The 144,179-nt window shown below is 42.9% G+C and overlaps 5 protein-coding genes across 7 annotated transcripts; 2 read left to right on the forward strand and 3 right to left on the reverse strand.

Moving 5' to 3' along the window:
- Positions 1–4,522: 4,522 nt before the first annotated feature.
- cabin1 (calcineurin binding protein 1) lies at positions 4,523–58,217 on the reverse strand. 3 transcript variants are annotated; one of them, XM_028995488.1, is made up of 39 exons: positions 58,042–58,217; positions 57,816–57,868; positions 57,632–57,724; positions 57,443–57,556; positions 57,218–57,352; positions 56,948–57,128; positions 56,329–56,458; positions 55,594–55,743; positions 55,129–55,517; positions 54,874–55,045; positions 53,904–54,034; positions 53,603–53,820; positions 52,892–52,964; positions 52,626–52,813; positions 52,214–52,351; positions 51,378–51,575; positions 50,316–50,558; positions 50,023–50,176; positions 49,428–49,540; positions 49,091–49,252; positions 46,425–46,631; positions 45,308–45,453; positions 44,968–45,229; positions 44,531–44,701; positions 42,693–42,782; positions 42,441–42,607; positions 42,219–42,322; positions 38,848–38,913; positions 37,058–37,237; positions 36,419–36,840; positions 32,967–33,080; positions 21,911–22,074; positions 21,638–21,734; positions 20,159–20,845; positions 17,840–17,914; positions 13,566–13,866; positions 11,007–11,168; positions 9,998–10,203; positions 4,523–6,144 (listed from the first exon to the last, which is right to left on the reverse strand). In XM_028995488.1, the coding sequence occupies exons 2-39, from the start codon at positions 57,816–57,818 to the stop codon at positions 6,001–6,003; spliced, it is 6,750 nt and encodes a 2,249-aa protein (XP_028851321.1). In that variant the 5' UTR covers positions 57,819–57,868; positions 58,042–58,217; the 3' UTR covers positions 4,523–6,000. The 3 variants fall into 3 exon arrangements, with proteins under 3 accessions (XP_028851321.1, XP_028851320.1, XP_028851322.1); XM_028995487.1 differs by having other exon boundaries at positions 42,033–42,322; XM_028995489.1 differs by lacking the exon at positions 38,848–38,913.
- A 354-nt stretch (positions 58,218–58,571) lies between these two features.
- On the reverse strand, positions 58,572–63,026 carry ddx51 (DEAD (Asp-Glu-Ala-Asp) box polypeptide 51). Its single transcript, XM_028996415.1, has 16 exons — positions 62,860–63,026; positions 62,384–62,748; positions 62,088–62,233; positions 61,856–62,006; positions 61,319–61,464; positions 61,163–61,234; positions 60,668–60,774; positions 60,459–60,567; positions 60,186–60,328; positions 59,924–60,107; positions 59,716–59,831; positions 59,391–59,507; positions 59,115–59,216; positions 58,950–59,013; positions 58,732–58,866; positions 58,572–58,616 (listed from the first exon to the last, which is right to left on the reverse strand). The coding sequence occupies exons 1-16, from the start codon at positions 62,880–62,882 to the stop codon at positions 58,587–58,589; spliced, it is 2,010 nt and encodes a 669-aa protein (XP_028852248.1). The 5' UTR covers positions 62,883–63,026; the 3' UTR covers positions 58,572–58,586.
- Positions 63,027–76,177: 13,151 nt separating this feature from the next.
- On the forward strand, positions 76,178–77,112 carry LOC114799937 (immediate early response gene 5-like protein). The gene has a single exon (XM_028996926.1). The coding sequence runs from the start codon at positions 76,255–76,257 to the stop codon at positions 76,936–76,938; it is 684 nt and encodes a 227-aa protein (XP_028852759.1). The 5' UTR covers positions 76,178–76,254; the 3' UTR covers positions 76,939–77,112.
- A 29,766-nt stretch (positions 77,113–106,878) lies between these two features.
- Positions 106,879–117,324, forward strand: nr6a1a (nuclear receptor subfamily 6, group A, member 1a). Its single transcript, XM_028996764.1, has 9 exons — positions 106,879–107,005; positions 112,695–112,925; positions 113,802–113,857; positions 114,284–114,453; positions 114,565–114,759; positions 115,402–115,656; positions 116,303–116,424; positions 116,728–116,880; positions 116,989–117,324. Exons 1-9 carry the CDS (start codon positions 106,990–106,992, stop codon positions 117,123–117,125), a joined length of 1,335 nt encoding a protein of 444 aa, XP_028852597.1. The 5' UTR covers positions 106,879–106,989; the 3' UTR covers positions 117,126–117,324.
- A 9,205-nt stretch (positions 117,325–126,529) lies between these two features.
- Positions 126,530–138,396, reverse strand: adgrd2 (adhesion G protein-coupled receptor D2). The gene is made up of 26 exons (XM_028996084.1): positions 138,047–138,396; positions 137,872–137,939; positions 137,729–137,777; positions 137,112–137,357; positions 136,398–137,033; positions 133,091–133,216; positions 132,778–132,872; positions 132,418–132,684; positions 131,957–132,068; positions 131,739–131,873; positions 131,535–131,643; positions 131,146–131,251; positions 130,994–131,049; positions 130,782–130,908; positions 130,572–130,675; positions 130,334–130,436; positions 130,010–130,163; positions 129,435–129,568; positions 129,230–129,345; positions 129,009–129,129; positions 128,067–128,108; positions 127,806–127,859; positions 127,346–127,493; positions 126,807–126,865; positions 126,636–126,666; positions 126,530–126,550 (listed from the first exon to the last, which is right to left on the reverse strand). Exons 2-26 carry the CDS (start codon positions 137,914–137,916, stop codon positions 126,534–126,536), a joined length of 3,192 nt encoding a protein of 1,063 aa, XP_028851917.1. The 5' UTR covers positions 137,917–137,939; positions 138,047–138,396; the 3' UTR covers positions 126,530–126,533.
- Between the last annotated feature and the right edge of the window lie 5,783 nt (positions 138,397–144,179).

Genomic DNA, 144,179 nt, shown 5'->3' on the forward strand with positions numbered 1-144,179 from the left:
CTGCACTACTGTCATTTTTTTTTGACAGACAGTATCGGTGTGTGAGTGTGTGTATGTGTGATTTATTTCTTGCTGCATACTCAAATGCGAGAGGGTTGAAACCAGAGTGGCATTTCCTCCCTCAGTTAAATCCACACCAAGTCTACACCCCAGGACCCTGCACCATTAGCCCTGGTTATAGAGATGCTAAATACTCCTTCTGTTTGCAGTGCAAGGACGTTCACACTGCTAAACACCCCCCTTGATGTAAAGCAAATGTCCCCCTGGGAACTTCAAGTTCATCGCTAGACAGCAGTTTGTTATTTGGAGGTTGAATAAACTCCCCTTGTTGCTTCATCTTATTATCCGGCAATTTCACACATACTGGTCATTTATATAAAAGAAAAGTCTGAGAGTCAAAATAAGAGACAGAAAGTTCGAACCTTTACACCTTCCCCTCACCATTTCAGTGCTCAGGATGGTTAAGATGGCCAATAAACACTTCTCCAGGGAGCAGCAGCGGACCAAGTCTCTGTTTATGAGGAGAAAGCCTGGCTCAGCTGACAGAATATTGACAGCCAACAGATCCCACGAGGAAATAGATGCACTTTAGTAATGAAAACCTCAACATCATCATCTACTTTAACATTAAAAGGCTTTTAATGGCAGGCAGGGTGAAAATAAGACGTCCTATGGATGTAGTGTTGTATAATTAAGCATTTCTATAGTGAGAGCGTGGCCTTCTAAGGCTTGGAGGTCTCTTTTGAGGTGAACTGCATGCAAACCTACAATTGTTAGTTGAGGTTATGTGGATACAGAAGTGGTGTGTGCATGTGTGTGTATGCTGTTGGTGTGTTATGGAGTGGAGGTGTACATTTCAGCAGCAGCAGCGTCAACTCCATTACTGGCCGAGGTGAGGCTGGTGGCTCGGAGTGGAATTATCACTAGAGTTGTGGCTGTTTACAGTTCAGCATAGTGGAAATGGACAAAGGGGAGAGAGATGTCGGAGGCTAGGTGTGGTTCCACACATCTTCACACAACATGAACTGTCAACTCGCGCTTTGTGTGATTATAAGCCGATGGGACGCTACTTGAGACCTTCTGGTCTCTGCATGAGTGCCACAATGCTGTAACTGTCGTGAATGATTTGAGGGACCCAAATCAATGATATCTGGCTCTACTATGCCAGGAACCATTTTGCCCGCAGCCTCTGCTACTCATCGATCGGCCTCTTACTACCGTCTCACTACCTGGAAGCTTCCAGTCTATCCTGCCATTTGCTTTAACTGCAGAGTCTTGCTCACACTCAATAGTTTAACAGCTGCTAATACACAGGACCCGCAGCCAGGATTAGATGCGTTGGCCGGGCCCAATAAAGAGCCCTGGAGTGGGCTGACGAGAAAGCTCACACCTCTGGCTGACATTAGCCATGCAACGGGGCCTTTTGATGCTTTAATTGGCCAATTTGAGGCGGCAGCGGCCTTTGGGCCAAAAAAGTGTGGAGGGGTAATTTGCTAATCGCTAGTCTTTGCGCTGCACGTGATGGGTGAACAGATATGAAGAGTTCTCAGCCGGGCTCCTTAGGTCCGCGATGCCGAGTCAAAATTCCTGCCTGCGTTTCGCTGTCTGTGGGTGAACATACACTGTTTGCTGCGCTCCGTCCCTTTTCCAACTGCAGACAAACAGTGAGCGGAGATCAAATGAACCTCATCCGCTCCCCTACCCCCGTCTCAGGCCGGCCTTAAAACGACGCCGACCACACAAATTCAAACTGGGAAGGACAGGCGCACATTTGGCCCACGGCGTAAGAAAACAAATCCCGGCTCGAGCATCCCTGACAAAGGGGGCAAATGACAAATTCACAGCACTTCATAAGAAATTTCTGGAAGTTGCTAATGAAGGCTAATGGCCTCCCTCGTGTCAAGAGCTTCACACCAAGGCCGGGCAAGCCCTTCAACAGAAATGTGCCCGGGGAGTCATGGTGGTCTCTCTCCACAGACAGGGACCGAGTTCCACTTCACAGTACCTAAAACTGCTCCAGTGCATCAGCACAGCTCTAGGTTCCAGTTTCTGGTTGTACCAAATTTGGCTGAATTGTTATTGTTGTTAGGATCATTTACATTTACGGCATTTATCAGCCGCCCTTATCCAGAGCAGCTTACAGGGACAGTCCCCCTGGAGACACTCAGGGTTTATTGTCTTGCTCAGGGACACAATGGTAGTAAGTGGGGTTTGTAATATGGGTGGTAGTAGCCTAGTGGGTAACATGCTCACCTATGAACCAGAAGACCCAGGTTCAAATCCCACTTACTGCCATTGTGTCCTTGAACAAGACACTTACATTTACAGCATTTATCAGACGCCCTTATCCAGAGCGACTTACAATCACTACTTAACCCTAAGTTGCTCCAGGGAGACTGTCCCTGTAACTACTGATTGTAAGTCGCTCTGGATAAGGGCGTCTGCTAAATGCTGTAAATGTCTGAACCTGTGATTTTGTGGCCTTCTGGTTCAGAGGCGGGGCAGTGGTGGCCTAGCGGTTAAGGAAGCGGCCCCGTAATCAGAAGGTTGCCGGTTCGAATCCCGACCCGCCAAGGTATGACTGAGGTGCCACTGAGCAAAGGACCGTCCCCACACACTGCTTCCCGGGCGCCGGTCGTGGCTGCCCACTGTTCACCAAAGGTGATGGGATAAATGCAGAGGACAAATTTCACTGTGTGCACAGTGTGCTGTGTATCACACGTGGACAATCACTTCACTTTCTAGGCGAGTTAAACACTAGACCATCTAATATATAATTCTGCAGAATATAATATTTAAGATATTTTTTTTTCCACAAAATATGTCTGAAAGATTAAATGGCACATAAATGAGAATGGAAGGGGGACGTAACCATGAATGATATTGAACATGATAGTTATATTGTACAGGTTAGATGTAAAATTAAAGACATCAATTACACAAGAGGAGATTCAGGAGCTGCGATTCTTTTGGTAAAAGTGTAAACACGTTACAAGAGTCCATCTAGTGTGTGAGAGTCCTCCCTTATTATGTTTCAAGTTCTGTTGTAGCAGTGGGTCTGAAAAATGTCTTTCTGGGTAAGTAGGGAAACACCAGTGCAGCGGTGTCAGGAAGCGGCCCCGTAATGAGAAAGTTGCAGGTTCGAATCGCACTGCTCCCCGGGCGCCTGTCATGGCTGCCCACTGCTCATGTGATGTTTAAAAGTAGAGGACACATTTCATTGTGTCACCGTGTGCTGTGCTGCTGTGTTTCACAATGACGATCACTTCACTTTCACCAATGACTGTCCACAGTTGTGGGTTACAGTCTTAAACGTTACAGTTCCCGTACCTGACAGTGATGCAGCCGGGCCTTGAATGGTGCTGGTGTAGAATGTCTTTAGGATCGGTGGGTGGAGTTTTGCTCTTTTCAGTGGGAGGGCCATGGAGGTGTTCTTTCAGTATCTTGACAACACTGCCGTTGATGGTGAGAGGTGGATGCGCAGTGCTGTGTCTTCTAAAGTGGATAATAATTTAGTTTGTTTTGTCTATATGTGAGGAGAGGTCGTTCCGCTTTCACCGGACAGCCAATCTCGCCACCTTCTCTATACATGTCATTCTTCTTGATGAGGCTCACCTTCATGTCATCTGAAAACTTAATGACCTGGTTCAAGCTGAGCCCTGCTCAGCAATACTGGCGCAGTAGCGAGATCGGCAATGGGTTACGAACACAGCCTTTATTCAGTGTGACGATTCTGTGGCCTAGGACACAGTTCAACAACAGGGTGTTTAGGCCCAGCCCACTCAGTTTATTTGGCAGAATCAAATTCCTTATACTTTATGTGTTCACTCACATACTTGGCAAACTTCTGATAATAAGTGGCAGCGTTTCTGAATACAGTCATGTCTGTGCAGTCCTGGAGTGCGGAGACAACTCCTTCAGGCCGCACTCTGATCTCTCTTCAGACTGCAGAAGTGCGTGTCAGAATCGATCTGTAAGCTGGAGACGTGGTTGACATGTTGGCAAAATGTGGGTGGGGTTCAGGCCGGTAAGCATCCTTGATGGTGGTGTACACATGGTGGCAGCAGTTATTTCCCCTGGTTGCAACTGGTTGAATTCGCCAGCAATGATAACCATTCACTTCTATCACTACAAAAGCAGAAGTTACTGTCAACTACTGCAGCATCGGTGCGCCATTCATTGTTGATGTAGGCACACTCCACCGACTTGGATTGTACTTATCAGTTATTATTATTATTTATGCTTTTACAGACTTTTACAAAAAAAATAGTCACACGGAATTCATTCCTTTTCACTGGAGAATTTTGGTGCATTTAACATAAATCACAGTCTGTTTTCTGTGCTCCGAAAAAAAAAAGGGGACACAGAGGCGCATGAAGAGTGGCTGGTGCTTGGCATCATAAACAGAGGATGCTTGCTGTTAAAAAGCTTCGTAATTGCTGTACACAGAGATAACTTGTCAAGAAGCCCATTAAGTCGGGAAACCTTCACTGACCCTTCCCCAAAAAGCACTATGACCACATTGAAATGTATCAAGTGTATTTTTGGTCATGACATCTTTAATGCAGCATTTTGAATTCATCCCCCTCCCCACCAAACAAACACACTCACACACGCAAAAAAAAACAAAAAAAACAAAAAAAAAAAAAACAGCCTGAGCAAACACTTTGCCGTTATGGTAAATTCTCAATTCCAAAATTCAATCCTCAGCCATGGTACAATCCTTTTCAGAAGCGCAGCAGCAGAATACAAAAAAAACAATATCTTACACTGAAAAATACAAAGCATTCATTTATACAGGTAGATAAGAGAGGGCAGTTTGGCTGAAGTCTTATGCTTTATTTAGTAATTTATATACTTTTATTCTTACAAAAAGTCTTATCACACCATTTTTTGAGAAAAAAATACTGATAACCATCTTCTCATAGAAAAACTATCTGTAAAAAACATTCGGCTGTCTATGATTTAAGGACCTGCAGTAAATCCCTTTCTTGCAAGTATGCACCATGTATGTACACACACCCCTCTTATGAAGCTAAGTAAACCACCAACACGAGGCCATCACTGAAGATATGTACAAAGCTTTTTTCCCTACTGAATTTGTGGTGATGCTGGTAACAGGCCTTCAGGCTGCAACTCCACGTGACATAGCAACACTCCCCGACCCTGTTTGCTAGAATTCGTTGTAGTTAATTAAATAATAATAACAACAACAACATAAAAAAAAAATCAAATATATATGAAAAAAAATATTTTAAACATACAATCAAAAAACATGTATAGCCCCCCTGGTTGAAATGTGACCCTATGCATTCTGGGACAGATCATACTGGCAACTTGCTACACTTCAGCATGTATAGGCATTCAGGAGGTTTCCTCAGAGCAAAGTGAGCATTATAATGGTGATATGTGGCCTCTCAATAGGTCCTCTTGTAAAGCACCAGGAATCTGTGAATCTTTTCACTTCCAGCCCCAAAGACTTTAACACAGAACTAAGGAGACAACATAAAAAAAAGAAGAAGATATCCATGTCCAGGTCTGCTACGAAGTATCTGCATAGCTCTCAAGATTGCCACAAACCTGCTTTTAGTTTTACCATCTGAAGTCTCTGTAGGGCTCGGCTTGTGCTGTGGGGACTTGGCGGGTGGAACATGGCACTTTGCTTGGATAGTGGTTCAGGGAACAGTAATGTTCACAATAACATGCTCAGCCAACACAGAGTACCAGCACTGGACGAAACCGGCAGCAGTGCCAAGACAGGCTGCCACGTGACTGGCGGAGAGAAGAAGCCCTTATGTTCGAAAAACCAGAACAGGTCGTAATAAGAATAAAAAACATGCAGACAGAAGCACAGGACTAAGAGTGAGCTGCAGTTGCAAGTACCATTCCATGTCCAAGACAAAAACGAGGGTGTTAGAAGATGAAAAAAGGAGTGCTGGACATTAATCAGCCCTGCTCTGTTCACGTCCTGCACTCGGCTGAATAAAGGTCGAGGCGGAGTCAGATGTCCATGTACTCATCATCTTCGTCTGTGTCGCTCTCCAGAGACGACTCCTGGCTGGACGTCTCCTGCACCTCCAGGGCTGGCTGGCTTAGTGTGTCTTTTTTCACATTAGCTGCCGACTGCGAGGCCAGGATCACATTCTGCAAAGTGGAAGAACAGGAGAGCAGTCAGGCTAGTTGTCAAATAAACAACGCAACATGTTCATAACACAAGTTACTTTATCCGCATAATTAGTAGGGGTGTTGAAATTAATCATATAGTCCATGCATCACGGTGCAGACGTGGACTATTCTACATCGATTGCAGAACATAATTGATTTTCTGGCATAAAATTTCTTGTTAAAAAGTAGTGCCGGCCTGATCTACAGAGTACACCGCCGCTCCGGGTCAGAGTTTCACGCCCTGCAGCACTTGGTCGGCCTTGAGGAAAAGCTGAGTGTTGGAGTGTCCAGATATCTACATCACCACATTATCGTCTAACCTGGAGCTCAGAAAACCATGCATATCATATTGCGCTGGGCGCCATGGTGAGCACAGCGCCTGCCGTGTTTGGTCTTAAAGTGTCTTTAGATTTTCTCCAATGCGCAGAAAAACAGTCTGTGTTCAGTCTGCGCTCGCTTTACCCCACGGATGTCTGAACCAGGCCTTTTTCTACCATTTGCAGCTTCAGGTTGAACCGGGTTTGATTTGTGTAGTGGAGCTTACGTCTCTGGTTAAGCATAAAAGGGTGCATTTCTGTATATGAGGAGAAAGGAGTGTGCATTTAAAGGAGAACTACCAGTATATACCACTGTTACACGATGAGTGTGGACTAAACGCAGACTTTTTCTGCTCTTTATAGGAAATCAAAGCATGCAAATAAAATACTTTAACTTTTGTATTTGAAAACATCCTGTGACAATGTAGAAAATGTATGTGATGCATCAATATCGATATTACTACTGGGTACTTCAACATGGAGTTACGACAAAAGCCACACAAGCAGTTTGAAAACTTGCTATGTGATGCACGGGACACAGAAAACTAGTCTCACTTGTTAGAGTGTTGTTAGAAACCAACTTCATTCAGCCTTCAGACAAAACTATTGCACCAAATATTTCAATGCATAATGGGTGTCAAAGCTGTGAAACACTTCAATAAAATATTGTTTATGTAACACCAGTATATGCAACTAAAATGTCAAAGATGGTGTGATTCACAGGACAACAATGTCACTGGGCTAAAATCTTTGCTGTTAAGTTTAAGATATGAGTTAAAACGTGGTGCATTGTATTTTAATTAAGCCTGATGAACTATGCAATATAACATATATAAACTAAACTTTGAATGTCTGGGTTTCATTAAAATTAGTAAAAATCTTTCAAATATCTGCAAAACCTTTTTTTTTAAAATACATTGAAATTAAATGATTTTCCACATTATCCACAGTACCCATCTTAAATATAAGGACAAGTAAAACTGCAAATACTACAGAATTTCTTTTAGCATTCTATTTTCCATAGAAAAATTTATCAATCAGGTTAATCAGATTTAACTGACTGTTTCAATATTTGAAAGTCTGTAGAAACACATTTAGCTACAAAGCTTTCAGGTGTATGTTTAAAACAGTGACGTTCACTGGGCTGGTATGGTCCGACGCAAAGTACCTTCCCAACACACTGCCTGGGGACACGGTGGGTGGGGACTGCCCAGTGCTCATGATGGGTTAAATGCAGAGGGCACGTTTTGGGTACCAAAACAAATAGCCAGTTTCACTAATGCCCTATAAAATTCACATTTAAACCCAGACCTGTGGTTGTGGTTGATATGACTGTAACTGTACAGCATTGCATTTTAATTATAACTAGAAACCAAAATTCCAGAGGAAATTTTGATGGGCCTGTCCGGGCGTTTTTCGTAGGAGCGTGGGCATAACCTCCTGAGCTGGTCTCAGCTGTGAAATCAGGTGGTGTTATTAAAGTATCCGACGTGACGTGAAGTTTGTTTACGTTTAGAACATGTTAAAAAAATAGCATGCTAATGCTAGTATGCTAACATCAAAAATACTAACAGGGCGTGGCCAAGGTGCTTCACATTAAATTTGGTGTTATTTGGAGCATGTTTAAAAACGAGCATGCTAACATGCTAACATCAAAAACGCTAAGAGGGCATGTCCAAGATGCTTCACGTTAAATTTGGTGATGTTTGGAGCATGTTTACAAATTAGCATGCTAATGCTAGCATGCTAACATAAAAACCGCTAAGAGGGCGTGGCTAAGAGGCGTCATGTTAGATTTGGTGACGTTTGGACAATGTCCAAAAAATTAGCATGTTAGCTCAATGCTTGCATGTTAGTGGACGAAGGAGAGGGCGTCCCTAATAAAGTTACCGAAGGACAGGGCGTCCCTAAAAAGTGATTGAAGGACCGGGCGTCCCTACTAAAGTGGTCAAAGGACCGGGCGTCCCTAATAAAGCAGCCAAAGGACCGGGCGGTCTTAATAATGTGTTTGATTGTCATCCTAATGAAGCTGCTGGTTTGAAATTCCATTGAATTACAGTGCTGGCGCTGCTGCTGTATCAGTACCCCTTGTAGGACCCCCTTTGCTGGCAATGACACAGTAGCAGTACCACTTAAAAGGGGCCCCATTTTACAAATGCTACCAATGCTAAAATTAGCATTCAATGCATTCTAATGGGAAAATGACCCTGTTTGAGCGTTAATAGCTCGGCCACGCCCAGTCCGATCGCTTATAAAAGTAATAGCACACCTCACACAATATAGTACTAATTTTTGATATATAGCACGCCGGTGTGCGTGCTTCGGTACGACCCGCATTAATTGCCGAAGAGCGAGGCTGAATAATAATAAATAAAGGAAGAAATAAACTTTTTTTCACCCATTGACACTTTTTTGTTTTTTCAAATTTGTGCATGATCCGTAAATCAGACAGAGACAAACCATATATCAAAACGTCGGTGTTGGGGAGATCTTCGAGACTTTTTTGCATGAGAAACCATCTGGACACAAAGTCCAAAAAGGTACAATTTTGGACTAGGATAATTAACGCGTTCCTAAAACGCTTTTTGGGGATTTGCGCGCAGACCGTAAATCCGACCAAGCCAAGCCATATGTCAAACTGTGCGGAACGAAAGGCCACACGACATGACATGAGTGTGTGTGGCGACATGAGTGTGTGTGGCGAACCATGTATTCGCAAATTCTAAGAAAACAAATTTTTTCACACTGGTTTGGTCACGATTTGTGGCCCTCCTGAAGTCCCCAATGAAGCAATCAATATGTCATTTTGTGCGGAGAGGTAAGGGCGCGTTTTTTTTGTGCGTTTCAAGGTCTTAGCCTAGCAGCCACAAATGCACGACATGGTCTTTTTTGCTTTTTTCCTTATTTTCCAGATTTCCTCGACCCATATTGGGGGTAGGAACACATCCAATATGTCGGATTGTGTGTCTCGGCGAGGCCTTTGGCCTCGCCTTGACTCCCATGTCTCTAGCTTTTACGGCTTGTCACAGGGAGCTGAAAACATCTTCCTCTGCACAATAGTAAACCGTACTTTTGACACTTTGAACCCAATTTGTGGGCAGGCCAAACGACCTACCAAAATAAACAATATGTCATATTGTGCGGAGAGGTCAGGCCTTTGCGTGGCAGCCTTGAATGTAAGTTATTACCTTTTTTGCCATTTTCCCAGTTTTCCGGGGTTTTCTGGGTTTTCCAAACCCTGTTGGGGGCACAGAATCGTCCTATATGTCAGATCGTAGGACTTGGTGAGGCCTTTGGCCTCGCCTCGATTTCCGGGTCGCTAGCTTCAGCGGTTAGCCTCAGGGAGCCAAAAATGTGTTCCCAGCACAATAGTAAATGGTCTATCATGCTGAGTTTGACTGATGCAAAACTTCATAAGCAATTTTGAAATATATGCACAGGCCAGGGCAGCTTCTACACATTTAATAAACTGCAGGATGAATAATACAGCAGAGAGGTGAGAAATAAGAGCTCACCTTTAGCTTCTGCTTGGTCTCCTCAGAGATGCTGCCTTTGGGGGAGAGTAGGGTAGGTGTGGGTGGGGTGACCGTGATCTCGGGCGGGAACTTGGTGACGGTGGAGGGGATGAAGAGCTTTGGCATGTTGGGAGGGATCCGTGAGCGGATGCGACTGGCGTCCGACTGCTTGGACTGCTCCTGGCACGCGTCTTCTGCAGAGGCGACTGTGGAGATGAAAACCAAGAGAGAACGTGAGCATTAGAGAAAAACAAAAGTGCAATGTATCTTGGTTATTATTAATTGGCTCGCTACTGTTAACACCCACGGCGTCTGCAAAAAGCCTTGGAGTTTGGATTGACGACAAACTGAGTCTGAACCATCACGTTGCTGCGATCTCCAGATCCTGCAGGTTCACTCTCTACAACATTCGCAAGATTCGGCCTTTTCTCTCACAACAGGCTACGCAGCTCCTCGTCCAGGCAATGGTCATCTCTAAACTTGACTATTGTAACTCTCTCCTGGCTGGAGCCTCCACCCATGTTACACCTCTTCTCACCTCTCTCCACCGGCTCCCGGTAGCTGCTCGCATTGAGTTCAAATCCTTGATGCTGCCTACAGGGCTGTTAATGGAACTGCACCCTCCTACATCAACACACTACTAGCTAGATACACTCCTGCACGCTCTCTCAGATCAGCAAATTAAATGAGACTGAAAATTCCCTCTTCACGGGGTCTCCGATTCCAATCAACTCTGTTCTCCTTTGTTGTCCCAGGCTGGTGGAACAACCTGCCCTCCTCCATTCGACTAGCCGAGACTATCACCACTTTTAAGAAGCCTTAATCTCCGAGCATGCTCTTTGCTGACAAGTTAGGCCTTATCAGGGCTCTTAGTTTTTGTAAACTCAAAATCGAATGAGAATTGCTGGTGTCTTCCTCCTGTAAGTCGCTTTGGATAAAAGCGTCTGCAAAATAATAATAAAAAAAAAAAGACTAAATTTGATTAATTTGATTAAGGATCAGCTGAGACCTGAGCTGGCATGTGAGGCGGCGCAGGTTGGCGGTTCATCGCTGCTCCATGCGGACGGGTCGGGCATGCGAGAGACTGACGCCATCTTCATCTGTTGGCACAGGTGGGTCTCCTGCTGTCTGTAAACCAGACCCTCCACACCACAGTCCACTCGTTCCCCCACTGCACACAAACACATGATTACACCACCACTGTGGACCTGCTTATTTCACCCAACAAAACTTGATAATTACGTTAGGAAATCAACACTGTCTGAGAAAGTGGTGACTCTTCAGTCCAAAAACTAGTATAATATAAAATACTAGTATAATATAAAATTTGTGGGAAGCCACAGTGTAACATGCTGTGGACAGCAAGTCTGATAATTCCGATCTTTTTTCAGCAGCTCTGCAATACAACTGTTGTATTGTATTTAAATGATTAATGTACTTCAATGGAAATCCTAATAATGCTGATAATACCACAATTTCCTCCAGACATCTAACAGCAGCCCTTTTAGAGGCTTTATTCCATACCTATTAAATAAAGTTAAATAAAGCAATAGATTTATATGTACTGTAATCTTCTTTACCTACGGGATCTTATTAAGTTTGATTTTTCTGAGCTCGAAAGCAATCCAGCAACAGCAAAGCTTGCTACCAGCTACAACTGCCATCCCATAATGCATTTTGGTTTCCCTTTGCACAAGGAGATGTCTTCTTAGCAACTAAAGAATGTGCTAATATTTGGGAGGATTTATGGGATCTATAAGACTAATCTGCATTAACAAAAAAAAGCACTTGAAAGTTTTTGGAATAATCTCATTGAGACTACCAGTTATAAGATTTCAGATAATACATTCAAATGTTCTGTAATTGTATTTAATGAATTGAAATCTTAATCTAATCATATTACTCATATTGTGTATGTAAGAGCAGACAAAGCTGCTTTCAGCAGCCATTCTGTGGGCAGGAGCTGAAACTAAAAAAAAAAGACTAATATATTGTACTATGACAACTCTGAACCCCAACCACATGTACTGTCCAGCAGGTGGAGACACATATCAAGTATAACCTGCACACCAGGTTACAATCATTTATCATTGACATTTAAGTTTAATGACCAACAACTATACCATACATTTGGTACAGTTGTTTGACTAAAAAAATACAGGGGAAAAATGCATAAAACAGCCTAAAACAATGTGTAAATATATCTCTTGAATATATCCTAAACACATTTTAATCATTAAATGCATTTCACTATTGTATTACTACACAATTGCATTAATAAACATATAAACTTTTATTAATATTACATTTTTAGAAAATGTAAAAACGTATATCATTACAATAGGAAGTGCTGGTTATTTGACCCAGAGAAAGGTGTAATAATATAGCTATAAATTCAATTTACCGCTTCCAATATTCATTTAACCATGGTGGTATTTGTTTTAGGGTGAAACCTATAGCTAAAACCTCCTTTTACAGTTTCTTCATTGCCCTAATGCAGTAAACATCAGAAGGTCTCTGGGTAATTTCCAGGCACACGGCAACACAGGAAGCCTTGCGAACAGCGTAATTAGCTGAGAATGTAATCAGAATGTTACAGACGCTGCTGAAGCATCAGTGATTATCCAATAACGCATGCTAGACACACTGTTTTCAACAAAAAAAAACAAAAAAATGATTTGAGTGTGTATGCGTGTCAGAGAGCTGCCTACATAAGCTCGACAACAGCTAACATCAGAGACACCCACATACTCTATAACACACACACACACACACACACACACACACACACACACACACACACACACACACACACACACACACACACACACACAGAAACCTGGGGGTGAAATCCCAGTCATCATGATGGCCCAGTTAACAAACTTGTAAAACCAAAAAGTCACTGGCACGTCTCACCTACAGGTTGGTGCTATGCTGTTTTAAAAGGATCTAACGCCACACACAATGATCAACAGACTCCCTCGCTCTGCTTTTCTCTATCTGGGTTGCCTAGGCAACCGTTTGTGGATTTCAGCACCGAGTGCCCAAATGCTGAGGCTGAGATGGAACACTGAGCACCTCAACCTTAAACCTAATTCTTTATATGGAGGTGTCAAATGAAGAATGGCAGAAGCTATATAAAAGCTATATAATGCTATATAATGGAGTGAAGCTATATAAAAAGATGCATACAGAGGTCAGCCACAACATTAAAACCACCTGCTGCTGGTAGGATGTGCTCAAAGATAATGTCAGTAACTGAGACTTGACAGGTAAAGTGAGTTAAAGTGAAGGGCTAAATGAGGGACAACCAGGTCTTGTGCTACTGAAGCACAAATAGAAGAACAATATTATTGCCTCTGCGTAATAAGCATATCTATACAGCAGGATTCATATTACATTTACAGCATTTATCAGACGCCCTTATCCAGAGCGACTTACAATCAGTAGTTACAGGGTCCCCCCCTGGAGCAACTTAGGGTTAAGTGTCTTGCTCAGGGACACAATGGTAGTAAGTGGGATTTGAACCTGGGTCTTCTGGTTCAGAGGCGAGTGTGTGGCCTATTACCTGTGTGGCCGTGGTAGGCCAAGTTTGCTGGCTGGTGGCCATGTGTCTTCCTCAGGGGCGTCTGGTCCTGTGCAGTGGGGGGAGTGCAGAAGACAGGCGTGCTGGGAGGGGGTGCGTGTGGTTGCACGTGTGCGTGCGAGTGGGCCGGCCTTGGCGCTTTGCCTGGCTTCGCATCCCCGTCTTGGGTGGGCAGCGATGGCTGCGTGTGGCCTGCGAGGCAGGAGGCAGGGAAAGAAGCGGGAAAGAAGATGTCTCGGTGTTCCTTGCTGTACTTGGATGCGACTGCAGCATCACTGGAGGACTGAAAAAGAGAGAGAGAGAGAGAGAGAGAGAGAGAGAGACTGAAATTCACCTTACAAGCAAGTCCACCTGGTGTGACTGTCACCAGGACGCCCAAGGAGAACCAGGCAAACCCCCACCCACCCCCTGTCCATCTTTAGAGGACCACTCAGGACCATGAGAGCTGCACAAACAAACCCGCCACAACACCTGTTGTCATGGCAACCAGGCAGTGTGCAGCCAACGGTTGACTGAACTGACTCACTTTTCAGTTTCGGCTTCGCTCCGCTCCTGAGGGATGAAGGGGGAAGGCTCTTTCAGAGAAGCAGAGATGTTTCATTAACTCTATTCAGCAGCAGAGGGGGAACAATCCCAAAGACGAGCACAGTAACGTTTCAAAACCACGATGTGAACGAGAAATACATGAGTGCAAGAACAGCAAAAGTAGGACAGAGCGGCTGTGAATTCATCCATTAAACGGATGTGAACCAAAGTCGGGAGAAGAAAAAGATTCTCCAACTGGAAAAAAGTAGGTAACAATGCTCCCCTGGATGAGATTTTTCACAGGGTTTGGTAAAATGCCTAATGAGTCTGGCCTTGCAGAGACATGCGGACATGTCAAAGCAGATCATTCTGCCGGTAGGATGCTGGAAGGTCCCTGGTACGTCATTGGTGGAGTGCAACATTTGAATCATCTGATCTTCACACAGATTACACAGAATGCGTTGCGTCGATCACTGCATTGGACAGGAAGCTGAAGGTTGATCACGTTGTCTCTGAATTTGCCCTGTCAGGTATTTGAGGCAAGTCAGGACACCTTTGGCACTTCCGAACTTTCTGAACTCTGACTTCACAGGTAACAGACGAGCCTGTTATTCAGGAAATGCTGATAAAGGCCACTATTTTACAAACTGGATGAGTGGGGGCGGCGCAGAATTGTATATGCGCTGAGGTTACCAAAATTACATTTGGAAACATAAAAATGTAAATATAAAAAGACACCCAAAGTATAATCCTGTATGCTATATAGATGTCTGTATATCTATATATAGACTAGAGTTGTAAATCTTGGCCTGGGTCAGGTCTGGTACGTACTCAATTTATTCCAAAGTCGGGATCGAACTTCCGGTTAATAGTACCTTTGTTTCGGTGATTGGTAAAAAAATGTTCCGCATACTGTAAATTTGTTTTATTAAATGTTTTTAAATTAAATGTTTTAATTATTGCAAGATAAATGCAAAAATGGATGCTAACGAGGTGAAATGGAGGTGAAACCCACACATTTCATTTCCTTTTTAGTCAAGCGCTCGTAGCTGTTTTTTTAAAAAGCTGTACATTGCAAGAGCTCACAGGGCCATGGCTGTATGGAAATGGTGCAGTAAAAGCACTGACTGTGTGACTGTCACCACTTTACTTAAAAAGACCACACAGCAGAACAGTTGGGTCAGGCTTGGGCCCATTTCTGTCTTTTTTAGGGCTGATTACAGCTCGAACATGGACTCTATATAGCCTGCAGTGTAAAACAGAATGAAAAACTATAACAGCTGTTTATTTTTTGCAAATAAAAGATTGATCGTTTTATTATTTTGATGTGAGTATGCAGAAAGGAATTGGGGTTGGTGGGGTCCTGGCTTGTCTTGGACACAGGCAGACGGGGCTTTTAGGAAACCCAAAATTTACATTTTCTTAAAGCAGGTTCTAGAACAAAAATACATCTTTATATTAATTATTATAATTAATATACACCTTTATATTAATGTGGAAAGCAAAACAGCTCTTTTGTGAACAAACATACTAGCCCAACCTCCAACTTAACCTTTAACCCTAAACCGAGTCATACATACAAAAACAGCGTATTACATACTTGTGGTTGGGCTGCAGTGCCCAGAATTCCCCTGTACGCTGTACTTTTTGACGGAAAAGAAAAGGTTGGTGAACATCATCATATTCTGAATGTTTGTTAGCTGAATTACAAAGGGGGGGTGGGGGGGGGTGTACAGATAAGATAACAGAGGCCTAAGGGAACTTCCCATAATGAACACCCGTGCTGTGTCAAAACCATCCAGAGGTCCTACGCTTCCTCTCATCAACCACAGTTTGTGCAATCAGAGCATACCCACATGTGACGGAGATAGGTGCTTGCTCATAGAGCAAAGACCACCAGCAACATCTGAGGCAATAACAGTCCTGAAACACACTGATTATCTGCAACCGTACTGTCTGGTCGTGACACATAAAAATAACACTCCTGCTGAACCTGGAAGCCAATTTTAGTTCTCTGGTACACCGGGCCGATGTTTACAATGACTCAAAGTAGATGTTTCAGGTCAGGTTGTCCTTGCAATTATTTCACAATTACGCTCAGGGTAAGTAACCCAGTTTCCATCTCATTATAAAAGCCATTTCTTCTTGACCTCCAAACCAATAGGCCAAAAGTGAGGCATCACAGTAAATCAGAAGGTCGCCAATGTAATCAGAGACAAAAAAAGGTAGAGCAACTCTCAGAGCAACTCTGCTGTGCATTTAAAGCAGACATCAGTGAAAAAGCTGGTGGATCTCTCTCTCACGTCTCCAACATCACATAAATCACGATGATACGTTACTTTTTTCTTCCAGACTATAATGAACTCATCAATTCATCCATCTTCATCTGGGACAGTGACACAAAGAAGCTAAAAATTATGCCACAATGACAATATTCAGAATCACAATTCTAGTGAATTCTACTGGAGTAATAACTCAACCCAGCCACTGGGGACACATGAGACCATGCATTTCATGGTGCTAGTCCCAAGCCCGGGTAAATGGGGAAGATTGCGTCAGGAAGGGCATCCGGTGTAACACTTTTGCAGAGTCTTTGTGCATATAGCCAGTTGTTTCCTCTAACAGGAGAAGTCGTAATGGAATAATATCTCACAACCTGGGTAGCTGTTATGCATTGCTAATCATCTCTCCATAAACCCAGTAAGCCCAAAAAAATGGAGAGAAGCAATGCCGGGTCCACGAGGCAGATGGTCACGGTGTTGGACCAAACACACAACGTACAGCAGGAGTCACCAGAGGGTTAGAGCGAATTAACGAAGCACAAAGGCACAACGTGCAATTAGATGTGTCACACAAACTGTTGGGAATTGGCAGAGGGGTGCCGGACAACTGTAAAAATTCCGCCAAAAGTCTTCCTCAGTCCCGTGACCTACAAGGGGGGACATGTCTGTCTGCAGAACTGTCACATGCAGAACGCGTCCTTCCGGCATTGGCGGAGTTGTGGCCCCGCCTACGAACGTTCAAAGTAAAAGCCTGCCGTACTAGCGAGTGGGCGGTGTATATGCTGAGACCGGCGGCGTTGCTCCGGTCATGTTTCGTGCAGCCTTGTATTACTCTTTATTGACTGTGCACCGTAAATAGTTATTTATGGAATAAACTATACAGAGCGCTAAACCTCCCTTCGTGCCATTGCTCCGTGTTAGTTGGCTAGTTCGGGTGCAGTCCAACACCAGCCTGTCACTGCTTTGTCACTGTCTCTGACCCCAAGACATGGGGACGTGACCGTTCCAGGCTGTGATGACATCTTCAGAAACAGAATGTGCATAGTAGGGCTCATACCAACCTAGTACAGTACAGAAACGCTTACAGGTGCAAGGGTGATAAATTTAGGGTGATCAGTGGATTGCTCACTTTGAGGGGGAAAAGGTTCTTGACAAGGTTCTGTTAAGCAACACAACCATGGCAATGTCTTTGAGACATTTTGGGTCAAACCAGAAGAACTGAGTGGATGGAGGTCTATGTCGTGATGATCAGACGTGTGTCCTGTGGGTGGCGTTATGCTCGTGATGGTTCATGAGTGAGTTGAAATTCCACTTAAAGAATTTTAGTCCGGTAAACAAGAGGCGTAGAACCAGACGGACGTGAGGGAGATGCTGAAAGCGTCTGAGAGCATTTCAGCTCATGAGCGCTAAGGGTTCTGTTTAGATACTGATAAATGGAGGCACTCATACCTGTCTTTGCGCTGATGTGGCCAACTGTATCTGGCAGAACTTCATAGCTTGGTCCAGCGCCACATCTTCATCGACCTATCAGGCAAGAGAGAGCAGTTCAGTATACTGTCTATATGACTCATTCTTCAGTTCATAAAAATAGCAGATAACACTCACAGGGTCTACAAACATAATGATGGTGTAGTGTGGAGGGTATGTATTAGTTTTGTAACAACAGCTAAACACAAAATGCGATGTATAATGACTAAGATAAAACGGTGTTCCATAAAACAGGAGCTCTCAGTTAGTTTAAGTAATTCTGTCATTACTGACCAATAGGAAGTCTCCAAAAGAAAGTCTGAAGAGAAAAAAAATCCAGAGAAATTGCAATTTACATTAAACTTTAAAGGCAAAATGTTCAGTTAATTGTGATGTGGTCCTAATACACACACACACACACACACACACACACACACACACACACACACACACACACACACACTGAGGACTATTAAAACCTACACAAACCCCCAAGTCAGTGGCAATCTCATGGCCACAGCCACTAACAAACCAAATATGATTGACAAACTAGTGAACACTCCCAAAATATGCCAGAGGTGCTATAGCAACTAACTGTTAAAAGTCAGAATTAATGTGTCCTTTAAACATTTTATACCTGTATTACTAGTTATTGGTATTGGAACATCACTACTGTCTGTAAGGTAGGTAAACGCAACACATTTGCAGTAACCTGCACAGTATATATGAGCAAATTCCAGTGACATAATACCATGTTAAAAGCCACCCTGGTCATATTGAGGTTAATGCTGGTGTGATCCTGATGGGAATTAAACAGATCTTTAAAACACGCCCGTACAGCAGACACCCTTCACTTATCTGCCATCGGACTGATCTGCTCTTTGAGGCATTAGAAATACCAGCACAGGGATCATCTGTGCACACATAATGAGCCGGAGCAGATTTGCTAAGAGGCTCGTCAATTCAAGAACCATGATAAACGTGTAGAGAGATGCTGGAAAAAAATGTCTCGATCTCTTCATATTCAGTCAGTCATTTTTGGTTATTTAAAAAAAAAAAAAAAAAAAAAAGCACCATACCATCATATTTGAGTTTTGTTGCTCTGGGGGACTGTCCCTCTAACTAGTGCAAGTCATCGTGAATGAGTGTGTCAGATAAGTGAAACATGGTGTCAAAAAGAAAGTTACAAAAAAAAAAAAAACACACACAACTGACAACAGATACTAAGTGTTAAAAATGTAAAAAACTAAAAATGTCATGTGCACAATAGACAGCACTGTATTAAATGACAGCACTGAGTTAAATGCGAAATACAATCAAGACAAGAAAACAAAAGCCAACAGTCAGCAGCATTTTTTTCCACAAGAGCATTGTGCAGAGATTCCTTCTCTTGACATTCTTCATTGTCTGCTGAACTGAAATTGCTCTCATGGTGTCCCCCCCCCCCCCCTCCCACCCCAGCATCCCTCCTCCTTCACGGCTAAAAGCACTCGGGCCAGGCAGATAACATCGTGCGTGTTGTCTGCGAAGGATGAGCTCAGAGCTAAATTTAGAACACGGCCCGGGATGTCCTGACTTCAGGACTTTCCCTGCTCGGCCCAGTTTGACTGCATTTTATCGCTGCCCTGTGTCACCAGGACTTCCCCTTTCTCATCTCCCCATCTTACTATTCAAAGACAAAATACAAAAGGCTTACAGTACCCACACGAAACACTTAATCAGCACAGTATTTCCAAACAGGGGACGTTTTTAAGAAATAACCTACAGAAACCTGATCGCATTCAAGGTCTGTTCAGACATGTTCACGTGTCAAAAGATTACTGCTGCCGCTGTTGTTGTTCTTAACAGTAAAAATCGGAGACTTTTCCCCCTAAACCAATGATATTTCACATTATCTTGATGACTCAGTCTCTGCAAAGGTCATGTTGCTGCACGTTTTTTAGTTTTTAAAAATGACCAAAGTGACCATGATGGGATAATTGAATGTATTTATTCCGATTATATTTACAGAAGTTAGCTGTTTTGTAGCAGCACTGTGTTGCTGCAGCATTAGGTCTGCCTCAGATCCCATACTGCAGAAGATCTTGCAACATGAGGATCCTACATTACTGGTGACAGGTACAGATGAGCCAACCAGATCCTGATGATCATGTTTAAGGTAAAGCTAAGATAAAGACTTAAACAGGTAATGCTATAAATGTGGTCTTTGATTCTAAAATTTTGTAGAGAGGCAAGTAAGAAAGAAAAAAAAAACAAAAAAACCAATAGCCCAGGTTAAGTGAAAAAGAATTCAATATGTACCTGTTTAATTAGCATGTAGGTCTCAGACATGATCTTCTCGATGCGGCCCAGGTCATAGGTCATGACCTTCTGACCTTGCTGCCACACTTTGTAAGCATCCAATAGGAGTGTTTTCCCCGATTCCACATCCTCCAGTAGCTTTCTTTTCCTGGGCCGACGCTCTGTAGTTTGGGTCAGAGCTGCAGTGCCAGCCATTTGGACCCCTGGTATCAGGGTCTTGGCTGCATGAGTCTGGTTCTGCTGTTTAGAGCTAATGCTAAGATCCTCCAGAGAGAGCTCCGGTGCCCGGCTGCTCTCCGGAGCTTTCTCCGCATGCTCCATTCCAGGCTGCATGCTGTCTTTCCGGGCTGGCATAGTCCCGGATTGAACATCTGTGAATTTTGCGGTGGTCGGCCCCAGCTCTAACTCCATGGGTTCCTCAGGTCCAGTCTTGCCAGTCTCGGCATGCAGGACCTCCACCCTACCCTGTGGCGGTGCTGTGGGCTTCATAGCTGGTGGTACAGAGGGTTGCAGCATTTGGGTACTGTCTCTGGGCAGCGACCCAGGCGGGCCTGAGCCCTCGGTCAGCCCTGTCTTATGCGGCAGCTGAGCACTTTTAGAGTCCTCTGCGGAGGGCCTGCTGGACGGGTCAGTAGTGGTCATCTCCCCCATTGAAGGAGCAGGAATTTTGGAAAACTGCTCTGATACCTGTGGGGCATGAGAATTAGGTGAGTACAGTGAGCTCAAGCTATAATGTCTCTTAATTCTGTCAATGTGTGTTATATATCTAGATGCTTAAATACACATATTAATAAAAAAATATGAAAAAAATAAGATGTAGACTAAGATGATCTGTAAATCTTCTTATCTAAAGTCCATAATGATGGGGTGTATGTTAAAATTTGTTGCGTTTGCGTGTTAATTCAAACAAACTAAGTAGAAATAAGGTTACATATTTGCATATGGTTTAATATTTGACTAATGAAAAGTGAGAGCCTTCTTTATTTTGAACAATATACATCAAACATTCTGCATATTTGTGATCTCAAGCTGCAGATCTGAGGAACTACGACTAGACTGATTATTTAAGACCTGTCTGAGGTTAGTTGGTAGCATGGAAGAAAAAGGCAAAAAAAAAAGATCAAATTGTAATTGATGTAATGCATGGAGATTACTGTAACAAATGCCTTCACGATTCAGTACTAGTTACCTGTGTCTTGGACTAGATGAAATAACAAAATTATTTTTGACACACAAAAAAATGTATAAACAAAGTTTTAAATTGGGAGGAGCGAGCAGCACCATACTCTTTAAACCCGATCCTGCCAATACGCCCAGTTCCTCACTTCCTCCTCTGTTTATTTGCCCGCTATTAGACGAATTACCAGCATTTTCATTCAAGAATTCTGATTCTAGTGAATCTAAATGGAATGGATTTTCTTCCATTTGTGGTTATAATAAGGCATAGACAGATGCCAGTAGTAGCAGTGCCATACGTACCCCTGTCAGTTTGTTCAGATTGTCCTCCAGCACTTTCACAGTGAGGAAAAACGCTCTCTTAGCCAAAACCTGTCGATCCACATCTCGTAGGTATTTCCTGTTGGCATAAAGATTTAAACAAATGTCATAGTGTCAAAACGACACAGATTAACACTCCGCCCAAGAATACCTTTAGAGGTGGCCTTGCTTGTCATACATATTAAGGTCCAATGTGAAGTCTAATCAAGAAAATGCAAAAACTCGAAAGAAGAACAGAAAATGGGAACATCTTACTTTCCCTGGTCCGGGGTTCTCTGGAGCATGAATGAGACTTTAAGGAGTGTGTCGTGATCGCTGAGCTGAGACAGCACCTCCAGCAATAGCACGATGGAGCGGTTCATATGAGACGCGAAGCTGCCTGGGCGATCAATCTCATCCACTGGGATACGCCAGATGCCCTGAGGAACAGACAGAGAAAGAGAGAGAGAAAAAACAGAACTAATTAACTACATCAGTGCTACCACTCTTTTACTGTGCAGTAAAGTTGGCACCATCCGACAGACAGCTCATGCATGACATCTGTCACACTCACTCGCACGATGACATTTTAAAACATCCCTGGGTCTGGAGCCCTGTGTGATATGAAAAAGCAATGTCAGTGCTGGCCTGGTGGAGAGGTCGCTGTATAGTTCACGTACATGTCGAAAGAGGTGGAGAAAGGGAGGTAAAGGGAGGTAATGAAGAGAGCACGAGAGGGAGGGAGAGCACTGAAAATATTGTTTTAGGGCCATCTGTTCCCTTGGCTCCAGTAAGGACCCGGCGTGTATTGGGCAGTAGCCACAGTTCTGGCACCAGCACATGTCTCCATCTCTCCTACTGTTTGTGTGCAGGAGATTTGATCATAAACACAAACACAGCACAACTGAAATCCAAAAGGCACTCGGCAATGGTGAAAGGCTGCTTGTAACGTGAACAGAGCAGTCTGTGAATTAGTTGTGCAATATGTTTATCAAAAATATTAATCCATTTACATTTATACTTTCAGAGCCCTGAGTTCAAAGCACTATAATCATATAATAACCAGTGGCCAATAAGCTTGTTTCCTCCAAATAAATACAAACCGTCCCAATCTGGCAACACCCCTGTCTGCTACTGGCTCTATTTACATCCTTGTTCATGTGCATCACAAATACGATCACAGAGTGAAATAGTGAATCCACATTCTTCAACAGTGTCTCTGATAATGCCTCGAAAGTAACCTTTTTGCATAAATTATTGTGCACACAGAGCAGAGGTTCGTGCATAAGGTCCAATATTATCTGAATGTTGATCTGCCTTAATAATGTTCAGCATAAAATGTGGCACAAATATTCATTTGAAGGTGTTTTGACCATTCTGCTTAGCTATTCAGAGAGTGGCATCTCAGATGGCCGAATATGGAATTTGTCCCCTTATGTAGTCATAAGGGAAAATGTTACCTCCCCTTTCTCATGCTTTGTTCACCCACAGAATTTCCCACGATCATGCAAAGAATTGCAGTTGCTCAGTGATTGGATGTAAAAATAAGCACAAATTTATAGATTATGAAGAACCAATGGGTTAATTTTATTTTTGGGAAAAAAACAAAAAAAAAAACTTCCTGTCTGTGCCAAACGTTGGTGAATGGGGTTGATGACGTCATTTCCGCAAATGCTCGCTCACTTCTATAGGCCGCTCTCCTCCTCATCATGCCTCTCTCTTGTTGGTTCACTCCATAGACATATTTGTTTATCGCACGTTAAATGGCGTAAATGTAAATACATTTATCATACGCCCTTATCCAGAGCAACTTACAAATCAGTAAGTTTTTACTGGGTCTACTAGGCTACTACCACCCTGCAGGAGCACAAGCTGTGTTTACATCATCCCAAACCCCACACTAATCTACCCCAGTTCCAGAGAGGTTCGACACTGCTTAACTTCGGGAAAGTAAGTATAAAGCAAAATGGACAGACTTAGGTGGAGTGGTAGGAGGTTCTGTTCAAACCCACCTATATGTTAATCAGTGTATAGGAAGTGGCAGCACTGAGGAAATCACTGCACACACTCATTTGGCCCTGAGATCAATTTTAACTAGTTGGGATGCCTGCAACTCTATAAGTTCCTTCTCTGTAATCTTCAAGCTTGTTCTCGATATGAATGTTTTATATATGCAGGTTCCTGAAAATTAAATACTGCAATACATATCTTCTTTTATCACCCAGTCCATCTAAATGGCATGACTTGGACACGACACTCGCCTGAGGGGGAAGTATATTCCAGCCGAACAAAGGCCAGCACTACCAGTCAGCGTGTCACTACTCCCGCCTCCGCCCTGTACCAGTAACAGCAACATGCACTGGCTGCACTGGCTGTAGTGAAGGTGGCTGCATTATTACAGCAGATGTCTATGGGTAGTGCAGGGGCAGAGAGGCATGCTGGACGGCCCTTATCTCAATGAAGTCAACCAAATGAGGCCTTCCGTTCTGATTCCTGCTTCAACCACTGACAATACTTCCTCCTGGCTGCTGCAGAACAAGGGCGCTACTGTGTTCCCATCAGTGCCCAAAAAGTACCATCATCTGGGCAAATATCACACAGTTTATTAAACATTACTGGCACAACTGTTATTATACAAACGTTTATATCTATAGATGAGGTAAAATATTATATATATTTTTATATATTATATATATAAAAACACACACAAACACACACCACAGCCCTGTTTAAGATGTAATATTGCAATAACGACAGACATATTATGTAATTCTGTTCTGGCCCAGAGTCAGCTGCCAAAACCTCTTTCAAATGAACACTGGAGTGCAAAAGACGACAAAAGGCATAAACAAACATGACAGAAAGAAGCCAGGCACTCATTCACTTTAAGCACGGAGAGCACCATAAGCTTTTCATAATGCAAATAAAATGAGATCCTTTAAAGCAACATGAAAGTGAAAAAAGGAAACCCCTTTTAACCAATCACCTTAGTGAGCAGTGGGCAGCCATGAAAGGTGCCCGGGGAGCAGTGTGTGGGGACATCCGTGGCACCTTAACAGTTGTTTGCACCGTGTGCTGTGCTTGCTGTGATTGCTATCACAATGACAAAAAACAATCACTTTCACTAGTTCCAATCAACAGAGCCCTTTGAACTGTAGGGACATAAATTCCCAGAAGAAAATAATTATATAATAATTCTCTCAATGATGTTTTTCTTTTGAATTAATATTCGTCAGCATAGTTGTGGGTGTAGAAATGGCTAAATAAGAGACATCACTGTGTGTTTTATAACCAGGGCTCGGAGGGGCTTTACCCTTTCCCCTGCACAGATTACAGAAAGCCTCAACTGGTGAGCCAAGCTGCGGAGCTGGGAGGGGTGATGTGATGTGCTCTCAGATAAACAGGCGTAATGCTCGAGGCTTCCTTCCTGGCACGGAAACCTCCACAGCCGTGCTGCCCCGGCCATCCACACAACGCAGGTTGGGCCGCTGCGCCCATCAAACTCCACTAACCTTCTTCACCTTTTCTACAGCGTCTTTAAATCCTCTTCATTAAATGCTTAATCCAGTGAAATTTGAAGGGTGCTCTTCAAATAATCAAAAATGTCGAAAAATGCGTCCTCACCCCAAAAAAGGAAACAGGAGCTTGGAGCCCAGTTATGAAGCGTGGCATGAACACAGTTTCCAGCCAACAGTCGAGGCCTAATAGCAATGTTTCCCAGATGCGTAGTAAGCAGGCAACACAGCATTCCCAGATCTGATTTGATCCAAACACACCACACACTTAACACTCTCCACAGTGCTTTTAAAGAATAAACTAGTGACTGAGTCTAGCTTTGAGGGTCACATAGAAGCAGTAAGTTGTCTGCAGACAGAAAACCATTTAAAAATTGACTTTCCAAACAACACTGGCAATGATAATGAATCTTTTCCACTATAAAGACAAACTGATGTCACTGATCACTGTTCAATCACTGCTCTACTACATATCATTATATTCAGAAGGAACTCCGCACCAATAACCAGGCTGTATTAAAGAATATACTTTGCAACATCTAACAGACTTACTAAGACTGGCTCCATACTGGTGATAAAAATGTCCTCGAGCGATTCTCAATGCATCACCTACATTTGATGCCAAAGAATTAGTTTTGTACCTGTTGCACAATAAATAAATAAACAGCTGATAGCAGATTAACTGTATATATATAATGATTTAACTGTATATATAATGAATGTTTTCGCAACCTCCCAAATTTGCACCACTGTTTAAAATATGTCTGCAGCATGTCAGCCGTAAACGATGCGCAGTGTTTGGATGGTAGTTGGTTTATAGTGTGTGTGTGTGTGTGTGTGTGTGTGTGTGCGTGTGAGGAACGTGGTATAGTGTGAAAGGGGGCAGTGTATAACAAGCAGCGTGTAATTTGGAATTTAATCAGGAGGCAGTGACGGAACGAGGTTTGCATCAATAATTCACCCGGGCACCCAAATAAGCCGCCACATGTGGGTACCTTGACGCCCAAATACGGTGACCAGGAGGAAGTCGGACTAATGGGAAGAATCATAGTGACGGGGAAGGCAGGGTGGGGGGTTGGATGCTAGAGGGTAGAGGTGACTTGCACGATCAGGAGGATCCTGCCCCTCGGAGGGAGTCCCCTCCACCAGAGGAAATCGCCGTGAAAAACTAGCGACAGACAGACAGGGATGCCCCACGTGGCGCTGCACGTGTTTCCCTTCGACGATATGCCTAGTGGTGCACTACGCTGCTGTTAGACCCGGTGCTGCAACCCTCTTCTGTTGCCCCGGGCTAAGGGCTGCTGTTTGAAGCCCACTTTAATTATTCAAATCCTGTAATATGAGAACACACAGGTCTGAAAAAGAAAAAAAAAATAAACAAAACAATATGATGCCGTTATCAGTCAGAAGTTATGAAATATTAACGTGAGCTTTCAATAGGAGGTCAGGAACCCCTCGCGGGAAAAATATTCTGGGAGCGTTGTGCATTGTGCATGTGTCACATTTGTAATTAAAGAATGAGTAAGAGCTTATAAACACACTTGCAAATGCCATGCACGGCACACGACTGGAAATAGATTTACTCTAGCTTCTATTGGGGCAGTGGCGGCCTGGCGGTTAAGGAAGCGGCCCCGTAATCAGAAGGTTGCTGGTTCGAATCCCGATCCATCAAGGTGCCACTGAGGTGCCACTGAGCAAAGCACCGTCCCCACACCCTGCTCCCCGGGCGCCTGTCATGGCTGCCCACTGCTCACCAAGGGTGATGCTTAAAAGCAGAGGACACATTTTGTTGTGTCACCGTGTTCTGTGCATCATAATGACAATCACTTCACTCTCACTATTGGTGGGGGCTGAGGAGGCATGGCTTTATTTATGTCAGAATCAGGATTATAATCCCATGTGATCATGTTTGTGCTATCGGCTCTTAAAGGTGGTCTTAACCCCCTTTAATCCTCCCTGTTTGTCTTAATCAACTTCAGGAACATGTCTGCACTGATGGCTCACCTCCCCGCGCCACGGCCCTCCTACAACCTTCTCTGTTCCTGCTGTGAGCCCAGTCACACTTACAGAAGCCTGCCTTCAAACTGCCTCATTTATGACACGGCTAAGGTACCAAAAAAATGCACACACACACACACACACACACACACACACACACACACACACACACACACACACACACACACACACACACACACACACACACACACACACACACACGAGCGCCAGAGAGAAAGAGAGGGGGGGCTGGGGTGCCGACAGGGGGAGAGGAGGAACAGAGGATGGTGGGAAGGCGCTTTTGGAAAAGCTACGGGAAAAGACTCCCACGGAGCGGCGGCACTTCTGAGTCATCCGGCGCCCCGCTCTCCATTTCTGGGCATTAGTGCGCCAGTCCAAACGGCAGTGAGAAAACGCAGAGCTGCCCTCGCCGAGGATCCTCCCTCTGCCAAAAAAAAAAAAAAAAACCCAGCAAAACTTCTGCAGCTAAACAAACCAGCGCACCGACGAGCGGCGAGCAGAGCGGCCGCCCGGCGCTACAGTCCAGCGGGGAGGAACATGAAACAGCGGGAGCGAGGGAGACACTCACCATCACCAAAGAAAGCCACTCCACCGACTCCCTGGTGCTGTTTGGAGGCGCTCGCTCCCCACCGTGGCCGGCGGGCTGAGAAAGAGCAGCCAGCCTCGGGCTACCGGGCTCCGGCGGGAGGAGGAAGAGGAGGACGAAGCATGAAGGAAGGGGAAATGCTCACAGGATGCCGGGCGTGTGGAGAGGAGACGCCAGCGCCAGGGTCCAGAAAGTCATCGGTGTGCCTGAGTCGTCCCCCGTCTCTGCCTTGCTCGCTCTCTCCAGCCCAGCCATGGCAAAACAAAACGCCCACACGCTCGCTCTCTCTCTCTCTCTCTCTCTCGCGCTACTCTCCCCTGACCCCGGCCTGTTGGGTTTTCTTTCCCCCTCCCTCTGCCGCTTCTCTCCCTCTCGCTACACAAGCGAAGGGACGGCCCCCTTTACAACACACAGGCCAATGAGATGAGGCTTGGATTTCTCCCGCCCAGCGGCGCACGCACACCCACACACAACACACACAAACACAGAGAGAGGGCGAGCAAAAGGGAAAGACAGAAACTGAGTGATTCAACAACAGGGTTGAGAAGAAGAAGAGAAAGTGTGTGTGTCTGTGGAGGTAGTTAATGAAGGAGATTAAGTTTTGCAAGTTTCGTAACTCCTATCGGTCCGAATGTGGAGATAAACGCAGGGTGTAGCGGAGGAAGAAACAGGGTGGAAGAACCGGTCCCAGGTTCATTGTCTAGTAATACGAAGCAAGAGCCAGCATGCAGGGAAATGCAAAGTAAACCAAAGAAACGGAGGACAGAGACCAGACGAAAGGTCTACAGTCACCTCAAGACACCTCGTCACTTCCTACTCGCGGTTCGTCTTTCTGCAGAATCCCCTGCACGACACGGCAACACACAAGCCCCACTTCCTGTTGTTCGCCTAAACAAGGGAAGGAACCCTGATGCCTGACACTCACCAAGAGCCGCCGCAGCCAAGTCCCCTACGCCGCCATCTCCACGCTCACAGCCGAAAACATCCGCGTACACCCCACCCGTCCCCACGCTCCTGCAGGTTCCTCTGCTCCTCCTGCCTCGCAGCTCCACTGCGCACACGTGTACACCTACTGTACGATTCAGGGCTGCAACGGATCAACAAGCCCACGGGTGCGTGCGTGTGGTGCGGTTCATGGGTTTGAGTTTAGTTGAACAAACCAGGGAGGAGAATTAAAAAAAAAAAAAAAATGCAATTTTCTCGCTCTGATACATGAAATCAACATTTTTAATCTTAAGTGAAATTAGTTTTTTTTTTTTTTATTTAAACCTCTTTCAGTCTTGCTACAATCTGTTTAGTCTTCAAATTAAAAACCAACTGAATACTTAAATGTAGCTGTTTTATTCAAAACAAAAAAAAAAAAAAAAATACTTTATTGTACATTTTGCGTACCTAAGAAATGTGAAGGCACGGATACACGTTGGGTAGACTAATATCCGGCAAGAACAGACTTCCAAGATGATGTGTAAATGTGTACTTATTAGCACACACTGATAAGTGCTCTGGTTTTTACTACTTTTAATAATTTTCACTTATTATTATTATATATTTCTATACATATTTCTGTTGAACTCAAGACCACAATGAAGACATTTAAATTACACACCTCCTTACTCTCCACATTTTGGGTCCATAGGCCCCAATTAGTTTGCTGCTCTGCCTCGCTCTCTTGTTCCTTCACCGATATCTATTCATATATCTATTCACTGGACTTCCCAGGGAAAGAAAAGAGGGAGGGACAAAGTGCAAATATGTATTTTATTCTCATGCAATTGAAAAACCCTGTAAAACTAGCCTGTGGTTAGGGTACTGAACAATTCTACATTCGTGTAGGCCAGTTAAGAAAATGGAAGAGCGTTCCAAGAACGAGTGCAACAAACATATCACAGATCTCACATGCCCCCCTCTAAAAGCTCAGATATTGAACGGCTCATTCCCATTACATAACATGCAGCACCACGGGTTCAACGTTGCCAGTGTCTGAGCAGAGAAAGTGGAAGAGAGAGTTGATCTTTTTGTTACTAAAGTTGTGTTCTAGTTCTTACAACATGATACCTACTTAAACAATACAGACACCTATTTTTGAAAGTGTTTTAACTACTGAATGACAAATTAGCTAGCAGTGTTCATTACCAAGCCCTTTAACTTGAATGTTTAGACAGCCTTTATCACATTTACACCTAATGTATTTTTGGCTGTATTAATATTTGGACAAAAGGCAAAATTCTCCACTCTTCCTGTAGAGCAGCGCTTCTCAACCAATTCTGTAACGTCCCTCCTTGGAAAAAGTGAACATTTTGCCATGATTCATTCCCTGTCTTTTGATTTGAAGCATTGCATTCAGTCAAAAAGCACAGCAAAGGGGAAGAATGGCTGTATTATTTAGCATGTTCACAATTTATTGGCTGCAGCAAATGTAAAACAAACAAAAAATAGAGTGTGTAAGTTCACACACATACGTAACTTTCTAAGATTCTAGGTTCTCTAGAAGCTCTAGAAGATTTCTTGGTTTTGTTTAATGAGTGAGATTGTTCTATTAATGCCTCTCGAATACTCACTGTTAACTTTTAAAAATAATTTTTAAGCATGTTCCGGACTCACACGTGGCCCCTGCGAAGTGCTGCTGTAGAGAGTGTGGTTTGGGTCACCTGTCACACTGCTTTATGGTCACTGGTGACCGTGAGTAAGTGTAATGCAGCTGGATGATGTCGCACATATGCTAGTGATTCAGCGCACTTTATGAATCATTGTGAAGATTTCGATAACCGTGAAGGTATAAAAACATGTTTTTATCTCAAGTGGGTCATCACGCAGATACAGAAGGTTTCTTCAATAATTTGACGCTAATTAAGATTTTCTTTTTCCCGATTTACTACACTGCTGAATTTATACTCAATCACAAAATTAGCTGTAACATTTCATGCCTACTGCTTCCAACTCTGGTAGTTCCCGTCACAAAAAGTGTTTAAGCGTGTGGGTGGCTAAATATGTAAGCATGTATGAGCATCAGTGCCTGTGAAAGTGCTGCCATGAGCCCGTCATCACCCACTCATGAGAGATAATAATTCCACTCATGATTAGGGGTTTGATAAGAAAATTATGAGAAAACAATAACAACATTATGGATTCGGATCTCTTCCTCCCAGATCAACAATAACTGCTGCAGCTTCATAATATTATGATAAACTAAAAAAAAACATAGGTTGTTTCTAAAAAATTCAGTTTAATACGCCTCCAGTGCCCTGAATATCAGACCACCAAGCCATTAAAAATGCAGTTCACAGTTCATAAATGGGATTTCATTTCACTTTATCAAAGACCATCTGGAGGAGCTTTATGTGGACTCTCTCTGTTTTGACATCTTCTCAAGACACATAATGGCGGCAGACGAGCAGAAATAGTAGATTATGAGCAAGAATGTGCGTAAATGACAGATAAAAGAAATAAATATGCAAAGTTCATAATGTGACATTAGAAAAAGGCTGATAAATTATGCAATCACTGCCATTTGAGAAGCAATCAGTGGGGTGTCAGGGAAGCAGCAAGTGGGTCAGGCTGGGTGGGCTGGGTTTGGCCCTGCCGGACCAGCTGAGGATGGAAGCAGCCGAGCCAGAAGTGGAGCAGGCTGCCCCAGATCCCACTCAGAGCAGATGGATGTCAACTCTCGCTCCCACAAGGAATCACAATGGAATCCCAGCGCACACCCACAATGGGAGTTCACCATCCCGGTCTGTAAACTGCTACAAACCGAACCAAAAACAATTCAGCCTACATAGAATTACCCCGCTGTAATCAACACACTACCAATACAAGGTGGAATCTTGGTAAGGCATGACCCACTGTAATCAATGAAACTTTTCAATCAACAATGTGTGGAACTTTGTGTAAAAAAATCTTAAAAGATTATTACTCACTGTCAATAAATAAATAAAGATAGACTGCAATTACAAATAAGTAATAAAAATGATTAATAATAATAAATAATAAAAAAATCAAGCATAGTAGTGGAAAGCAAACCAGATGCTGAGAACTAGTGTTGCCTCCATCTTCGTATTGCACTGCAGTGTGTCATGCCTGCCCACAGACTGTACACAGATCGAGCTTCCTACACACAGCCGCACACCTCCACACAGCCATGGACTTAAACATGCTAATGTGCTCCTGCATGTACAGAACATTATCAGCATCCCACACGAGTGGGAAGAGCCTCACAAAGTAGAAAAGGGTTGCTAATGCTAACTCAAGCCAGTTTGACAATCGTTCAGGCATCAGCTACACCTTAACCAAGTGTTCATTTAAAGCATTTATCAGACACAATAAGTAGTGCCAGAGACAGTCCCCCTGGAGACACTCAGGGTTAAATGTCAACAACAGTAATAAGTGGGTTTTGAATCTGTGAACTTTGTGGTCTTCTGGTTCAAAGGCGAGTGCCTAACCCACAAGGCAACTACCAAAAACTACCAAGAGTCAAGAATTATATTCCCAAACACACAGGCACACCTCAGTGCATATCAAGAAAATACAGAGGCAGCAGTTGCCAAGGTACAGAATTTACATCATGACCAAACTTTCTTTGAAATGTGGGGAGATTTCATCATCAGCTGTAAATTACATGAGTTTTAAAAGGAGTCACACGGCTGCAGACGTGTTGGAATATGGAAGCAACCCACGTAGTAGCACGTAACGTGGTTCACTATGTAAACCGATCAAAGATACTATAGACCTACGCAAGTTTTAAACGTTGTAGTTGTAAACGTAGAAAAATGTTTCGCACGCAGTCTTACAAGAACCTCATGTTATAGATATAACGTTTTCCATAATTTGATATGTTTATTTAACATTCCAAAACTTTTCAAGGCCTGGTAAACTCTCTTTTCAAATTCCATGACTTCTCCAGGTTTTAAATGACCGTAGGAACACTGAAGGTAAGAGGAGGCCTGAACGCCACACACTGTTCCAACTCACACACAACATCAATGTGAGCACAAACTCACAAATCCAATTATTCCACTACTAAACCTGCTGAATGAATAGAAAACCAGTGTTTGTGAACAATCACGGATAAATGTTTCTATCCTGATGGTATTGATGTCTTACAGGACCCCATCTACAGAGAGCTGATCGGTTAGCAGGTGCAGTCATGTGATGAGAGAATGTGGCTGAGGAAGACAGCGGAGACCTACAGACATCCCCTGTGGACCTGGTGACTTACGTTGAAAAGATTGGTCTTGTTCCTCTCGCAGAAAAGTCCTTGTGCTGGCATGTGCTTCAGCTGTTGCCATGGGACACTGCTTCCTAGCAACACATCTCGTGCCCACTGCAGGTTCTGTATTAAGACAAAATACATGCAGTGAGCTTGTGAGTGTATCTTTGCATTTGTGTACGTGAGGGGGGAGAAATATAGTGATTAGGCAGAGAGATATCTTTTATGTATGAAATAGCATTTGGTTGTGGGAATATATACAAGTATAATGTGCAGTGAACAAAACAGAATCACAGAATCAGCTTTTGGCTAAATCATCATACAATTATGGAAAGTCACAAACATAACTTGCATGCATAAACAAAAGGAAGAAAAAATGCATTCCTTTACTCTTCATGGTAAGGATGACAAAGCCTCTAGCAGCTCCCCATATGTTACTATTAGCTGCAAATAAAAGGGAGATCCATCCCTCCCATATGTAAATTAAGCTCTGGAACCAGAGTTACAATTTAATCCAAAGGCCACACACGCAGACACCAAAAGACAAACGAAAAACACTCTTGTACCCAGAAGCACTCATTTATGACAGTATGCTGATGTAATTTGAAATAATGGGGGCAGTTGGGGAGTTTTGAGACATGTACACATACATGCACATATCCAGATATGAATAGCACGAGTGGATCAGCTGAGGCCTGACAAGAGAGAGACTCCACTGCATCAGGGGAACTAATAAAAAGCTTGCTTATGGTCACCACATGGTCTTGGGCTCAGAGAACCGCCTTCTACCTTCATTTGTACAAATAAAACTTAACAAACTGACAGACAGACATCATAGTCTGTAAACTGTACATGTACAGCAAGTACTACTACTGCAGCAGCATTAGGAAAAAGTATTAAATGCATACACACAAAACATGATCCCTTGTGGAGACGATATGATAGAACATGAGAACTTAGAAAGCTCTATTAATACAATATGTGTACATGTGATGTTCAATGGCTAATGGCGTAAAATATCTTGCCTGAAACTACTGTTTCTAAACAAAGTTAGTGTTTACAGTATATTATTATAATCACACTCAACTGGATGTCATGCTGGTATAAATGCTTCACAACCTATCAATCACAGATGACTCAACCAGTCTGTCCATTTAGGGACATTAATATAGTGATAAAAAAACAGATGACCTCTGATTTCGTTTGGTGATTAGAAAGATGCTCAACAGTCTCTCTCTCTCTCTCTCTCTCACACACACACACACACACACACACACACACACACACACACACACACAGTCCCCCTGTGAAACACCCTCTCCCTGTGTGATAACAGAGCCCCCTGTGAAGTATTTCCTTTTTTAATGTTGTCAGCATGCCAAGCAAGTAAAGGCCATGCAGAAACAAAGTGTGTGCATATATGCACATACATTCACATCTATGTAAAAGGTAGTCTCTCTCCAACATGATGTATAAAAATAACTGTGTGTGAATTAATTAGTAATCTGAAAAATCCACATACCCAACTATCTACCAAAGCAGTAACCAATTCAAGGAGGTGAAATGTGGTTGAATTGGTTAAATAGGCAAAATCATTTGAAAGTGCAACCATTGCATGCTAGCATCAAAAATTCTAACAGGGTGTGGACACTGAGCAAAGCACCGTCCCCACACACTTCTCCCCGGGCACCTGTCATGACTGCCCACTGCTCACTAAGGGTGATGGTTAAATGCAGAGGACACATTTCACTGTGTGCACATCAAAAATACTAACGGGGCATGGCCACGATAAGTCATATAAAATTTGACATTTTGACCATGTTTAAAAATGAGCATAATTAGCACGGAATGGTAGCATGCCAGAGTCAAAAAAGCTAACAGGGTATGGCCATGATGCATTACGTTATGGTATATATCAATCCATTATGTTTGGTACAAATCAATTATTTTAGTTGAAAAACAACTATTTAGTTGCAAAAGTTGAGATATGTGGCAGTTGGAGGGCTGAAAGCATGACTATTGTTGCTCTGTAAAATTAATAGGCTTCAATGGGAAGGAGGAATGAAAAGAGAAGTGGTGGTAATGGGGATGAGTGGAAGGAGGTAAAATGTGGTTGAATATGTTAAGTTTATTGTATAAGTTAAATATGTTTTGGTGTGAAGGCCTAGTGTGATCTTTGTTGCTCTGTAAATTGCATGGTTATGAATGAGAGGATGGAGGGATGACAAGGAGAATGTAGTTGAATTGGTTACATTGGTTGAATAGGTGAAATAATGCAGGACATTTCATTTTGGGCAGTATCCATCCATACAATAATATGCTGTATTATGTATTAGTACTTTATGTGTACTTGTACTTGAAGCATTTCACTGCATATCATACCGTGTATGACTGTGTATAATAAAATTTGAATTTGTTCCATCAGCAGATCAGTTCTGTCTCAAACTATTGGAGTGGAGAGAATGAGTGTTTTTTTTGGGGTAAAATGATTGAGTGGCAAGTTACACAACATGGTACACAATTCACCCAACCATTCAAACCTTTAGAAATCTCCGGCTCCCTCAACCTCAAACAAATTATATCTAAATGTAAGTTTAGGTTTTATTCCACCATGCAAATGTCTTGTACTGATCTAAGTCACTACATTGCAATAAATGACATTATATTACAAATAATAATACACTAATAAAAATAAATACTTACAAATCCAGTACAATGTAATTAAGCACAAGATATAAAAAGAATGCAATAGTAATGTTGAAAACATTTATTTAATTGTTCGAATTTTTCATATTTGATGGCATCTATAAGTGTAGATATATATTCATGCCTTCTCTATGTTTATATACCCAAAAAGAATGTATCATATTGGCCCGAACATACAAGTCTTTAACACCAGGTTGTGTTGTTTTTTTGTGACTAGGACAGGACGAGATGAGATATTAATGCTGGTCATGTGAAAATAACTATAACAAAATATATCATGTGATACTGATGACGTTATTTCCTCTTGTTTAATTGTATTATAATATCGCAGTTTCTGTTTCCTCTATCACCCATACGGTCTCACAGATTATGTCACTTCCGCAATCGCGGATTTAATTAATTTCAGGATACTTGTGGTTTCGACTGAAACTTGACTGGACTAAATTGAATATAGACGTGACTAGAGATGATGCCCTCCTCTCTATGGTGACACACTCTGCTCCGGAAGGGAGAGGTGGGGGCTGACCTGGGCAGCGTGCCACACTGTTACCACTCTCTGTTCTGGAGCTGGCACCAGCATGCGACAGCATAGGGCTCAGGCAGTGACACTGCCACCCACCCACATACATCCTGTGACTACATGGGGCTGGACTGCCAAAGCCCCACTTAGTGGCACAGGCTAAATTGTATTATTTTAAGTTACGTTCAATAATATTGGATACAAAAAAACAAAACAAAACAAAAAAAAATCTCACCTTGTGCGTTTTGCTGTTGGCGTACAGGTAAGCGAGGCGGTACAGGCTCTTGTAGTGCTGCGGGAAGCGGCTCAAACATAGGAAAAGCGCACGAATACACATCTTGACCAGCAGCCTCCGTTGCTCCGGCCGCTCCAAGGGCAGGCTGGTGGGCACCTCGATCACCTCCTGTACTGGCTCAGGCCGGCGTTTGCTCTCACTGGCTGGAGTGGTGGGGTGGACGAGTGAAGTGGCAGTGGGTGGGGTTGTGTGAATTGGCGTAGAGACAGGTGTGAGAGTCGGGGTAGAAGGCTCGGGTAAAGGCTTGAGGGTGGTAATTTCTGGAGATGTAAGGGACAAGGTGTCGGAGGACTCCTGAGTGGTGGTGTCCTCTTGGGACAGCAGGACGGGCCTGGGCTCAATGGTTCGCTCCTCAACCGAACCTTAGAGGGTTTCGAAAGAAACAAATGCAGAAAAGAATTTACAAAGAATTTAAAAGAAGCCAAAATTCTCCATTATTATATTTAATCAATCGTTACATGTGTATGCTTAATTTGTATGTGGGTGTCAGTGCAACAAACAATTTTTTATTTCATAATAAAATGTAATGTCATTTAATGAAAAAAAAAAAAAAAAAAAAAAAAAAAAACATTTAGTCACCTGCATCTTCAACCACTGCTGACCCTTCTTTCACATTAATGGTAGTGTCTTCAGAGAAGGTACTACATTTCCCAGAATCCACCTTATGGCTGCTGTCCTGTGAGCTAGTGGGGTCCAGAAAGACATCCTGGATGGAGCTAGAGTCTGAGAGCATCACCGTCACACTGTCTTGACTGTGATCTACAGGAGAAAAAAAAAAAGAATACAGAGATTGTAAGGCCAAATAAATTCCTTGTCCATTGCTCACAAGGATCCAGCACAAGCCTTGGTAGATTAGAGTAAAATCTTCTTGTAACTAAAAATACTTATTAAAAGATTTGATGAGCCATGGTGTGAATGACACAGAGCGCAACCTCAGCAGAACCCCACAGTAGAGTGAATCAGAGGGGGTGAATCAGCAGAAGCAGCTACAAGGTTCTCAGGAGGCTTTAAAGACAGGCAGAAAGGAACAAATGGGAGAAACAAAATAAAGGCTCATGAGAAGAGAAGAGCTGTGCCCAACAGAACACAAAGGGGATGTCTGCACTACGCCCAGCAGAACTCAGGGCCAACACTCCCCAAAACACACTGGAGAGATGTAATATACTCCTGTGTAAGAATACAGCAGTCGCACCCACACTTCCTTGCAGGAGCGCTTCCTAGCGGTACTTCTTGCAGGAGTTGTAGAATTAAATTCCCACCAGTACATGCATAAGCATTCTTTTACCTGCACATCCAGTGGGAGTACAATTCCATCGGAACTTCCTGCAAGAGTACAATCTTACCCATGCTTTCCAGTGTGTGATTCCTTTTGGCCAATATAGACAGTATTATGCCAGCCATGTCTTTTCTACACTCCAGCCAATCATTTTGTGCAGGAAGAGAGATGCTTTCTTTAGGAGTATATTACCATGTACTGTTCTCTACTAAAACTCAGCTCTTATGAGAATTATATGATTCTACCAATCCAATCATTAGTAGAACAAGGCATTTCAGTAGAACTGATCAAGCCTGCATATTCAGCAATGTTCTAGTAGAGAAAAGTCAAGCTCTCCATGTAATCAAGTCAGGTGACATCTTCATCTCCGTGTTTTTTGGTTTATTGGGAAGTCTTCCGAACAAGCCCGACAACCTCCACACCTTTACTAAAAAGTGAAAAGATCCCCCCAGGCCTGAGTCCTGCTGGGAGGGAAGAGTGAGCGATCACACCACGCCTGCACCCACTGTCAAAGCTCCACTTGCCCTCCGCAGGAAGCAGACTCAGCAGCCCAAAAACATGCAGCCTCAGCACCGCACTCCAGCCTTCCACAGACAATAAGGTGCCAGCAGCACAGCAGCATGGTTGAGCTGCTGGTGTGTGGAACATTACCCCAATAATAACAGCACAGGGGAATTCTGAAAAGATCTAATTAGCAAAATGCTGGCACATTCTTTTCAGTGATGGAGCTAGTGAGGACCAGACGACCCAGTTTCCAAGTGAGTGTGAGGTAGGAGGTAGGCTGCCTCTTGACTGCATTGCAGAAGACAATAAATTACATTAAAAATAAAAAACAAACAAACAACAACAAAGCATTCTGCATATTAAAGTAAAGCACTGGTAAGTGGTAGGTGTGTGCTCGCCAGTATCAAGCAGAAAAGGACACTTTGAGAACACCACCTGCTGTGGAGCCCACACATGGCAAGAAGGATTTTACACAGTCTACCGTGACCGAATATTCAAACTTTTTGACAGCGGAATTTTATAGATTTCACATAAAACAAAGTTGGTCCTTTTATACTGGAGTGGCTGGGAGGGCTGTAGGTAACCGTACCAGTCACAGATCCCGTCTTTAAGGAGGACACTGACAGGCAGTACCCATGATCATGTGACAGTGCCGCTGTTGGGAAGACCGTAAGAGCGCTTAGACACACATCAAAAGCTCTGGCACTCAAAGTGTAAACACAACAGCACCTCATTAATTTGGCAAAATCACAGCAACTTTAGGAAACCAGCAGACCCAATGCAAACGAGCCTTGACTTCATGCTTCTTTTTTTTTGGTTACAGGTCCAAGCTGTGCTATGTATCAATCTCAAAGAACAAAAAGTTATAAATCATAGCTAGCCTCTTATTAAATGGAGGTTTGGCAATACAAAGACAAAGATTTGTAAAAGGTCAGCTGATTCTTTTCTGATCTTTGTACAGCATGTATGAACTGCAACCAAAACACACACACACACAATATAAACAAACAGACAGACGGCATTGCACAGGGTGCATTGTGGGAGGTTGGATTTGCCAAACAAGAGAGATTATTCCACCCGTGAGATCTTGGACATGCACAAAAAATGACAAAAGCAGGTGCCAGAAGCAAGCAGGCAGAGAGGTAGCAGGCAGGTAGGCATGTAGGAAGGAAGGAACCTGGAGAAGGAGACAGGAAAACCGCAGCAACATGGGCAATATGGCTGTAGCTTAAACACACACACACACACACACACACACACACAGAGAGACAAGCACTCCCTGCATCATTATTTGTCAATCAACGCCTAATTCATTGTCTACACCGCTATCTGTGTAAGCAAATTACAGTCTTGCTGACATGAAGCCGTCTCTTTGCAAGCAGTGGCATTTAGAAAACATCTTCATCATCTCATTTCAAAAATTGAGCAAGAACACGAGGTCCCCTGGAACCAGGATTCTGAGGCCACCTCATCCATTAAAGCTCACTGGATCTGAACGACTGAATTCGGCGCGGTAAGTGGGTCACCGCCGCTCTCTGGGAGCGATGAGGAGAGGGAGATGGAGGAGGCTTTTCCTGACCTGACATTTCCATGAGAGCTACTGTTGAGCTGCCAGTGTCACCAGTAAAGGTGAAACTGTGGGTCGCTGCCAGATGGAGTAATGACAGCGGCAAACTCTTCAGATTGCACAGAGAGCCTAATTATTGTGCCTAGTCATACAGTCACCCACCGAGAAGTAGAATATCACTACTTTAAAATAAAACCTTTCTGAATGTCATCCTGTGTCTGTGCCATAACTTAAAATTTTGAATAATTATTATATTGGCCCAAATATGTGCTTTTTTTCTCAAAATCTGAATGTGAAAAAATATGAAAACAGGGTGCTCTCTCATATTTGTGGTCAAAAGAAAAAATGCAATACCACTAGATGGTGCCAAATTTGATATACTTCAGGATGTTATAATCCATCTTAAATTTGGGCTGGTGTGGTATTAGTCACGGTCATTTTCAAATATGAATATCAAGTGGCAATAAAATTTATACTGCAGTATATTGTGATCTTCTGATTATCAAAACCCTGGTAATCTGAACAGACATAAAAAATAATAATAATAATAATAATTACACCTTTGTGTAGCATTATACATTATTTTTACCATTGTTTAAATGATTTATGTTGGAATTAAGCTTTTTAAGCAATAATATGATATCACTAGGCAGCACATCCCCATCTGTATTAGTAGTTCGAGCTGTATGATTTATTGTGTAAAGAATACCCATTAAGTCACCGTGTCTAGTTTTCTGGTATCAAAGAAAAAAGTTGAGGCAAAAATAGTCAAAGAAACATCAGCAATGTTTTCTAATGCTGACCAACCGCGGTGCAGTTAGTCATGGTAGATGACGACAAAGGCAGTGAACTGCAGTAGTCACTGCCATTGATGTCTTTTTCCATTAAACAGATAGTAGGGCTGATTTGCTTCATCATGCAGACAGTAAGCATTCCTGTCAATCACTTAAATAGCTCAAATTCAATGGTGCCCCTTCAGGAAAAAAAAGCATTATCTGTAATTTTCAAAAGGAAATGAGCCACTCTGGGCTTTTAAATGCAGCACAATGGCCACATGAAATGGCAGAGCTGGCACTTTTCTGTGGCGGGTGACGTATATGGCAGTTACAACTACAGGCGAGAATTAAGAGCCACCATAACAAGGGATGATTATACTAATGGACATAATGGCATAACTACTTCAGATCAGCTGAGACAATAGAGATACAGCTCAAATTCATGGGTTATTAGCTTTCGGTGCAATGGTCTTAGTTTGGACTTATGAGACGGATGTAATAACCGCAGGCTTTGCAAACCGAGCTAAATATAAATTTGGATGTCTCGCGTATCAGGAACCAGACAGTAGGCGCACGAATGTTGTCGACCAACATACTGACATTTGCAAACATGACAGTTACAAGCAATTACCAATTGAAAGCAGCAAAACAAGCTCATTTTCAGGGCAGTCTGAACGCAGGCGAAATTTTTTTTTACTTTAGGTCCAGCAAACTGAGGTGGGGATAAATAAATAAAAATCACAACAAAGACAGACAGACTGCAAGCAAGTGTGACTAGGGTGTCAGGGATAAACAACTGAGGATCTCTGCAACAGGTTCAGCACCCAATCGCAGTCACGGCGAAAGTCGATGCTGTACATGCAGACACAGCATCTTTGCATTGCAGCTGCACATATAAACACGTATGGGTATAGAACATAGGGGGAATATAGGGTATTGACTTAAATATCAACTTTTCATTCAGGTTTGCACAAATGCTTGTGAAACCATTTTGATTCAAGGACTTCGTAGGGTCCCCACTCTGAACCGAACGCATCAAAAGCTTAACGTAGCTCCCATTATAAACAAGTTTTATTGCATGTTCCAAGACGCCTGGATTCTACACATGCCGCCAATTCGCCAACACCCAGTGCTACACTGAGCCTGACTTTACTTGGTTATCCTGCACACACAGACAAACAATGCATTCAGTGGTATGTTAAAGAATAATAACATAATCGTTTTAAAACATAAAATAAATAAATAATAATCTAAAACCTGTAGCCATATTGCCCATTTTCACGTTTGCCCCGTCTCCCGATGCAGATGGGGGTGGGGTAATTACTGGATTCAGAGCCATTAGCACCGTGATGATTAGTCTTCATCACCATCCTCCTCATCACCATTATTAACACCATTATTATTATCAATACGATTATTAAAATTTCACACCCCAGTGTGCTTCTTCTTCCATGGTGGGAAGGGCCTCAACCCAGAGAGGGTGGACTGAGACTGTACCATTGCCCTGCTGCCGCTCCGGCTGCTGCTGCTGCTGCTGCTGCTGGCCCTGCCTCTGGGTTTTACGTTTGGCGTAATCGTGGTCGACCGGTGTAGCCGTGTAAGGCGGTGAAGTCAGACCTGGGGCGCTGGAAGGGAGAGAAGTCGCCACAGCGGCAAGCACCGCTCCGGCACCTGTCGAGGACGAGTGTGAGTCCTCGTCATTTAAGGAAGGTACTTTCTCTCTGTTTAGAAGGTGCAGAGGCAGAAGATGATGTGAGAAAGTGCCCTGAGGGACAGGTATTCATCTTCATAATTTGCTTGGATATTATTAAGACATGGGACGGGGGGGGGGTCACTCACTTCTCGCTGGGTTTGGGCATGTTCTTCTCCTCCCCCCGAGCAAAGGGGCCAGTGGCGGCTTCTACTAGCATGCTGAAGAACAGCTCATAGTCCAGCAGAGCATCCTGTTCAGAAGTTTCTTCATTTTCCAGAAGCTTCAGAATAGTGGCGCTGAGTCGAAAAAATAGCTGAGAAGAGAGGAGAGCACAGAAGGTCATGTGGAATTCGTACTCTACTATAAACTGACACCTAATTCATTAGTCCGCAGCATACCTCCAGAGCCTCCATAGCCAGGTCAGGGGGGTTGTGGTAATGGATTTTACGAGGGTAGCGAGCAGCTTCCTCGTGTAGGTAATGTGCAGCCTGAAAAACAAAGAAGTGGACTGACAAGGAACTCATAAAACCCCACAATGTGTCGTGCACACACACAGACACACACAGCACCAAAATAGCTTTGGGGATAATTGCATTACAGAAAATATCTGCATTTCAACAAATATTGTGAACAATCCTGAGAAAAATCAGTAACTGATTACATTTTTCACCAAGAATAGAGTTTATCAGAAATTAAAGTCATGTTTTTCCTATGTAATAAATATACATTTCACATTGTGAACACACATTTTGTAAACAAAATCAGAATTGTACAATATACAATATACAAATTAGGGCTGCACGATTTGGGGGAAAAGACAAATTGCGATTATTGAGATCAATATTGCAATATGCGATTGCAATATGATAAAGGACACTTGCTTGTATATCAATGAAAAGTCGCATACTAATAGTGAAATGTTTAATTTCAAAGTGAAACATACAAACTACTTATAACAACCTGAAATGCCCAGTGCTTTCAAAATACAATATTCTACAAAATTAAATAAATCACAAAAAACTGTTTTACATTACTGTCAAACGACAAACCCTGGTAAGGCTAAACAACTGTTTTGATTATATTTGGCCATTATAAAATCCCATTATTAGAGTTCTTACGTTTAACCAAAACGTTGTTTGGAGGCTGACTTGAACACAGGGATGCATAGCTTTGCTAGCAAAGCTAAGGTTAAGATTTGTAAACTGAGGTGAATTTCTTTAGGAAACAATTGTTTTGAAAAAAGTTTGAGAAAAGTTAGCTAAACAGCTAAGAACAGTCTAAATAGTTAATGCCTACGTTTAGCCAAAACGTTGTTTGGAGGCTGACTTGAACACAGGGATGCATAGCTTTGCTAGCAAAGCTAAGGTTAAGATTTGTAAACTGAGGTGAATTTCTTTAGGAAACCTTCAAAGTTTGAGAAAAGTTAATTAAACAGCTAAGAACAGTCTAAATAGTTAATGCCTACGTTTAGCCAAAACGTTGTTTGGAGGCTGACTTGAACACAGGAATGTATAGCTTCGCTAGCTTAGCCTAGCTTAGCTAAGGTTAAGACTTATAAAACGGGATTTTCTAATGGCCAAATATATTCAAAACAATTGTCCAGCCTTACCTATGAAATGTTTGGATCTGGTTTGGAGCATACAGCGGTTTGTACAGCCCCAAGCAGCACAAGAGTGAGGCATTTTTATGCACTTCTCTCCATAGACATGTATATGTTTCACGCCACAGCAGAGCCTCTCGCAATATGGTGGCGACGTTGACGTACGATGCAGCGCGTCATGCGGCGTCTAACCATATGTCTCCGAATCGAAAGTCATGTGACCAAACACGTCACATCTGACTGAAGTGAGACTGTAGTGAGACTTCAGTCAGCCCGCAAACTTTGAGAGAATGGATCGGATATGTTGCCGATCCAATCCATGTACTAATCATTTAAATCGCAGCTTTTTGCGTTCATGTAATCGCACAGACTGACATCGCGATTACGATTGCGATTAGATTAATCGTGCAGCACTAATACAAATGGAACCTATTTAAAAATTGTCTAGGTCTCATAAGCAAGGACACATAATTTGCATAAGTGGGACAAGATAAGAAAATAAATACATGAATGAAATAAAAAAAAATAAAAAATAGCCAGCAGCACAGGGTGTACAGATATGTGCTTCTTTTTGGACATATTGTAGCAGTTTTACATATAACTTTTACAATGGCAACAAATATTCCGAACATTCACCTTTTTATAAAGATGCAGGTAGTCCTTTGGGGGTTGTTTCTGCTTCTCAGTGATTTTTCCCAGCATGTAATGAATGAGCCATTCTTCCTCATCACTGTCCCCTTCACAGTCAAATGCTCCCTGAAAACACTTTGCAGCTGTCTCAATCATGGAGTCTCGCCTTTCTTCCATCTGTGCATGAACATACAAATTTAGATACACAGTATGCGGGATATTACACACATTACATATTCATGTTCGCAACCAATGCTGATCAGTTGATCTAAAATATGTTACATCTGATATATGAATAATATGTTACTCAAACTGAGAAAACGATAAGCATCAAAGAAACATTGTCATTATTTTTAAGTATGTTATAAAAGATTAATTTAAAAAAAATATTTTCCATAAAAATATGAAAAATAAGTAAAATAAGACATTGTACTAGTCTATACCTGTTTCACCAGTTCTGAGGGCAGCTCTTTCCTCCACTGCTTGAGCTGCCTGGAAGCAAAGGAGTGTAGTGCATAAGACATGGTGCCGTACTCGATCCACAGAGTTAAGTTGGAACTGTCGATCTCCAAGGCCCGTTTGAAGCAGGTAAGGACAGCCAGGGAATGCTTCCAGATGAGGCCATCGCTTTTCAGCTCGTTGGAGTTCAATCTGTCCTGTATACGACTTGCCCTGGCCAGAGCCATCCCAGCCCAGGAGTCAAATCTGCAACACAGTTAACCAACATTAATCCTCAATAAGCCGACTGAGGACCAGATTCACTGGACTCAAAACAATCCTGACCGATTTGGGCACACGCAGATATCATGCATATAAAACTTGATGGCCTTGGACTGTTCCTTGTTCTTGAAATGGTAATCGGCCAGGAGGTAGTACATCTCATTCACCAGAGTGGGTGCTGGAGGGGATCCTTCAGGAAGAGATGGCACCTAAAAAAAAGAACGATTGGCAGAATCAAAATCTTAAGTTCAACTGTAATTAAACCAATGTATGGCAGCCTTGGCCATTTTTATAAATCTGCGACATGCTTTTGTAGTGTCTGCATGCTTTTATTATCAACATTATATTTTATTAATACGTTGGTCAACTGTTTAGAATGTGCTATATAATTAAACTGACGAATGTATGTGTGCAACAACTGTATGACATAATTACTCATATATACTGAAACCTTGCTTGTCGGTTCAGTTTGCCTGCATGTATTGACAGCGAATGACAGTCGTTATTGAATAAAATTGGCTCTTGCGTAAAGTAGTTAAATAGACCCAGGCTAGTCAGTCATAATGGCGGTACTTGGAAAGCAAAGTACTATTGGATTAGTTTACTGCAGCTATTACATCCAAAATAAGCACTCATTAGTCCATGAAAATCTCCAGAGACCTGAATTTAAAAAGGTGAACATGCTGCTTATTTTGTGGCATGTAATTATATATGGGATTCTTTTTTTTTTTATTAGCTCTCTATGCGCCATCCTATTTCTTTTTGTTACCCCATGGTCAACTTTTGTACAATGTTGAATGTTATTTCAACAAAGTTCAAGACCCTCCTTAGTAGTTATATTTGCACTGTTCTATATAAAAAGTGAAATTAGAAATGCACACATTGCATAACGTTTTCTACTATCCTCTTGCATTCCTAAAAATATTTGTATGTTATGCATATCATGAAGCATATCATAACTGGTCCAGTAATAAAATTTAGTCAGAATCATAACAAGCATGAAATCTGGAATTCTCTAGCATTGTGGATTGTTCTGAATGAAGAAAATTGGAGAAAAGGGGATAGTGAGACTGAGATTGTACAGGTTACCATGAATTCAAAGACTCAGAAAACAGTTTCTCATCATAATAAACTTTTCTACAATATACTAAACTATTTATACCATGTTATGTGAACTCACCATTACTGCACCACCCTCAATGTAGGCAGAAATATCATCCATGGAAAGCGATGGTGCACCACTCTGCGGCACAATGGCAGAGAGCCTCCGCAGCAGGTTGGCAAGGTCTGCAGACACAGTGCTTGTCTTGTAGCTGTCAAATTCTGGCAGTGACTTTGGCTTGAAGTACTCAAACAGAAACAGAGCATTGCTCCACTGCAGCTCCACCTGCAAAAGCGCATACACAGGAATGGCATTATTAATACTACTACTACTAATAATAATAATAATAAGATTGCATTTAAAATGTAAATATACACATAAAAAATAAAAAGTGACAGTTGTGCTTGTGATGTACTGAAAGGAGAAGAGGTAGAAGGGTAAATGAGTGCCAATTATTGGTTTTGAACTCTTCTGGTTGACAAAAGGGCAGAGTTGGTTACTAGCACGAGGTAACAGTGCTCAGTAAAACATTAAACCATTCGGTGTGCCCTGCATGGTCTAACACACCCTTATGGACTGTGGGATTTCAGCTTTGCACTTCACTTTGAAATTGGTCCAGAAATGTCCAGTGATTGGACATTAATTTGCAGGGAGGCCTTTTGTCCATTTATCTTAGTGTATAGATAACTGTAACTTGAAAAGGTAACCGCAGCATAACAACAACTTAACTTATTAAGTCACAGGGGCAGTGGCAGCCTAGTGGTTAAGAAAGCTGCCCTGTAATCAGAAGGTGCCAGTGAGAAAAGCACCGTCCCTACACACTGCTCCCCGGGCGCCAGTCATGGCTGCCCACTGCTCACCAAGGATGATGGTCAAAAGCAGAGGACACATTTCATTGTGTCACCGTGTGCTGTGCTGCAGTGTATCACAATGATACACTTCACTCTTTCTTCGCATAAACACAAGAAACCTGTACAGTTGCACCCCTAGTAGTTAGTCCCTTCAAGATAACAGACAATTAGTGAGCAGGACACATATCTGATCATTTTTGCTAAATTGTCTCAATTGTAAATGAACCATTTCGTACAGTAGAGAATGATTACTCAGAAATAACATAACTCAACACAAGTGTCATCTTCAAATGAATGCTAGCAGATCCACAGACCAACAACAAGGGGAAATGTCTCACCCGACAGATAATGGTGACAAATTATTTACAATAAAAATGAAACATTACTTTTCCGCCGAGGTAAATGCTGCAAAATGAGCCAAATGTCGGGGAGACGTGGGACACGTGGTACAGTTTAGTATTGTATTAAGTTAAAGGCAAGATGATGCACGAGCTGCGCAAACTGCAGAAACAGTATTGTACTGTTTTCCTGACGCTGTAATAACAGGTCAAATAAAACCCTGCAGATTATTAAGTTAAAGGTTCTTGGGGGTGGAGGTAAAGTGGGACAACAAGGAAATTACATGATGATGATGTGTTGTGTGTATTACTGGAATAAATATCATAATCCAGTGGTTCTCAAACTTCATGATGACTGCCACCTATATTTGGCTCTCTATTATGACAAACATTAAAGTACAGTATTGTGGGCCAATTTTATCCTAGTGAAGATTATTCACTGTTATCCACTGCCAGTACAGCAGTAAATCACATAGCAAGTGAGGATATTAACGGTATTACAGTAATGACATTCAGGGCAACACCACATTTAAAAACACAGAGATGCGAATATGAACAATAAAAAAAGTCCAGGTGTACAACTAGTGGTACAAATACAAAAGTTTGTGAGCCTCGGTTATAAATCAAGAGAATTTTACTTTTCAGAAGGTCGGATCTGGAATTTGTCCCCTTATGTAGTCATCCCATTTCTCATGCTTTGTCTGCCCAGAGAATTTCCCACCCCTCCCCTAAAACATTATCTCCACAGACCATCATGGCTTAAAAATGAGTGAAGCATTGCATTTGCTCAGTGAGTGGATGTAAAAATGAGCACAAATTAATTTTTTTTAGTTCTGTCACACAAGCCTCTGAAGAATCAGTTGGTTAATTATATTTTTTTCTGGAAAAACGCCGACACGACTTCCTGTCTGCGGCAAGCATGTTGTTGGTGAATGGTGTTTATGATGTCATTGCCATGAATGCCCGCTCACTTCTATTGGCCGCTCTCCTCCTCGTCCCGCCTCTCTCCTCCTCATTAGCATTTAAAGCTACAGACACTGAAATGGCGCATCTTGGGGAAATCTCATTGTGGGACTGGATAAAAGTGGCTGTAATTGTGCACCAAGGCTGAAATTTGGAAAGAGACTTCAGATACAGGTGGTAGTAGCCTAGTGGGTAAGACAGTGGGTATAAACCAGAAGATCAAGGTTCAAATCCCACTTCCTGCCATTGTGTCCCTGAGCAAGACACTTAACCCTGAGTGTCTCCAGGTGGACTGTCCCTGTATCTACTGATTGTAAGTCACTCTGGATAAGGGCATATGATAAATGCCATAGATGTAAATACAGTATTAGGGGACCACTAAGACCTAAATAAAAGCAAAAACAATTTTCATGTCAGTGGACTTTTAACAACCCCCAAAAGGTAGGGATGTGTCTATAATACTGCCTCACACTAGAGATTGGCGAGAATGTTTGACTACATATAGCAATCAGTTCATTCATTAGTTCTTTTGATCAAAACTATAATCATTTTCCAAACTCGACTCAAAGGTCTTGAGGTTCCCAAGGCTGACCTGCTGGGCCGCGTGATCTTCCAGGTATCGGGCCTTGCTTTTCTTGCTCGGGTAGGCATACAGGCAGTAGAAGCACTGCTCCAGGGCCATCTCCAGCTCTTCTTTATAAGGATGCGCATCATTATTGGAGGAGGCAGTGAGTTCCTTCTGAAGAACCCCCACCTGTAAAGCAGACAGGTGGCCAGTGTACACACACAGACACATATATACCATTATAACTGAGCAAGGTCAATTGTGCCCTCGGTGGGAACATCTATTCCTGTTAAGAATGCTAAATATAAGGCTTCCGAGTATCCGCTGGTGTGTTCCTGTTCTGTGTGAAAGAATAAAAACTCACATAAAACTTCAGCAGAGCTCCATTCGAGTTGCAGCACCAGGAACGTCGCCCCAGGTACTCATGGGCCGTGTTCAACAACATCAGAGAAGATGGCAGCATGGGTGTGTCCTCATCTGAAAGGGCATTTTCACAAAATGTCTCAGGTTTTAAATATTATTTGATTACAACTCCTACAGGATCTCAACAGGATTTGAAGGAATGTTATATTTTTGAAGACATCACTCGTGTTAATATTAGGGCTTAAAGCTGAATAGTTGAATTCTTAGAACAGAAGGCATATTTCTGTTACGGTGTTCCATAGGCTCTTCAACAAATTGTAACAAGTCTCCTTAATGTATTGATCTAATTTAATTTTAAAATAGGCATGAATTTTAAGAATCTTCATTAAATTCATCTAGTTTATGGTTGATGGTTTCCCCATTCCTGTGTTGCACTTGAACGGAAATTATGAACTTCTAGGAAAACAACAGGGTGTACGATTAAATACTCAAAAAGCACTTAAGGCCTTTTCTGCAATACCTTTGACATAAAGGCACATTTATAAAGGGCATTTAAAAAAAAAAACATTGCCCTTGTAGAATAAGAAATGTGTTACCCTCCTCGTCCTCAACAGACACATGCTGCCGCAGCATGCAGTCGAATGCAGCCTCTGCGTGCTTGATGATGTGATGGAGAAGAATCCATGGAAGTACAGATGAAAAGTGAGGCTCTTTGGGATCATCCGGCAGCGCCATACTGCAGTCTATCAGCTATCGGTTAGCACACACAAAAAAAAAAAAATCTCGTCTTGTGCTACACAATGTAACTTTAAATAATTACTATTAAGTGAAATATTATATAGTATTAATCAGGATAATATTATTTGAACTTTGAGGGCACATTCCTTACCTGGATGAGGGTGTTGGCGAGCCGGGCCATGTTTGTGGACCGCGACGCATTGCTAAGCAGCTGTGGGTTCTCTGCCAGGCAGAGCTCTATGCCACCCAGCATCTGTGTCACAGTGCCCACCCACTCTTCCTTGATGGATGGGCAGCTGGGTAAGACAGCATTCAGCTGCTGGACAGCCTCATTCAGTGCCACCTCAGAACATTCTAGACAATGCCTGTAGTCCTTCAGCTTCAGCAAGGAATTCTGGGTAAAACACAGACACAACAGTATAGTGTGAAGAAAAAGTAATAGTAAAATAGTTCGACGGTTTTATCTAAATTCTTTTTAATTAATTGTGATGGTGGCTGATGTTTCCCGTCTGAGAAATACTGCAAAATTACAGACTGCTAGCATTTAACACAGAATCACACACATAAAAGACATCTGTTAAAATCACTATACTTACTTACTTACTACATTTACCTTTACAGCATTTATCAGACGCCCTTATCCAGAGCGACTTACACTCAGTACTTACAGGGGACAGTTCCCCTGGAGCAACTTAGGGTTAAGTGTCTTGCTCAGGGACACAATGGTAGCAAGTGGGATTTGAACCTGGGTCTTCTGGTTCATAGACGAGTGTGTTACCCGCTAGGCTAATACCACCCTACTACATTAGCATAATGAAAATATAGAGTTTAGTTTAAACATACGACTTCAGGCAATGGGCATTTAGGGTTATTTACATAAGGCTGAAGAAAGACCAAAACGGTTACATTACTAGAATACGATTTCATACTTTTTGCATCATGCCTTGCGATTTGCACACTCAGCCCAGGCACCACCCCACCTAGGGTTATTGGTGAGAAGGCTAAATCTCCTGCTGTGTGCCTTGTGTTTAAGAGTGCAACTCCAGACAGTGTGTGCATCTAATTCTTAACTTATTCCACAGGTAATTTACAGTGCTGAAAACAAAATGTTAATTCATGCTAATAAAAACAACAAATGTCAAAAAAAGTAGTCACTCTTTCCTTCAGGCAGCTAATGAATGGAATCAGCAAAAAAAAAAATATCCAAACGTACCTGTAGCAGAAGAAGCTGGGCTGGTCTCTCAGGCACAGAACTGATGAACTCTAGAGATTTGATCCGGCCTAAACCTGGCCCACAGTTCAGTGTGGGCTTAAGGAGTCGGACCACTGACTCATAATCTCCCGACTCAAAGAGCCGCTGGATCTCCTCTAGAGACTGACAACGTTCAAGACACTTCAGCTTCTTCTCAATCTGCCAAATGACAGACAGGAGATAAGGCATTACTCAGACTGACTGAATGAAGGGAGAGAATGTATTTGTTACGTCCCTTGACGTATGCTCCCACGTGTTCTGTGTGTCTCTTTTAGGTTGACTTCGTGGGAGGAGTTGAGGCCTACCAGCTCCATCTGCCATTGGTCACCTCCACCTATATAAAGAGACTTCGGATGGTGTTCGGGAGGTCCCCAGTGTCTGCTAGGCCCTTATGCTTTCGGGAGGTCCCCAGGGTCTTTTATGTGCCCTTTTTGTTAACTTGTGTGTGTTTGAGTTGTCCCCGCTGGACCATCCCTTCCTTTAGGCTGTTTTAATGTCGGTTAGCTGTGTTGAGTCTGCTGTTTTATTTTACCTGTTAGCTCACTGTGAATAAAAGCACTGTTTGTACGCTTTGTTTGTGTGTGTAACAGTGGACCTCCTCCTCTCCACACCCTTGTTGCGTTTCTTAGACCCCTAGACTTAGGAACGTGACATATTTTAATTGTAACATTCTTCCTTAATTTTTCTTCTATTAGAATGACTAGCACCCTGGCTCCAGCTCATGTAAGGTCAGACAAACAAAAATGGTATCATTGAGTGAATTTAACAACCTGGAAGATGGTGAAAGTGGTACTCACATTCTCCACAGAGATTGCTCCATCCACCAGCAGGTTGGGGAGCAGGATAGTGTAATTTGAATCCTCAATAGTCTGGATATGGGCCTTCAGGAGACTGGTACAGATGTCATAGCTATCAAGTGCTTCATCCATTTCTCCCTAAAGCAACACAATAACTAATTTAGAATATGACATTAAGGCTAATAATCTATACAAACGTATGGCTTGGACATCACTGGCATGTGTATAGCTGCCATCCATAGATTCTATTCCCTCTAACCAAGACAGGATTAAAAGTGAAGTTGAAAAAACTAATTCTGTTGGTAGACTGGTTAAGAAGCATAAAGTTATTTGACCTTAATATCATAAATGTGTGCTTGCATCTTTGAAGAGTTAAGAAAAAGTAGAATGAATACATGTGAAAGAACCTCACCTGTATTACCAAAAAACGAGCCTTTAGCCAGTAAATTCGTACAATGAACGGCAGCCAACCATCACCAAAGATATCTTTCTGAGAGGAAGATAGAGCCACGTGCAACAGATCAGTCTGAAAGTGCTGGCCCGGAAAGTCTGCCTCTCCCTGGTCAGCGCACTGGCCCATGCCAAACTTTCTTGGTGACACTAGAAACAAAGCAGTGAAATACGATATTTGTACAGTTTGGGCAGCCTTGGGTACAAGATTGTCGGGAGAGCTCTTACATAGCTTAGCCTTAGAATGGGACCACTGCTCCAACTGCAGCTCCATACATGACAGGCTCATTATCATCATCTCCTGTGAGTGGACAGGAAGACAAGACCCAAATACAACTTAAAATAATGAGCAAATGCTAATGCTAAATAATAATAATAAAAAAAACTGTATTGTGCGGAAGGTAATTTAATGTACAATACCAGTCTAAAGTTGGGATGCAACTTTTCATTTATGGGTCTTTGGAGTTTTTTACATTATAGAACAAAACTGAAGAGACAGGACTATGAAATAACACGTGAGGTTATGTAATAAACAAACAAACGAAAAAAAGGCAAAACTCTCTCCAAATCAGGGAGCTTTTTGCCGTGATTGCAGCATTTCACACTTCTCTCCACCCCCTTAAGTTAGACAACAGGGACTGTTTCCATCAGTCCTTTGGCGGAACACTATCTTCTCAACGCTCAAGTTAATGAGCATCTGATGAAGCAGCTTTTGATGAACAATAGTGAACAAAGCAGCCATGAAGGTAAAAACTCTGAAAAAACAGATTCATCAAACATACTTCACTTTCTCCTGTTCCAAATCTTCTAAATAGGTTTCTTGCATTGGATTCTTTGAAGCATAACCTCTAAAGAGTAGGAGTGTCTAGCCTTTGACTGGTTGTGTATTCTAAATAAATTACAATACATTTTTACACAGAAAAAACATCCGCTCTGTACCCGTATGTGCTGGTCACTACAGTCCCTGAGGAGTGGGTTGGGCAGTCCAAGGCTGTGTTTCCTCCAACAATGATACACATCCAACACCACTGCAGTTAAGCCTGACGGCCACTGATCCAGGAATGTCTGCCCCACGGCCTTCAAATAACGCATCATGAGCTCCAGGATTCCATTGTTGGTCATGTTATTGAGCAGGAAGTTATGAACATCTTGCCGTTCTTCAGAGAAAAGATTTGTATAAGGTTATTAAATAAATAATGTTTTTAAAAATTAATTTCACTTTAATTAAGTAAACTCTCACCTAAGTCTGCAGAACCAATGAACTCAGTAGGGGCACTGCTGGTTCCGCAGTGCTGCAGGTCGTGTTTGCTCTCAAACAGGGCTGGATTGCTCAGACTTTCTTCATCTTCCTCCAAATTAAACTTTTTCAGGCTGTCAGAAACAAACATCACATTATTATACTGCATGTGGCGTCACTGGCCAGTTTATTAGCCAATTTAACACCTGTTACATTGCAAGTGCATATTGGCGTATGCCACACTGTGCTCCTTACAGCAGTGAGGTTTAAAGTCCCAGTACTGTAAATAGTACAAGTGAAGTGATTCACAGCACAGCATACCGTGCACACAAGTCAGAGCCCAGACATCAACCCGATAGAAATGCTACGGAAATGAAGTCATGCACATGAGAATACTGTGCTAAAGCACAGGAATGGGCCCATGATTCCTCCTGAATGATGTGTGGGTCTGATCCACAACAACAGGAAGCACTGATGCACTAGCATGATGAGTTGTCTGTCTATGGTTGTTCTCAATAAATACATGAAAAATGTGTTATTATTTAAGATGCATTATAGTTGTCAATACCCTTGAGCCCATGATCACATTTTATGACAAATTAATGCAGAATATATCGAAAGGGTTCATGTACATTGTATTTTCAAAGGTGTCACGTTACAGGCATAGGATAGAACAGTTTAAAGTATAGCCAGCCAGCCATCCTGTACTCAGCAGACCACTACTGAAGGTCCACCTATCAGAATATTTTCTCTCCAACCTGGCCTTAAGTAGAAGGAGCAACAGCCTAATAGTGAATGTGGCACATTTTGTCCTCCACCACTCGGATTGGGAGACACTTAACAAGAAGCTAACGTGCAGTCTCTGAACACATACAAGGTAGCCAGTGAGATATAAATGCATTTTTATTTATGTTTACTGCAATCTATATGCTGGTGGGATTTTTTGTGTCTGTAGTGATATGAGGACAGAGACCTGGATGGGAGGAACTTGAGTAACAGCTCCTGAAAGTCAATCTTCTCCTCTTTCTTGCACTTGGTGTTTCGGACTCTGGCAGAACGGCGCTTGGCTGTCTCTCCACAGTCTTCAACTACACGCTTTCTTTTGGTGGCTTTCTTTGCTTTATCTGCAAGGGCCGGGTCTAGAGCTGAGGAACATACATTCACAACTGATGTTGGTTACATGTAGTGAAATTGGCTATGATTGGTATATGTATGTGTGCTCACTGACCTGTGGGAAGAGTTGTGGTGACCTCTACAGTGTTCTGACTCAGTGGTATCTGCGTGGGATTGCTGGGTAGTGGTAGGCCTTGTTCTGTGGCTGGTGGAAGTGACTGCACTGGTGTTTGGGGTTGGGCGACCGCATCTGAAAAGTCCATCGGTAAAGCATGAGGCTGCGATGAGCTAGGACTACCGCAGCCAAGCAGCAACTGGGTTGTGGCTGCGACGGGGGTGGATGGCTCGGGGACAGCTGGGGGCGTGGTCTGGCTCTGCTGGAGACAGTAGTTGGGGTCCCGGTACTCAGAGAGGTCGATCCTACGGCCAAGGCTCGGGCGGGGGGGCTCACACGTGGTCTGGTGTCTATACATGGATGCCAGGCTCTCTCCGACACTCTTCCACCTGGACAGTAAACCTCTAGTAAGAACGTTTGTAAAGTCATTCAACCTACAACCATGAGTCTGGAGGCTTCGCTTACGTGAAGTGTCTGATAGGCTGCACCAGAAGCAGGTCAGGTTTGGGTTCCCGTTTCGTCAGAGCCTGTCTGCGCCTTCGTAGCTCTAGCGCCTCCTCTATGATGGAGTGAGCCTCCTCCTCATCCACATCCACACAGTGCACCGACATGTGACTGAATGAGAGAAAGCTTGCAGTTTTAAATCTGTGTCACAGTTAAGTCAATTGCCCTAAATAATAAAGAATATTTACACTGTTTCACTGAACATGTGAGCAGAGGGGTGAGAGTGGATAATCTCGAACCCTTGCTCATAAAGCTGTTGGGTCCCCCTGCTCCTCCACTCAGATTTGTGCTAGGCCACTGTGCACTCCACTAAAATGCCACATTGCTAGTCAAATTAATCCATGCTGACTGTCCCTGTAACTACTGATTGTAAGTCACGCTGGATAAGGGCGTCTGTAAATGAATAGAACGCTCCCCACATCATATTTATTTGTTAAATGGGGGGGGGCACTCCCCTCTGCTCAAATTCTCTGGCTGTTACATGATTTAGAATTAATCATGTAACATTTGCAATTACATAGTAATTATTCATCACCATAACTTTGTATTAAGCAATTAATTAGTATATAAGGATTCCCTCAACATCTTCCACATAAATTTCATAACATGAAGCATGTTGCATAAGCTTGGGATGATTATCAGAATAATTTCCCTTTTCCAACAGGTAGAAAAAATGTTTTTGTAAAAAGACCATACCACTTTGAGAACATTTGCATGGAATCTTTCTTCAGGCAGGGTTGCTCCTGAAAGATTTTCTCCTTGAGCACCAGTCCCTTAGTGTAGCCGTGATCCTTCTGCAGAGCTTTGAAGATGTGATATAAACAGCCTGAAGATAGCACACAGAATAGCAAATGCTGGATTTAGTATTTTAGATAAAGATCCAATACAGAGCATGCTTCAATGTTTTTGATGAAGGTAAGGTTAGCTTCACAGTCCCCTGTAAAAGCCACCAAATTACATATGCTTAGGTTTTATTATGTGCCATTTCTGCAGGTACTGGGATGCCCTGCTGATAAACTGAGCTGAATAATGCATAATTTATTAGAGTTGACAGTCACAGAGTCAGAGCTGAAAAACGTGACAGCGTTAAACCTGATATTCACAGAGAGATGATAATGGCAAATGGCAAAACTGTAAAGTAAATCATCCAAATGCAGTCATATTGTTCCATCAGCAGAGGAAATTATTATTCTGGCCTTATTCACACTAAATAGCATGTTTTGGTGCTTCACATTCAATGGACTCACATGATTGGTCTGCAATTACAGTAATCATTTTTTAACGGCTCTTAAAAGCTAAAAAGTATTTGACTCACAGCTGTAATCACTGATCGTATAAAGTACAGTAATGAGGCTGTCCAGGCAAGGCCAGTGGTCAGGATTACAGTGCAGACCCTCCTCGAACGCATGCCTCGCCAAAGGGACGCGCACCAGCCGAAGAGCGACTTGGCCGATTTTATACCACATGTTCACGTCTGTAGAATCCAGCATCACGGCCTGAGAGAAAAGATGGCGGATATGAATTATTAATGCTTAACACCGAGGTGCCGTGCATTTTTCACACTCCTGCATTTTTCACATCTCACCTGCAGGTAGAACTCCATGGCTGTCTCCAGATCGTCTCTCAACGCGGCCAGGCTGGCCAGGTTCTTGTAGGTGGAGTATTTGAGCATCATGCCCGGATGCTTCAAACCGACCTTCTCATCGTCTGAGGGCTGCGCCTACAAAGCCAGAAAATGCTGCAATAAATACATGATCACTCCAACGCCTGACATACTCACAAAAGAAAGTATGAACAAGAACAACTGCACCTCTTTGAGCAATGGGGTTTTGAGGAGCTCATGATAAGCCTTTGCAGACTCCTCAAACTTGTCATGTTTCTGAAGATCCAAAGCCTTGTGATACAAAGCGAACGCCTCGGCTTCCTGCACGCGTTATAGAGGACGAGTCAGGGGGAAAAAAAACTCCACACCCAGTAAATCAAGCAAACCCAGCCATACCTGTGCCTCCTTGGTTTGAGATTTTGTACTTTTCGAGGCCTCCTCGCACCCGTCTGCAGCCACGGAGGCCGCGTTCAGTGCAGCTATTCGGATCTGGATAAAAAAAAAAAAAAAAAAAGAATTAGACGTTTAAAAGTTACGACGCTACTGGACTCTATACGTACGTTCAAGATGAAGCACGTACCATGTTTCAGCGTCCGCCGTCCCCTGAACTCGACTAGTCAGATCTGACACATCCTGCGCAACCACAACACGGGTCAGACGGCGCCTCAGACGGAGCAAGTTCAAATTTCAAGCGCGTAACACTGTCGCCAGTTCGAGAAGAAGAAAGCGGCATTTTATTGTTTACGCGCCGCGCCGCTCTTCCCTGCGTTAGCTCCTACGCTAACACTAGCTGCGCCAGAACGTACCCAATTTCTCCACTGTCACGCCACCTCGACGCCATTCACTCAGCTTGGCTGGGAAGCCCCGCAGAGCCATGCCAGGCCGGCGACGTGCGCCGCTGTCCAGCCGCCTTGCAGTTACGCGGGTCCTACGGATTTCGCTACGGTTTGCCTTTTTTTTTTGCAGCCAAACGCGTGCCCGACCGGCGAACGCTTCGCGCATGCTGTCGTCCGTCAGTATGAGAGGGTGTCATTGGACGCGAGGATGCGTGCGTTCTGAGCTTAGCCAATCAGGACGCCGAACGCTGCGAGGCTACGCGGGCGTCAGGAAAACACGACGTGGGCGCGTTCATGTTACGAGGAAAAATACGCCCATCAGACCTTTTGTGTCTATATTGCAATTACTGCAATACGTCGTCTATGGAAATAATAAAACAAACAAACAAAAAAAAAAAAACATACCACACGGTTGGCATTTCTTCATTTTTATTAATAGTACAGTACAAAAAGTAGTAACGGTAGCAACAAAAAAAAAAAAAGAAAGACAATTAGAAGCACCACCTGCCTTGGATTCAAATGCTCTTCTTCTTGATTTTTTCGTTCTGCAAAAACATGACAAAATCAAAACGACTTTTCGTATTAACAGGAATGTTGCATTATTCGTTGAACAAGTTACTTGTGTGGAAAACTATTAATACAACCCTGCAGCATGCATACCTTAATGGCGCTGGCGAGCTGCACAAGTGTCTGCTGGTAACGGTCCTCCATGTTCTTCAGGCACTCCGGGTTTACGAGCTGTCTCTGGATCCCTGGACTGCCAGCTTCTGCTACCATCTGAAGGAAATTTCTCTCCTGGTGGGAGAAAATGAGAAGTTGCAATGGAGCTGAAACCAATGAAATGAAACATGCGGTAATTGTACGGTAATTCTAATGACCTGAATTTTGAGCAGGAAAGTGAAGGCCAAGCCAGTGTTTCCTGCCCTTGCCGTTCGGCCCACCCTGGAAAATTAGATGTAACTCATAATCATTTCGACATTAAAGATTTCAAAATGAGTACACTGGCATAGTTTAAATAAATGCCATGCCATGCCATGCCATGCCTGTGGATGTAGGTCCTGATGAACTGTGGCGCATCATAGTTCAACACAAACTTCACACCATTAACATCAATCCCTCTGGCAGCAGCATCAGTGCTTATCAACCTGTGAAACAGATTATTTTTCTAATGATTATGGGGATCTCTTCGCATCCATGCATTAAGCACTAAAAATAAAATTTCCATAATTTGCCACTGAAAGAATTATGTTATGAAGCATGTTATCAGATTCTGTTTTAGTCTATTCTATTTAATATTAAAATAAACATATGCAACTCACAGCTGAATCTTCCGCTGTTCAAAATCCTTCAGGGTCTTTTTCCTCTCTGAAGGGCTAAGTTTTGAGGAGAACTCTGCCACATTCACCCCTCCGAACAGCTTTACCAGCAGGTAGAGTCTGTAAGACACAAGATTCTTCAATAATCCTTCAAATGACTTAGTCACTCTGTAGTATTAGGCCAACACTGAAGGTGAAATGTTTCTGCAAAATCCATGTTAAATATCAGTGGAGAACATTCCTCCATGTTTGCATGTGGTTTCTGAGTTACTCAGTAAGGTACAGTGTGCACAGGATGAAGCATGGTAAGAAGTCTGCTTGAGCTCACCGGTGTGTGGCCTCTCTGGAGTTGGTGAAGCACAGAACAGGACTGAACTTCAGATTCAACAGAAAGTGGAGGAGGAGGAGCGGCTTCTTACTCAGAGTGCAGGGGACGTAATATTCCTGCACCATGCGAGAGAGTCATGATGGATGGCTGAGCCTCGTTATGGCGCTAAAAGGTTTTTTCACAATGAAATCGCCCAGCCCACGCATACCGTCAGCCCCTCCGGGAAGTTGAATTTCTCCTGCCGCTGAGAGGCTGCTGGCGTGGAGGTGGCGCTGTGAATGGAACTGAAGAGTCTAGGCTGGTGGAGGCCCAGCTGCTGGAGTTTTTCAGGGTTCTGGGTAAGAGTAGCTGAGAACAAAAGCTTCTGCAGGGGCATCTGAGGTGGAGAGAGGCTGCAAAAGAGGTTGGGTTTGCACCCTGGATAGAAACATCTGCAACAAAATGAACACAGACCAAATGAAGCAGCTCACCTTGCTGCTGTAATGGGTCCTGGCTCTCTCCGTCTGAAAATGGATGTTTCTGAGCCACTCTCATTTTTGTAGACAGCTTTAGTCACCTGACTGAGCCATGACTGATGCATGCTGTCAATCATCCTGTCTGCTTCATCGATAACCTGAAAATGGCAAATCATGTCTGCACCTTTAAAATGCAAAACAAGAATATTAAATGCATCAACATATAAAAAAAAAAAAAAAAGACAAAAATAGGTCATATCCACCACCAGGGAGGGCAGAATGACTCACTAGAAAGCGAAGTTGCTGCAAACTGAATCCATCCGTCTTACTGATATGATCCACCAGCCTCCCTGGTGTACACACCACAATGTCGGCCAAACTTCGTGAAACACCTCCTCTGCAAAAAAAATAATAAAATGCTATTTACGGGCAGAACGATCACCCTGGATATGTGACCAGGCTCTTATTGTTAAGCCACCTTTTCAATCAGCAGTTACCTGATTTGTGAGAGAGAAGCCTGCTCTGCACCAAAAGACTTCTGACCAGCCACCATCACCACTTTCAAACTGGTGCCTTCGGCGTAAGTGCAGAAAACCTTATAGACCTGTGAAAGATGCATCATCTTGTTCTTTTTCTTTTCTCCAAAACCACACCATGTGTGAGAGATAATGGTAAACGTAACACTTAATTAATGGTGTGATGGGACGTGTTGCAGGACACACAGCATTGCAAACAAAAAAGATATACATCCACAGGATCCCAGTGGTTTTTCTTGGATTGGATAAAACTGATCAAGACATGTAACAGGTCTTGAATTCTTATGTGCAGTTTTACAAATGAACCCAAACCAAGCAGTATGTTACAGATACAGCTTAACAAGCCCTAGTTACAGTATAGTACACTACAACAGGTGACAGTATGACCCCTTCTCAGCTTGTTTCTGGGAGACCTTTTACTAAGGTTGTCAGTTACGATGCTCTGGTCGCATATACCTGCTGAGTCAGTTCCTTAGTAGGCAATACGACCAAAGCTCTAACTTCACACACAACGCGCTGTGACAACGCCTGAAAAAGAAAGAGCAGATCATGACAAACATCCATCTCAGCATCAGCACCAACCCGTATCAAAAATCTTCTTCCACAAGCTACCTGAACGATGGGGATGACAAAAGCCAACGTCTTCCCACTGCCCGTGGGTGCCGACACACAAAGATCTCTGGGCCGGTAGCCACCTCTTCCTATCAGTAGCCCGTTGCTCACGCTCTCCAGGACTGCAGGGATGACCTCAGCTTGGACTGTTTATAAAAAGACATTCATCACTTCAGGGGGATATGATGAGACTGTAACTGAGTTTTCTAATAAGTCTTGCTTTTATATATTTCTAAGTAGTGGTAGACTTAGATTGTTTAAATGTGCTTTAAAAGGGTATCATTTAAAGTGGCATGACAAACGTGGGGTCACACCTCTGAACGTTTGCATTCCCTCCCCACGTTTTTGTTGGTTTCCTCACGCCATCCAACAACATTACACTAGATAAACTGACGACTCTGAATTGTGAGCGTGTGCACCCTGCGGTGGGCTGATGCCCCCACACTGCTCCTAGTGTCCTCAGAATGGTTATAGAAAGTGAGCGTGTACGAAGTGCGGCTATGGAGAGTGAGCAAAATGCATCTCAAGGCGCTTCACCTGGAAAGAAGTGCTGAATCCCGTTATTCTCCAACTTCTTCAGAAGTTTAGGGCAGATCCCCTGGACACTTCCAATGGGAACCAGATTACTTTTTATATCCCTCTGAACCACATTTGGCTGAGCAAGCCACTGAGGTAAGACTCTCTGGACCTAAAAAGAGAAATAGTGAAGGAGTGTATTAAAAGCCTTCCAGAAAGCTTCCGATGCATTTGTTCAGCTGCAAGGCAGTACTTTTGGTACTGGTTTGTTTTCAAATCCTCCAAGTATATGAAAGGCGGTCTGAGACGAACTGCTGGCGATGGAATCCACTGACGTAATGGGAACTCTTTGATCTTTTTGTTGAGCTTGGGTTACTTCATCAGTTGTTTCTGCTCCCTCTGATTATTAAACACATAGATCGAGTTTGAAATTACTTGCCTTTTTTTGTCGTGCACCAATAACCCTTCTTTAAGGTTTTAGACAAGATTTTGCATTGTTTTATGGTATTTTAGGAACAACATTGAACCAATCATAAGAGTTAAATTTACGTTTAAATGACTTGTGTTCACCACCACTGCGGTCCTTCTTCCTCTTCTTTATTATCTTGATCTTTCCATCCTGAGCCGAATCCTCTTGTTTTAATGTTGACTTGGCTCCCCCTCCTGGCTGATCGGACATTCCAGCCTTCCTCTTCTTAGCGAGTCGTTTTGCCCCGGCGTCCTGGCTGCGGGACGACGTTCCGTTCTTCTGGGCGGTGTCCACCTCGTCCCCCCCGGACCTGATCGCTGGTGTCTCCTCTCGGCAGGACAGAACCTGGAGCTGCCTCTCCTTGGCCTGCCGCTGCAGCTTCGCCAGCAGAGTTTTGGATCGCGACTCATTTTGACTGGCGCTCTCCTCCTCATCTCCGAGATACCTAAACGAGATAGGAACAGTCACGTTACCGGTGCTGCCAACACACACTTTCAACTTAAAGCTATTACCGTGAGGTGCGCGAGATGTGAGTTGTACGCGAATAACTACGTACCGGTTTATCAGGAAAAGCGCCATTCCCGGTGTTGTCAACACGTGAAGCCAAGCGACATTACTCGAAATGTACTGCTGGACGAACGATGCCGCGTGATTTTACTCTAATTCTGCACTTCACGGCTTGACCACAGCGGCCATGCGGGAACTCACGTTGACAGAGTCGCCGATGACGTCGGTCGCGTAGTGATGACATCAGAGGTCTCAGAAATGTGAGCGAAAGCAACGCGCTAGTCACCTCTTTTTCTTATTTACTTCTATTTTTATTCGCTTATATTCAACCTATAACGTTTAACAAACACCCATGTTTAATTAATTTGATCTATATATCTGTATATAACTTAAAATTACATTTATAATTATTCAAATGAGGTTATAGCGAATGTATTTATTAAAAAAACTATTTTGTGCATGAAAATAATTAAATGTATAATTAAATGAACACTATTAATTTGCACCTTAAATGACGAGCTAAGTACAAAGATATTACAGATTTATGTAGATGTAGTTTGATATTATGGCCATGTGACGGCAGTGTTGAGTTGCTGCTTTCCATTGTTTTCTGTTCAGAATCAGTATCCCGTTTATTATAGTGAGGGAACACATACAGGGAAATTGATTCCGGTCGATGGTGTTTCTATAGCACAACAGTATAAAACAACAACAATATACATTGTAGTATAATATCTTGTATACCGATACAAGGATTACAGAAGGGACAAGGATTTAGAAGGGACGATGGCGAGGAGAAACAGTGGTGTCTGTAAACAGTAGTCCAATGTCCAATCAGACTTTTTGGATTTTAAATCCTAGTTAGAACCGGACCTCCCTCTATTTTCTCTCTTCTCTTTCCTGGGTTTTACGGTTACAGTTACATTTACATTTACAGCATTTATCAGACGCCCTTATCCAGAGCGACTTACAATCGGTATTTACAGGGACAGTCTCCCTGGAGCAACTTAAGGTTAAGTGTCTTGCTCAGGGACACAATGGTAGTAAGTGGGATTTGAACCCGGGTCTTCTGGTTCACAGGCGAGTGTCTTACCCACTAGGCTACTACCACCTTTCCACTACCACCTTACCACCTTTCAGTTACAGACGACACCCCTCTCCGGACACAAGCAAAATCTGGAAACCAACATGAAGAAAAATAGCTCAGAGAGGGATTCTCTTCTAGGGTAGCAAGAACGTGCAGTGGGCACCACTGCAGTACTACTGTCATCAAAAGTTGTGAGTACCGGACGTCCGTTATTACTAATTGTCCTTGCTGATGATGCTCAGGGACATGGGTCTGCTTTGGTTTGGCAGAGCCTAACTGGTACAGGAGTTACAGTTGTGGTGGCTTTAAGTTGAGTATGTCACTGATGTTCTGTTCTTTTTCATTCTTTATCGTCACAGCCACGATTCATGCTATGTTCCCATTTCTGAAGCCACTACCTGCAATGCCAATGCAGAGTTTATCCACTTTGTCTTACCAGAGTGTCCTTGTACTGCTGACCTACTGAATCTTGGGTAATTTTAGTTGATTGTGGTTGCCATGTTTATCCAGGATTGGCCATGTATATTCAGTATGACTGAAATCGAAAGCTTTTGGTTGTTTCGGAATTCAAACAATTAGACATCAAGTAATATCATGCTGCTGTTCATCCTTAGCTGATAGCAACAATGGAGAAAAAGCATATTATAAAGATAATAATTTGCTATTTAACTATTTTGCTATTTTATTTTCGTGTAACATTGATGCAGCTCTCTGCTTTCATTTTATTGTCTGTCAATATCTTAGAGAAACCTAAATTCTGCATTTTGTTGAGCATTCAGTTTTAATTATGTTTAGTTTCTCTATAATTTGATCAATTTATAGTAATGTACTTTATATTCTTGTCACAGTCGAGGAGGGAAGGGAACGATGGACACCAAATGTCAGGAACAAAAAGAAACAGAATTTATGAAAGTGAAGTGATTGTCATTGTGAAACACTGCAGCACAGCACACGGTGACACAATGAAATGTGTCCTCTGCTTTTAACCATCACCCTTGGTGAGCAGTGGGCAGCCATGACAGGCACCCGGGGAGCAGCGTGTGGGGACGGGGCTTTGCTCAGTGGCACCTCGTCAGCACCTTGGCAGCTCGGTATTCGAACCGGCCATCTTCTGATTACGGGACCACCACTGCCCAACACCACTGCCCTGTAGGTCCACCACTGTAGGTCGCCATTGTGTGTTGCAAAAATGAAGAAATGAGCCACCACGCTTCGTACTGAACAACGTTCCTCTGTGATACGACGAGATTCAGGGCTGCAGGTCTCTGCCGCCCTCTTGTCAGACTCCTCAAGCCTGGCGCCTTGTCTGGTGAGGTGATTGGCCCAGAAACCCCCTGCAGTTTACTCACTCACCCATATGACACAAAGGCAGATAGACTCACAGAACAGCACGGCACAATCCGGTATGACGACAAACACACAGAGACATGGGGAAACCTCGGCATTCGTGTTGGAGAACAGGTCTGTAGACTACGGATCATCCGTACGGATACAACGCTTCACCGGGGAGGATGTCTTATCCGTATTTTTTGTAATGTTCTTGTGCACTTCAAAGTGAAGTGGGAATAGGAATTCTGCTAGACTGCCAACCACTGAATTTGCCCAGAAGTCAAATTGGGTTTCCTCAGCAGGGTCCCGCACTGCCCTGTAGCTGTCCTGTGGGGGGTGGAGTTTAGTTCAACGTCATGCCAGTATGCATTAAAGGATAAAACGTAGGTAATACACATAAAACATGTAAGCACATTAAAATGATGTGCTACACTCAAGTATATTAAATACATGTTGCAATGCCAAGGAAATCACATAACTGAGTACATATTTTATTTTATACTCTATAATAAAAAATATTCTATGGGAGTCTGGGCTGGAAAATGGTAATTGCTATTTTGAGCACTGTTTTTAATAAAAATACTCAGTATGTCAGCATGAGAGTTCCGTAAACAGTAAATAATGTTGTAAAAAGCATTGAATGGGCTTTTGAAAGTGATCCTAAATTCAAATAGTAAATTAGTTACGTATTTGTAGTGTAGGTTTCACAATGATGATGAGTGGGGTGACATACAGTCTCAAAGCTTTTCAGTAGGTATAAACTTTATCAAAATAACAAGTCCTGGCACTTTTCATATTTTAAATTTAAAATGTTTAGATATTTATAGCTTTATACTACATTTTATCTGGTTATCTTTATACTTCATTTTATCTGGGGCAGTGGTGGCCTAGCGGTTAAGGAAGCGGCCCCGTAATCAGAAGGTTGCCAGTTCGAATCCCGATCTGTCAAGGTGCCACTGAGGTGCCACTGAGCAAAGCACCGTCCCCACACACTGCTCCCTGGGCGCCTGTCATGGCTGCCCACTGCTCACTCAGGGTGATGGGTTAAATGCAGAGGACAAATTTCACTGTGTGCACCGTGTGCTGTGCTGCTGTGTATCACATGTGATAATCACTTCACTTTTTTTTTTTTTTTTTTTTTTTTTAGAATGTTATACAGGTGCGTTCCGTTCTGCCCACTGCATGTAATGTTCAAGTGTTAAACAAATACAAATCACCTAATGCCTATTAAACAATGACTGGAAACCTACTGTCAGTTGAGCCTCCAGGAACAGGATTGCTAACCAACCACAATTAGGACGGCACTAGATGGGGTTATGGCTGAAAAAAAGGGGTAACCTGCTGGAGCTGTGGCCTCAGCAGACTGTCCTGTTAGAATGCGTCCTTGACATTCATTTCAGGACATAAATCAGTTCATGTTAAAGATATGATTGTATCTGGTAAAATACCGAATCTGGGCCAGCACAGAGTCAGATTACTTTTTTTTAATTGATCTCATTAACTAAATTTTTTTCAATTATAATAGTTATTCTATTACAATATAATTCATTATTTTTGCAGCTTTTGAAAGTCTTGGTGCTGCTGATAGTAAATGTGTCCTGTGACAGGTTTGGGTTTAAATGTATATGAAACTGCTGCTGACATAACATAGTTAGGGCCCCATCTACACAGGAGGAAATTGTAATAACTGAAAAATATTATGAATACAGGCATAATATAGTATCTCAGACAAGCGGATGGTTTTTGGCCTTGTGCAGTTGAGCTGTATAATACAAATCAAGCTATTGGTATTTGCAAAAAAGGATCTTCGACCAACATGAACAAACCCAGGGGATGTGTTTCTGCAATCAATTACATATATAGAGGGAAACAAATCAAATTATCAATATAAACCCCACTACCAATGTCTCAGATGCATGTCCTTCTGAAGATAACGCTAAAAGGATGGCCAGAAATCTCGGATGAAAGCGTCAAGGTGTGAAGAATCTTAGGGGACCATCTCAAGCCAGCACCTTCTGTCCAGCCTTTATTGGAAAACAGTTGGAGCACAGCACTGAAATTAGTTATTGATCTTTCCCCCAAGCCCTGGGACTTCACAAACCCATCTGCTGATTCTGTCTTTTTTTGTGTCTTTCTCATATTCTTCCTTTGCTTTATTATCTCTCTTTCCTTCATTCACGCTGCTCCCCCAGCCCTTATATGTTGTTCCATGTGAATAATGTGACAAGTTTTCCTGCCTTGCTCACTCAGCCCTTTTATTCTCATCAGCTTATGCTTGTTGCTTTTTATCCTTTAGCTGAATCTACCATCGCTCGTGTTTTTCATTGTTATTGAGCATCTGTAAAGAGGAGCAATCTCGAAATAAAAACTGCATTGCTCGAAAATGGATTTTGGTCGTCGGCCTTGCATTTTTTTTCTTCATTTTTAAATGAGGAGTGGTCTGTCCTCCAAAGTGTCTGAAATGATTTTTATTCCCAGTCCACAAAATTATGTCATAAGCTGACATTCCGGCAGTCTGGGGACGAGGCCAGGGATAAACAAGGGCAGCGTGACAGCATGGAAAGAGCTGTGACGTATGCAAATACGAGCTCCCTGCTCACAGCCCCTGATTGTCAGGTCAGGCAGAGCCAATTAAATCTGGGAGGTTCAATCACCTTCCTGCTCGCTGCTAGATCCCACACTGACAATAGGCACACTTTGCTGCCTGACAGGATGGTGTTACGGGTTTCCCTTCCCCCATAAAGCTGGGCTTCTGTAAGAGGTTCCTGCTCTCAGGAATTGATTGGGGGGTTGGTTCGGCTGGGGGAGCCTTAAGGTTCATTGAGTGAAGGGAACAAAGCAGGAATTTAAAGACTCAAGTACGCCCCTCCTCCACATCCCACGTCTCCTTGCTGGATGTTGCCCCTGCCTCTTTTCATGTGTCGGATGGGTGTGGAGCCGGTAGCTGGTAGCTTCTCTAGTATGGGGTGGGGGAATCTCCGCTGTTCAAAAATAGGCACTGAGATAATTCCACCGAAAATGTCATTGTAATATTATTTCAACAAAATAAACATTCAGACCCATATTTTCACAGCAGTAATGAAGACAACATGGTACAAAAATTACTATTCTAACTTCCACTTTAGTTCCAGAATCTGCTTTTATAATTTAGATCTGGCCATTGGTGTCTCTCTCTCTCTCTCTCTCTCTAGCAACGCAATATTATATAATGTAAAATAAAAAAAAAACAGTAGAGTAACAATATAGAATACTATATAATACTATATATTTTTTCAAATACTCTATAACAATATACAACATAGCAGTGTAACAATGTAGCAACAATGTAAATAAAGTACAAGCAATAGTCATATGGAATGTACGAGTGTGGACCTTTGTAACTTAAATATCAATCTAAATCTGAATGCATCAACAAGGGTGGCTATGGTCAGCTGTTATAAAGGTGATGGAATGAGGGAAGAAGCGGGTCCTGGAGTTAAAAAACCAAAACAAATCTGAATGTGTCAATCTTTTTTGCAATGCGACGCATATCTGTGTTTGTTTTTAGGTAGAATGTCTAATGTTAGAAAGGAAATATTCATTAGTGAACTGTTATCCATACATTTGCTATATCTCCTTAAATGTGCAATACCACCTCACTATGTGCAGTAATGTGCAATTCCTCCAAAAAACTTAAAAATCCTGTGCAATTTGTTTTTTGTATATTTTTTATACTTATGTTAACTACTATTTTATTTGTTTGTTATTTCAGTCTGTCTTATTTTCTGTCATTAACTATATGCCTCACACTGAGTCGGCTGCACCTTAAATTTGGTTGTTCCTTGAAAAGTGACAATGACAATAATCTTATCTTAAATTTAATCTTATCTTAAATAGAGATTTTAAGTCACTCTGGATATGGGGCGTCATCACTATGCCATATATGAGAGCCTTTTTACATCGATGTCATAGTTTGAATCCTTCTCAATCAGCGAAAAAAGTGGTACAGCTGATAGCAAAGCGCCAGGACAGACCCAGGTGGAACTTGACAAAAGATTTCACGAAGACACCAAAGTTGCCTGTCTTCTGCCAGAGCGGTCATTTATCTTACCAATCTACAGGCATTTGCCATTTACTAACATCAGCTAGAGCATTTCTATTGGCTCACAAGAAACATCAAAGTTGAAAAACATATTCTGCTGCTACCAGGACTGCAGTTTTACATTTATGTTCCAAAAACCAAAAAAAAAAGAATCCTGTAACCATTAGAAGATTGTGGTTCTTTTTCCAAATTTCTCTGGAGACGCCATAAAGCTGCCTTGTGACAATGACTTCTCTTTATTTTAAATAAAAAAATAAAAAAAACAGTGCATAATATATAATATTCTGGACCAGCATGGAGCGTATGAACCTCTGATAAAGGAGCATGATGAGGCCGGGCATGACAGTAAGACAGCTGCTCACCGCTACGCTAAACTGCTTTACTATTCAGCCCAGCACTCGCCCTGGATAATGGAATAGACCCTCTGGGGGAATGAGCAGCGCAGGCTCGAGCTCGACTAAATATAACGACTGCCTTCCCAAGCCTCTTCTACCCGCTTTATCGCATCTTTGTGTGCAGTGGAAATGGAAGCGGCGTTGTAGAGCATGAGCAATTATTTAAATAATGCAGCACATGCAACTGTTACACACTTACCGGGCTACAATATTTAGACTTTGGCATTAGGTTTGGGTAATGCAGGAATGAATGTGGATAACTTTATGGAGAAATGATGTGACTAAACCATAAAATTCACACATCCTTCTTGAAATTTACCGTCTGAGCTGAGGCATTGTCACCCTGCCTCTGAAACCAGACAGGGTCTAGACACAGCCAATTACAGGCAAGACTAGGCATTACTGCCACTACTGCCACCCCATATCCAGCCATATCTGGCTCAGACATGTGAGCAAGGTTACCCACTTGGAGATGTACTGAGAAGAGAAGAAGTCCGGGAGACAAATTCTGGTCGAATTTGTAATTGTCAGACACTCCGCCCAACCTTTTTTTTCCTCTTACATTTATAGCATTTATCCAGAGCGACTTACAATCAGTAGTTACAGGGACAGTCTCCCCCTGGAGACACTCAGGGTTAAGTGTCTTGCTCAGGGACACAATGGTAGTAAGTGGGGTTTGAACCTGTAACTCTGTGGTCTTCTGGTTCAGAGGCAAGCGTGTTACATGCTAGTTACATCCCACTTACTACCATTGTGTCCCTGAGCAAGACACTTAACCCTAAGTTGCTCCAGGGGGGGACTGTCCCTGTAACTACTGATTGTAAGTCGCTCTGGATAAGGGCGTCTGATAAATGCTGTAAATGTAAATGTAAAAAATGTAAATGTAAATGTAAGTTTCAATCACGTTATGACCTTTGTCTGTCTGCTCTGTGTGTGTGGAGTTTGCATGCTCTCCCTGTGTTGGTGCAGGTTTCCTCAGGGTTCTCTGGTTTCCACCTGCCGTCTAAAGACGTACAAAGTAGGTGAAATAGTGACTCTAAATTTTCAGCAGGTGTACGTATGTGAGTGAGTGGCCTCTGCACACACCCTGCACATGGACACCCCGCCCTGCACCCCAGTGTCCAAGAACTCTGGCAGCTGCATCCCTGATTCGAAATAGGCAATTACTGCCTATACTGTACTGTGTTTGGACTGAATGTTGCCGAAGCCCTGCTTTGCCCCTGACATCTCTCGACACTGCCCGACCACAATCCAGCCTGTTGTGTTCTCCTCCGAATACTCCATGGTAACCCCAGTTCCTCGCCCTGTGCCTCATCACCTGCCGCGGAGCTTCCCCCGGACTGCCCTGCTCCCACGAGCGCACTCTCACTTGTCCACACTCTCAGTCTCCTGCTGTCTCCACACAGTCACCTCTGTGCCACGGCCTCACGTCCTTCTCTGGCCTCTCCTCATCCTCCAGGTATGTCCGCAAGTGTCCCCCTGAAACATTCTGAAAACCATTTAACCATTTAACAAATCAAAACCAGCCACTTTAAGACAGTCCGTTTTGATGTGTCGCTTTGGGGCAGTGGTGACCTAGTGGTTAAGGAAGCGGCCCCATAAACAGAAGGTTGCCGGTTTGAAGCCCGATCCGCCGAGGTGCCACTGAGCAAAGCACCATCCCCACACACTGCTCCCCGGGCGCCTTTCATGGCTGCCTGCTGCTCACTCAGGGTGATGGTTAAAAGCAGAGATGCAAATTCCTTCGGGATAAATGAAGTATAACAAAAATAATAATAATTATTATTATTATAATGAGAGGCAGGACGAGGAGAAGTGGGGCCTATAGAAGTCATCAACACCATTCACCAACAACAGTGATTGGTGCAGACAGGAATTTAGGGGAGAGGTGGGAAATTCTCTGGGCGGACAATCCATGAATAAGCATGACGACATATGGGGACAAATTCCTGATCCGACCATCTGAGCTGCTGCTCTCCGAACGATAAAACAGAATGACCAAAGCCCTCATTATATATATCACAATTTCTAGCCACTGCAGGACTATAGACAGGCAAGGAGAACTATTAATGTTAAATAATCTCACAAAGAGAAATTTCATAATGTCTCCACCTATATTCGTCCTCCTCCTCATTGAACATTTATTTTTTTGGGGTTGATTCCATTGCAGGTCCACTGTTTGCCGGGAACAATGAAATGTAGTTACTAGGAATTGAACCTGATATAGGTGCCATTCTTTGTTCCATTACTATGCAAATGCATGCTGCACATCTAAGGTTGGCTTTAATAAGTGGGATTCCTGCACATCCAGCCTCTGTCAAAAAATAACAGACAAAGCCAGTCACTCTGTGCACGCTCTCTATACATTTTAAATGAGGCTCCCAGAATCTGAATGCATCATTGGATAAGCAGGATACTCATTTCAATATTAAAAATAATATGCATGGTGGTTTGCAGAGCACAGCGCACACAAGCTTGAGTTCTTCCTCCTATTGCCCCCCCTCCTCCCATTTTCACTATCCCCTTTGAAAAAAAAAATCTCCATAATTCTGTTTAAATATATTCTGATGTGTGCATGTGAATGAGCTGGTTGATTTGCGTGCCATGCGATCCTGCTGCTGTTCATTACTGACATGCGGCGCGTTGCGAGCGCCACGGGCGGGCACTCGTTAACCAGTCCAAGAGGAAGGCAGGGCTGCTCTTAAAAGACCTGCTCTATGCCAGTCAGTAAACCTGGGCGGGAGCGTGAAGGGAGGAGGCAGAGCAGGAAATTGCATTATCTGAATACCTGGGTGTATTGTTGTAAGGGCTGATTGCAGAAATGCTTTAGAACCATTTTATATACATTCTTGTGGTACAGCTCATAAATGAAAAAATCTTTTTCACGCTATTTTTGGTACAATTGTACCACATTTGTATTCATCATGAGGCAGTCAGCAGACATTTCGGTCTGTCAAACACACTATGTAACCCTGTTTGCTGGCTGTTATATTTAACATGACATAAAATGACAATTCATACATTAACAAAAAAAATTATGTTCATATTCATCCTCAGTACAGTCAGATTTATGCCACAGGCAATAACATTCCAAATATTGACGTAGTAGAGAACAAGAAACTGTGACACCGTTTCTTATAAAGACTCGTAACTTTTGCTCCAGCCTATAGTTGATTGGATGAACATTTTAAGTGCATTCTTCCGTAGAACGTTCCAGACATCTACTGATATACTGCTATAAGAATGCCAGCTGTCACAGACTTATCCAGCCTACAATCTGCTGTTAGCAACAGGCCTCTCCTACTTGAGTCTATCTGGAAGAAATGTGGACAGAGCTTCATAAATACGAGCGTATTTCATGTCGCCTCACTGCAATTCATGTACACGTGCCGCACACATTAGCATACACATTACAGTTATGTGTGGGGTAAGGGACTTCATATCCCGCCTCACTAAGGTTCATTCCTCACCAGATTCAAAGTTAAAGAGTTAAAAGCAAAATATGATCATATCTCTGAGCTGACTGTGGATCAGCGCTGTGACACTGGACAGTGAGGAGGGAAAGGGGACACCCTACAGGGCAGTGTGGTGCAGTCCAGTCCCTCACTACCTAATAAATTAACTTAGGCGAGGTTGATGTGAAGTGAAGTGATTGTCACACGTGATACACAGCACACGGTGCACACAGTGAAATTTGTCCTCTGCATTTAACCCATCACCCTGAGTGAGCAGTGGGCAGCCATGACAGGCGCCCGGGGAGCAGTGTGTGGGGACGGTGCTTTGCTCAGTGGCACCTCAGTGGCACCTTTGCGGCTCGGGATTCGAACCGGCAACCTTCTGATTACGGGGCCGCTTCCTTAACCGCTAGGCCACCACTGCCCCCTGATCACTACAAATATGTGTTTAGATTATGCTCAATATTCTGCATTGCAAACTATAATTCATATGTAGGACCTCAAACCAATACTTGTTTCCAGGGTTTACACTTCACCCCAGTCACACACTACCGAGCATGAGGACGTTGAACATTGTTAGATCCTGAATTCCTAGAATTCTGGAAGATACAGTTCTGCCTTACCTACGTACTGGATCCGTCCATATAAAAACATGTATTAGAATGGTGTTAATGAACTCTCGAAATGCAGGGCCTTTTTTTTAAATGGCAGCCGTTTTACATCACTTTTGTCTAATGAGGATTCTAGAACCCTCATGCATGTATGTAAATGTAGGCCTTCATTTGACACATTTATGCAAATGTATGTAAATGCACAGTGACCTGGAACTAAAAATCTACTTTTGAACATTCCCAGGTAGAGGACATTAAATAAACTTTTATTTCATTCTCCTCTTCATATTCTATTGTTGCCTAGCTGTGAAGCATTTCCCTTCAGATTGCCGTCAGCTTCTCTAAAGTCTTGCATCTCATTAAAAATCTCTCCTTCCCCCTCAGAAGAAAATTCACCGTGACGCAAATCAAGCCTTTGTGTCTCATATTTTTAAAATACTAACCTTGAAACGTAGAGATATGGATAACAAAATAGCTGATGCCAAGAAATACAAGAGCCTTTTTTAATGTAACTTAAAACGAACGGGAGCAAGCTGTTTAAATGAACTAATCGTGGTTAATCCCTAAGACTAAAGTTGCTGTAATTCATCATTTAAACTATGACAGAGAGATGTGTAGCAAAGAAGCTGCCATTAGACAACTGTTTTAGTTTAAAAAGTACGGCCTGAGGGCTGATTCAGATGATGCGCCCAAAACTGTGTGCGTTTAAATATTTAGTTACTCTGCGTGACTGAAAAAAAAGACTTGTTCAGACTCAGGCGCATCCCAGACACACCACAAGCGTAATGCTCCTGGGTTTCAGTGCCTTGGCAGCCATTTTAAAATAATGAAAATGAATCGGCCTTGAACCTCCATCTTCATGCAGGGATTGTGTAGTAGTTGTGGTGTAGATTGTGGGGGTAGTAGCCTAGTGGGTAACACACTCGCCTATGAACCAGAAGACCCAGGTTCAAATCCCACTTACCACTTTGTGTCCCTGAGCAAGACACTGTCTCCAGGGGGTGACTGTCCCTGTAACTACTGATTGTAAGTCACATCTGATAAATACCGTAAAAGTAATCTATGGCCAGGATGAATCTTGCAAACCAAGTCATAGGTCAGAGATTTATTTATTTTAAATACATCTCAATGGTTAACAGCCGTATGCACAAAATAAACCAAAATGATCTCATGAATGCAGGAGTGATGTCAGAGTACTGATGTGACCGAGTGCATGAGGGTTAAATCTGGCTGCTGTGGGGGCCACAGGAAATGCCCTGCAATGCAAAGTGGGTGTCATCACGTGGCGTTTTTATTCCATATTCCGATGTTATTAATTGACATTTTGCCATCTCTCTCGTTGGTGTTTTGAAAGAGCTCCCAGCACTGTCCTTTTTGTCCAGAGATACATCTAGAGTTCTCCACAGACTTAAAATACCAAATAGTAAAATCAACAACAATCATTCAGTGTGGTAACGTTCACGTGCACAATAGAGGTCGTCCTGTGCTGAACAGTGCGAACACCGCTGTTATTAAACGCCTGCTGAGACAGAGGAAGGAAGCGGAAGCACATTTGACGCATGCACTTCTCAGGGACGGTCCCTCTGGTCAACTTCCTGTTTTCTCAGACTTTTCACCTTAATAAGAAAAGACACGACGGCAACAAACTTTGTTCGAGGGCCCCACCCCTTTCCACCATCCTGTGGAATCAACTCTATCAGATATTTTGCATATTTAGCCACAGTTTGTGACCACGGTCACTCATAGCAATTGTTGATCATTGATTTTAAAAAGCTGGTTTTCATCCCACTGAGCTTTTTGGTTGCTGACCACAAAACCGGTGGTTGCCTAGTGGTAGTAGCCTAGTGGGTAACACACCTATGAACCAGAAAACCCAGGTTCAAATCCCACTTACTACCATTGTGTCCCTGAGCAAGACACTAAGTTGCTCCGGGGGGGAATGTCCCTGTAACTACCGATTGTAAGTTGCTCTGGATAAGGGCGTCTGATAAATGCTGTAAATGTAAACCGGTCAAATCAGTTTCAACTTGTTTTTACTGACTTTAATGAACGAGAATCAAACCAGAACCAAATGAAATGGCCAATTATTGGAAGTGAAAAGGCAAAATAAAGTCCAATCCAACCCCTTCCTTTGTTTTTTTCTGGTATTTTACATATGTGAACACTGGGTTTTCATCAGAATTGTGGGGTACATAATTATGAGAGGTTGAAAAGATTTGATTTTAAAATGATCGTGAGGCGAAATTGACCATCAATCGAGTATTATGCCAAATGTCTAGTGTATATATATTTCTGATGATGTGTCTCATTTCGGCATGCCTGTCGCGCTTTGTGTTGTGGGCGTGGCTTTAATTTATGAGGGTGGGGACAAGCCATGGGCGGCAACCTCTATCAGCTTCCCATGTGCTTCCAGAGACCCGCCGCGCTTTAAACACGAATCTTGTTTCACGCGTGTGTCGTTGGACCGGGTTTGGAGCTTAAACACGATGGAGAGTGCGTTCGACGCGCAAAGTCTGATTTCGATCTCGCTGCGGAAGATCCACAGCTCCCGGGCGCAGAGAGGTGGCATCAAGCTGCACAAGAACCTCTTGGTCTCCGGCGTGCTGAGGAGCGCCAGGCAGCTTCACATGAACGAGAAACGGGCAGAGACGCGGCGATGGCACCGGCGCGACACGTTTCCCGCGCCGGGGACCCCGTGCGCACCGGAGGCGCAGGTGGCGGTGGAGGGACCGAGGAGGATCGGGGACATTTACGGCCAAGACTGCGGCGTGTCGCAGGGCTCATGTGCGGACACCTGCTGCTGGGACAACTGCGAGGTTTCGGAGGCGTCGTGCCACCAGACCACCGTGTTGGACCTGGACACGCATCAGGTGACCACGGTGGAGGACGGGCGCCATCGCTTCTCGCGACAGTCGGCGAGGGACGCGGGGATCTCGACCAAAAGAAAGTTGGACGGAAGTCTCGCCGACGCCGATCGTCGCGCGTCGGACGCCGCCTGCGCCAAGAGAGCGAGGGCCGAGGTCTCCAGTGACCCCGGCATCTCCAACCTGATCTCCAGCTTACGCTCCGGCCTGGCGGAGTTCCTGAGCCTTCACACCGACCTGGAACACATGCGGAGGTCGCGCGTGGCGTGCAGTGGCGCCTGGGTTCGAGTTGTCGAGGCTTGTTGACGACACTGACTTATCGTCGCTGAAGAACATCGTGACCACACCAAGTGTCACAGAGGACTGTCTGACCTGAACACGGTTCATGTGAAGGAAGTAAAAAGCTCGCTGATAGCACCGATAAACACTTTCCTTTTCAAGATTACTGTTATTTAAATGTAAAATGTCTTATTTTTGTATTTTTAATGGTATTTAATTTAAATACGTACACTTTAAAAAGCTCTTTCTTAATAAAATACTGCTTTACAATTTTTGTACAATTTTTTATTTTTTTTATATAACATGCTGTCTGTTTACTTCTCTTAATTTGTATAAAAGACGTCGTTCCATGAGGTCAAGTAATGCTTCAAGGCCTTATAATAACTTTTGTGGATGGTTATCATTATAAGCAGTCAAAGCGTTATGACTGAATTCAGTCTGACTTGCACCACAATCGCTCACACTGTAGTCAGACGTCACAGTGTAATAAATATGATAGTAATACAGTCGTATTTGACTACCTGTTGGAGGTCAGAAAAGAACATTTTGAACTGGAATGGTTTATTTGAGAAACAAGCAAAAGTCTCAACACCACAACACTTTTGGATATTTTAGTCTCTTAGAGCATGGCCATAATAAGTTCACATACACAAAAACATACATTTTAAAACCATTTTAGAAAATTATAAGCCATTTTAGAGTAATATTCGTTTAAATTGACAATAAAAAATGTATTTATTTTTAAGCTTTCAGCAAACATACATCAAATGCGTTTAGGCTGGATGGATGAAATATCAGGTAAACATAACATGATATATGAAATGTATATACCAAGTGATAGTCAATACGGGAATCAAAGCATGCGTACGCTGTCCAAATTCTAAATTCTTACACAATGAAGTGACTCCTCCTAGTGATAATAATGGACAACTGCATGATCTGGAGGAAAGTTATGTCGTTGTCGTACACAGCACAGCTCACCCTCAGTGAGCAGTGGGCAGTCATAAAAGGCGCCCCCGGATCTATGGATCAACCTCCTACGATTAAAGAAAAGAAATGACCTACAGTGTCAAGTCTGTTTCGCGTAATCATTCAATTGACCGGATCCCCAGTGCCCAGGTTCAACAGTTGCTATGTTAAATTTAATTTACATTTACGAGTGACTTATAATCAGTAGTTACAGGGACTGTCCCACTCGAGACACTCAGGGTTAAGTGCCTTGCTCAGGGACCCAATGGTAGTAAGTGGGGTTTGAACCTGGGTCTACTGGTTGATAGGCGAGCGTGTTACTCACTAGGAAATCTTCATTATAAAAAGGCCAATTTCAGTATTAATGCCGAACTGTCTTGCAGTGTCATCATATGTTCCAACACGTCTAAACAAACACCAAGCTGGAGCTTTGGACAGACAAATCAGGCATCATTACATCTGACAGTCCCAGAGCGCAGTTACCTTTTTATCCAGCAACCCCTAAAATGCAGCTTGTGTTACAGGTGACCAAAAGGAGGTGCTGCAGGACAGACTCTGTTCTCTTCTCCAGCGACACTCCGAGATGAAACAGCTTCATCAGCACTTCTCATCGACTCCATGATCAGTGCCACTGAGCAAAGCACCGTCCCCGCACACTGCTCCCCGGGCACCGGTCATGGCTGCCCACTGCTCACCAGGGGTGATGGTTAAAAGCAGAGGACACATTTCATTGTGTCACCATGTGCTGTGCTGCAGTTTTTTTTACAATGACAATCACTTCACTTTCATATTTTTTTCACCCAATAAATGTCTGATCGATTTTGCATATGTGTTTGCACCCTCTGGAATGAAGTAATATTTGCAACACTATTACTGATGATCAATTTTTGACCGCTAGAATAATAATACTTGAAATTTAACAAATACATCAACTAATTACAAAAATATCTTACTGAAGGTCTCAGAAACCATCACATTGTTTAACTCCTCACCCGTGACCTTTCATATGGCTTCCTGACAGCAATGTTTGGTGTCAGGTCCAGGTTCAGATGAAGTTCATCTCTCTCTCTCTCTCTCTCTCTCTCTCTCTCTCTCACACACACACACATACACACACATACTCTCATTTGACTCAAAAGCAGGTGGCCTCGCCCTTTTCTTGTATACACGGGGTCAGATTAAGTTCAGGAACCCGTGACCCGGCCTGCTCTTCTTCCTCCATGCTCTGCCCTAAATAGCCCTGTGGGAACCACCAAATGTAGAAATTATGCTTCTGGGACCTTTTAAACCAGAACGCAGTTAAAAAGAGAACCATTGTTGCTTAGATCAGCAGCAGAAGAAGTAATTGATTTATGAAGCAAGTGCGTGATTGGACACCAAAGGCAAAGAGGAGGGTTTAGGGCACTTAGCGGGATGCCTCAGTGCTTTTAGAAATTCAATCCCAAAACTTGGTCACCTTGTCACAGTGTTGCTTAAAATGCACATACTGCACAATTATATTGCATATTATCTATAAATTAACTATGACCTATCAGTTTTATCTCTATTAAGACCCTGAAATAGGATTTTAAGAGCATATGGCATTTAAAAAAATATCATACAATGCAGTGCCATAGTAGGGAATGTATAATACTATATTTATTTATATTGATTAATCTTTTTTTTTTAAATGTGCCACTCGAATTGAACTGTGTTAAAAAACATGCTCCAGACGACACTTAATCCTTGCAACTTGTTAACTTCCTGATCCATCTCTGTGGTTTCCATGGTTACTTGAGCACACCAACCAACCCAGAGGCTTCAGACATCAGGCGTGACCAACTGGATTATTGGCGAGTGTTGATTGGACGACGTGCTGGCTATTGTGTTAAGGCCGGGGTTTGTTGTTTGGATTTGTTGGGGGTTGTGAGCCCTGCTCCGAGACCTTGGTTGTGTAAGGGCGCTGTGTGGCGCTGTCCCCTTCAGCGTCAGGGGTTGCAGAGGTCATTGTTTTGCTGTGTTAAGCAGGCCTTAAGGCCAAGATTACTATAAAGGCTAGACTTTTAATTTGTGCCTTCAAATTGAATCAGGCTATTCCTATTTAAAGGCAAATGAGAAGCAAAACATTAACACATTTTTATTTTGTGTTAATAAAATTAATATGGCAAAAAAGGAATACTCCATACAAAACTGTTACAAGCTGTTGATTTTACCTCACATTCCTTGCTTTGCAGACATGTGGAATGAGGTGAAATGTGACCTGGGCCCAGCCAATCCGACAGGTATTAGATACACAAATTAGTTCCACATTAAAGGCTGCAGCGTATGGGAATGGATGGATAAATGGACATAAAGAACGTTGTTATCCAGCGGAGTTGGTCAAATTACCAAGATTGTTTTTTTATATATTAAAAAGGTATCTCATGATATTGGGAAGATTAAAATAATGTAATTTTAACCATATATTTTTTTTACACATACCTACCATGCAGCGGCTTATGTGTGTGTATATATGTATTCACACTATATATATATACACACACACACACACAAACTTCGCTTTAAAGACATTTTTTTATATCTCCAGCTGCAATGCTTCACACGAGGCAGATGGGGGCGACAGTCAGAGGCTGGGGGGATAACCAGGCTTTCATTTGCCGCGTGGACTCCGTGACCCCAACACCCAGATGGAGAGATCTGGCTGTAATCCAGCGCATGCTTTTGTTCTGTCCTCACATAACTGAACGAAACACATGCTTTTACTCTGCCTGTATTTAAAACCTTTATATTTCCCCAGGAAAAAAACCCTTGGCACTGGGGTTTCATTCGTCAGTTCTTGGTTCACAGTGGGGCTATTGTTCTGTGGATTTTCTTCTCATTGGTTAATTGCTGCAGATAATGATTGAAATCAAATAAGGTGTTAAACTGATAAATGGCAGAAAATCTCCTGTGTGCTTGACTGCTGTATGATATTCAGCATTTACTTTTACACAGTATAGTTTTCTTCATTCATCCAAAAGTGATATTTTCAATCAGAACAAAAAAAAAATCAATATGCTTCTGTGCTGCTAAACAATTTCAGTTCCACGTTAAACTGAAATCATATGTCATACAAGATCTCTGGAGGTTCACATGTTTTAAAATGAAGACTTCAGGAGAGGGACAAAAAATCTTTTTAATACTCTGAAAAAAGTGAAGTGATTGTCATTGTGATACACAGCCGCACAGCACACGGTGCACACAGTGAAATGTGTCCTCTGCTTTTAACCCATCACCCTTGGTGAGCAGTGGGCAGCCATGACAGGAGCCCGGGGAGCAGTGAGTGGGGATGGTGCTTTGCTCAGGGGCACCTTGGCGTGTTGGGATTCGAACCGGCAACCTTCTGATTACGGGGCCACTTCCTTAACTGCGAGGCGGTTAAAAATTCATTTCTCATTTTGAAATATCATTTATTCTCTCACCAGCCCCCCCACACATATATTATTTGATGTAAGTATGAACTTGTGATCATGTGATAACCTTTTTATGAATTGGTTCATAATCTAATTAAAATTCAAATTGGAATTAATTTCAATCTCCCAGCATCAACAAATGTATCAACAAACACTAATCAACAAATCCGAACACAGACTAATCTGCCTGTGTTAATAGCATTGATGAATGTGTGCTATTTATAATAATATTCCATGCTGAGCCTCATCTCAGTGTCCTCGGTATTCCTCCCCCAGCAGCTTCCTTCTCTTCTGCTTGATGCACCTTGCGTCTGGCTGCTTGACTGGGGGTCATGCTGCTGGAATGTGTCCAGGTCATGCAGAAATGGGTCAGATTGTTCCTCCTGTCAGCTCCTGTATCATCAGACCGCGTAACGACGGCTGACGGCAAAGTGGGCTGTGGCGCGTCTCTAATGCACGTCCACCCACTTGCATCCAAATGCACAAACTGTATCCGGATAACGCCGCTGTTTAGAGCTGAAGATAGTTTGTGTGGTCTTGATTGTAAAACCCTTACATTTTACCATAAATATTTCATTTAAAGAACAATTTATACTGAGTATAACACTAAAGGCCATTTTATCTGTTTGGTCCTTAGTCATGAACTCATCAGAAGGGAAAAGGCGCAAAATTGGTCAAATACTAAAAAGTTAAATTAACAGGGTAATAACTGTGGGATATTTTTTAAATCCGCTTAAGTTCAAGAAGAGGAAGTGACCTTTTCACAAATTGACTGTTGATTCTTTTCGTATTTGATGTGGGGAGGTCAACGCTGAAGACTCAGAGGGGGGAAAAGAGCCACAGCTCTGCCTCATTTTGGTACTATTCTTGGACGGTAATTTCTTTTTTCGCTGAGTCAAGATCTATTTCAGGCGCTTTTGTTTATTTCATAATGAACGTGTGAACAATCACGAGCTGTGCTTTGAGAATTTGGTTCTCAGAAGTGAGTGTGCACTGGTAACGCTGTAAAAGGTCACTTCGTGCCCGTTTCCCCGCCACAAAGTTTTCTATTTCTTTTTATCCAGAGATTTGCTTATACAATGTGCTTCTTAAAAAACCTGGGTTCATATCAAAGAGTCCTGCGTGTCAGCATTTCCATAAACGACACTGATCAGCAAGCGAGTCAAGCAGTCGATGAAAGAGAGTCACATACTGATGTTTGAAATTCGAACACTTCTGTACTCTCGTCGCAGAGATTGCTATCTCTCGTGGTTTTATTCATCATCATAAATATTTCACATTTTTAGTCATTTTTCTTGCTTCTCTTCTTTTTATCCCATCCACGTGTGAGAGGACAGGTCATGCCAGACAACGCATGCAAAAAGGTCACCTCCTACCTGCATGCCCTGCGTTCAGGAGAAATCCCTCCATACACAGACGATCGAAAATAAATCTGTGCAAAATGTTGCCTACAGTGTCTCAGGTTCAGGTTTTCTTTTTCAGGTATTGGATTTAATGAGCACTGAGGGACTTGTTTTCCGTCTGTCGGGCCCTCATTGTTTGGCATTATATTGCACAAGAAGAAGAAAAAAATCAATGGGGGAAAAGTATATTTACCTCTTCTTTATGGCCGTGACCAGATTTCAGGCTGCTGTCTCTGATCCATCGATTCCGCCGATGACCGCGAAGCATTTTTCATTTCCCTTTAATCCATTCAGTAAAAGCACAGAGGTGGTTGAACCGCAGTTTGCATTCATTGATCAGTGAGTTGTGTCCACTGGAAACCCACCGACAGCAATGAATGTTTATCGCAGCCATTATTGCAGCCTCACGAAGCCCAAACTTCCAAGATCGTGGCCGTTATTGCAGCTTTCATCACGAGGAGTTGTGTGGCCCTCAGGGTACAGTCAACGGTCGATGGTTTATGTCGAAAACTCAAAACTCACCGACAGCGTTGAATGTTTCCCGAAAGCGCTAGCGTGCTCGTATGGAATCTGTCATTTTCAAATTGCTGCTCCGACAGTATTTCATATCAGGCCGGTTTGTGCATTGAACGAACAACAAACATTACAAAACACCTGTTACATCAGAGACAATCGGCGTGCGAGGAGTTTGACGGCAGCCATCGGAAAGGCGCAGTGTACCCACTGACCTGCATTCCTCCAGGCCGCACACCGGGGAGCGTCAGCAAGTCCCCACTCATCACTCTGAGAGCTGCAGTACGGCCGCCTGATGGCAAAAGCGTGTTTGAGCTGCACGCCGCAGTGAATCATTCAGGGAGTCTGGAATGCCGGTGCTGCGCTGCTCCCTTTACCCTGAGCTGAACTCCATTCTCTACTTCCTGTGAGGAGCCCTTGGTGGAGAAACCCTGCAGTCGTGTATTATTAATGCCCTGCTCCATTTGGCAAACTCCAACTTGAAGTGTAACCGGCAATGGGCATTTTGAACAAAATACTCTCTCTCTCTCTCTCTCTCTCTTTGCTTCTGTTTCTTTTTTTTTTTTTTTTTCCCCTCCCTTTAAAATTCCTGGCATGAGAATTAAGACGGCTCTGTCGGGGAGTCAGGGAGATCCAAGCCTGGAATATCCTACATTGTTCTGTAATTAAAGTGCGATGCGGCGCAGAGCGGGGCCGTAAATTACGATGCGTCACCACTCAGGCATCGGGGCTCAGACGGGAAAACTCAAGTGAGAGGGGAGCTCTTGTCACCGCGGCCCCTCCAGCGCTCCGCGCGGTATAGAGACGGTGAGATGGCGGCAAGATGTCGTTGGGGGACTTGGCCTGGGCAAGCGTGGCTGCACCTGGCTGCCTGCGGTAGCGGCTCAGAGCCTTGGGAAGGTGTGTTGTGGTCTAAGCACGTGATTCGGGGCGTTGGGACGCGGTTAACGCCTTCTCAACGCCTGTTTTTTTTTTTTTTTTTTTTTAAGGCCTGTTATCAAGTCCCGCAGCTGCACAGCCACAGAGCCTGTGCATTGTGTGTGTCCCTTTGAGTTGTGGTTGTGGTGTCAGCAGGTCAGTTAGCGGCTCATACATTATGGGTCTTAACTATAAGCCGCGGACGTAAAAAAAAAACAGAGCCGCTGAGACCCACTGCTAACATCGAAGGCATGAGGCCGTAGCGCTGTGTGCATTACCCAAATGAAATGCAGCATTTCCTATAAATTAGCGTCTGGACCTGCGCTACGAGCCAAAAAAAAGCACAGCGAACGCTTCAGCCATTGCGAATGGGCGCAAAACCGCGGCAAAAGACGTACAACTTTATTTGTGCACCAAACGAAATGACAAAACAAGGATTTCTTTCTGAAATCGGTCAAGGTTTCGCATGGACGCAGTCACTGCTGCGGACAACAAATGCTAAAGCTGCTCACCAAGCCATAGGATCTGGTTAATGTTCAGCTTTTTTGGCCGAAACTCGAGAGGCTCTCATTTCAGCGCTGTGGTTCGAGCTCATTATAGCTTGTCAGATCAGACTGATGGGAACTTTGAAGCCTTGTCTTGTCTGGAGGACTTCAGAGGCTCTGGTGAGCTGGCGGCTTATCTGCAACAGGGGGGCTAAAAGGAAGATGAATATGTATTATTTTAAAGGACTGGTGGTGTCCTGCGGATTTAGCCATGACATTTCCCTTATGGCGGCTGTCACGTCCATCAAGGCGGCCTCGTTGTTCCGGGTCGGGGCGATTGACCTTCTAATCTACGAGCCGTCAGGGCTTCTGAAGTCCGACCTTCCAAATGCTCTCATACCATGATCACTCAAACTAGCCCGCTCCATTTTATAATAGAATAATACACTTTACATTCAGATTTAAATGAATACCTAATTGTCGTTATTGACAATTAATTGCTAAACGTTTACATGTTAAAGAGAGCAGAAAATGTACATGTCTTCATATGAACAAAAGCCAAACACTGCACTTGTTTGGGATGTTTAATCCTGGATTAATCTGTTCTCTAGACACCACACTAGCATGGCATTTTCTCCAGGCAATCGATAATCTCCCTGCTCTCACTGCATTCGGTACTATGGCAAACAACGCGCTCGGATGGCTCATTGCGGAGAATTTTTCTACTTCTGTGCATGAAAAGTGGAAGGTGGCCCTATGCTTTTTGACAACAACAAACTCATTTGGCCCTTAAATGCCAATGGGATTGAGGGAGTTTAGGTCATTACTTAACCAACAGTGACCGGTGACTCTCTTGTGGTTGAAACATTTCAATGTCAATTCAAAAAAATGTGACATTAATAACAACCAGGAAGACATTTTAACGTCTTTGCTCTTACTGGAATTGCATCTTGGAAGCTCCCTCCTTCTCTTTTTCCTGATTAGTATAAATGCAGTGACTTTTCAGGCCTTAATCCTGGCAGATGCTGGAGCTGTCTCCTTGTGCTCTACTGTCTATTGATGAAGGCGCCCTTATTTCACTAACTGCCAATAACTTGGAGGCACAAACTCTGATTACGTTTTACTTTTCAGCAGTATCCTTAACTACAGTCAAGCTCTTTGAAGGATGAAGACAAGGTAATGTGCTACTTCCAGTCATCATAAATCGTGCAAGTCCTCAACCGGATGAGATTTTTTCAATTAATATACAGAATCATTTGAGCATGTTTTATCTGTTCCTTCTGATATTATACAACCTCATCCATTCAGACAGAGTATTATATTAACATTGTTGTAGAGGATTGCACAGGACAATGAGAAAAATGAATGATGCAAATTATGTGGGTTTTCAGTAGTTTTTATAATAAGAAATATTGTTCAGTACCTCTGGATGTTAAAATATAATATGATTATCACCTGTAAGTGGTTGCAGAGAGATATACAGATTTTACAGGACAAAGTTTGAACAGATTACCGATATCAGTGCAGATAGTGTGCAGATGTGCTTCACACATCTAGGTTTAGCGTACCCTGAAACACCACATTTCTGCTTGGCACACCTCAGTGTACGTTTATAGTGGAAATCTCCCATGGTGTGTGTGCTTGCTTCGGTGCTTTATGTTTCCTGCTCCTTGTACCTGATCAGCCATGTTTCTTCCACCTTCACAGCTTCGGTTCCAACAGGCCTCCCAAAGTCAGTGCTACAAAACTGTACTTGAGATGCACCAAAACATATTCCTGTTTTAGGATCATAATTATTATAATGAGCTGAAAAACATGTCACCTTTGCAGAGAGCAGGATTATTCCGATTGCAGCAGCGTGTGGGATGAAGAGATTGTGGAAACTGAATGAAAAAGGGAACATGTAAAGGAAGAATCTATTTCATGGGGGCAGGAGGAGAAGAAGCTGCCCATAGATTGTCTGTGTGAACTACCGTCCTTCCCATATTGAATCACCAGATTTGCTACTATAAGCAGTTTCAGAATCAGCAGACTGGCTGTTTGCACATATGTACACCCACACCCACACACACACAAACACACAGAATCAGTCACCATGCCCGTCTAATCGGCGCTAATGCCTTCCCAGCAGGACATCGAGTGTTTCAAACCCGATTTTAAAACCTGACCTGGTGAAAAAGTCCGGCTCATTTACCAAACAAACTGCATCTAAAAAGCATGTCCTCACTTCCACCACTTCAGCTGGATCTAATCCTGCAAAATCTGCAGAAGTTAGGGATCCTATAAAAAAAAAAACTAAACTGACTGGGCTTCGTGACACAAGTGGAGAGGTCAGCCAGAGTTCGGAGGCCGCGGGTGCGCGGCACACGCCACCTCAGCTCTCTACGCCGCTTCCTCCATCTTACGCAGCGTCTTTAGTTCTGACCCACAAGTGCGCCCCCCCCAATCACATCTAACCTGCTACTGCTCCGTCAGGCACACATAAAGGAGGCCAGAGGGGTCAACATGACAAACCCATGACAAACCGAATGCGGGTGGACAGAGTTTAGGGTTCAGCGTCACTGTGCTAAAGCAGCGTTTCTCATACTTCTTCGCCCGGCCATATGACACACGACTTACTGCCGCAATAACGAAACCCTACTGGGCAACAGTACAAAGTGTAAATCACCAATAAACAGTTAGTAACAGCATTCAAGATGCCTTTATTGTCATTGTACAAGTACAATGAGACGTTGTTTGGAGAATTTTTATCATATATTCGTATGTATTTTATTGAAATAGCTGTTAAAATTTTCCACGGTACACATAATTAGAAAAACATGGACCTGGAGAGAACGGTGGTGCTTGTTTTTTTTTTTTTTTTCTTCTTTTTAATCAAAAAAGGGGTTGGGGGGGGGGGGGGGGGGGGGGGGGGGTGGGGGGGGGGGGGGGGCGCAAACGTAACAGGATTCTTGTCCCTGGATTAGGGCTAGAGATTGGACGACTGAAGGAGGGCGCTTTAAAAAAAAAAAAAAAAAGGGGGCCCTGTGCGCCTCTGCTGAGTGTGTGTCTGCGGTGGGCTTGGTGGACTTGAGGGAGGAGTTGTTTGCTCCTCGGCGACGTCCTCGACCCAAGACAACTTTTAACGGCAGTGGGTGGATGACGAGCCCTGGAGCTGCTTGCCTGCCCACGTGATTGGGGGACTCTTCCCCCGTTTTAGTGAGCATCCCTCGGCCTCAGCTTTTCATCAAAGGAACTCATTTCCTGTGCCGTACACCCCCATGCACACACCCATCCTGTCTTGTTCCCATCCCCCCATATGGAGCTGTGGTCTAAAATATCTTGCCCCCCACTTTGTAGCAGCAGTGCCGGGAGCTTTGTGTTTGCTGGCAGGAGACTGAAGATCCTTATTGTCCAGAGCAGGGCTGGTGACTGAGTGTGATGAATCGCTGTCTGGTGTCTATTCAAATACAGGTAGAGGAGGCGGGGGGGGGGGGGGGGGGGGTGGTGGGGGGGTGGGGGGGGGGGGTTCACACACACTACAACGACCGCCCTCCCCGAGACCAGCGACCAAAACACCGACGCTGGGGAGTTCAGCCTGTACTGTACCCTGCAACAAGACGCTGCACGTCAGGCACTTCCAAGCATCCCGCACAATTACAGGCTGGGTCCCGGCTCGGGGATTCCTTTTGGCCTTTGATGCGGTTCCTTTGTGGCACTCGTGTGCCCTCACGCACACACACAAACGCACGCAACACGACGCAGTGTTTTGCCAGTGGGATCAGTGGCACTTTTGGATTACATTACAGCTGCGTTCGAGTTTATCGGGACGTATTTTGCTAATGAGGCTTTGGCACGTTTATTACTGTACTGAGGTTTTTATTTTTTTTCCCCTTTTTGTGGCATTGCACCCAGACAGACTGTTTTACGGATTAAAGGCTTTGGACAAAAGTAGGCATGTTAGGAAAAAAAAGAAGAAATGGAGACGGGGAGCATTTCCTGTCACTCAATACATTCCAGCTCTGTGACCTGGCCACGAGAAACGCTGTCAAACAAAAAGCGTCCTGCAATAAAATTACAACCATTCCTTTGCTCTTTACCCCCCCCAGTCACGCCAGTCTTCTTATGCCGGTCAAAGCCGGTCGATCTACACAGACGGCGAGGAAGGACCATGAGAAAGTGACAGAGAAAATGAAAGACTGCTTGAAGAGAGAGAGAAAAGTTCTCTGCCCCCCCCCCCCCCCTTCCTCTTTGAGAAACTGCTCACGAGCTCGGCCACCTCTAACCTCAGCGTCCACCTCTCCCCTCCTCCACTGCCCCGTCCCGGCAGCTGGCTGACCCGTCCCGCTCGCGGCCAGCCATTAGGCTGACCTGACCCGTCTGGATGGGGCTACCGCTTTTGTCCACTGTCTGGATCAGTCCATTCACCCCCCCCCCCCCCCCCCCCCCCCCCCCCCCCCGCCCACCGGCCCTTCACAGGGGTTCGAGAAAAAGTGCGCTGGCGTGGGACACACCGCACTCTGCAAAGCTGAGTCTGCAAACCTGCGTTCTTTACAACTATTTGGACCCATCACGCTCCAGCTGCTTTCCAGCACGCTGTACAGATTTAGCTCAGTGCAACAACAGCAAAAAAAAAAAAAAAAAAAAAAAAAGCTCCATCCTCTCCCTTCAGAACCACAAAAACAGAATTTCCCAAATTAGCTGGAATGGGGGGAGGGCGCTGGAATCAAAGTCCTCATGGTTTGTCTCACTGACAGCAAGGCAGGACAAACTCATGACTGAACGCTTTGCATGTGTGAGCTTAACCCTGCCAGAGTCTACACACACACACACACACACACACACACACACTAATAACATCTGTGAGCGTAACCCCTCATTCAGAGCTTAGATAACAGGAGACAAACAGGCATGTCCTGGAGGAACGCACTCGGTGAACCCCGGGAGCAGCCGGGACTCGCAGCGAGACTTATGGACTTTGGGACAGAGCTGTGAATTCAGGAGAACAGTGAATGGAGAGGAGACACAGAAAAGAAAAAGTGAGCGTTGAAATGAAATGGTACTTACCGGAGCAAGGGCTGCACGGATTTATGAAGTCGTTGACACCGTTTTTATAGCATTACAGAGGAAATAAACAGAAAAAAGGAACAACGGGGAGGAAAAAAAAGAAAAAGTAGACTCCATAAACATGGCTACGCAGAAAAACAGAAACTTTCCACCAGTGTGTTCTCTCACAGGAGAAGTTGGCCAGAAACTTCTCTATCCTTTTGTTTCTGCCTCTGTCTTGCACCCTCTGATCTTGTGCATATGCGTGCGTGCTTACACACACACACACACACACACACACACACACACACACACACACACAGATGCACACACACCCACACACACACACACATGCACGGTACACAGAGGACTCCACCGCGCCGCTCTCCAACAGCCCTGTCTGACTCGGTTCGAATGAACTATATATGAGTGACTTGACTGACAGGAACACATTTAGTCAGGTGACAGGGAGGGACCTCGGCTATTGGCTGGTGCGCTGCAGTGTGGGAATAGTGGCCCTTGATTGGCCCGTGCTGGAGTGACCGAAAAGCCCACTGTGGGCTTCTGGGCAGGGCAGGGCAGGGCTTGACCATTGCTGAGTGTCACACAGATTTAATCGTTGTGTGGGAATCTTCGGTCTTTCTCTTTGTATTTGTTTATGTATTTTATAAAAAAGAAATATAATTATATTCTATTTTGAAATATTTGTAAATAAAAACATCCAATGCGACATTTGTATTGCATTTTTGGAGAAGTCACATGTGGCATTCGAGGTGGAATGTAACATTTGGTCTTTGATGCTGAGGCTGTTCGTGGTGACGTGCAGCAACTCCTTTTCACTTCCATCGTGCCATGCGATGACGAACGAGAGGAACTGGGAGCGACGCCAGTCGCTTTCATTCACATCTGATAAGATCCCGGCGACCTCGATAAAAAAGCCCCCCCCTCTCTGTCCCGACCCGCTGCATCTCGTTTCAGCGCTGCCGTGAACGATGATGGAACGGACCGGTTGGAATCTACCGACAATCTTCGCGCTGTTACATCAAATGAGATCCGACTAACGCGCCCTGTCGTGACTCTGTGACCCGGAGACATCACGCCGATCTCAAACCGGCCAGATTTGTGCGCGTCACACGGAAATCTTCCACGATTCGTGATCTAGAGTCTGTGTTATTCGGGACAGAGTATTTTACCTGCCCAGTCGTACCCGGTTACAGCGGGAAAAGAAGAACTCTCCTCGGCGTCGTATGTGCAGCGCAGTGTAATAAGAGACTGGGGGAGGGGAGGGGAGGGGCGTGCCCTGTCTGGGTCTGGGTCTGGGTTAGGATCTGGATTAGGATCTGGATATGGGTTAGAATCTGAATCTGGGTCTGGGTTAGGATCTGAATTAGGATCTAGGTCTGGGTTTGGGACTGGATCTGGATGTGGGTCTGGGTTTGGGCTTGAGTTTGGGACTGGGTCTGGGTTTGGGTCTGGGTCTAGATCTGGATCTGGTTCTCGGGAGGGGTTGAGGGTGCACAGGCATGTGTGGCCGCTGCCACGCCGGGCCTTAGTGTTCTGAGAGCACATATAAAAAAACAACATCTGGGCCGTCTGGCCCAGTGGTCACCACATGTGCTCAGACACACACACACACACACACACATTCTCACCAACAGCATGATCATGAACACGTCTAGACCAACGTCCTCAGTCAAAGTCGTTCTTATGAGAACTGGAAGCTGCTGACAGCTTATTTGAAAATATTTATACTTTGATATCAACCGTTGAATAGCTGTGAATTAAAATGACAGTAAACGCAGGCAAAGCATTTCAAGTGCAGCCAAACGCCGGCGTGTTTGACAGGACGGTAAATAAAGAGCGGCGAACGTCAGACAGCGCTGCAACTGAAGAAGCGGCGCTCCTCTGACTGGACAGGAGCGGGAATCGTGCTCCTCCCAGACTAAAAACCAAACTTCCCACACTTGAGTGAAGACGCGGGAGTCAATTCTGGGTGTTAATACCAACTAATGGCCAACAGACCCAGAGGGGATCACAGAGGGGCACGGGGTTTTATTTTAGAGCAGAAGCTGTGGGAGCGAGACGGTGGGAGGAGGGGCGGAGAGAGAGAGAGAGAGAGAGAGAGAGAGAGACGGAGCAGCGCTCATTACCTTCCCCCTAATGAACCCACTGAACCCACGCCAGGGCGCTGCTGATTGGGCACTTCCTGCACGGGCCGCCGCTCCCGGAAGGCTTCTGTTTACAGAGGTGTGTGTGCAGCAGGTGAGGTCTCGCGTGTCCCGGTCCACTTCCACAAAAGTGGCGGGAGGCAAACAAACAAACAAGCACAAAAACCGGGGTCCTTCTGGCCTAGTGGTCGCACGTATGACTCCGCCAAACGCTTCTCGCGCTTGTCGCACTCGTTTGTTTGCTATTTACCCAGAGTTATTGGCCATTTCCTCCATGCCAAGTTTAAAGGCGCTGCCTCGTTTTACCCCTCTTTCCCTGGCTGCTGTTTCATATTTTCAGGCAAAACGAGAGCCACATGTTTCCATCCCTCGCACCTCACACCCCTCCTCTTTCGGGATGGGGCCAGGGGAAAGCCCTCCGCTCACGGCACATTTTTAGCCTGCGCCGTCGCCAGTCACAACACCGCGGCGAGCCGCCGCGGCCAGTCAGGGAGTTTCCGCCCCGCCCTGCCCCGAGACCTCCTGCCCAGGCCGCGATTGTGCTGTGATGGTGGTTTCGTTGCGGATCTCCTTTTGCAACTGTGATGTCGTGGGACGCTTGCAGAAGGGCGTCACATGACTTGTTTTTGCGTTAAACCCTTCAAGCTGTTTTCAAATGGCCGCGTCCCGCACAATGTTGGTTTGAAGTCACGAGTGTTACGCATGTGGCGGTGACGTAGAGAAGAACCGTGCCATTAAGCCACATTACATGAAAACCATACCGTGCTCTGGATCTTTCTCTCACCTCCCTTCCCGCCACAAGTATGTTCTCCATCTAAAAGACTTTGTGTTTCCTGACATGTTCCCCACCCCCCAACCTTATACACACACACACACACACACACACACACAGAGGGGGAACTGAGGGCCCCCTGACCACATCCTGCAGCTGTCTCCTACATGACATACTCCGCTCAAACAGACATAGCCAGGGCTGTTACCTTAGCTCAGTAAGGTTTGGACCCGAATGAACCCAACCCCCTTAACTCAATTAGTTGATGCAAGTGAGCTAGAAAAAAAAAATGAAACAGCCAGTCATAATTTCATCACAGCATATAAGCACATAATCAATCACAATTTGAATATATGAGTGATGTGATAAAGAAGAAATGAATTTGCATGAATCATTTTTCTTCACCCGAAATCCCATTTTGCTAATTTGAGAATATTCAGAACGTTGCAGAACAAGAAACTGGGCGGATCAAAAACTATACAAGAGTCTATGGCGATTTCGAATTTCCTGTGGAGCCTTGGGTCTCTGTGCTTTCACAGGCTTCCTGTGCCGAGCGCGTCGCCGCCAACAGATGCGCCCTTTCCCATCTCTGTAAGGCGGTGAGAAAATGATTCAGTTTGTATCCCCCCTGCCACTCCCACCACGCAGGCTGGACCACGGCGCGCTATTCACACCACACCTGCGGTCCACACGATGAGCCGCACTCGCAAATTCACTCTTCATCGTTCAACCTTCACTTCCCAGCAAAGCTGACAGACCTGTATTTGTCTGTTTAGTGTTATACCTCTAAATATTTCTGAGACAATGAAGCATGCATATCTCTCCTGTAATCTCTCTGGGCCATGTGGAAACTAGGTCATTGTTGCTGTGCTGCCAGTTGTGCAGCATTTTCCCTTCTTCTTCCTCTTCGTCCTCCTCATCTCTCTCTCCCTTTAAATACTGCACGTGAAGTAGGGCTCTTATATAACTGGGGTTTATGGGAAGGGAGGTTTAATGGAGGAGAAATTTCCAAGACTGCATTTTTTGAACAGAATTACAAATCAGGTATAATCCTATAAGGCTGCAAAGCCTTTCTGATATTTCAGCGCTATGTTTTCTTACTTTCTTATACGTATTTAGAATGTATCTTCAGAACGTTTTTTTTTCTCTTTTCAGAATATGAACATTAATATGGTGGCATGCAAATACACAGTATGGAACTGAGCTATGATTTTCTGCATGGTGCATGCTGCCATACTGAAATGTTCTTTATTCTGCTCAAGCAAAGAAGCCATGCATGCAAGACAGCAGAGTTAGGATGTGTTTTTAGGTTCTCTTCACAAATTGACTTTTTTGTGTTACTTGATATATACTGTTTCATTAATTCACCAAATACCTGAAATAATTTTATAATCTTAGGTCATTATTTAAAGATCCTAAAATATCCATCTCAATTCAACTGAAATAAATGATAATTCAATATTCATGTCCAGTTTCCAGGTTAAACATTTGCATCACTCACACTCACACAGTAAGTTAGTACATGACAGTCTGAGTGCAAAAAGTCAACACGTCTTAAATCACCATAATCTTCACTCCAGAGCTTTTTGTAGGTCGACGACGTTGTAGGCGTAAATGAAGTTGGGAGTGTTGAAATGAGGTCTTCATGGAGAGAAGGCTGTACAACTGGGCAGGGCAGTGCCAAGCTTTGATCTCGCCCAATAAAGTCTTTAACGCAAATCCTTTGAACTCCTGTCTGTCTTGAAAGTGAAAGTGACGTGACTGTCATTGTGAGACACTGCAGCACAGCACACGGTGACACAAGAAAATGTGTCCTCTGCTTTTAACCATCGTCCTTAGTGAGCAGTGGGCAGCCATGACAGGCGCCCGGGGAGCAGTATGTGGGGACAGTGCCTTGATCAAGGGGACCTCAGTGGCAACCTTCCAATTATGGGTCCGCTTCCTTACCCGCGAGGCCAACACAGCCCCAACCACTGCCATGGTGCTGCTGGTGGCAGATGCTAAATGCTTCGCTTCTCATTTTGTTGAGATGCAACCTGGATTCTGATTCCGTGGACTGGGGTGAGCCTGCGCTTCAGATCCTCCTGGAAAGCGTCATGGATGTGTGGACGTGTTAGACCAAACAGAAATATTGCATACAGGTGTCTGTCTGGACATGCCCTCCACTGACAGATGCATTCTCCATGTCTGCAGTACCACTTCCTTCCTTTCGACTTGCTCTTTCTCCCAACGCGCCCCTCTGCTTATCAAGCTGATTCAGATAAAATGGTTTCCCTTTTGTAGTAATGAAATACAGACATGCTGTGGCCTGTTTGACCTGGACATTTTTTGCACATCTAATTTTTGTTTTTATTGCTTCTACTTCCTTTTCCTTTTTATCTAGACATTATAGGGTTCTGTATTGTCCATGTCAGTTGTGGGATTTAAACACTATCTGATGAACTACAAAGGCTTAGAACTATTATGACTAGAATACAAGAAGGCTGTTGTTGGAATATATAGGACGACATTACATCTCCAGGGTATCCACCAAATCCTTTGAATGTATGGATGTAGCACACATGCTTCCTTATTGATGCATTCCTCCCTTTTTTTTACCTCAGTGCTCAATCCCATAGTGATTCATTAGAGGCAGAAGGAAAGGAGGCCAATCCACGAAATGAGCTCCTCTTTCTTTTTCATAGCTGTTTGATGTGCTAATTAGATGTTTGGTATGTGGTTAATTCTTGAAGTGTATTCGGCCCATCATGCAGAACAGAATGAAAGATCCACACGAATTGGATCCACCTCACGACTGAATTTTTGTTCTTTTTTCGTTTATGATCCAGATGCTTTGGGGAAGTCCAAATGGCATTTTCAGTTCACATTTGTGAACAGTAAAGGTCTCATATCAAGAGAACAGTTCCTTGGGATTCTTCCTTGTCCTCTGTCGAGCGTGAGAAAAATTTAAGCAAAAGGATACTGGGTTACTGGGTAACCTAGATGGGCCTGTATGTGGGGGTAGGGAGTGAGATTTTTTTAGTTGAGGAAAAATGCATGACTCATGTTTTTTAAAGACATTTGTACATCAGATCTGTAATTAACTTAAATAGTTTTCTAAAAAGTTTATTTCTAAACTTTAGCTTTTGACAACATATTTTAGTATTAGTTTTTAGTTAGTATTTATTAAGTCATTTTGTATGGTGCAGTGTACAATTTTAACTTACTGATTGTAAATGGAAAGGTCATTTGATTGTACAGACTGTTCATGCTGCTCAATAGGATTTCCTCTCATATATTTTTTTTTTTTTAACATGAAAGACAATGCATCAGAAACTGTAAGCTGCTACAATTTGTAATTCCTCGCTTCAACATTTATCTCTTCTTTTGAAACCCCCATTTGTTGTATTTTACTAAATGATATGAAGGTCTGTAGCTCCAACAGGGGAGGAGCAGTTGAGAAGCAAACAATGCAGAAAAAAACGTGACAATCTGTGTGCTTCATGTTGTGCATAAATTGCTAAGCAGGACCCGCTTGGCAAACCTTATATCTGATGTAATTCTCTTTGACATATTCAGACTAATTTTTAGCCCACAGTACTAAACAGATGTGCCCCAGTTCTTTTTGTTTCTTCACCCAGCATTTCTGCCTCGTAAGGGTCGGCTATTCCTGGCACACTGGGTGGACAGCGTGCAAGGTTGTCATAGCCTGTGACCACCCAAAAGGATTGAACTGTAGCCTTGGGATTAATATATGTAAGGGGGTCAAGCAATGCCCAGTGGCCAGGCCACAAAGACAACAGAGGAATTCAGGGAAGTGAGTTGTTGGGGGAGGTCTGACTTTAGATGCCCTCCGTCCAATAACCTTCCTGCCACTGCTGTGCCATAACAGTAACTGGGATACAAACAGCAATATTGGAAATTATTTAATGAATACATCCTTTTTGTACAAAGCTAAATATAAAATGGTCTTCATCTCCAGCATTAAAGTACCCTTAGCCTCAGCAAACATTTTAAAAATTGGCCTTGAGCTGTGTGTTTCTCTTAAGGCAAGTCCATAGAAAAACATTACTGATCTAAAATCATACAAAGCATGAATAAAAAAGGTGATATTATACTTGATAATCATATTATCAGGAATTGATTCAGATACAACGCTAGTTTGTATGTAAACACACCCCACAGCATTTATCATTTTACAGCCACGTCTGCTGCTTTAATGAAATGAGTGCTATGCTTTGAAGTGAGAAATGGACACACCCTGCAATAGAGAATGACACGTGGGGCTCTAAAGCATTCGTGAATGCATCCCGAAGCTACTTGAGTGTACCATACCTGTCCTGGATGCGTAACTGTGCAAACAGCTGTCCAGATTCCAGGCCTGTGCTCTCACTCTACTCAGCGTGCCTTAACATGTCTGGCAACTATCACACACGACAGGTAAACCAACGTTAGTCATTCAGATGACTGGATCATTTGTCATGGTAGGGGTTTCCACATCTTGTGGTCACATCATTTTTTTACTCGAAAACAGGTCTCTAATCTTTTTATAATGATGGCTGATTCATATATTTATCACAATGAATGACTTATTCTGTCAGAATGTGGAAAGTTTATCCCAATTATTTTTTGTGTAAAATAACATATTCCATTAATTAAATTAAAGTTAATCGAACTATGTTTTTTTTGTGTGCTAATAGAATATTATGTGTCTGTCTAAGACACAGCATTTATAACTATTGTGTATTTATTACTATAATGTAATTCTAGTATCTTTGTTGTAAATGTGTAGGGGGTGAGTAATAAAAAGACACAGATACAGTCTGGTAAATCCCACCAGGAATCAAACTGCAACAATGACAGGGGAGTGTTGCGCAGAGGTGGGACATCTTGCAAACAATGATTTATTAATATAAGGAAACAAAACCAGGCTCGATGGCTAAAAATGGGAAACAAAAGGGGAGAACATGAACAAACCCGCTGGCGTGTGCCGATTGGCAGAACTGAAAACGACTGTGTTCATACGTTGCACGGTCCACATAAATGTCGCAGCCTCAATTGGCTACTCAACACATCCTTTGTAACTGTCCCAGCTGTCATGCAGATTGGTGCCTGGTGCGTCTCCAGGTGCACCCAATCGTGACGACACTCAAAACACTTGCACACATTTCTTTACTCTTGCACAGTTTTTTTACTTTTTACTTTACTCATTTGCACACCTTCACCCTACCTGTTACACATACTTTATGTTAAAAACATAAAAGTGTAATATTTGGTTATGTTTGCAATATTTGCATAGTGGTTCATTGTATACTTGCAAAATGAGGTCTATAGCAGTCGCTAAAGCATTTCACTGCATATCATACTGTGTATAACTGTGCATGTGACAAATACATTTTTTTTTAATTAGACCTGACCAACCCACCAGTAAATGTCCCTTACCCAGGTAATAAATGATCCCTCATAATAAAGCTCAAGTTATATAAGAAACAGCCTTGATTACAGCCTTGATTGCTGTGATCAGTGTTACTCTGTAACCACTAAATATTGTTTTCTCAGATCAACGCGTCATAATGTGAATTCTACCATAAACCCTTATCTCATACAGTTATGCTGGCACCTCGAGATAATCAAAATTGATAATCATCGGCTCCTGTGGATTCCTACTGATCAACTAGAGACAAGTGTGTTATCCCATAAATCTCAAAAAAGCTGGTCATGAATATTGGTTATACTTTTGGAATACAAAAAACATTCTCTCACCGCGCTGGATTCGATGGGCCCTGGGGGTAATGGTGCGCCGACGGTTTTAGCAAAAAGTCAGAGGTAGCCTGCCACTGGGTCGTTGGGCATTGCGTCAGAGCATCAAAATATGCCGTCTTCAGAGACGGATCGGTACCAGCGAGATTAAGCAGTCCAGAGGAGAACGCACAATTCCGCATTGATAAGGCAAAAAGGGTCATGTGAGGTACGGACCGGCGCGTGATGCGAAACGGAAAGATGGTGACAGGTGACTCCCAGCGTACTTAATCAGCGCAGACCTGAGTACATTGCTCAGTCATAGTTTTCTCTCATGAGCAAGCTGACCGTAGCTCATCAGAGAAAGTAAGCCAGGTGCTTATTATTTCTCCTCAACCTTGTTTTCTCTGCAGGACTATTCTCTTTGTGATGCATGGGGCATTTTGATGACACAAGTCACTAGTGATCAGAACTATGAACAAGTGTGAAGTGTATGTAGTACTTGTCATGCTTTATTACTGGCTAGTTCAATATAAAGTTATGACAAAAGCCACACAAGCAGTTTGAAAATTTGCCATTTGATGCACAGGACACAGAAAACTCACTTGTTAAAACCAACTTTCACAATAATATTCTGTGAACTCTATGAGCATTCAGACAAAACTATTGCACCAAATATTTCAATGTATAATGGGTGTCGAAGCTGTGCAACATTTCAATAAAATAATGTTTATGAAATACCAGTATATGCAACTAATGCACGGGACAACGATGTCACTGGTCTAAAAGCTACATTGATGCTGTTTAGTTTAACCTATGATGGCCAGTACTAAAAGTTAAAATGTTGTGCATTGTATGAATATTTTAATTAAGCCTGATGCACTATTCAATATAACATTTATAAACTGTACTTTGTCAAATTTTTCAGTTTCAAGGACAAATGTTCTTCATACAACATATCCCACGAACTGTTAAAAGTGGACACTTACAGCTGTCCAACCAAGTAGTTGCAATAAACCAGTGATAAGATGGTTGATTGCGTAATCTAGGCCAAGTCACTGAAAGCTGACTTTACTAATACATCCTTGGTTAAAACAAAAATGCGAACATTAGTATTTCTAATGGGGTTTTATCATTTACCTGAGCCAAAAATTTTAACCAATGACTTGAATTGTGTATGACATGAATAGTGAGCCTAGAATGCTTTTGGGCAGTTCTCCTTCTTTGGACCATAACTAAGTGGCACATTCTAACTGCTGCATGTCTGAAACATTCCACATACCCGCACTTTTTCCTCTTTCCATAGCAACTTCAAGAACTGACTCCTGAAGCTGCTTTTGCATGTATCTTCCATCCCTCCTTGACAGCTGCCATTCAATAATCTGTATAATTCTCTTCACTTCACTTGTCAGTTGTCATACTGATGGGGTTTATAGATGTAAACTCGGTGAAGGCAAATCAGAACTAATACATATTTTCCCTTCAGCATGACCATGCACTTTTACTTCTACAAGCGCAGGAATTACATTAACCTGGTGTTCCTCACATAAACCAGTCAGACCAGCCTTGTGAAGTCCTGTTCTAAATCCCCACCCTCCTGATTACAGGATATCCTGGGGCCTTAATGATAGATTGAGTCTCTTACAAGTTCCTGCTGCCAAGACTTGCTAATCGTCACTTTGGATGGTGTGTAGTATCATTAGTTGATCACTCTTCATCATTGGAGGCATGCTCTTTCATTTCTGACTGCAGATCACAGAACTCTCTGGATCTGATGGACCTGGATTAAAATCCTGCAGTGCTTGAAAGGTCCTCTTGCTTAAGACAGCACATGTCCAAGTTTTCCAGAGTCCATCTGATGATTGGGAGAATGTTATATGGTCAAATGAGAGCAAAATAAGCAAAACAGCCCAAGAAAATCATACCAACTGTGAAGCCTGAGGCTGGAAACATTATGCTTTGGGGCTGCTTATCTGCAAAGGGGACAGGATGGTTGATCCAATTTAAGGAAAGGATGCATGCTTGGAAGAATGTGCCGAGAATGGGCCAAAATACCAGCCACAGTGTGTGCAACGTTGGTGAAGTGCTCCTCAGATGTTGTGCTCTTGATTGTCCTGATTGTTTTCATCTGAGTATTATAAATGTACTCACACTGTATCGTGTCCTCATTGGATCATGGTCGCCAAGTTGGGTCCCATCTCTGTAGACATATTTACAGGGCAGTGGTGGCCTAGCGGCTAAGGAAATGGACCTGTAATCACAAGGTTGTCGGTTCGAATCCTGACCCGTCTAGGTGCCACTGAAGTGCCACTGAGCCAAGTACACATACTTCATGGCTGCCCACTGCTCACCAAGGGCGATGGGCAAAAAGCAAAGGACACATTTCATTGTGTGTACCATGTGCTGTTTCACAATCATTTCACTTTCAAATACTTTTTTGTCCCACTGTATGTGAAAATATTATTTATATGTATACTTGTAGCCAGAGGTGGGTAGAGCTGACAAAATTCTTACTCAAGTATGAATAGCGTTCAAACTAATACTCAAGGAAGAGTACAAAAGTAAATGTGATTCGTTACTAGCCTCCTCTGCTAGCCCTATATTACCGCTGTTAATCTCTGTTCACATGACTCATTGATGAGCATCATTTGATGCATGTTATTAATGTGGGGTATTGCTAAACAAATGCTTGGATCCAGGGGCAGAACGAGTGCAGTGACATACACATCTCAGTTCTTCAGTTTGCCCTTTAGTGGGGCATGCTGGATGAGTAAGGGCCACATCATGAATAAAATAATGTTGGTATTTAGCAAGGAGCTAACTGGAGCAGGAGAATTGTGCTGTGTTGCGGGGTTCATAGCTGTTATTTCCGCAGGCGAGGAGCGTGAAATGCTCTAATGTGATCTGACAGTTCTGGAGCAAGAAGAGAACGACTGGACGGAAGAGGGGGAGAGGGGGAATCAGGAGAAAAAGAGAGAGGGGGCAGGGAGAAAGTAGGCATCGGGAGAGATGGAGAGAAAGAGCGTGTGGAAATGGAGTGATGTAAGAGAGATGAAGAGACAGTGGGAGGGGAGGGGACAGAGGAAGCAGAGTGGGTGGTTATATTGAGGTCAGAAGAAGAAGAACGCTCGGGCGCTTTTGACCTCGCTAAATATTTGGTGCCCTAGTGGTCAAGTTACCAACCTAATATTTAATTAAATTTTAAATTTGCATTTTTTGGGATTTAGCATTTGCTATAAAAAGTAATTAAACGTTAACATTGTGAAATTGTAAAAATAACTTTTTAAATTAACAAAAAATGTAACTTTAGGTACTAAGTATTCACTGACACAATTAAAATTGTAAATAAAAGGCTACTTCTGATGATTAATAAGAGGCATGCAGTAAAACGCTCACAAGATCACACCACAGAAGGGATAAGGAAAGCTTCACGATGTGGCGTGGCCTTCTGTGTCATATTGCTCACACTGGCATTTTAAAATGGAATCATACTTTAACAAAAATAGCAGTTTGTGGGACATATTAGGAGGAAAAGTAGAATCATGGCTGGAGATAAATCAAGTAAATGATGCTGTATTTTCACCCCAGATTGTGCTTCACACAATAGATTAGTTGATGGATGGTGCGTGACAGTGACTGAAAAGGGTTTTTTTTTTCTGTTTCAATTCTCTGGCTTATATCAGCACAGCTTTTAAAAATATGAAATAAATTTCCTGCGACCCCCTGCACTGAAAAATCAACTGAAAGTGCATAGAAACCAGAGATGGCAGTTTGCGCCAGAAAATATTTCAGAAACACGCAAGATCGTGTTCCCATATTAATTACACATCATTGTGTATACATATATGTTTTTAAACGTGGGTTCCAAAAAAATATTCTTTAAAACAGTTATTTATGTCAACAATAAGGTCTGTTTTTATCAGTGCATACAGCTTCATTGAATGGGCTATGGCCTACAATATGAACAAATGAAACAACAGAACTGTGTTAAATATTCAATGTGATGACGTATTTGGTTTTGGAATGGAATTTTTCTTTAGACTTGCACCTTTGGGCAAAAGGGATTTCAGACAATTCTACAGCTGAAATTTTTAGCCTTTCCTCCCCATGTACACCAGTAAGCCTTGAAAGCTAATGTCCCTGTTGCAAATTCACTTGCATTAATATTTGTATTTTAAATGCAAAACATTTATTTATATTGGACATAGAACACATTCATTAGTTCAGCAATCAACAGGTGAGCAAAAAAACATATTTATTTTAACAGGAAACCAACACAATGGCCAAGAACACAAAAACCAGGCGGCATGTGACAGGTTGTCAGGACCTGATCAGGAAAGGTTTGTCCACGTCAGTGCAAGGACAAAGAGTGAGGGCAAAAACCCACATGTAGAGGGTTCTAATCAACCATGCCAAATGAGCATCAGATGGGGCTGATAAGAACCTTTGTGCGTCTCTTGCGTGTCACCGGACTAGCCCAGGACTGCCTTGGTGTCACAATCCTGAAAAAAAATGTGCGGTGCAGTATGATGCAATACATACAATTTATTAATAATAATGAGCAGGAGTTCTCAAAAAAAATGACAGTGTGTTAGTACAGTATTGTCGAGTCTCCTCACTGGGTGAGTTTTCTCGCCAAATTGAAAACAAAGAGATAGAGGCTGACACACATGACTCCCTTATCAAAGGCAATTTTCATACTTTTTATAGTTGACTCATATTGCCATTTGGTTGCTTAATCTGTGAGTCATTTGGTTTCAATTGATAAATGTTTGAAATGTCACACGTTTGACTGACATCTTTTTCGTTGCTTCTTGTCTTGGTGGCTTCCTTTCTGCCTGATCTTCTCAGATCTTAAACGTGCCATATTAAACCGTGGCAACTGTAGATTAGTGAGTATTAAAAACAAACCACAGAATACCTAAAACAGCAGGCATACAGACAATTTCAGACAGTGAATCAGTCAATGTGTCCCTTGAGGGCTGACACATCCAACTTTTTTTCTCTCACTGCCCTCTGCTGGTGAAGGTGCAAAGATGCATTTTGATTACATTGGTGCAGTGAATTGCTGCTGAATTACTACAGCAGTATGATGATCTTATAAATTGCATTGTGTATCATAAATTATATATATATATATATATATATATATATATATATATATATATATATATATATATATATATATATATATATATATATATATATATATATATATATATATATATATAATTGTTAATGACTTTCTGCTAGCTGCAAAATATGCTCTTTGCAAATAATTGGCAGTAAACTGAAATCAATGTAAATAATACTGCAGAACAGCTTTGATAGCCAGCAGTATTTCGTTTTTTTTAGCTTGGGTCAATAAAAAAAGAGGCATTCCTAACAATGAGGAATTGATACATTTGTAACTCTCTGTGGATAGAAAGTATTCAGGAAGCCTTAATGAAGTCATTGAGGGTAATGAAGTTAGTGATGGTTAAAAACATTTTTAAATTGTAAAAAACTTGTTAAAAATGACCTGTCCAATCATTTCATAAAATGTGCTCAGACTTTTTCATTTTGGGTAGAGTTTGTGTAGTTTGTGTAGTTAGTGGTCATCACAACTGAGTACTACTTTATTTCATAGTTGGGATGGTTTGGGTTCAGCTGCACATAGGCAAAGATAAGCGCTCAGCAAATACGGAAACTCCTCCAGTACTACTGAAACAATAGGAAAGTGAGATCTGCCTACCATAGTTAGAATTGTCAAAATATTGACTGGTAGTGTTTTAGGTCATTGCCATCTTAGTCACCTGATCCTTCTAACGAAAAACCAGCAATTGCAGATGAAACACATTAGCCACATCAGCTCCAATTTTGTCTGTGGTTGAAGTGTTTTATTTATTTATATTTGATAGCTATTGACTCAGCGTTGCAGGAGCAGGAGCCTAGTTTCATAATTAGACATCCAAAGATAACCTCTGTTTGACCCTAGCCTAAGGCTGTAAAGCAATAGCTTTTACATCAGGAATATAGTACTGACGGACACAGGAGACTTTAGATAATTTTGTAAACTTTGACCTCAGACCTATAATGGCCTCAGTCTCAAGAATATGTGGGCTACGTTGGGGGGTTGTGCACCAAGGTCAAGGATGATGTATGATGTCTTCCCAATGGCTGATCTATATTCATCTGGTTTTGTCCCTTATAAGCAATGTCAAGGCAAGTCCATAATGTGTGTGCCTTCAAGAGCATCAGAATGAATCCGCCCAGAACACAAAACCAATGAGGGTATTTATTGGGAATCTATTGCTAATTAATGCATTTTTGTGTGTGTCCTTGAAACATGGTTGCAGTTTTGTATCAAGCAGTACCATATAAGCACTACAAACTGACCTATAATCATCATCAATTCAAGTGTTATCTGTTAAAACCTAAAATGTAAGACTTAAAAATCTGGAAAACAATTTGTGCTATTCGAATTAATCAAGCACACATTTTAGACCAAATTACTCTGAAATTATCATAATGACAGTGTCAAATATATTTGCTATATTACTGTTGGTTGGTGTTTAGCAGTATGTGAACCTGTAGCATATGGTATGTGAGCATTAACTCTTTTAATCTGGGTTTTTTTTTTTACTAAAATTACTCAAAAACTGCATCATTATAAAAAAGGGTAACATTGCACTTTTTAAGGTAATTTCATTAAATCAGTCTTTTACTAAAAATATGAATTGACTTGCATTTCTGTTCAAATGAAAATCTATCCAACCATGTACTGAATGTATTACTTGCAGTGGATACAAATGTTTTCATTCTTATTTAGTGGGTACTTCAATACTGTCATGACAGCAAGGAAGGGGAGGACCCGGGTGCAGGTGCTTCAAGAAAAAGGTTTATTGAATTTACAGGACAAATCATCATACAGGGCTCTATTTTGGGGATGGGGAAATGGGGAAAGGAAAGGCTCACTCGCCTGGGGGACACTCCACATCTGAAAAATGCAATGCAACACCATTAACACACCAAGACCCCTGAGTGACAAATCTCAGACTGGACCGGTTGGTGTGGACCACACCAGGACTTCCCTGTGGCCGCACGTCAGGAATTCACAGGGAAGCCTGCGGCCGCTCCAACAGGCGGACAACCCTGTTAAAACAGGGTAAAACGGCACATGCACACACCTTAGACAACTCGTACGCTCACTCATACCACACACACACAGTGACAGATGGATAAAACCATTCCTGGAACACTGGTGCAGGTACTGGTCTAGGCAATCAGGAAGGGACGGGGCCCACCATACGCTGGACACCAGGAAGGATCATTACAAATGCATCAGAAGGGCATTGTCAGGATCCGGTCCGAAATGGGGGTTACTCCGGTCCGGATCAGGATCCGGACCGGAGTTTAATTGTTGTCCTGTGTAATGTTCCCTAATCGTTTTCACCTGTGTTAATTGTGTAAAGCTGCCCTGTTCGTTTCTGTCCGCTGTCAGGTCTTTGAAGTTATGTTCTATGTTCACCAGTGTCTTCGTCTCGGATGTCTCCCCTGTCCTGTGATTCACCAATTAAACCCCTGTTCCGTGATGTCAGGTGAAAGCGTCCTCCATTCCTCGTCATTCCTCGTCACTCCTCGTCCTCCTCTACGTTCACCCGCCGCGTCATGCCCGCATGGACATGACAGGCATATGATAATAAATCACAGATTTTAAAAATATTACTGTATTTTCATGCCATTCAAAGTTTCTAATCTAAGATCTAATAGATGCCATATTATTTATCAGATTGCAAACTAATGCCTCCAAATTGACTTTTAAATGACAAAGTCCATCTCCTCTGTCCATGCATCAACCCCCGACTCCCACCCCCACCTTCACCACTAACCCACGCCCCTCCCTGTCCTGGCTCCCCTGTTACATTTGCATGCGAAAAGCCTCTTATGTGTGAATTAGCAGGGGTGCTCATTAGGGACAGTATGGGGGCTGTGCTGTGGAGCAGATTGTGGACCTATGACTGTTGGGGCTGGTCAGAGTATGGATGGCCAGTGGAGTGATCTGGGAGGTATTCCTAAATACCAGTAGATTTTAGGCATTTGCGACACTGTGTGAGGAAGCACTTTGGAGTTTTCACACAGCCATGGCTTCCTAGAGAGTCCACAGTACAAGGGAATGAAGGACAACAAATTTGTCGACGGTAAATACATTTTTATTTCTGTGTTGGGAAAAGAACTGAACTTGTGGTTTATTATTTGCCCGGATCTGTCTAATTGTTATATGGTGAGGAAATGACTCGGTGCCGTGCTGCAGCCAGAAACGGTGTTTCCGCTTGTCTGTGCACTAGCCTCTCTCTGAGAAGAAAGAGGAGGGAGGAGGTGAGGGTGGCCAGCAGCCACATTGTTCGGCCACAGTGAAAATAAGGCTATCAGTCCCCCCCAACCCCCCCATCACCGCCATTGGACCTCGAGCCGAGCCATGACCCCAGGGCTTGAACTCTGGGGTCATGTGACCAGGCTGTAAACTGACCAGCGGGCCAGGCTGGGAGGCAGCTCAGTGAGAGTCAGCCTCTGCGGGGAGGTGGAGAAGGACACAGGGAGGAGAGAAAGTAGGAGAGAAAGAGACATGAGGCCTAACCTTTTCCTGAGGAGGATACACGAGTGAATGGCTGCCAGGCAGACTGGGAGAAGCATGAAATGGATGCATGGGAAGGTAAGATGGATAAAAAAAACAGGATGTAGGGAAGAGCGAAGGATGTGCAGTTTTTCTTACTCCTGATGGCAGAAATGCTAATGCTGGCTAATGCTAATACTGTGACACTCCTGTAGGGAATTTTTTATGTTTTTCTCTTAAGATTTGGTATTTATTCAGCAGATAAGGACAAACAAATTATGTTGTATATTTTATATAACAGGGGGCGTCTAGGAAACACACTTAAAAGCATGCCTGGGCCCTTTAAATATGCATACAGATTTTTTTGGCAATAATTAAATAGCCCCAAAACAGGGCTTGTTCTTTCTTCTCAACCAATGTGGAGACTAGCAGATAAATTCTGGATTATTTACACCTAAATATATATATATATATTTTAATGAATTCTGTGGTCACAGAACTCGCCAGAACAGAAAGCGTGGGCAGGTTTATTTTATGGTATTTGTGGCTTTGGGTGACATGTGATGTGGAGCCCTTTGGCCCATCTGGAAAAGGTTTTGTGTGCTTGGGAGGCTGGGAGGTTCATGTGATAGAGAAGGGGGTCAGCATGGAGATCCACTCTACACCCCCATCAGCCACCCCCGCTGGCGTCACTGTAGCCCAAAACCCAACATTTAAATTGCTGTCTTTCCTTCATTTGCTGCTGAACTTTGCCGTCTTGGTTCTTTGTACCTTGCCAGCACCAGTTGATTTAATTGAAATGGAAGCTATTCTAGATAACACAAATCTATGTCTGCCCAATCTATATCTTATGATTAGTCTTTGCGTTTTGAATTTAGTATGAATAATTTTGCCCACAACACACACTATCAAACACAGCATATAACACTTATAATACTGTTTGTACATTTTATTTGTTGAATATGAAATTCTGTTCAAATTCTGTAACTGAAAGCAAAATGCAGTCTTTTCCATTTTATTTAAGCAACTCGACGCTACAGTTTGGGTGAAGCAGAAAAGAAAGCATACATTACCTTTTTAAAGTAAAATTGAATGGAGGTGTGGCCACATATTTGTAATCCATTTGCAATAAGCCTTTAATCCACAACCAGGTCTTGGAAAAACCACTACAAATGTACACCTACTTTAGGCTTTTGTTTAGATGTTGCACATAATTTGGCCACCTTTTTTCACAAAATAAATACTTAAGAGTTCATTTAATGGACCAAACGTGATATTACTGTACTGTACAGTTGCTTAGGCATTCTGTAAATTATATTAATTTGATACTTGTCAAAATGCAACATGACTAATGTACTTTCATGTGATATTGAGGATGGCGTTTAAATAAAATGTCCACAAATCAAAGTAGATAGGAAATATCTTTTAGAGGATGGAGCGCAACATTTGTCATATCAACGTAAACAAACGTAGTGACAGATTTGCACAGAATTAGCACCTGGCCAAAGTGTAATTACTAAATGCTAATGCCCCTGCTTGTAATGAAGGATGACCATAAGCTCTGAGTACACAATTGGGAGGAAGCCTGGATGGAGCAGTAGGGGGGTCCTTATTCGTTATGTTCCAGGAAGGGCATTTTGCACACTAAGATGTGCAAAATGAAACACGATTACCATAACACTAGAGTGAGTGAATGGACCAGTCAAAGAGGCACGGCAGGTATGAGATGTTAGCTTGCGGGTGATGGGGTGTGACTGACAACAGCACTGTATGCCTTAGGTGTAGGAAAGGGAGAGGATGTAGAGGGCATTTATCAGAGGGTGGGATTAAGGGACAAGGAATGTCAAGAAGGACAAGAATAACAGGAGGAGAGAAGGAACAGTGGAAAAGTACAGCAGAGGAACCCTCCCCCATGTTTTCCTTTCCTCTCTCAGATGGTGATTGTGATACAGAACGTAAGACAAAAACCTCCCCATCACTGGTCACGCTGTTCACCTCACAAACCCATCCTCTGCACAGAACACATGTATGATGTCATCTTCATGTAATACTCTGCAATTTCTCGTCCGTATTTTCCTGCATTCAAAATATTTGAATTAAGTCACATTGATTATCTGATGTCAGCCTGTATGTTTTGCCTGTTTTATTTTAATAGGGAAGAGCTGTGCACATGAGATGGGTCCTCTCATCAGCTCTGTTTAAAAATGCTTGACTTCATTTCCTGGTTGTGTTGAAGTTTGGAGTGAAACCAAAGCCTGACCCCAGGGTAACAATGCAAGCTTTAATGAGCCCAACGGGGGGTCTGAGGACTGGCAGGGGGAGGGGGGTGACGTGAGTAGTGTCCTTGGGTAAAATGAAGAGTTCAAGACGAGGGTGATATTTCCAGTTTTGTGATAGACAAGCCGACATACCTGCTCTACAAGAAGATCCAATAAAAAATGCGTAGTAAGCAGACTCGGGTGCAACAACACAAGCTTTTCCAGCGCTCACTTTCGAAATGAAACTGTATTCATCACGTATTCTATATAGTTCAAATTACAAATATGTTTTAAATGGGCTAGGATATAGTAAGCCTATAGGTTTTTACACTAATAAAGGAATACAGTCCATTTTAGATGCCAACACTGTTAGTATTTGAATATATCTTGGGTGGTAGTAGCCTAGTGGGTAACACACTCGCCTATGAACCAGAAGACCCGGGTTCAAATCAAAAGACACTTAACCCTGAGTTGCTCCAGGGTTACAGGGACAGGGACTGTCCCTGTAACTACTGATTGTAAGTCGCTCTGGATAAGGGCGTCTGATAAATGCTGTAAATGTAAATATCTTGATAATCTGTATATTTGCCATCTGCGTGATGGAAACTTGTGCTTGCATTCAATTTTGTTCCGTTTCCTCTTGAGCCAGAGCTTGGCAATTAGCTTTAGCTTGACCTGCCATTAGTGTAATAGACGTAGCAACTGTTGCCATGCTGTTTTTTCAGAGGTCCATATGAGACGAAGGAGGGGCCAGTGACGTGACACTTTGAGATCAAGTGTGTGAAGGTGCGAACTCAGGGCCTAATATAGTGGCCATGCACTTGAAAGTGAGGGTGACAAATTTGAGCAATCAAAGTGGCCATGGTGTGAATTAAGGAAGCCAAGCCTGGCTGCAATCTATTCTTGTTCAATGAAGCCAGGCATTTCACATAGGCAAGTCAATAATGCATGGTTTCAGATGCATCCCCTAAATCTTTACATGTGCTATGGGCTGCAGACAAATTGTCAAATTAACAGGAAGGAGCCTGATGTGTGCAACATTACGGGGCTCTCAGCTTGACAGTGAAGTGAAGAAATGTGTGTGAGGATCAGTTTTAATAGATGCTTATGCTATATACTACTTGTAGTATAGTATAGTGAAACATTTATTCAATCTGTATTAGGAATGGGCTTATCATTTGTATTACTGGTTATGGACACAAATAATTTAATTGATCAAACACATTAATTATGTCTATTCCTCCCAGATAGTTTAAATAACATTGCTCATTCATTGCCTAATCAAGCCGAAAACATGGAATGGACAAGAAGGATATTGTCCCGATTTGTTTGCTAATAAATAACCTACGGTGTGCAGGGGTATACTGAAAAACATCTTGAAAGTCTTACTTTCTGCTTCGCTCAGCGTAGTCACCACACCTATTGTCATTCAGCTCCCTGCTGTGACAGTACAGTATGGGAACCCTATAGGCTCTCAAAGACAATACCATTTAGATGATAATTTATAATGCTTTTAGAACACACCCATTGCCCATTTAGCATATGTGTGAGATGTGCTTTACTCCATGCCTTTGAACTCCATGTCCAAACCCATTTTTTAATTTATAAAGGGATTAGAAAGCTCAAGTAATAATTAAACTTGACAAGAAAATAACCCCAATAAATATGCCAGCTTTGTGTATGGCTAGTCATTTTGGCACCAGAACAACAAGGAATTTAAGGGCTCTATGGGCTAACAATGGTTATGTATTCACAGTTTCTCTTTGCATCTGCTAGAGAAAAGGCACAGGTTCAGTTTTCAAAAATCAATCAAAGTGGAAAGGGGCTATAAATAGCACTGCATACATCCAGAAACCATCTGACAGACATTTTGTGACTTATCTTTTCCAGCGATTTTAGAGAAAATGAGTTAGCGTGGTAGCCTCCACGTCTTGTCCAAGAACATCTTCTGGTTGTCCTCCATGAGCCTTAAGAGTATTTGGAGCATGAGATGGATGTGTTCTAGAATTAGTACAATTTCATAAAATAAAATGAAATCAAACAATCTGTCTAAATAAGGGCATTTATTCCTTATGGCCTGCTTTCAGCCCATTGTTGAGTGGCTGCAAGTCCAAAATGCAGAAAAACTTTTCAGTTTACGCTGTTTTCTTGTAGGCAGGCCCTAAAAGAGAAATGGTGAGGCCATGACCCTGGTTTTATGACTTGAACTCCTGTTTAATGATGCACAGACTCACCATCTGACAGTGTTGAGGAATAACACCATACAAGTTAAATGGATTACTTACTGGTTGAATTTTAACACAGTGACGTTTTTGTATACATGCTTATTTTATTTGTTAAGTTTTTTTTGACAGACAAACACAAGTAAAATATCGCACCTCAGCCTTGCCTATGCCTTTTCACGGTAGGGGTGTTCTCCCTTTCTGGGCAATTTAACATAACAGCTGTTGAATACTTTAGGCAACTTTCCTGGAAAAATGGTTTTGCATATTGAAATTAAAGTGTTTTTTTTTCTTCACAGTAGTGCAATTCATCTAATTACTATTCTTATTAACTATTTTTGCTGTCTTCAAATGCTCAAATAAGGCCCTTTGTCCTTACTAAACAAATGGTAAATCTGAGCTATATGTTACACTGCACTGAAAAAACAGAGCAGAGGAAGGGCAGGACTGTTAAGTGATATCATTATTAGGAATTTAAGACACTTTGGGGGATGTGCTCTGTGTTCTTGAGCTGTTCAAGTCTCTTCTGGACTTAACCCCTTGAGTTAAGTCCAGCATGAAGTAAGCATGCGGATTCCAGCCTGTCACCACCTTTGCAAAGCCAAGTCATTCACTGTAACTATGGTATCAGCCCATCTGGTCAAGTTTTTTATTTTTTTAACCCAGAAAGAGGTAGCTATGTGTTTGTGATAGCACATTTATGTAGATAGGTGCCACAAAGTCCTGAGACAGCACAGCAGACAAAGGTTAGGCTAACAAAGAGCTCAATAATCGTCTCTGTGTTAGACCAAATAAAGCTTAAAAGTGTTGCACTGTTCTCATTTGCATTTAGATATTCACCACCATATTTCTTGTTCCTGAAATTTTTAGAAAAATGTTGACATCTTAACATACTAGCATATATATACACATATATACATACTATCACGTTAGGTCCCTTTAACAAACATAGGATTAACAATAATGTGATCAAAAAGCTATGAAGCCTGTAACATTTGAATGTTCTGAAAACTGTAACTTTTCAGCTGAAATTTAATAATACAAGAATAACTGAGATGAAGTATAGAAGTGGTAATACTACATTATACGGCAACTGTATTCATCAAAAGTAGTGTTGCAACGTAAGAGAGTTCACTTTAACTTAGCAGTTAAAAAGATATTTGCTTGAACTTTATGAATAATTCATTCTGCCATAATTCTGCCATCTTGATTATGTGTATGTGTGTGGAAAAGCTATGACTGAGCTATGAATCGCAGTGTAAATGTATGTGTTGAATTCCCTTCTGCCCCTGTTTTGGTCTCCCTCAGATGACCAGGGTGATCAGCGCTCCTGTCTTATCTGTGGAGATCGCGCCACAGGTTTGCACTATGGCATCATCTCATGCGAGGGCTGCAAGGGCTTCTTCAAGCGCAGTATCTGCAACAAGCGGGTGTACCGCTGCAGCCGCGACAAAAACTGCGAGATGTCGCGCAAGCAGCGTAACCGCTGCCAGTATTGCCGCCTGCTCAAGTGCCTGCAGATGGGCATGAACCGCAAAGGTGAGTGCCATCATTGTTGAACAGAGGAGCTTAGAACTGCATTCCTGTTTTTTTTTTTTTAGAGCTTTGTGTTTAGTTTTCAGCACTGGCCTTGTTGGAGAAATGGAAATAGCTATACAAGTTTCCAAAACACAGCAAAACCTGTCGATCAGAGCTGGTCAAGGTGTCTGACCTATCCAGCTGGTCCTTCTGGTTGACAGTCATGATCTGGTTATTTAACAAGGCTAATCTTTATATAACTGAGCTTCATTACAGTATACTACAGCTTTTAATACCATGACAATCAACACGTAGATATATATAAAACTGGGCTTGTGAGTGCCAAGCACGTCTGTGGCTGAACACCGGTCTTGCAGAACCAGTAGGGCTGGTCTATGGAGGTATGGTCAATACTTCACCAGTGTGGTCTTTAGGCTCATGAGTGAGGAATATGTTGTAGCGTTCACCAAATGACGAGCCACAAGGACAAGGACTTTCGGCCACAGTCACGCCAGAACCTTACAACATGCACACGAACACGTACTGGCCCTATAAACAGCACCACAAACACACACCAATCTGACTACACTATAACCATGAACCCAAACATGCTACAATGTTTTCCTTAATGTAATGTAGGCCAGCACAGCATCACTTTTAAGACAAATACAAGGCAATCAGTTTTCAAATCAACAAAACGTACAGCGTGTGACAGAAACGCAGCAAAGTGCTTTGTTGGTTGGACATTGCCCCCAAGTGGTCAACATCTTCAAACTGCATCACAGAGATTTCTACCTTTTCCATTTCTGTGTTATATCATTCCTATGGACATAGTAACAGAATGTAATATAATAACATGTGTGTCCCATAAACACAATAAATTATTTTCTTTCACAGCAATCAGAGAGGATGGGATGCCAGGTGGAAGGAATAAAAGTATTGGCCCTGTACAGGTAAATACTATAGTCAATAGCATTTCATCCTAGAAGGTTGTGCATGTTCTAAGAAAACCAATACAAAAACCAATAGTGTGACCTTTTCTCGGGGCACAACCTTGGTTTCACCCACATAAAAATGTTTTATTTATGCTGAAAATGACTTAGGGCCTGATTCCATTTGCCCTGAAGCATTTGTTAGTGCACAACCAGTTATGCATTGGTTTGAACTAAGCCCTCTAACCTGATAATACCACATGGATTAAACCCCATGGATTATGGATTACTTGATAACCATGATTGCAGTTTCTTTAAAAAGTGCTTAATGCCATTTGAAGCCAGTAAGATGAGAACTAATAAATTATTAAAGTAAAAAAAAGGTATTCAGTGATAATCAAGACAAATTTGTTACATCTCTTTTCCACATCAATGTCTCATGATTAGATATCTGATGAAGAGATTGAGCGGATTATGTCAGGGCAGGAATTCAAGGATGATGCCAACATGCCAGAGCACACTTGGGGCAACAATGGTGACAGCAGTGACCACAGTTCCCCAGGCAATGGCATCTCTGAGGGTAATCAGCCATCACCTGCATCCACTTTGTCATCCAGGTGAGGTTTTCATAAAATGTGGGCACGTAAGATTCCTTTTTAGTGTTCTTTTTTCAGTTTGACGTAGAAGGTGATTGTGCAAGGTTATATGAATCTCCTGCAAACTTACAGCCGCTCCCTAGAGCTGAACGGATACACTACCGCTCTGAGAGACCAGTACATCAGCTCAGCCATGACCACGCATTACCAGTTCCTGCCTCACCTCTTCAGCTATGCCACCCAGCCGCAGTCGTACGTGCTTATCTCACAGCTGGTTGCAGCAGAAGAGCTGGCACCACTGAGCACCCCCATGATGATTGAAGAAGGGTAAACAGCTTTTCGTTATTTGCTCAGTGAGTGACCCAATAGGGTCATGTTTGCTAACAGAACACATTATTAGGTGCACAAACCTTTCAGAAACACTGAAAAGACATTCCGTTATGGTCTCTGTCTGTTGTCCACCTACTACTCTTTTCATCAACAGCCATATACTTTCCAAAGTTTGACCAAAGCATCATCAAAAGCAGCACCTGGGTGGTAGTAGCCTAGCGGGCAACACACTTGCCTATGAACCAGAAGACCCAGGTTCAAATCCCACTTACTAGCATTGTGTCCCTGAGCAAGACACTTAACCCTTAAGTTGCTCCAGGGGCGGGACTGTCCCTGTAACTACTGATTGTAAGTCGCTCAGGATAAGGGCGTCTGGTAAATGCTGTGAATCAAAAGCTACAGTCAGAAACTGATCACTGATGAGGCACAGGAAGATGCCCAACGCACTAGCTGACCTACTTTTGCATAAGGTATACCTTTAATTAAGGTATGTCTAATAAAGCAGTTAAAAAAAGTGCTTATTATTCACAGATAGCTAATTTTTCAAGACCCAACAAACAAGAACAATGCTTTATGTTTCAGAGCCTTGTGTTTGAGACCTCGTACTGGATATATAATCATTTTATGATCCTTTTTCAGATACAGGGTGACACAAGTGGAGCTCTTCGCACTGCTCTGCCGGCTGGCAGACGAGCTGCTCTTCAGACAGATCTCTTGGATCAAGAAGCTGCCATTCTTCTGTGAACTCACTATCGAAGACTACACCTGCCTCCTCAGCGCTAACTGGCAGGAGCTCATCCTGTTATCCTGCCTAACAGTCTACAGTGCACAGGTACTGGGAGACCTGGCCGATGTCACTGCGAAGTACACACCATCTGATGAAGAGCTGCAGGGGTGAGTCTTAGAATGGCAGCTATGTTAACAGAGAATAATTCTCGCCTTTTTATCAGCAGCCGAGAGCCGAGATTATGGCTGGCGGAGAATCACGTTTATAGAGTTACTTCTATAATTATATAAAGATAGTAAGTTAGAAAGTAAAGATATTAAGTAATTTCCTTGTGGTCTAAAAGCTACTCTATAGCCTAAAATCAGGCAATCACGAACACTCCCTTCATTAAATATAATAGATAGAGAGACCTATTATACCTAACAGTCACCAGCATAAGAATAATTGTTTTTATCTCAGCAGTACAGAATGTCCCAGAACATGGGTTTCCAACCTCAGTAATCCCTATTTAACAGACTAAGGTCATAGGTTCAGGAATATCCATTTCACTTTTGAGATATTACTCAATGACCATTTAATTTGATCTTGTAATTAAAGAACTGCAGTTGGATCATAAATAAACTTTCAATTTTCCATTATGAAACAAAAGCATGTACTCTAGGAAGGTATGAACTTCATAATTAATTTATAACCTTAATAATAAGCATGTATTGTTGAACTGGGGCTCATTCATAAGATAAACTAAATAAAAAGTCCATGTTGTATTTTTGTGTATGAACCTCCTGGAATTTCATGGATTGTTCTTTGGGATAGGTTCAGTGAGGATGGCATGGATGTCATGGAGAAGCTCATTTACCTGTTCCGCAAGTTTCACCAGCTGAAGATTAGCAATGAAGAGTATGCCTGCATGAAAGCCATCAACTTCCTCAACCAAGGTATCCAAACCAGACTCCTGAACTATTTCCCAGCCTGCCCTCCCAGAATGCATTGTCACTGTGAATGATTGATCAATTACCTAAAGCTCATTCAGGTAGGTTTGGAATGAAGACAATGCATCAGGAACACCCCTACTGAGACATTTAATCTATTCTAAGATTACTTAGCTCCATAGACTAAACACATTTTTGAATGGAGAACTTCATACATTTTAGTCAAGGTAGGAGCAGGCTTAATCCATGAAGGTGAAACTGGCCCTAGAGTTATGCCGAAACTTTAACTGGGCACCTTTTTTCCTGTAGATGTCCGAGGCCTCACCAACGTGTCTCAGCTGGAGCAGCTGAATAAGCGTTACTGGTATGTTTGCCAGGATTACACCGAGTTTAAGTACCCGCACCAGCCCAAACGCTTCCACGAGATCATGATGTGTCTGCCTGAAATCCGATGCATTGCAGGTGATTCACCTGATTAATTCTTGTCTTTATTCATTTATGAGTTATACGTGCATATTTTTTTCTTTCTCTATTAAATACATCTGTTTGTGTATTCTTTCTGCATTTCAGGCAAGTTAGTGAATGTTCCTTTGGAGCAACTCCCCCTGCTGTTCAAAGCAGTATTGCACTCGTGTAAGTCCAGCCTGAATGGCTACAGGACAGGGTCATGCCCTGGTGTTACAAAGGACACTGCTCTTGCTAACTAAGATCCTGATGTCCTGCCATGTCCTGTTGTCTTCACACACACATGCAGACACACTCACATACAGACACACACACATACATACATGCATCCACACACAATGCAATGAAAAAATGGGCTGTGTGAATAAGGGTGGTGGAACAATAACACCTTGTGAATGTCACATGCAGCTGTTTTTACTTTTGTTTCATATATATTTATTACCTGACAGAGCTGAATGTATACCAACCCACACAGTGCATCTACAAATGCACAAAAAATGGTTGGAGTTTACAAGTGTGTATCCTATTGTTGAATGTGTTGGTGTTGCCACTATTTTTTTGTCTTTTTTTCAGGTAGGGGCAGATTAATATGAGATTGTAATGAAATACTACCTCAGGACTGTAAATGCTATTTCATGTCCCTTCTATGTGATTTTGTGGAAGTGTTTGCTATACATTTGAACAATAGAGCACAGAAGATAACGTCTATTCTCTATTAATGCACAGTCACAGTTCTGAAATGGTTTATAATAATCTGCTGACATGGTTATTATTTTGTTACAATCACAGGGTGGGGACTGAGGTCTTGTTTTTATTATGTTATTGTTTTTTTTTTTCATTTTTAGCAGGCAAAAGTTTTATGCAAACTTGATTAAAAGTAAGGGGCTGCCTCATGCCTCACTACTTGACAAAAAAAAGGCTGCAACTGCGGTTCTAATAAAGACACGCAGAGGATAAGATAAATCTACCACCATTTGCTGAAAGTTTGAAGTGGACAATGTGAATGTAAGATGTCTGTCAAAATATAGACTAACCTTTCATAAGACACCGATGAAGTGATTAGCAGAAGTCTTTGAAGTCTTAAAGATTAATTAATGATTCTTCTGAGAAAAAAAACCCATTGCGTAGTTACTCTGTTAAAAACTCCTGCTCTTTGCACACTTAACCATAGAACTGTACACAACCGCAGACGACTGTCCTGTCTCATACACTGCTAGACACGTGTCTTTCTGTCATGTAAGTCAGATGCACAGTGTCCATCACCAAGTTCTGTTTCTTTTGTAATGTGGTCCTGTTGGGCCTGTGTTTAAAACAGGGTAACATATATATATATTTTTTTCAGTTTTGTTCTTTTACAAATATCACACTGCTTCTTGTGATTTAGTAGTTGTAGTATTCCGGACATTGTAGGTCCTTCTAGAATGTGTTTTGTTTTCTGACTAAGGGGGAGTTATTTAAAAGCTGTGATGAAATTGAGGGGTGATTACATGATGAAGGGTAGCTTCCTCAAAACACAAGACTCTGGCAGCATTTGTGGCCGTCCAGTGGCTATGGTTTTAATGAAAACCTTTTTCAGGGATTTGCCATGTGTGTGGGGGAAAAAAAGAAATTAATTTCTGTTCTTTGCTAACATTCCGTGTTAACCAAATGTGTAAAAAAAAATGTTTACATTTTGCACCAGACAATGACATGCCATACCAATTATGCAAATCCGACTGCCATGTTCATGTTCTTTGCTGCATTGTTGGCATTTCTTACACCTCAGTGCAGCAATGCAGTATTTTATTTCTAGACCCATTCTTTATGGAAACTATTTCTATCACCGGTTTCAAAAGTCCTACAGCTATTATAAGATTTGTTGAAACTGTAGGTTTCATTTGTCACTAGATGGCTGGGATGATTTTGGTTAGGTCATTCTAAAACTCAGGGATTAATACTTTTTAGAGAAGCCTCCATGATACCCAAGCCTTTAAACTGAGGTGTAGCTCCTGTTCAGTTTATTCACACCTTAAAAATGGTCTTATTGGTTATTATTCTACAATAATTTATGCTATTACATTTAATTATTTTATGCATAATTGTAATTCTTACTTTGAAACTACCTCTTTTATGTTTTATCGTTGTATGTACTTTCATAGTCACATTTAAACTTATTTATTGGCTTTTAGAACTTGCTTATAAGCCACAAGTATTACCATCTTTATCTGTGCTACCTCACACTGTACTACAGCCTCTAACAACAGTAACAGTTCATGCTTACATATTGGTGGTCAGCATCTTTCTGGATTCCATGATTTTTGAAAGACAAATCTTTCTAGAAGTAAATATTTCTCTAAGAGTGTTTAGGAGGTGACGCCACCTTTAATCTCAGTGTTTCGTGTTGTAAAGACTGAATTATTTTCATGAAGAATGTAATTCTTGTCAAACTGATATTTTTTACATTTGTTTCCATACTAATGTAATATGTTCAACTATTTTAATGCTGTGACACTTTTTAGCCAATCAGCTTTATTTTGATCGACTGATACGGGTACACTGATTGGTGCTTGAAGGACTATCAATAGTAATTACATTTTGACAGTACTGGTGCGTTGAAAATGATCAGTTCTTACATTTGTACAGACATGAGAGTCACCGGTATACGGAAACACTCCCGTGTCTGATCATTTCAGCTGTTGTTGTACTACCTGTGAAGACTGTGATTGCTATGTGTTGTTAAAAGCATGTTTAGAATGTATTAGAATGTTAAACCAAATAAATGTGAATCTTATGCAACTTCACTGAAGGTGTCAGTGTTGCGATTAATATTTTTACAACATTAAAACACCGGAGTAAGAATGGAATGGCACACAGGAACGGGAGAGGATACAGCAGCGGCGGCGGTGGAAGCGCTGGAGGGTGATTGGAGGTGAGGGTGAACGGGTGTGTGGAGAGAGGAAGTGATTGGTTTAGCATGGGCAATGGGAACACTGGGGAAGGAGGAACAGTCTGGGTTTTAAAAGAACTATAAGTAATGATTTTATATGATGATGGTTTTGTGGTGTTACAAGCTATGTGACCACAGATCTTGTCTGACTCTAAATTAACTTGCTCTTTAAATTCTTCAATAAACTACTGTTCAAAATGATCCTCATGCCTTTATTAGCTGAAATTTGTCCACACTGCAAATCAACTAAACAAGCTTATAAACCTACCAACTATTTCAATAGAATCCACAGTAGAGCATATAAAATCCCCTTTTCCCTGCTGGAATTTGACTGTGATCATCCTTACGTTAAAGAATTTGCATTGGTGTTGAAATTCAACACAAAATGGACATGGTTTGTTATTTCCCTTTAATGAAACTACAAAACAACATGTCACAGGATTATTTCCATCTGTTTTCGCATCATGCTTCTTGTTGGATTTCGTTAAGTAAACGTCGCTTGCTAAAGAACTTGAGGACGGTATTTGTTTCAATTATCCTCCTTATTTGGAAAAAATAACTATAGACCAGGCGTGTCCATACACAGAGGCATCTTGTATAGTTTTGTCAAGAACTGCAGGATATTCAGGTGCCAGAAAAGAAGCTGTGCCTCTCCTAAGAGGTGAGAGTAGGAAGAGAGGTGTTCTGGTTTGTAACATGAATAACGTCATTTGTCAAGGACGGCGCAAAAGTCCCGCATATTCGCTTCCACCATCAGAGGAGCGTGGTTAAATGAGCTTAAAACTGTTGTAAATGTAAATGTATATGTGTATACCGCCACTGTTTCAAGCACAAACAGATATATGAGACACACTCATGCAGTCATGTCTGCTTTAACATTCCACCACAATTAAACGCTTGTGAGTGAAAGGTGCACATTTACATTTACAATTATGCCATTTTTGCCAACCTTATCCAGAGCGACTTACATAGTTCAGGCTTTAAGAAAGTTACAAGTTAGTCTACGTATTCTTTGAAAATTCTCAGCGACTCTGCTGTTCTGACCTCGAGGGGAAGTTCATTCCACCACCAAGACAGAGAAGAGTCTAGACGAGTGTCTTCCTCTGTGTGGTTGACGAGTGGACCAGGCGAGCAGTACTGGAGGGTCGAAGAGTGCGAGGTGCAGGTAGGATGTGAAACGCCATGTTTGGCTTTGTAAGCCAGCATCAGAATTTGAGCAAGTGGAGGGAGTGTAGCAGTGAAAGTGAAGTGAAAGCGATGTGATTGTCATTGTGTCATGATCCGGACCGGCAGGGGTTACTCTGGATCCAGGGTCCGGACCGGAGTTTCATGTTCGTCCTGTGTAATGTTCCCTGATCGTGTTCACCTGGTGTATATTTATATAATTGTATAAAACTATCCTGTTCGTGTCTGATCGCCGTCGGGTCATTGTGCGTGTTCATGTTCCCCTGTCTTGTGAAGTTTGTATTAAACCCCTGTCCTGTGATCGTGCGAATGCGTCCTCCTTCATGCCATGTCCCGCCCACCCGTGACACATTGTGATACACTGCAGCACGGTGCACATGACAAAATGTGTCCTCTGCTTTTAACCATCACCCTTGGTGACAGGTGCCCGAGGAGCAGTGTGTGGGGACGGTGCTTTGCTCAGTGGCACCTCAATAGTAACTTTGCTTCTCTGGCTTCCTTTCCGTACAAGGTATGGGGCTTCCGCTTCCTTAACTGCTAGGCCACCACTGGCCAAACAGGCGTGGGGTGGTGTGGGAGAATTTGGGAAGGTTGAAGATCAGTCGTGCTGCTGCATTTTGTATTAGTTGTAGAGGTCGGATGGTAGATAGTGGTAGACCAGCTAGAAGGTAGTTACAGTAGTCCAGTCTTGAGATTACTGAGGACTGAAACAGTATCTGGGTGGCCTGTGTTGACAGATAAGGGCGGATTCGTCTGAAATTGTAGAGAAGTGTAACGCGAACCGGGACCAGAACGAGAGAGACGTGTAGGAGGAAACGAGAGACCTCGGTGCGGCGGGACGCAGGGAGGCAGGTAAGTTCCTCCGCGTTAATCTGCGAACGTGGACGGCGCGAGCCGCAACACCACACTGATTTTGTCGTTCGCGTATTAAGACACAAGACAGGGCAGGACAGGGCGACAGGAAGGAGTTCGTGGATCAGGAGAACAGAGAGGACAGGTACGGTCTTACTGGGTTGAAGGTTTTCGGGGCCGAGTCGAATGGCGTGCGTCATTCAATGACTGAGCAATTGGCAGCTGCTCTCCAGCCTAATATATAGGAGTCACGTTACCTCGTTTCCGTGTTCCTCCCGGTCACATGATGAAATCATGTGACAGTACCCCCCCCCCCCCCCCCTCCAGGGCCGACCCCCGATGGCCCCGGAGCGGCGGCGGTATGCTGCCGGTACTCAGTCACCAGAGAAGGGTCCAGGATGAAACGACTCGGGATCCAAGACCGTTCTTCTGGTCCATAGCCGGTCCAATGCACCAGGTACTGGACCCCCCGACCTCTGTGGCGAGAGGCAATAATGCGCTCCACAGTGTCGACGATGCGTGGCGGTGGCGGATCCGGAGCCGGAGCCGGAGGATGAAGCGAGGATCGGACATAGGGTTTGAGTTTACTGACATGGAAGACCGGATGGACACGGATGGCAGGAGGGAGTTGGAGACGGTATGTGAGGGGGTTGATCCGACTGAGGATCCGGAATGGTCCGATGTATCGAGGGGACAGTTTGTGTGACTCATTCCTGAGACGTAGGTCCTTGGTGGACAGCCACACCCTCTGTCCCACTCGGAAGTGCAGTCGACGAGGGTGCCGGCGATCGTGCTGGGTGGACATCCTTCGGGAGGCGATGAGGAGGGCCGACCGTGCAGATTTCCAGGCCTTTCGGCAACCGCGGATCATCTGACGGGCCGAGGGGACCCCACCTGCAGGCACCTGGTGCGTGAAGATGGGGGGCTGATATCCATGGCAGATCTCAAAGGGACTATGGCCAGTGGCAGAGGAGACTTGCAGGTTGTGGGCCAGCTCCGCCCACAGGAGAAACCCGGGCCAGGTGCGTTGGTGTTCTGACGCAAAGCACCGCAGGTATCGTCCCAGCAGTTGGTTGGCCCTCTCCACCTGACCATTGGTCTGGGGATGGTAGCCAGAGGAGAGGCTGCAGGTCGATTCAATAAGGCGACAGAACGCCTTCCACACAGCTGAGACGAATTGGGGTCCCCGATCAGAGACGATGTCCTGGGGGAACCCATGGAGGCGGACCACGTGTTGAAGCATGAGGTCAGCGGTCGTGGCAGAGGATGGTAGGCCGGGCAGGGCCACCAAGTGGACCGCTTTGGAGAAACGATCCACTGTGGTCAGGATGGTGGTCATACCACTAGCTTCAGGGAGGCCGGTGATGAAGTCCAAGGCGAGGTGGGTCCAGGGGCGATGAGGAATGGGAAGGGGACGCAGGGGCCCAGCAGCCGGAGTGTTGGGAGTCTTGGCCCGGGCACAGACGTCACAGGCATCCACGTAGGCCTGTACGTCCCGCCGTACTGAAGGCCACCAGAATGCTCGGCGAATGAAGGAGAAGGTCCGTTGGCGTCCTGGATGGCCTGAGAGGACGGAGGAATGGCCCCAATGCAGTACATCGGGCCGGCAGGTATTTGGGATGTACAGGCACCCGGGTGGGGTGTTGTCTGGGCCAGGGTCGGATGCCTGGGCCGCCCGGACCTTTGTCTCGAGGGACCACCGGAGAGGGCCTAGGATGCGATGAGGAGGAAGAACGGGTTCGGGGTCAGAGGATGGTGAGTCTGGGGCGTGTTGACGGGAAAGAGCATCGGCCTTTTGATTTTTGGACCCGGGACGGTAGGAGAGTTGAAAGTTGAATTGCTCGAAAAATAATGCCCACCTCGCCTGGCGGGGATTCAGTTGTTTGGTAGCTTTGATTGATATGAGGTTTTGGTGATCGGTCCAGACCAGAAAGGGGGTGTCACTGCCTTGTAGCCAGTGCCGCCACTCCTCGAGGGCCCACCTGACTGGCAGCAGCTCACGGTCCCCCACCCCGTATCGCCGCTGTGCAGGGGTGAACTTCCGCGAGAAGAAGCAACACGGGTGCAATTTCCGGTCCAGACCGCGTTGAGAGAGGACGGCGCCAGCACCCACCTCTGACGCGTCCACTTCTACAACAAATGGAAGGGAAGGATCTGGGTGTTGAAGAATGCGAGCGATGGTGAAATGACGACACAAAGATTTAAACGCTTGAATGGCCTCCGGGGTTAGGCGGAACGGACGTGGTGAAGGTTTGGTGAGAGCAGTGAGGGGTGCTGCGACCATACTGTAGCCACGGATGAAGCGACGATAGAAATTTGCAAACCCAAGAAACCGTTGCAGTTGCTTCAGCGTCGTGGGTAAGGGCCATGACGCCACTGCTTCCAGCTTCTTGGGCTCCATGGCCACACCCTGGGATGAGATGGTAAAACCCAGGAACGTGGTGGAGCGCTGGTGGAAGGCGCATTTCTCCAGCTTACAGTACAGTCGGTGGGCGAGCAATCTCTTTAGTACTGCTCTCACGTGTTGAATATGGGATTCCAGAGTGGGTGAGTAAATGAGTACGTCGTCCAGGTAGGCATACACCCACCGTCCCAGCATGTCCTGGAGAGTATCGTTGATGAACTGCTGGAAGACGGTGGGTGCGTTGCATAGACCGAATGGAATGACAAGGGATTCAAAATGACCAGTGGGGGTGATGAAGGCGGTTTTCCACTCATCGCCCTCTCGGATACGAATCATGATGCAGGGTCGGAGTGGGGGCCGCAGTTTTCGGGAGTGCCAGCAGGTGGCGATCAATCCGCAGCGCGAGTTGTATGAGGGCCTCATACGTTGCTGGCATCTCCCGGCTGACCATCTCACCACGAATTCGTGGGGCCAGTCCCTCATAGTACATCATCCGGAGGGCGTGGTCACCCAGCGGACTCTTTGCAGCCAGGGTCCGGAATCTGGCGGTAAACTGGCTGACAGATGAGGAACCCTGGCGCAGATGGTACAGCTGCGACGCGACGTCTTCCACACCGTCCGGATGGCAGAAGGTGATTTTTAATTCCTCCACGAATTCGGTATATGAGAGAGACGCAGAACTGGGGGAACTAATTCGTGCAGCCGCCCACTCTGCTGCGGAACCACCGAGCCGGGTTAGTAATAAGGCGATGCGGGACCGGGCGCTGGGGTAGCGGCTAGGCTGCAGCTCGAAAATCAACGAGAGAGCGGTGAGGAGCGCCTCGCCGCTCCCCTCGGTCCCGTTCCAGCGCTCCGGGAGCAGCAAACTGGGTTCGGGAGGCGCGGGGGGGCGAGGGCTCTGCGCAGCGCTCGCCGCTTCATGCTCTCGGTGCGCGACAGTCATCTCATGAACGCGCTGCCGCAGGAAGCGAACCTCCTGCGACAGACTTCCAAAAAGATTCTCCTGCCGCGCTATTCGATCGCATAAAGCAGCGAGTTGTGAAGCGCGTAATTCTGGCTCAGTCATTCTGTAACGAGAACCGGGACCAGAATCAGAGAGACGTGTAGGAGGAAACGAGAGACCTCGGTGCGGCGGGACGCAGGGAGGCAGGTAAGTTCCTCCGCGTTAATCTGCGAACGTGGACGGCGCGAGCCGCAACACCACACTGATGTTGTCGTTCGCGTATTAAGACACAAGACAGGGCAGGACAGGGCGACAGGAAGGAGTTCGTGGATCAGGAGAACAGAGAGGACAGGTACGGTCTTACTGGGTTGAAGGTTTTCGGGGCCGAGTCGAATGGCGTGCGTCATTCAATGACTGAGCAATTGGCAGCTGCTCTCCAGCCTAATATATAGGAGTCACGTTACCTCGTTTCCGTGTTCCTCCCGGTCACATGATGAAATCATGTGACAAGAAGGAATCTACATGACCGGAAAGGATTGGTGATGTGAGTCGAGAAGGAGAGTTGGTTGTCTATAGTTACTCCAAGGTTGCGTGTAGTTGCAGAAGGAAAGATCTGAGAGTTGTCCAGGTAGATAGCAAGATCCTGACGGGGTGAGGAATCGTCTGGAATGAATATTAGTTCTGTTTTGGTGGGATTGAGTTTTAGATGATGGGCTGCCACTATCACACGGGCCTCACTAACCCAAACAGTCGCTTGTGTAAATAACCGAACAATAATAAGAGTTTCACGCCATGGTCTCCACTTGCTTTTATTTAGCAGCATAATCGTAAGCACAAATAATACTATGTTATCAATAGAGATCTACCACATCTGAATACTGACAACACAATCACATTGTCTGGTCGGACTGAAACATTTCTACCATTAGCGATCCTGACTGTACTGATTCATTTTTATGTACTTGGTTCTGTACAGTAATATTATTATGAGAGACAAACACCCTCCAGTGCCAGCGAACTCAGATACATGTTTTCTTAGAAACACACAGTATGTACATAGTACCAACAGCCTTTTGCATAAAAGGTCATCTCGCAGGCGGCTTTGTGACCTCTTCTCAAGGTTATCATCCTCGTCTCCCTTTTCTTTCCCCTGGGAATGCCAGTGCTCCTTGGACGAGGTGCTTTATCGGGGAGGCAGGTCTCTATCTAGTTACTTCTTTATGAGTGTGTGTGTGTGTGTGTGTGTGTGTGTGTGTGTGGATTAGTGACTCCAACTTTCTTTATGACTCTTTCCTTGTGAACTGTGTTCTGCCATCATCCCATAATTATTTTTTTCAGCATCAAACTGAAACTGAGCCTAGGGGGGGAAAAGATCATGTTCCATGAAACCACTAGCTGAGGGATGTCAAACAGTATAACACTCCAGTAAATATTCTCATTACCTGTGGGCTTGAATGCAGTCAACTGAATCACCTAATAAGATAATGAGGAACATGGCATTGATCAAATGACAATGCAGAATTGAACTGTCAAGAAATGTAATACATTTAATGCAGGTAAAATTGTGTTCGTTAGAAGCCTGTCAGTCAATCACAGCATGAGAGCACCCTTACCTGGTTTCCAGAAACTGGTTTCAGAGAGAAGCTTATACAGCTATCCTTTCTAAAACTCTCTGCAAAACAAAAAAAAACAGTTTCATGATCCTGAGTGCATGTTTCATCACTTCAAAATGCTGCTTGTTGTTTTCTAATCTTATGATCACATGCTGCATCATATATAATATTTCATATACTGTATTAAGTTTCAAGTTTAGCTCCTTCAGCAGTAGGGGGCAGTAGTAGCATTTCAGAGTTTTCTTCAGCTTTGAAAATTCCTGCTGAGGCCAGTATGCTGGTCTTTTAGCTGGAATGGCCAGCCTGAAAAACTGGTCAATGCTGGTCATCCAATAGTGAAAAATTTCCTTGCTGCTCCTCTAGCTTTGACAGCTTATCAGCAGGGACTGAATCCCTATGTGGGATTCCAACAGGGAATATTATTGTGCTGTATTGACGTCTATGAGGAAAATGTTCGCTGCTATTTGCTTAACTGTAAAACAGATTAGTAAAATTGCATATGCATCTTTTAGGATCCATATGCTAAATGTGTTACCTACCATTCTTAAAAACCAATGAGCTGGTTGTACTAGGTATGGGGCTAGAGGTGTCGCTGCTGTCTAGGCTGGATGGACTGGGTATAGTCTGAGCCCATGACGCAGCAGGGGTCCTTTGTGAAGGCATGAAGCTGATAGGTTGAGAGCAGTTCTGCAGGAAGAGGTACACACTTCATATGACTTAAATGAAAGCAACAACACATTTTTTTCTTTTCTTATAAATGATCTAAAATTACTCATATTATAAGACATATTTTTTTAAATAAAATGTTATTATCAATCTGAAGAACTTTTCTTGCAATAATTCGTCGTAGGTTACATGCTGAGTGATTTAGTGGTTATGTTTCATTACATGATGCATTGATTTTAGTATCCAAAACAAATTCTTGATTAAATAAATGTTTTTTATTCAAATTTCCATTCATTGAGTATGCAGATTTATAAACGAGTAATGTCTCCTCACCGTGAAAGACAAAGCTTTCCTCTTCTCTTGTATTCTTTTTATGGCATTTCTCACCTGTAAGACACAGGCCACTGATGTACAAAGGTCTTTTTTTCTGACTTTTTACAATGCACAGAGATTCAGTTACACCCAGTTTCCTTGTACCGCTTGATTTGAGCATAATTACACATCTAGTGTTTCAAAGAGCAAACGTCATTGAAAATTGCATGTAGGCCCAGACTGGGTAAGGTTATTTACTGGCCAGTGTGATTTGCTACATACCTCACTGTTGTAAACTGCATACACCAAAAATATATACAATCCCTGTAAAGAGAAGGCAACAGAAATACAGAATTGTAAAGATTTTTTTTTAGAAAATTGTCTTTTTTTTAAAGATCTAAAACAGTCCATTTATGTTCCCTTCATGTTCAAAAAGAATAAAGATAAATAACAGTTACTGATTCGAGAGTTGCACATTAATGCACCCTCAACTCGTAGTTTCATGTGGTATAAACTTGGTTGAGAATAGGAACGTTTCAGTCGTGGATGTAATTTGTGAACACTGGATACACTGTGAACACTCAATAAAAAAACGATGCTGTGCATTATTATATCCGTAGTGCTGGAAAGAAACTTGTATGGATCGTTTTTATTTTGCCCCTAAGGCAAATAGAAGTGGAAAGCATCATAAAATACAGATAAATTGTACCGTCATAAGCTTCTTTCCCAAACATACCAAATTTTTCCTTCATTGTTTATTTTAGAAACCCGCACCGCGTGTGCCATATGACATGCGATTTACAGATGTGAATCATGTGACGTGAATCAAGGCGTAAATTAAAAAAATACTCATTTTTATTTGCATTTTATTTAGTTCTAGATCATGTCCTAATTGCTGCCCTTCTAAGATTCTTTCCCTCACTTGTCTCCGTCATAGTTTAAAATATACATTATAGCAATTTCTTGTAGATAAAGACACTGTTAAACTTTTAGACTTATTCCCTTTCCATCTCTCTCACATGATTGTAGTGTGTTCAGCCTACAAAATACCACACGAGACTCAATACCTAACCAAAAAAAACAAATAACAAAATTGTCCACAAATTACAGAATCAAATTACTATCTACAAATTACAGTATCAAATCACGTGGTATTCTGTGCACATGCTTTTTCCCATCTAGTTTCATGCATTTGTAAATTCTCGCCAGTGGATTGAATCTGACCTGAAATGCGTTCAGGGCAATAAAGAGATATGCCACAACCACAGACAGGTGAACCAGCACTCCACACAGCCAGGTGAGGCCCAGCACGGGCAGCAAGATCAGAACAGGACGTGCTGCCGCCCTGAAACCACCATTTTATAACCATTTATTTTTATAAAAAAAAATTTTATATACACATCTAAGATAAATGCTTACATACACAGTAAAAGACAAAGACTTACCAGGTAAGGTCAAAGGTGTGGAGTTTTGAAGCGCAACTTGGACTGAGCATCTTTGCCCGACGCCGAGCACTGCTGACTGTTACCATGATAACTCGGCAGAGGACTACAGCATTTATCTAGAATCAATTCATTAAGGCATGACTTCCAATTTTCACAGTTATCAGGTATACATTGTTTTAAAGGAAGATAGAAAGAAGATACATACTGATAAGATTACGAGAACTGGACCCACAAAAGCCCAAATAATACTGGACTTGACATTGAGCCAGCAGTGGTTTTCAGCTTTGTACTTGTTGAGGGAAACCAGCAAGGTTATAGTAACTATAATTACTGGGAGACCTGGGGAGAACCACAACAGGAAGGGTAGACGTGTTAAGGAGAAATGGTTTTATGTGAACATTTTCACAAATACCATATTGACCCAGACTGTATTTCTCAAAATACAACTGAAAAAACGTTGTGTTGGTCTTGACAAAAAAGTTATCTGGCTAGCACTGTTGCCAGATTCATTGCCATTTATTTTTACTTTTTACTGCACTTGTTATTTACATGAATGAAATGCACATTAATTTATCTGTGTTAATTGTGAATTTGACAAGATCACTACAACTGATTTAATGGTGTCAATTATATTAAAAACAACAGCCTATCTTAGCCTCCCAAATAACTTTCTATGTAAAACTAGGCTTGACAAAAAGCTGTTTTCTTCTGGCCATGAATTAAGACTCATTTTATATTTGGGTGGACACCATGATCCCAGACAGGAGATTGCGCTCATACCCCAGCCCAGTGTGTAGTAGAGACGCATTCGTTTCTCCTCACTGATGTTTACAGACACCACTTTACTCCACAGCAGCAACCCCTCCACCAGCATCCATGTGAAGGAAGCCATAAAGAAGAGGTGGAGCAGGGCCGTCACCAGCAAGCAAGCATCCTAGAAGACATACAGCAGAATGCAGTTCACAGGCATCACATGCATCACACTAACCGACTGTCACAGGCATAATTAGAGATCCTACAATCACCCTGGTCAACTTAAATCATTTTTTTTGGCAGGGCAAAAGCTAAACAGGCCACATATTTACCAGCAACTGTGTTTCTTACCTGATTAGCAGCAGCCCACTCACTGATCATGAGGAGGAGCTGAGCAGCAGCTAATGCCACGATCAGGTTCTTATGTACTGTGGTGCGGTCTGACTTAGGCACTCTAAATATGGGAGTACAACAGTAATCAGATGTTTGTCACTTTATGCTGCCATTACTTGTTCATGCAGAACAACCATTGAGGAACTGTAACAAATTGGAAGTGAAAATTAATTTTAGCAGTCTTAGTGACACGCACCCCACGGCAGTAAAAAGGATAAGTGTGAGACCCAACCCACACAAAGACACTCCACAGCCAATGAAGGTGAGCATCTGCAGAGCTTTCTCATCTTCCGGGCTCCTCTGGAATCCCAGGAAACATTTCACAACAGCAGTGTGATGGTTAATTTTTTTGCTAAGGTGGACTGTGCAGAAAATATGCAATGTTAGGCTGGATGTGCAGTGCTACCTGAACTTCATAGACCTGGAGAAGCAGGGCAAAATTGGTTGTGTGGTTGCAGAAACACGTGGTGTGGCTGAAGTGGCTGACTATAACCTCACAACCTTGGGTGGACCAACTGCCTCCATCCTCCGGCCTGTGAGAAAAACCAAACCAACTTCCAGATTCATTTAAGGGCAGTTTTTTAAGTATGTCATCACTGCTTTTCAAATCATACTCACATTAAGTTGAAATCCCAGTATGCACACACTGGAGAATACTCCACATTGACATTAGTCTGGTAAAAATAACATTAATCAGACAGACTAATATGTTGTTACACTTTGTAAATTTGTATTTCTAATTAATTTATGTTAAAACAGAAATGTCTTGCCTGCGTCCTGTGCTGTAACTGGAACTGGACTCCCATGCTTATAGGTTGGCCATCACCCAGAACAGTACTGGAGATGACAGAGGACCCTAATATGGTGCCCAGGTACCTGAAAACAGACATCAGAATGGTTAGCAGAAGTAGCAACCCATATGGAGATATCATTCAATTTATACAACATACTGTTGCATACTGTCCAGAATATTACATTTGTTATTGGTTGCAACCCCTGAAGTGAGCTGGATGATTCAGATATTATCTCTCAAGGTCGTTGGTTGGAACATACTGGTGAGGAACTTTATTTTTTCAACTTGGAGTTGGCATGTCGTACAACTGCGAACAATATTTGACAGTGTGACTCTGTTTGGAGTGGGTAGAAGTGTGAAACCTACTTCTGTGTCCCATCGCTAACGACTGGGAACACTGTGATGTTCTCCTCCATGCTGAAGAACTTATGCAGAGAGTCATACCATGTGTTCAGCAGTGTGACCTTCCTAAATCCTGTTAACACAGTAGGAAATAAAATGTGACCGTAACATTTGGCACAATCTGCAGTCACAACAGGACTGTAATCTGGAGGACTGCTTTGTTCATACCATTAACGTGAAGTTCTTGCATGTTCTGAGATGGGAGTGAAATACAGTCTTGGCCTATGAAATGCTCCACATGTGGACCACAGAATTTAGAGTCATCTGTATAATTTCCCAGATTCCTTTGCTGCACCTGTAGGTCTGAATGAGATAGTATTGATATGTTTTTGCAGTATTTTCACTGTCAAAACCTGAAAAATAATTTGTTGTAAGATATAACTCACTTATTTTGTCACTATGGATCTGAACTCTTTCTCTGTCACCAATCAACAAGGGGTTTAGGTTGGACACCATGCGGTCTATACTCCGGACAACAGCCATTGGTCCACTGGCAACCTGAAGCAATGTGAGAACGCAATGTTTGAAAAAACTCCTTGTTTTTAATGGTTACACAACCATAGTATGTGAGCTCTGAGAAGCTTGGCTTCACTCAACTGCTCAAGTTGGACAATACAGATATTTTCCAACAGTTCCTTGTTGAGCGCTTATTAATGATACTGGTAATGATAGGTTGTGGAGATTAGAAGAAAACAAATTCACAAATTGGTGCACTAACTTGCTAATATTAAAAAACAGTGTTCTACCTGCAAGAAACAATCGCAGATCAACAAAAGTCAATAAATATTTTTCCAATGTTGACTCAATATTTAATTTATCTTAAATACGGAACCATCAAGGGTCTTACCTGTTTGATTGTGTTCCACAGGTGAACATTTTCGGCACTGATGACCTGGTCAGCGACCGCAAGGAAGTGCTGACTCAGCAGTTCAGCGGCGGACAGGCTGATGGTGGCATTGGAGGGCACTTCAGCTGCAAAGCTGAGGATCTGCATCAGCGACAGCATGTCGCTGGGGTCCAGGTGTCCCTGTGCGCTGTTCAAAGCCTGTTGTGACACGTTCAGCAGATGGGAAACCTGCTTCCAGCTCAGTTTTGCAGGTGGGCCTCCCAGCACCTGAACATCCAATCACAAACAGAGGCCTTTGATAATACGTACAGTCGTGGCAAAAATGTTTTTTGAAGCTACTGATGGTATAACAATGCTTACCAGGGTACTACCAGAAAGTTGCATTAGATGGTTCATGAAAGGAGTGGGGTGAGAACTCTGAGTCTCCTTCAGTTCCTTCATCTTCAGATAGCTCTCTGAAACAGTTCAATTGACAAGATGAAGACACAGCACGACTGGCTGCCTGAAGACTAGGGTGGTAGTAGCCTAGCAGGCTACACACTTGCCTATTTACTACCATTGTGCCCCTGAGCAAGCCGCTCTAGTGGGACTGTCCCTGTATCTACCGAATGTAAGTCACTCGGGATAAGGCCGTCTCTTAAAACTGTTTAAAACTCAGCACTTGTGGTCTTACCTTTAGTGGTTTTACAGATAAATGGTAAAAGCTCAGAACAAAGTGTGGTTCCATATCGGGGTAGGCCATGTGAAGACCATCCCTCCAGGACTTTACAGTCATGTCTGTCCTCCAGCTTCAAGATGCCTGTGAAAAGCAGACATACCTGCTTAGCAGCAAACCATTGTGAGCTCACTGAGCTCTTCTTTCTTTGTGTTAGCATAATGGACTTCCCAAAGATGTTTTGTTTTGGAATACAATTCTATTGATGGGATTTCAAGGCACCTTCAATACAAACTTGATTCCTGCTGTTTTGGGAGTAAATATCTATTCAGCTTCTTGTCAGTTCAGATTTGTGGGAATTTCAAAACCAAGACTTCCATCAGTAGAACCGTGCAAAATGTGGCTGCATTTTGCAATCGAGTTTCAGTAAATGCCAAATATATTCAAAAGCAGTGAATAAGAAATAGTCCAGTCATCTTCCTGGCATTCGTTCTCGTGGATTTTCCCATGGTACTCTGCTCATTGACCCTGCATTGGTTTAGGTCTATTTCTAACACAGGCTGTATAGACTGGCTGTAAGTTATCTGCTCCCTTTTTAGACTGAGGCCTGCATAATAGGCTACAATGATTTAGTAGACACTAAATCATGTTTAACCTTTTGCCCCGTTCCTTGGGACTACCCTCTCGCCCTCTTCATGTACAAAAATGTACACGCACAAAATCGGCCATAAAATCCTCATACATCAATAACTTTTTCAATTTTGTTTGTATAAATCACTTAATCAACTTGAGCCCTTCACAAAATGATCAAGCATTCAATAAAGATTTTTGATTACATTAGTATTATTTGTGTAGTGTCAAATACTCCCTTTTGTACCCTTGTGACCAAAAACGTACATGCGCAAAATCTGCCATAAAGTCCTCATTGTCACGTCCCCGGGCTGACAGGGGGGAAGGCAAATGGGACATCTTGGCAAATGGGATTTATTGAACACAAAGGAAAAATGGCATGAGGGCCAAAACTGGGGAAACAACAAAGGAAAAAACACAAACAGACCCACAGGCGTGTGGCGATTACAAGGAGCTGAAGACAGACATTAAGTAAGTCATAAGTTCCACTTCAATGTCGCAGCCGTGGTGTCCTGGCTACACTCCGGTTTTATGGGAGTCCCAATCCATTAAGCCCAATTGGTGCCAGGTGCAATGGATCAGGACTCCATAATCAGCCCCATGGCCCTGAGGGCATCACACTTATACATCAATATTTTTGTGTAATCTTCACAAAATTAACAAATATTCCAAAATTGGACTTTAGTTATTTAATTGCCATTTTAATCCTTTGTATCACTAGTGGCAGTGGTGGCCTGGCGGTTAAGGAAGCACCCCGGAGGTGGCTGGTTCGAATCCCAATCTGCCAAGGTGCCACTGAGGAAAGTACCGTCCCCGCACACTGCTCCCAGCCGCCTGTCACGGCTGCCCACTGCTCACTAAGGGTGATGGGTTAAAAGCGGACACATTTCGCTGAATGTACCATGTGCTGTGCTGCATTTATTTATTAAAAAAAAATAACTCAAAGGCTATTTATATATATAAAAATAGTAGGAGGATGAGGCACTGGTAAAATTGGTAATTGGTGGGATAAAATCGTGCATTCAGCAAAGTCATCATTTAATTTAGATTATATAGTTTAGTTATAGACATTTTTACTCTGTTGCACCACATTCAACCATTTTCTCATTGTAGGCCAAGGCATGAAATCCTTGTATTTTTGGAAATTGTATTATGGAGCCTTTGACCACCAGGGGCTACCTGATTAGCGATTTGTATGTGTGTGTGTGTGTGTGTGTGTGTGTGTGTGTGTGTGAATCTGAAAACATGCACGGATCATTTCAAATGATCTTCTACCATGTGCACCAGGTGTAATAGGTGTGTTTGTAGAGAGCACCAGGCCCTGCTTATCTTCTGCTGGAAATGAACTGAGCTGAACTGAACAAAAAAAAACCCCACAAATTATTGAATGTTTGATCATTTTGGAAAAAGCTCGCGTTCGTTTAAGTGGTTTATGAAAAGGCATGATTGGCAGATTTTGCTGCATGTACATTTTTGGCCACAAGGATGTCTAGAGGCATTATTTGTCACTACACAAAAAATACAAATGAATTTATTTATTTATTTATTTAGGTCTTTGACATGTAGAGACTCTATGTACCACCGCTGCCTAATCCCCCTACTATTTATCATATGGAAAATATTTAAAAAATAATTAATCAATACTACAAATGTTTAAACTGACATTTAAGGTGTCAAAATTTTGAAAAATATTGAAGGTTTCATCATTTTGTGAAGGGTTAGTGTTGACCAAGTGATTTCTGAAAAAATCTGAAGACAATACTGATATATGTTATTTTCTGGCCAATTTTGTGCGTGTACACAAAACCACAAAGAGTATGAGAGGATTGAAAATGCATACCCAGAGTATGGATGACATTAAAGAGTAAAAACACTGGATTTCAAAAATGAGGCTAAAAATAAGATTTCCTAGAGCCAGAAGCTCTAACACAGCCAGAATGATAAAAATATGTACAAAAATGCCCGAAGAGGGCACAATGGTTCAGCATGCATATTCTCTCTCTAATTAGTTAATTGATAAAAATTCTGTCCATACATTGTTCATGTTGTAAATTACTATGGTATCTAGAATTTGCTGTTAATGAATGGAATATGTGACTAAATGTGGAGAAGCCCATTATCAGGGGCAGTGGTGGCCTAGTGTGGGCAGTGGTGGCGGCCACACACTGCTCCCCGGGCGCCTGTCATGACTGCTCACCAAGGGTGATGGTTAAATACAGAGGACACATTTAGTTTTGTCACTGTGTGCTGTGCTGCTGTGTATCACAATGATAATCACTTCCTTTTCACTTTCAGCAACTATTATATGCAAGTTCCTATGGTATGTTTCTTTAACATGTTTTATGTTTCATCATCTTGGCATATCTGAATTTAAGAAGTAATATTACTGACTTCTTCAATCTTCCGACTTCTGAAGCATCTGGTACATCCATCACTAGATGATCTGTTATTTAAAAAAATTTAGCAACCCTTAGCAACTAACCCTAACCCAAAAACAAGAACATTTCTAACCCATTTCTAACTGTAAATCACATGATAAAGTTGTTCAGCTATGTACTTATTCATTTCAGATTGCCTGATTAAAAAACATTTTTTTCCACTAGATTTGACATTTTGATATACCTAAGCAGCATTGTCCCAAAACAATCAGAGATTTATCTGAAAAAAAAATAGTATATGGACAGGGGGATCTTACCTGGGCAGTAGATCTTGGCAGTAATCTTATTTACATCTTGGTGAACGGTGAGGTTCTCCATGTTCCAGCTGAAAAGTGTTTCAATGTTCAAGAGTGGCTGACAGACCTTGAGAACCCAAAGTTGCTTATCGTCCAGCATTTCATTCCACACGTTCAAGTCTGTGAGGTTTCCCACAAACGGCTCAGTGAAGTTCCCTCCGAATGAGTCTTGATCTTGCCCAATAATAAAAATCCCATCTCCGTGAATGTTGCGTTGCGCGCCTGTCACCGACCCAAAATCCTTCCTCTCTCCATCCACGTGTATCACCCACAACATGTCACCGCTTCTCCAGCTGACGCAAACGTGGTGCCACTCCCCGTCATTGGGAAAGGAGGCTTTGTACGGCTGGTGGTGGCCCTGAACAATCAGGGCCAGGAGAACAGGCCTCCCCTCTCCCTTGGTCTGGCCTCGGAGCTGAAACTCATTGATCAAGACAGGGGCGGCGTAGGAGAAGATGGTGGAGACATGGTTGTGTTCCTGGTGCCACTGAATGCGCGCACACACGGTTACTGCAGGCAACGGGGGGAAATACGAGTTTATACGAGCGTAGCCTTCCATGGACTCATCCAGGAAAGAAAGTGCCTGTAGGTCCACATCTGTTAAGAACAAAGGCGGGTAAGGTACTTGCCACTGATTTACAATAAAAACTTTGTGACCATAAGTCGAACACTCACACTGCTTGGAGACAGACAGTGAGGGTTGTTTGTAGGAATCCCTGACCCATGATGGCCCTCGAAGTCCAGACAGCTTCAGCAGTTCCCGGGCTCCTTCTTCGTCCTCTAGGAGATCCGTGGTTATCAGATTGCTGAACTGGCTGTGGCAGAACGCCTGTGCTCTGGGGAAGCTCAGCGAGACGTTGATCAGCTGGAAGACTTTGTCTGACGTTATGTGGACCATCTGGGGATGGACGGGCTTCAATTCTAAATGGTGAAATAATATTTGGTCAAATGACTGAGAATATTGTATTCTTCAATATATTATTCCGATCAATGAGTATCAAATCAGTAATATATGATGCCTAGGGGTACAATGATTGAATGGAATTCAATGGAAGAATTGGAGTGGAGCTGACTCTTTTTTCATGACCGTTAGCATCATACTACTGCACTGTACCAGTAAAACTCGCATTTAGGAACTAAATTGTTTGAGCAAATTCCTCTTTCAGCTTTGCCCTTTCTTTCCTCAGCCTTTTGCAGCTGGTTGTAACAAAGGAACTGGCAAATGCAGCAAGAGGCTTTCACCCACTCGGGACTAAAGACGGATGGAGGAAGGCAGCAGCCACACAACTCACCTCCTGAATCAGGTTCTTGATCTTCCGAAGACTCGCAGACAAATATCACCTTCAATACAAAACATGGCAACGATGAGGTAGAACCTGACATGTATATAAATGCATTATAGCGTTTGGAATAGTTTTTTAAGCAAACACGTTACCACGGTAAGAGCCAGGATGATCTTAAACAGTGACACAGTCATCATTTCTGTTGAAAAGGCTTTTCAGTCTGGCAATTTAAACAGACAGAAGTAAACATCTTCTATATTCTACATTACATGCAATGAACACAGTAAGCACATTATGTGTATGAAGGTTTAAAATAAATTCACTTACGATGACAGGATTCCACTGTGATGCTCCAGAGGATTGTCTGTGAGTGTGCATGTGTTTAAGGAGAGCGTGAAAGAATGTGTGAAGAATATCAATATGTGAATGAAATTTACTTTCCTTCAAAGGAGCACTGTTGTTGTGTGTTTTTCGTCATTTTTCTTGTTTCTTAACGTGGGTGACTTTCAATCTGTCCTTCCTCTTTACGTTTCCAGTTTAATCCAGCAAAGTCCAGTTCAGTGTAACCCCAGCATCTCCATTCACATGTGTGCTCCACCACGCTCCTCCACTTTCTTCCACATCCAGGGTCAGGTGTTCTGAGCGAACACTCAGTCCTGCCTCCTCCTTCCCACCACAGCCCCGCCACTGAGAGGGGAGTGAAATCAGACCCTCTGTCCCAGCCTTTGGTGCTGGATCCTGCTTTGTCATGCAAATTAGGTTGTTTTTCTTTTCCTTTCTTTTATTTTTTTTTTAAAGAATCCTTATTGCACAAGCAGTCAGCCCTTGTCAGGCAAAGTTCATGAAGAACAGCCAATGAAGAAACGTCCTAATTTTCCTTTAAAAAAATGAATTGAAAATCCAAAATGATAAAGAAATTGTCATTGAAATAGAACATTTAAATAATGATGTAGTCAAACCGACATTTGATTATCCACTGGATACTCCTGGATACTTCAGCCATTCTACAATAATTGAAAAAGGATTTTTAATAATCAATGAAGCTTTTAAGGTGACAGACTTGAAGTAATGAACACAGCATCATTCTATTGGAACTCAAGACTAACTGTTGATGATACGGTTCCTCTGTACGTGTATGCAGATATTCCATCATTTACAACATCAACAATGTCTGAACTGGAGTTCATTTTATTTTATTTATAAGGGAAGAAAAAAGCTCTTTTATTTTCAGAAACAAGCATATTTGTAAATGACCCCCAAATTTGACTGGTAGTGCACTCTGGTTGGTTCTCACCACACATACACTAAGACACAAATTAAGACATCCTCTTTGACGCAACTCTGGCATTCCAAACAATGCCTAAATCCTTTGTTTGAACATAAGCCTGGGTTCACAAGGACAATGACAAGTCAGCACATTATCCACCCCATCTTCTCAGAGGCATTAGATTCCCTACTGAAATCCCACCTAGTCTTGCAGAGTCCATGACATGTCCAATTGTGGCCCATGATCGTAACAATGGCCCACACACTGTAGTAACCGGTCACCAGCCCAATGAATGTCGGCTTAATGGCCCAGCCATGTGTTCATGCTGACTCCATCTGAGAAGGGCATAAAGGGAAGCAGAAATTCAGGCTAGAAAAAGATCTGAGTCATGTCAGACAGGTTTTCAAACAGGTACATGCCACGTGAAACCAAAGTCCAAATAGGCTTGGCTGCATTTGAGTATTATGCCTCTTTATTTATCACGTTGGACTTGAAAGGCTTGGTAAATAATACAGAAAAATGGCAGCCATTAGATTAATCAGTTATATAGTATTTTGCTATTACATAAGAGAGTCTAAATATAGTAGAGTGTAGATCTGTGCACTGCAGAAAGGAAGCTTTGATCCTGCAGTTTGTACAAAATCTTAGTCCTCTAGAATGTCAACTACAGAGCAATGAATCAGAGCCATAAAACGCCATGCGGGTCAACACAAATGAGCACCATTAGCGCTGGATAAGAAGACGAAGAAGAATACGGACATTTTCTAAGGGAGTCCTGAGCAACCGGACAACCGCGAAAGAAATAAAAGATGCCGTTAGAAAAAGTACCTTTTAAGCGCTTGCCCTGCCACCCCAAGGAAGAGTCCATCAATCACCAACACTCTAGTCACCAACACTCTAGTCTAGTGCACACAGGCCCAGCTGATTCAGCTGAATTCTGTTTTACACTCGCACGGAAGTGGGCCCTGGCGGTTCTAATAAGAATCTTTGGGTGTAAATCCAGATGTGTTTGAGAAAAGACTCCTTTCAAATGCACAAGCAGCATAGTTCAATACTGATTAAAGTCTTCGGATGGTTTGAAGAAAGCATGACATGAATTAATTGTAATAGAGGAACAGCAATGATGATGTAAATGACACATTCTGCTCAATTTTGTATTATAAAAAAGGAGCAGCGGTTTACTACTCCATGGGACAGGTTTTATGTGCAGCTCTGATGCAATCCATTTTCCTTTTTTGTTCTACCTCTAAAAAAGCAGAACTCAGCCAGCTGCCCCTTTTAATCAACCCTCAACCATCATGTGCCCAACAAAAACAAAAGAAAAGCAGGCCACCATTTCACTTTCCCTAAATAACAGTTAAATTCATTGACCACCCCTACGTCCCCCTTCTTCACTGTAGTCGTCCTGCTAACACATTTCCATGGCAACGGGAAGGTCCCAAGGATGGCATGGCAACGTTAAACAGAATCCAGGCCCAGATCAGTAGAGACAATGGGCCTATGACCTACATGTTGAGAGAGGATAGGCGTTTCCCAGAAGTACCAACTCTTAAATGCTAGCCACTCTGGGACACTGGGACTTCAAAGTGGTTTGTTTTTGTTTGCCTTTTTCATTCTCATAGTCAATCCAGACCGGAACATATTAATCCTCAGGGTCTGTCTTGTCTTACAGTAACAATGCGAGAATATCAAATTGTATTGTATGAAAAGTTACCTGATATGATTAGAGAGACAATCTAATGGAGGGCAGGGCATGTGAAAAGAAATCCCTGATGAAATGACAAAAGTTCAAGAATATAAATATTCTACTCTGGAATGATCCCAGTATTTAGTACTGTCCAACAGAAATAAAGAAAAAAAAAAAAAAAATATATATATATATATATATAGATAGATAGATAGATAGATAGATAGATAGATAGATAGATAGATAGATAGATAGATAGATAGATAGATAGATTTAGCAGGATTTGTCATTAACTTTTTATCCTGAAGTCAAGAATTGTATTGGAAACGTGTACACACTCCAGGCCTTCCCACCCACCCACGTACAGAGTATGGGGTTACATAAGACTTTGAAACCAGTGAGTAATTTATCAAACTGGTCCTGTGGTCAAACCCTAAAACTACATTACAAAAATTACATTTAATTAATGTAAATGGAATACCTAATTATCAGTTGAAAATAACAAAATAAACAATGAATTAGCTCTTTATCCTAACTAATTCAACCCTGTGATGTCATTACATTGTCTTCCACAACTGTCCTGCATTTGATAAAATGGTGGAATGTCCCCGTATAAACAAACATTCCTGACTGGATATTCAGTCAGGGGCATGTTTGTTCTCTGTAATCTGCACTCAGCAGACACACTTTATAGTCAATGTCTTCTGCCATCATTCAGGCCTTTGGCTGGTCATCTCGTAACCAAGGAGATGGTCTTTCAAAAACTAACCATAAATGTGGGATGTCAGAGGGAAGACAAAGACAGCTGGTCTGGTCCAATAAGAGACAGAGAGCATCAGGTGTAATGAGTACAATCTTTCTGACACTATTTTGGTCATAACTAATCTATGGAAAGGTCTGTGAGGAAAACTGGTTCTTCTTCTGGTTCTCCAATTCTACCGAATCAGTGTTTCCAGCTGTTCCAGCTGAGTTGGGTAGTTGAATTGTGTGTGTGTGTGTGTGTGTGTGTGTGTGTGTGTGTTTAAGTTGGTTGAAAACATTGCAGAAACACTGACACCATGTGGCTATGCAAGGTAAGAAAGAATTTAAATAAATGAATTAATGGCAACTTGTCTCCAGAGAACACTTTTACTGTCTTAGAACGTGAACAGAATAGTATTGTGTTAGGGCTGTATAAGCAATGGTTTCGGGGTGAAAAATGAAAATGTCATTGTGATTCACAGCACACGGTGCAAAGAACTAAATTCGACCTTAGTGTGTGGGGACAGTACCTTGCACAAGTACCTCAGTAGCACCTAGACAATTCAGGATGTGAACTCGCCTCCTGAAAGCATAACTCTACTAAAACCTAGTGTAACAAAGATTAATATAATTATGAAATATTCACAAAATATTCATGTTTGAGAAATTGACAGGTGCTTTCTGCTTAATTGAGCTGGTGCATCAGTTTGCAAATCCATCTATTGTCTGGGTATATATAATATTTATTATATATAATCATGAAATGTTAATAAAAACTAATACATCTCTTCAAATGCAATTTTCTCATAACTGAAACCTCCAAACCGCAGATTAAAATTCCCAAAGTATGTTTTTTTTTATTAATTAATATTGTTAATGTTCACAAATTAATGTTAATGGATCACAGTCAATGATTAATCATATTGCAATTAGGAATGAGGGAACTTTTTTCCTCACTGTACACTACTCATCTTACTTTATGTATATAAATACATTATAATTTTTCTTCGTCTAGCACCTAACAATCTCTGAGCATGCTCTTCACTGACAAGTTTGAGCCTTATCAGGGCTCTTAGTTTGTAAACTCAATATTCTATAGAAATCGAACGAGAATTGCTGGTGTCTTCCTCTTGTAAGTTGCTTTGGATAAAAGCGTCTGCTAAATAAAGTAAAGTAAAGTAAAGTAAAGTAAAGTAAAGTAAAGTAAAGTAAAGTAAAGTACTTTCTCTTCTCATCTTACTTTCCTCGTTTGACGCATAACATTGAACATTCGGCATTTTTTTGCTATATACAGTGTCTGTCATGTGTGTAACACCTTTAACTTGACTCAATAAATGCATAAGCTTAAGCTGCTGTGCCTCATCATTTCCCAAAAGTAAAACCCATTAGAGCATGTTTATTATTTAGTAGGCCTATGGTTCTATATATTAATTATGGTCATAATAACGTTTTGGATAGCCAAGTATTTTCTCATCATAGAGTTTGCCAACCAGCAGACTGAATTGTCATTGAGGTGCTCATCTCAGAATATCCACAAGAGGCCACTGCTGACCCAGTCAATCAAGACTCATGAACATAAAGATAACACTAAACAGATTGTTGTGCATATTGTATTCATGTTTTTTTCTGTTGAACAAATCATGGAACCTTATTAATACAAATCAGTTCAAAGTGACTGATTCTTGAATTCTTGAATTCTCTTAGGTCTTGTTATGCATTAATGGGCCAGAACAATTACAGCACTCTGTGTCAAACTAAATGGGTATGAATGACTGGTGGTCATTTCAGCGATATTCACGCCATACTTCTTACCTATTTTCGTTCCACTCTAGCTGATTCCATTGGACAACTGAATTACCAAAAGGCGCAGTAAAAAAACAACAACATCCAACATTCTGTTTTAGTTTAATACCTACACAAGTGCTTAAGGAAGTAATGCACTTATTCACTCAGCTGATGAAGGAGTACAAGAATAATGCATTAAACATGCATAAATAACACACATATGTCCATTCGTATTGGTCTACACATCCTTTTGTTTTAGCACAACCATGAACTATGTTTCGCATCTTCAGCTGAGAAGATTATTCTGTGTTTATCATGTGTTTGGGGGATATGGTGGGAATCAGTCTGCATTAAATGAAACCAGAGCAAGCCTGTGCATTTCCTGTGTCCATGCAGCAGTTTTTTGTAAAGAGAATATTATTTCTGTGTCATGGCATTTAGTTACAAAATGTGTGTGTGTATTGTAGAAGGGGGGTGAGTGTGTTTTTTGTGCTTAGGAATGCACAGCAGTGCAGTGTCACCCCTCGGTGTCCAGGCCTGTTGGGGACGAGGCGTCCATGCACACTGAACTGTAGGCGACACCGGAGATGGAGAAATGCAGCGGAGGTGAGCCGGGGGTGGGGGCCGGGCCGAGGTGCACGGTTGTTTTATTGCCCGGACAGCGCGGGGGGAAGCACACAAATGGCGGAGAGGTGAAGAGGTTAGGAACATAATTCTGAAATGCACAGATAAATCAGGAGCGTTCAGGGCCACGCAGGCGGCGGCAGAGGCCTGCTCCAACCACCTGATGTTTCCTCTACAAACATCCCTTCCCCCGGAGCTGGCACCCTGACCCTAAAGGAGTTCAACAGGCTGCGGCACATCGGAGATCCAGGGCAACAGGGGGACATTCACACCTTGTTAAGTTTTACAACTTGTGCATTTGTCGGGCCCGGCACTCCATTGCTCCCTTTGATGTGGCTGGCATGTGATGGAGAAAG

This window comes from Denticeps clupeoides, chromosome 11, assembly GCF_900700375.1.
Source record: "Denticeps clupeoides chromosome 11, fDenClu1.1, whole genome shotgun sequence".
NCBI classification, from domain to species: Eukaryota; Metazoa; Chordata; class Actinopteri; order Clupeiformes; family Denticipitidae; genus Denticeps; species Denticeps clupeoides.

Coding starts and splice junctions, on each gene's coding strand:
- adgrd2 (XM_028996084.1), bottom strand. CDS start 137,916: ATGATGACTGTGTCACTGTTTAAGATCATCCTGGCTCTTACCGTG. Junction 130,676..130,781: donor TCCAGGTCTATGAAGTTCAG/GTAGCACTGCAC, acceptor CTGGGATTCCAG/AGGAGCCCGGAAGATGAGAA. Junction 127,494..127,805: donor GGAAAGCTTTGTCTTTCACG/GTGAGGAGACAT, acceptor CTCTTCCTGCAG/AACTGCTCTCAACCTATCAG.
- cabin1 (XM_028995487.1), bottom strand. Junction 55,744..56,328: donor ATGCAAATGTTCTCAAAGTG/GTATGGTCTTTT, acceptor TCTCTCATTCAG/TCACATGTCGGTGCACTGTG. Junction 20,846..21,637: donor ATCTGAACAAACTGACAGGG/GTACGTATGGCA, acceptor CATGCCCCACAG/GTATCAGAGCAGTTTTCCAA.
- ddx51 (XM_028996415.1), bottom strand. CDS start 62,882: ATGGCGCTTTTCCTGATAAACCG. Junction 62,234..62,383: donor TGAACACAAGTCATTTAAAC/GTAAATTTAACT, acceptor TTTAATAATCAG/AGGGAGCAGAAACAACTGAT. Junction 61,235..61,318: donor TTGTCATCCCCATCGTTCAG/GTAGCTTGTGGA, acceptor TTTCTTTTTCAG/GCGTTGTCACAGCGCGTTGT.
- LOC114799937 (XM_028996926.1), top strand. CDS start 76,255: ATGGAGAGTGCGTTCGACGCGCAAAGTCTGATTTCGATCTCGCTGCGG.
- nr6a1a (XM_028996764.1), top strand. Junction 113,858..114,283: donor AAAGTATTGGCCCTGTACAG/GTAAATACTATA, acceptor TCTCATGATTAG/ATATCTGATGAAGAGATTGA. Junction 116,425..116,727: donor CATCAACTTCCTCAACCAAG/GTATCCAAACCA, acceptor TTTTTCCTGTAG/ATGTCCGAGGCCTCACCAAC.